This window comes from Xenopus tropicalis, chromosome 6, assembly GCF_000004195.4.
Source record: "Xenopus tropicalis strain Nigerian chromosome 6, UCB_Xtro_10.0, whole genome shotgun sequence".
Lineage (NCBI taxonomy): Eukaryota > Metazoa > Chordata > Amphibia > Anura > Pipidae > Xenopus > Xenopus tropicalis.
This window is the reverse complement of record NC_030682.2, coordinates 96,893,366-96,999,756: the sequence shown is the minus strand read 5'-3', so window position 1 is coordinate 96,999,756 and position 106,391 is coordinate 96,893,366. Positions and strand designations below refer to the sequence as shown.

Genomic DNA, 106,391 nt, shown 5'->3' with positions numbered 1-106,391 from the left:
ATATTGTTCGGCTTGTTGAGCTGCCATACACGCACCGAATAGCGTATGAAACGAAGTTTCGTACAATATCATTGTTACATGTATGGGCAGCTTTAATGCAAGCTCCCACAAGTGTAGATCTCTCAACTCTGCATTTTTTAAGCTTACTTAGCTTACTAGCAATATTGTAGGTGGAAAGATGATTAGTTTTTGTTAGGTTCAGTTCAAGTTGGTGTTGGTTCATCCAGTTGGAGATTTCAGTCTCAGTTTCGACTGTTAAGGTGGCCATACATGTAGTAATGCGATCTTTCCTGCAACCGTTGATTAACGTAGATTTTGCTTGGGCGCCTTCAAGGGAAAGAATTAAGACATGCAGAAGGGGGCTTAGGAAGGAAGATCTGTTTTGTTGTTAGTAGAGGTGTGAAGCTAATTGCGGATGCACTTTTTGTTTTTGAAGAAATCAACAGTCAAAAGGAGAGTGTGTCAGGTTGAGTGTTTCTGATTGTCATGGAAACCGGGACGGGGAACAAGGGGGTTACCCGCAGTCACCTTTCACCCAGGTTAGACTAACATCAAGCACCCCCAAACACACCACCACCCCAAATAACTATTCGCTGCCACCATCTATCATTAACAGGCGATAGAAACCTGATTACATAAATGTATCACACACAAACTTTCTTACTGCAGTTAGGGTTAGTTCTCACTAATTTAACAGCACACTAGCAGCCACAGGGTTAAAATTACAGTCAAACCCACCCCCCTGCTAGCAGCCCACTAGTTAATTAGCATCTACACAGAATCTCTACCCAATACACATACACACAACCCAACAGTTGATACACCTAGGCCTGAGCAGTCATACAAGGTACGTGGAAATTGATATAGAGCCAAAGGACTAAACTTATTAAATTTTATATTTAATATTACATGGGTAAACAGTGCAGTTTTAAAAAGATGTTACAGAAGAGAAACATACATGCAAAACAGTCAATAAGATAAACAGGGATAAAAACACAGAGAAATCCTAAGTACGTTACCGAATATCCTGTGCCCTCTGAGGCAAGAGGTTGAAAGTCCTGAGCCCATCCCCCAACATTAGTTGCATAAGTTGAGGCCTCCAGAATGAGCTAAAGAATACCTGGGCATGCGTGCTTTTATTCCCTGATGGGCCCCTCCCTCATTACCGTATGCATGAGGAGGGAGTGCCCAGGAACTGGTCACATGACCCCTTTGGGTGGTCCCCACCCACCCTCTTTAGAGAGCTGTACTTCTCATGCCAGTTTCTTTTCATATAATATTGGTACTTGCCAGTACTCAATATTATTATGAAAGTAGGGAATTGTTTTAACCTATATGGGGGCGATCAAAATGATACCAAACATGGGGGGTGTCTCATGTCCCAGTCCCCCAGAACCCATTTCTCCTAACCGGCGGGTATAAGCTGCCCCTGTTTGGTATCATTGGGAAGCCTGTGGCCTCCTCATAAATCCTATGTGATTTATGAGGATGTGGACCTTAAAGCAGCGGAGATATGGATCCATTTCTATAATCCATATTTTCTGGATGCTGTCCCCCCCTGCTGTTCCTAGGCCCACACTTTGCCTTTCTTTGATCAACAGATCAAAGACCCCAGCTTCCTGCCCCAACGGGCTGGCCTCGCATTGTCTGATGAAGTTGACACCTTCCTGGGTTGCATATTTAATTAAGGGTCTCTGCGGGAGCCCGAAACCAGATGTTGATAGTGTGTATTGGGTTAATTAGGGGTGTCTGGTGGACACAACGCAAATGCTGCCATTTTACCTTGTTACAATGCCCGGGCAATATGGCCTGGCATGACACTGATGATGAGGGATTTGGAAGGGTATCGAATATAGAAAACAGCCATTGTGGATTTGTTATTTTTGTTTTATATTGTGGCTTCCCATTAAACAAAGAATATCTTACAAACTCTTTCTCTTAACCTTCAAAGCTCTCCATTCCTCTGCTCCTCACTACATCTCTTCCCATGTGTCTCTATACATTCCTGGGTGACTCCTCCATTCCTCACAGAACAACCGCTTGGTTGCGCCCCCACTACTACTGCCGTTTCCCGCCTTAAACCTTTCTACCTTGCTTCCCCTTACATTTGGAATGCCTTCCCTGATTTGATGACTTTGATGAATCATCACTTGATTAAACATAATTTTTTACAGCAGTGCTGTCCAACTTCTGTTGTACCGAGGGCCGTAATTTTTCCGACCTACGTGGTGGAGGGCCGATAATGGAAGCCAGTTTTGACCACTCCTCCTTTTGAAACTGCACCCACTTGAAACCACACCCATGTTATCACATGACCATACCCATATTAATGGTTGTAGTATAGCAAAAACCTGCCATACTCTGCCTGCCCTACCCTGCCTGTGTGTGCCATACTCTGCCTTCCCTACCCTGCCTGTGTGTGCCATACTCTGCCTTCCCTACCCCGCCTGTGTGTGCCATACTCTGCCTTCCCTACCCTGCCTGTGTGCCATACTTTCACTGTGTGTGCCATTCTTGGCTGGTTTGTGCCATACTTGGCCTGTGTGTGCCATACTCTGCCTGCCCTACCCTGCCTGTGTGTGCCATACTCTGCCTTCCCTACCCTGCCTGCGTGTGCCATAATTTCACTGTGTTTGCCATTCTTGGCTGGTTTGTGCCATACTTGGCCTGTGTGTGCCATACTCTGCCTGTGTGTGCCATACTCTGCCTTCCCTACCCTGTCTGTGTGTGCCATACTCTGCTTGCCCTATGATGCCTGTGTGTATGGCACACACAGGCAGCCTACAGTGACACAATGCTGGCACTGCTCCTACAGTCTGCACAATAACTATATATTAAAAAACTTTTTAATTGAAGTACCACCTCAGTATATGTTCTTTTTGTAGTGTGCAGGGATTATTTGTGGGTTTCTACTGCTCCTGAGGTGTGAACAGGGGAACAATGGGGGTGATTACAGCCTGAGCCTGAGGTGTGAACACTGCAGGGGGTGAACAATGCATAGATTAAAAGGTGTGAACAACACAGGGAATTACATATTTAAACAATACAGCCTGATTACAGCCTGAATCTAAGGTGAGAACCATGCAGGGGGGCCAGTTAATCACAGTACTGATACCATTTAAAGCTTACACAAGAGTAAGCCATCAAAGCAGCCAGACAGGTGGGGGGGCACACAGAGGGGGGTCGCGGGCCGCCAGTTGGACAGCGCTGTTTTACAGCATAAAGCTATGCGTTAAGAGATAATGACCTTTTGTGAATCAGTCCCATAGTCTCCTTAACTATGCTCTGCTCTAATGTTTCCCTTCTTATCCATATATAGTGTCATCTACTTACTTTTTACCCCCTTCCATAATTTCCTTTATTAACTGTACAACTTTTATTATTACTTTGTTAACTTTAAGCCTGACAGTTAAAGGACAATGAAAGGTTAATATAAATTAAAAGTAAGTCTAAAGGAATTCTTTTTAAGTACTTACTGCATATCTAAATTCCCAGATCCCTGCTTGCTTCTCTGAGATATGGTGCTGGCAGCCTACAGCAGTATGAAGACTACAGTGACATCACTTAAATCTCCCTGTCCTTCCTGTAGGTACCAACTTGATCCTGTCTGCTGTTCTGAGCTACACATGCCCACCAGCCAATCAGAAGCGGATCTGGCAGAGGGGAGGGGGGGAGGGAATGAAACACATGTGCAGTATGAAGCAAGGAGGGAAATGAATACCTTTTTAGAGATGGCTGCCTGTTCTAGAAAATGTGAAGTAAGTGTGACTGAGTAAATATTTGATTAGGTGAGCCAAAAGTGGGCATTTTTACTAAACAATAGGAGGACTATTGGGCAGTATGCTTTTTAAATTTTGACTTGCATTCTCCTTTAAGTAACCAAGCTGTAGGATTGAGGAATAAGGATTACTTCTGCTGGCATATGATTTGTAGAAATTCATGTCACTGGATTTAGAAACTGTCAGAATCACAAGGTTTGTGCTCCTTGGTGCTCCTGTTAGAAGAAAACTGCACCGGCCTGTAGAAAAAACTGTATCAGCTCTGTGCCAGCATTTGCATTGGAATGGTCCAGAACATCAAACTCATTAACACCAAAGCCCAATTATAGGATGGTCATAATAGTGAGTATAAATCCAAGTTATTTAGGTGCAAATTAAACCCTCTAGTGGCCAAAGAGGGGAACAACTACCAAATACAAATCTGCACCGCTACAAATTTGGTCATTAACACCATTGAACAAGGTATGGCTCACTGCATACCTATGACTGATTAGCTAATTATTTTATAGTTTGAGGTGCACTTAAGATAAATAAGTGTGTTCCAAACAGTTTATATTCCACTGATAGCAATAAAATGTTAATGTACTCTAGTTTTTGCCCACAAGGGGGCACTAGAGAATTATCTAAAACTCAATTCTGCTGAATTCAGTGCTGAATTGAGTTCATGAATTTATGACTTGTGCTGCTACCAACATTTAGGGAAATGGTACAAGGGGTAATTTGCTTCCCCCTATAAAAATTTGCTGGCATGGGAAACAAACCTGAAAATACTATCCTCTTTGTTAATCACTGTGAGTAAATGATGTTACAGCAATTTAGTTTAATCATGGGAATTGCCTCCTTTCATATTTTCCTGCAATTAAGCAGAATTGGCAAGAATAATGTAAATAGTATTTATTATAGGGAAATATATAGAGAGTTTTGGATCTCCTGTACTAGAAGCACTAATTGATGGCTGAAGGCATGGCACTTTATGGATTGCATAATGAAATGTAATTCTACACAACTTTTCATTAAATATGAAATTAAAACTTTTCCTTAAAAATGTTAAATGGTTTTTACATTATTTGTAAATGTGATTGCAGTCAAAAGCAGCTATTTCTGTTCTCTTGTTCTGATTCTTAGGCTTGTTGCAGATGTGTTGTTTTCTGACGGGCACGGGATTAGCCTCTCAGTGCACAAACACAGTTGATTTTGTCATGGAAACAGTAAAGTATGCATTTTGGTGCCAAAATCTGCTTTGTCATTAGCCTTAAAACAATGTAACAGGAGTCAGGGTTCTTAAAGTTATTTTCATCAGATTTTATCAACTGGCTTGCAACATTGTTTCAGGAGTCAGAGCCAGGATTGCAAGTGAAGAAAAGCCAATGCGCTCCCATCAACTCCTTCCCTTATCTGCACTGACAGGCACAGCATTAGCCTTTTCACAGACACATGGAGTAGTTTTTGCCACGTAAATGATTAGTCTTGTGCTTTCACGCCAAAATCCACTCCACGTGTCAAACAGGCCAGAGCTGTTCCTGTCAGTAAAGAGACGAGCCTCATGCTGCTTCCTGCTTGTATAGAAGAGTGTGTGCAGCACCCTGACTTCAAATTCAACAGCTGACCTTTATATAGGGGGGATAGTTTGTTTGATTATGGGCAGTAGCTGGTAGTTATGCCACTGCAGAGCTGTCAACTCCCCCTATTTTGTTAGGAGTTTCATAATATTGGCCCCCGCCTCTGTCACCATTCCCAGGACCGCCATCAGAAACTTTTGGGTCCTGCACAAGTTATTTCTATGGGGATCCCCCATGAACACAAGTGCGCAGTACCAAATTATTGGCCATAACCCTTGTGTGTGCAATATAAACAGTTAATGTTACTCTTTAAGAAGCAGTTAATATAAAGCGTTCCATTGATTAATGTGCTAATAATTCAGTTTATTGGGGGTCAGTGGGGTTTGCCCTAAGTTAAACCCCTTCCCACCTACCTGCCCCTACTCTGTGCTATCATTGCTTGATATGGAAGTTAAGTACATTTTTGTATAAATTATGTAAACTGCGTAAGTTTAGGGGTCCAATAATGTTGCTGTGGGGCCAAATAAGTAGTAGTTTGTGAAAATAATTAATGTGTCAGAATTTTAATTGGAGGGGTGAGTGGAGTTTATACGTAAGTTTTTGCATAAATTACATAAATTGTGTAAGCGTAGGGGCCCAATGATGTTGCCGTGAGACCCAATAACCAACCATTCCCCTGCTGGAAAGTTCATGTAGGAGACACTGATATAATTGAGTAAATGGATCCCAAAATAAACAGCGGATGTTACTCTATACTAAGCAGTAGATATAAATAGTTAAAATGAATAATAAAGTGCTAATAAGTCAGTCAATTTACCTTAAATTTTTTAATTTATTGGGGGTCATTGGAGTCTGTCCCTGCAAAACTTCTCTGCATTGTCTGCTTAATATGCAAGTTACTTAAGTTCTAAGCAAGTTATGTAGCTTTCTAAGCAGTTTTTGTGGAAGTTACATAAATTGGGCAAGCTTCGGCATAATTTATGTAAATTGCGTAACTCTCGCAACTCAACTGGGCCCCCTAAGAAAGAAGATTTCACAGAGCCTGGTACAGTTGTACCCCCTGATGGCGGCCCTGACCATACCTAATTCCCTCATTTTAAAGGTTGACAATTTTCCCAGCACACACATGTAGTAAGCATCCAGTGACATCATCAGTGTTATGTGAGCATGCGCAGGGGGCATTTAGCTGCTTCAGAAGGGCAATTCCGACGTCTCATTTGTCCCAATGGTGGTGCCTAGGGCGAAGTTGACAGCTCTGCCTTTATCTGCTGTGGCTAGAAAGAGTTCTTTGGACATTGGGGATGATGTTGGTTAGACTGTAAATGTAAAATGTGTTCTGTTTACATGATCTGAAAATTTGGGGACGCCTAAAATATGTTTTAAATTGGCTTTTTGTATTTTAAGTAATATAAGTATTTAAGTATTGACTGAGAAGTGTCATTACTCATTACTATAGAAACACTAAAGGAACAAACTTTCTCTCTAAAGGCTGAAAGTGCAACACGAGCTAAGGGAATTTCGTTACGAAGCTAAAAGTCACTCAGAAGCCACTCGCATTCCTTTGCCTCGTAAGAACCTTCCATTGTTGCTGACAGTGGGGGAGGGCTGCCCCCGGGCAGGCAGGTTTGGGTTGGCCCAAGCTGTGCTCTGATTGGTTACTGAGGTTACCAAGTCAGTTGGCTGGTGATTGTGCGGTTTGTGTACAGACGCGGTGTCCCTGCCCAGGTAGTGCTGATAAGGGAGGGAATTGCTCACAGGGCGGCAGACTGTACGCTTGGTAGCACAGCTCCTTCAGCGCTCGCAGCTATGGCAGACAACGACCCCAAGACTCCCCAGGACCTTTCTGACTTTGTAAGTGTCTCACTGCCGACTGCTTCTGCGTCATTTTCTCGTTTCCATACAGCAGATCGTCCCTCAGAAGTGTGTTGCACTTTGTGCAATAATGAACATATATAACTTTAATATAGTATGATGTTCTTGTCTTAATTGCATGGGTGCGGATCTAATAATTATAGTGATAAATATATGACTAATCATATATGACTTCACAATACTACTTGGGGATCAGAAGTCTATTTGATAGACATCTAGCTGCTCATTAGAGGTAATAATCTGAAATATGTATGTTCAAATGTATTAAATTGGGGTGGGGGGCTGGTTTTAGGGTAATGATTCCTGTACTCTGATTTAAGGGAAAAGGCAGATATAGTTAATTCTGCAGAATAGTTAAACATAGACTAACCATTAACAACATTTTAAATGGTATATAATGCAAACTATACATATAAATTCACACCAGCAATGATTTATAAAGACTCCTCTTCACTGAAGTAATAACATAGTAAGTTAGGTTGAAAAAAAGACTATGTCCATCACGTTCAACCATAATGCCTATATATAACCTGCCTAACTACTAGTTGATCCAGAGGAAGGCAAAAAAACCCCATCTGAAGCCTCTCTAATTTGCCACAGAGGGAAAAAAATTCCTTCCTGACTCCAAGATGGCAATCGGACCAGTCCCTGGATCAACTAGTACTAAGGGCTATCTCCCATAACCCTGTATTCCCTCACTTGTACTAAGAGCTATCTCCCATACCCCTGTATTCCCTCACTTGTACTGAGAGCTATCTCCCATACCCCTGTATTCCCTCACTTGTACTGAGAGCTATCCCCCTACCCTGTATTCCCTCACTTGTACTGAGAGCTATCTCCCATACCCCTGTATTCCCTCACTTGTACTGAGAGCTATCTCCCATAACCCTGTATTCCCTCACTTGTACTGAGAGCTATCTCCCATAACCCTGTATTCCCTCACTTATACTGAGAGCTATCTCCCCTACCCCTGTAATCCCTCACTTGTACTGAGAGCTATCTCCCATACCCCTGTATTCCCTCACTTGTACTGAGAGCTATCTCCCATAACCCTGTATTCCCTCACTTGTACTGAGAGCTATCTCCCATACCCCTGTATTCCCTCACTTGTACTGAGAGCTGTCTCCCATAACCCTGTATTCCCTCACTTGTACTGAGAGCTATCTCCCCTACCCCTGTATTCCCTCACTTGTACTGAGAGCTATCCCCCCTACCCCTGTATTCCCTCACTTGTACTGAGAGCTATCTCCCATACCCCTGTATTCCCTCACTTGTACTGAGAGCTATCTCCCATAACCCTGTATTCCCTCACTTGATAAGAATCCATCCAGCCCCTTCTTAAAGCTATACAATGTATCAGCCGATTAGGCCTTATAACTTACATAAACTATATTAACCTTTCATTGTCCTTTAAAGTAACAGTTCAGTGGCCACATGAGACATAACTGTTATGTTAGTTTGTGAGCATGCAGGTCAGATTCAAAAGCAAACTAATGCTCCCCCCTTAAGTCACTGATTGGTTACTGCTAACAGGTTGGAGACCTGTAAAGGAGCTGTCCAAGGCAAATTGTAACAGTTTGTAAATACAGCCTTAAACACAGAACTGCTGCTCTGAGTCCTCTGTGAAAAGAAACATTTCTTTCCTTCTGTTCTGTACACATGATCGTCACATGTACAGACATGTGTCAGAATTCCTTCTCTCAGAAAAATTCTTCAGGGCATGGCCCGAGCCTTCTTAGTTTGCTTCTCTCTACCCTTCTCCTCTTCGCCTCTCCCATCCTTTCCCTAATCTGAGCTGAGGGCTGTTCCAGGGGGCAGCATGCAGGAAAGTGACGTAAGACCAAGCTAAAATGGCAGCTGCTATCTTAAACAGAGAGAGTTTCTAGGGCTGTTTACTATGGTATAGTAAGGCAGTTAATGAAGAGATTAGTAGCCTGTGATTGATTTCTGCTACTGCACGCAACTAATCAAAGGAAATCGCTAGTGGAAAGGCCCATGCATCGCTTCTGAAGTTGTGCAGTTTCATCCTGCAGGCAAATTTGCGGTAGCAATGATCTATCACGGCAACTAATCTCTGCGTGGGACATCAGTCTAAAGCATTCTACAGAATAAATATAGTGTTTTAGCTTGCACTATTGTAACTAATCTATTGGAAATAAAATGCCTCAGTAGCTTTCCTTTCCCTTTTACTCATGGTTTTAGAGGTTTCTGGGGGGTTTTGTTTGTAAGCGCACAAACATTCTTACAAAAATGAAAAACGGGAGGTTTTCATGTTCTTTTTTGTCTTCATTCAGTATTTTTATAAATAAATGACTAGACATTCTTGGTTTAAGTGAAAATGAGTTTATTTGTGGTTTCAAAAAACTCTAAAACAACTAAATTCAGAATGTTGATAAATGTGCCTCCACTGTTCCTGATAACTAAGCTAGCACACAATGAAATATTAAATATACTCCTGATTATATTTGCAGAATACTTAAATATTAATGTAAAATGTTTTTCTATTATAGGCAGATAACCTCTTAAAGAAACTTCAAGAGAAATTCCAAGTTCTGTCGGACCAATTAACACAGAGAAATATCCTTTTGCTGACTCAGTAAATACATTGGTGTTTTTAATAATATGTGCACATCTACTACTGTGTAATAATATGAACGAACACCTCACTTAAAATCCTTTGGCCCCTCAGCAAACAATATTTCTTGCACTTCATACTTGTGAAACCTGAGTAACCGGCAACCCAACCTGCCACCTCATGAGTACTTGTACAGTTCCTCTAACTCTGGAACTGGACGTTGGGCATCTGTTGTTGTAATAGATTTATTATGGAACTTTGCAAGGCCCCCTCTACAGCTGCCATAGGATATTTTCACACTATAGTGATGCTGTTGCTCCCCAAGTATATGTATTTGTTGAAATTGACTGTTTAAATCTCTGATGTGCACACTAATTAGCTCTACAAGGTGTATTTAAAAAAAGGTAACTGCTTCCTGACTTCCTTGGTGCACTCTCCAACTATGCTGTGCATCTAGGCCTTGCTTCCATGTTTAAGCCTTGTGCTTGTATGATACAATTTGTCTTAATAACTTCTTGAAAGTTTGTAAAGCCTTTAAATTTTTCAATATTTTTATATGAATGTGACCTAAAACATCATCTGATTTTCAAGCAAGTCCATAAAGTAGATGAAAACCTAGCCAAATTGCCGCGCCGTGTATGCCATCCCACCAGCGATTTCTCGCCGGTGGGTAGTCATCAGGGCTGCCATCAGAAATCACGGGGCCCATCACAAGAAAATTTTCTGGGCCCCCCTCCACCCACGTCCTGCCCCTCAATGGCCCCTCCCATTAGTAAAAAGGACACACAGACATTGGTAGCCAGGGCCCCCTAAAACAGTGGTAGCCTGGGGGCCCCCTAAAACTTTACTAGCCAGCATCTCCCCAGCATCCTCCAGTTCCTCCCCCTCAGCATCCTCCAGCTCCCACCTGCCCAAGCATCCTCCGGCTCCCCCCCTGCTCCCACCAGCATTCTCCAGCTCCCCCCCAGTGGCTTCCTGCGGTTCCCCCCTCTTGATATGTGCCCAAGCTCCCCCCAACATCTGCACAGCTCCCCCAGCATCCTCCAGCCCCCCCACCAGCGACTTCCTTCAGCTCCCTCCCCACCAGCGACTGCCTCCAGCCCCCCCCAGCAACTTCCTCGAGCTCCCCCCCAACAGCGGCTTCCTCCAGCCCCCCCAGCAACTTCCTCGAGCCCCCCCAACAGCGGCATCCTCCAGCCCCCCCAGCAACTTCCTCCCCCAGCCCCCCGCCCCCCCCCCACAACATCAGCTTCCTCCAGCCCCCCCAGCAACTTCCTCGACCCCCCCCAACAGCTACTTCCTCCAGCTCCCCCCAAGCTACTCCCCCCCCCCCACACCCAGCGACTCTCTCCAGCTCCCTCCCAGCGCCTTCCTCCAGCTCCCCCAGAGTGACTTCGTCCAGTCCCCCGCCCCACACCCAGCGACTCCCTCCAGCTCCCATGCGGCTTCCTCCAGCTCCCCCAGAGTGACTTCGTCCAGTCCCCCGCCCCACACCCAGCGACTCCCTCCAGCTCCCATGCGGCTTCCTCCAGCTCACCTTCCTCTTCCGCGTCCTCGCGATCTGTACCCGCCCCCCCGCTGATCTGCACTTTTCATATGGTTGCGCCCCGTATGGACGCACGGGGCGCAACCAATCAAATTTCCCACTGGCCACCAATGACAGCCAGGGCCCGGAGTTCTTTAAAGGGGGCCCGAGCTAAAAAAAAAACTGTCACGGCCGGGCCCCCTTTAAAGTGAGGATATTGTCCGGGCCCGGCACAACAGTACCCCCTGTGCCCCCCTGATGGCGGCCCTGGTAGTCATATCGGGGAGATTTGTCGCGGGCGACTAATCTCAGCATGTGCCACAGCCCTTAAAGAGTTTGGACTCCACCAATTAACATGTCAGACAGATTGTGTACAAATAAATCCAACTGCAAGGCGTTAAATTGACAGAGAGGTTACAAGGTACCCAGGGTAACTTCTAAGCAATTGATGGCCTGTCTCACATTGGTAAATGTTGATGTTCACAAGTTCACCATCAGGACAGCACTGAACTGCAATGGCAGGGTAGCAAGGAGAAATACACTGCTCTCCCCCAAAAATATTGCTGACCACCTTGAGCTTGCTAAAGATCAAATGGACACACCAGAAGGATACTAGAAGAATGTTTTGTGGACAGATAAAGCCAAAATAGATATTTTTGGCGTTACATTTGGACAAAGAAGAACACAGCATTCCAGCATAAGAACCTTATCTCATCTGTAAATCATGGTCCTAAACAGACAAAGAATGTTAAAGAAGAATAGAATGAATGTTCTGGAATGGGCAAGTCAAAGTCCTGATCTTATAAGAATCCAATTGAAATGTTGTGGAAAGACCTAAAGCGATTGGTTCGTGTGAGGTAACCCACAAACATCCAAGAGCTGAAGCTGTTCTTTATGGAGGAATGGGCTGAAATTATTTAGTCTATACAAGTCTATATGTAGGACTGATCAACATTTGCTGCACAAGTGGGTCACACCAAATACTTTTGCCACATGCAGGAATGTTATTGGATCATTTTTAAAAATAAAAAATACATGACCAAATAGTATTATTTTTGTTTCATTAGGTTTTCTTCATCTACTTTTAGGACTTGTTTGAAAATCAGATGATGTTTAGAAAATGATGTATAGAAAATTTTAAAGGGTTCCCAAACTGCAACCACTGTATGTTAATAGGGAATATTGCTTTACTACTCTAAGCACCAAATGCAAGTTGTATTAAAAAAAAATCATCTTGTATAAATAACTTGTACTGTATTTGGTAATCACACAGGTCTCATTATTAAAAATTCCCTTCTTTGGTTCTTATGTTTTATGTAAGCTTATTTGCTAGCTGATCACCCAAAATGGTGATCTACTAGCACACGTATATATAATCTCCCAATCCAGAATATGACATATTCAACTTTTCTGTACAGATCAAATGAGCGTAGTTTTGGTTATCTTATGTTTTTGCCAAATTGTAAGCATCCAACAAGTGGGCAAAAGGCTTAGCTGCTGGGATATCAACTTCAGGCTTCAAAAATGTTTCAGAAAGATATGCCAAATATTTTCTTTAATTTTTTACTGGAAGAAATGGGCTCCAATATTGACGAACTTCAGAAGGATGTGAGCGACTTAATGACACAAGCTGGCATAGAAAATACAGAAGACATTGTGGTAAGACTTCTTATCTACTCAAATATAAAAAACTATTAAAGTTAGCAGTGATATTTTCACATTGGACGTGTAAATATGAGGGTGTAGATATGTTTATCCAACTTTTATCTTGTCAAAGCAATTAGTGTTCCCGTCCAATAGTGATGTTGCGGTGAAAGGCAAATTTTGTGTAGTTATTAATGTGTATGTGTAGTTCTGCCTTTAATAAAGCTGGTAATTTAATAGAAAACATCTATTACTAAAACATATTTTGAGCTGTAGACTACGAAGGAACTAAAAAAACCCAAGATCAGTTGATACCTAATAACCTTAATTTTGAAGTTAATATTTAATGAACTTATACACTGACAAGTTGACTTATAACAAGTGTTGATTCTTTTTTTCCAGCACTGAAATGAAACGGTGGTGAAGAATCTGCTGTACATTCATTTGCTTTTACATGTTTATTATAATCAATATTATTAAATTAAGTTTATTTTGTACATTATTTTGTCAATTATTTAAATGTTCAAATAAAGGCACTAGCTATCCAAAAGGAATTTAAGCAGTACCTGGGGGGGGGGGGGGGGGGGGGGTGTTATTCTCGTTAGCCTGAATTTGTATTTATAATTTAAAATGTTAATTTATGCTGAGGAACATCAAATTTAAAAATGTCAGCTCCAGTTTTAAATATTTTTTTTTTTAACCATCCTGTAACTAAAAAATTATTTTGTTTTAACCTCAATAAGTTGGAGTAGACAATAGGACCTAAAGTGCTTAAATTAACTTTCTACTATTCTCCACCAACACATTTGAGTTGCTTTATGACTTTTATTTGCCAGTTCTGTAAGTCTGGGTGTTTAGGTTTGTCAATTAAAAGGTTGGGGAAAGCTTTAGAGGTCAAAAGTAAAAATGACAGCAAAAAACAGAATAGGAATGAATATAAAATTAATTTTATTACAGATATTCACTGTCATTTTTATCATTAGCTTAAAGGAAAAGTAACACTAAAAATTAACTAAAAAAATCTATTCTACCCTGCTCCAATAACTGCCCTATCCTGCAAACCACTTAGTATTTTGAATGCTTTATTAGAAAATACCTGCTAAAACTTGGCTTCCGGTCATTTGAAGAAAGGCGATGCAGGTGAAGTATCAGGGGAAGCGTCCACTATGCGGCGATCGATTGAGCCTAGCCTGACTCCTTCCTATACAGAAGCAAGGCTAGACTCAATCAATCGATCGCCGCATAGTGGACGCTTCCCCTGATACTTCACCTGCATCGCCTTTCTTCAAATGACCGGAAGCCAACTTTTAACAGGTATTTTGTACTATAGCATTCAAAATAATAAATGGTTTGTAGGATAGGGCAATTATTGGGGCAGGGCAGAATAGATTTTTTAGTTAAAATTTTTTAGTGTTACTTTTCCTTTAAAGGAGAAGGAAAGGTAAAAACTAAGTAATTAAAAACTAAGCTTTACCAGAAGTCTATGTAAATACCATAAACACCTACAGAACTGCTGTTTTGAATCCTCTGTGAAAAGAAACACTGCATTTCTTTCATTCTTTTCTATACACGTGATCTTCTTTGTCAGATTTCCTTCTCTCCACAAAATTCTTTAGGGCACAGCACTCGCCTGCGGAATTTGCTCCTCTCTCCCCCTTCCTTCTCCTTCTCCCCCCTCCTATCCCTGCTATAATCGGAGCTAAGAGGTGATCCTGAGTAGCAGGCAGGGATGTGATGTGACATTAGACCAAGCTAAAATGGCAACTGCTTCCTTAAAGTGATACAGACAACCAGTTAAATTCTTTTTTTTTTACACCTGCTGTTGTGTTTTAATTTGTATCAGCTAATAAATTCCTTATAAACTAAATCTGCAAAGTTTTTTCGCTTCATAATTATGGTAGCACAAATTACAGACCCACGGAGCAGCCATGTTTGTTCCCTTCTTCCAGGTTTTAATTTAAATGCCTCCCACGTGAATAAATATGCCCAATCACAAACCTGCAACACCCCTTCTACTTTCAGCTGGTGTGTGACAAGCTCAGCTCCGTTGTCTATGTGTAATGGGGAGGGGAAGGGAGAGCTCTTAGAAGCAGGCAGGCACGGGAAAGCTATTTAAATTCTTCGTACAGAGAGCAGAAGGGGGGGCACAGTCCTTTGAAGTAGGCAGGCAATGGAAAGATCAAGCCTGCCTGCTATCCAGTCCACAACGCCATGCTATGGGAGGGAGGGGGGGCTCTTTGAAGCAAACGGCAAGCTGAATCCCCCCACTTTATGACGTAGTCCTTCTGACAGATTGTGAAGCTACAGTCGGGCTGCCAGACAGTCGGGTTCAGGATCTTCAGTAGGATTTATGTAGAGAAGCAGGACTTTTAGGAAATAACAGTCAACATGACCTATAGGTAGGTTTGGAAATAGGTTCATATTTTTAAAAGACATTTTTTGGTGTCAGTATTACTTTAAACAGAGAAAGCTTCTAGAGCTGTTTACTTTTTATAGTAAAGCATTCTAAACAATAAATATAGTGTTCTAGCTTGCACTATTGTGGCTAATCTATTGGCAATAAAATGCCTCAGTAGCTTTCCTTCTCCTTTAATTACTACTGGCACTTTTTTTTTATTAGTAGTAAATACAGTGAGGAACTTTAACCTACAGTGAGGAACATAAGTATTTGAACACCCTGCGATTTTGCAAGTTCTCCCACTTAGAAATCATGGAGGGGTCTGAAATTCACATTGTAGGTGCATTTCCACTGTGAGAGACAGCATTTGAAAAAAAATTCAGGGAAATCACATTGTATGATTTTTAAAGAATGTATTTGTATTGCACTGCTGCACATACAGTGGTGTGAAAAACTATTTGCCCCCTTCCTGATTTCTTATTCTTTTGCATGTTTGTCACACTTAAATGTTTCTGCTCATCAAAAACCGTTAACTATTAGTCAAAGATTACATAATTGAACACAAAATGCAGTTTTTAAATGAAGGTTTACGTTATTAAGGGAGAAAAAAAACTCCAAATCTACATGGCCCTGTGTGAAAAAGTGATTGCCCCCCTTGTTCAAAAATAACTTAACTGTGGTTTATCAATTTCAATTTTCAATTTCAATATCAATTTCTGTAGTCACCCCCAGGCCTGATTACTGCCACACCTGTTTCAATCAAGAAATCACTTAAATAGGAGCTACCTGACACAGAGAAGTAGACCAAAAGCACCTCAAAAGCTAGACATCATGCCAAGATCCAAAGAAATTCAGGAACAAATGAGATCAAAAGTAATTTTGGTAAAGGTTATAAAGCCATTTCTAAAGCTTTGGGACTCCAGCGAACCACAGTGAGAGCCATTATCCACAAATGGCAAAAACATGGAACAGTGGTGAACCTTCCCAGGAGTGGCCGACCGACCAAAATTACCCCAAGAGCGCTGAGACAACTCATCCGAGAGGCCACAAAAGACCCCAGGACAACATCAAAAGAACTGCAGGCCTCACTTGACTCAATTAAGGTCAGTGTTCACGACTCCACCATAAGAAAGAGACTGGGCAAAAACGGCCTGCAGGGCAGATTTCCAAGGCGCAAACCACTTTTAAGCAAAAAGAACATTATGGCTCGTCTCAATTTTGCTAAAAAACATCTCAATGATTGCCAAGACTTTTGGGAAAATACCTTGTGGACCGACGAGACAAAAGTTGAACTTTTTGGAAGGTGCGTGTCCTGTTATATCTGGCGTAAAAGTAACACAGCATTTCAGAAAAAGAACATCATACCAACAGTAAAATATGGTGGTGGTAGTGTGATGGTCTGGGGTTGTTTTGCTGCTTCAGGACCTGGAAGACTTGCTGTGATAGATGGAACCATGAATTCTACTGTCTACCAAAAAATCCTGAAGGAGAATGTCCGGCCATCTGTTCGTCAACTCAAGCTGAAGCGATCTTGGGTGCTGCAGCAGGACAATGACCCAAAACACACCAGCAAATCCACCTCTGAATGGCTGAACAAAAACAAAATGAAGACTTTGGAGTGGCCTAGTCAAAGTCCTGACCTGAATCCTATTGAGATGTTGTGGCATGACCTTAAAAAGGCGGTTCATGCTAGAAAACCCTCAAATAAAGCTGAATTACAACAATTCTGCAAAGATGAGCGGGCCAAAATTCCTCCAGAGCGCTGTAAAAGACTTGTTGCAAGTTATCGCAAACGCTTGATTGCAGTTATTGCTGCTAAGGGTGGCCCAACCAGTTATTTGGTTCAGGGGGCAATTACTTTTTCACACAGGGCCATGTAGGTTTGGATTTTTTTTCTCCCTAAATAATAAAAACCCTCATTTAAAAACTGCATTTTGTGTTTACTTGTGTTATCTTTGACTAATAGTTAAATGTGTTTGATGATCAGAAACATTTTGTGTGACAAACATGCAAAAGAATAAGAAATCAGGAAGGGGGCAAATAGTTTTTCACACCACTGTAAGTATAACACCTGAGAAAATCAGTGTTAATATTTGGTACAGAAGCCTTTGCTTGCAATTACAGAGGTCAAATGTTTCCTGTAGTTCTTGATCAGGTTTGCACACACTGCAACAGGGATTTTGGCCCACTCCTCCACACAGACCTCCTCTAGATCTGTCAGGTTTCGGGGCTGTCACTAAGCAACTCTGAGTTTCAGCTCCCTCCAAAGATTTTCTATTGGATTTAGGTCTGTAGACTGGCTAGGCCACTCCAGAACCTTGATATGCCTCTTACGGAGCCACTCCTTGGTTATCCTGGCTGTGTGCTTCAGGTCATTGTCATGTTGGAAGACCCAGCCACGACCCATCTTCAATGCTCTGACTGAGGGAAGGAGGTTGTTGCTCAAAATCTCACAATACATGGCCCCATTCATCCTCTCCTTAATACAGTGCAGTCGTCCTGTCCCCTTCGCAGAAAAGCACCCCCAAAGCATGACGTAACCACCCCCATGCTTCAAAGTAGGGATGGTGTTCTTGGGATGCAACTTTCCTCCAAACACAGCGAGTGAAGTTTAGATCAAAAAGTTCTACTTTGGTCTCATCTGACCACATGACTTTCTCCCGTGCCTCCGCTGGATCATCCAGATGGTCATTGGCAAACTTCAGACAGGCCTGGACATGCGATGACTTGAGCATGGAACCTTCCATGCAATGCATGATTTGAAACCATGACGTAGTTTCTACCGACCGTGACCTTTGAAACTGTGGTCCCAGCTCTCCATGTCATTGACCAGCTCTTCCCTTGTAGTTCTGGGCTGATTCCTCACCTTTCTTATCATCAGTGATACCCCACGAGGTGAGATCTTGCATGGAGCCCCAGTCCTAGGGAGACTGACAGTCATCTCTAGCCTCTTCTATTTTCTAACAATTGCTCCAGCAGTTGATCTATTTTCACCAAGCTGCTTGGCAATTGCCCCATAGCCCTTTCCAGCCTTGTGGAGGTACACAATTTTGTCTCTGGTGTCTTTTGACCGCTCTTTGGTCTTGCCCATGGTAGTAGTTGGAGTCTGACTGACTGTGGGGTGGACAGGTGTCTTTAAAGAGCTCAGACAGGTGCTACTAATTTAGATTAATGAGTGGAGTAGAGGTGGACTTTTTAAAGGCAGAGTAACAGGTCTTTGAGAGCCAGAATTCTTGCTGATTGCCAAGTGTTCAAATACTTATGTGCAGCAGTGCAATACAAATACATTCTTTAAAAATCAAACAATGTGATTTCCTGAATTTTAGTTTTTTTTTTTTTTTTAAATGCTGTCTCTCACAGTGAGAATGCTCCATGATTTCTAAGTGGGAGAACTTGCAAAATCACTGCAGGTTAAAGTCACACAGAGGACACTTTTAAGGCCAAGTGAAGTTACCCAAAATGCAATTGGCTTCAAAAGCCACATAAACTGGTCATGCCTTTCTAGTGACAAATATGTGTCAATATGTAGTCACACCTAACACATATTTAGAGCGTGTACTGAAAAACTGCATAACAAGGTCTTTTAGGAGTTTTTTCATCATTTAACATATTGTACAAGACTAAAACAAAATGAACACAGCCTGTAGGTGACAATACAATTGCTCAAGTTTATCAAATATACTACTGTACAAAGGATTTACAGTTTACATACAAAAAAAAAAAAAAAACCACGAAAATCCGACGCTGCTTGAAACATCGTAAAACACATCAGTATCTGTACTTGGTAGAATAGTCCTTTGGAGATACTACCAGACCTCTGCCTTTTCGTGCTCCCCTGTAAACTGTTTCTACAATATCAATCATTTCTTGCTTGTCTTCCATTGCCCAGTTTATCTTGTTGTTGTTTCCAGTGCCCAAATCAATCATGATGTGCTTATTTCTGGTATAAAAAGAAAATATACATTGCAATGACTGGAAATAAAGAATCTCGTTATAAATATCTAGTTATGCCCCTGATTGTAGGCTGTATGCTTGTATGTACATGTTTTTAAAAATGCGTGCGTAAAGCTACAGCCACAGGGGGCGGATTCTCGGCCTGCGGATAAACACAGGCTAAGAATCAGCCCCTATGCTCCAAACATCCTTTCCATGTGCTGGCACCCAGAGCCACAGCTTCAACCCAGGTGCAGACACATGGAGCAGATTTTAGTGAAAACACAAGCCTGTCACACTGGGGCACACTGCTCACACTAATGGGCAGCACATGCACTCTGCTAATGGCTATAAAGCACTACATTATGGTGCAAAAGGTTTACACGTCAGATTCTCTTGTCTCCTTATTCTTGCAAATGTTTCCTGTAGAATACATTTATAAATAAGCTAATGAGTTTTCTTCTACAGTGGAGAAAATGCTGGTATGGGCCTGCTACCATCCAGAGGGCAGTAACTGACATCCTGGCATTCACCAGTCATTGAACATACAGGGTTGATCTCAACCAAAAAATAAACATTGGCTGGCAAATGTGTATTATTGGCCAATACACCAAATTTGTTTTTATAGATTACCTCCCCAAGGGGTATTGGGTAGTTTAATATCCCAGGTGGGGTGATTCCCTAAAATTCACTTATATGTAACCAACTGTCTCTCTTAGCTTAGAAAGACATTTTATTAGTGCTAATAAATGTTTGTGTCTATACACCAACTGAAACAACTTATTAAAAAATATTAACAAATAGTTATAAATGAAATTACATTTCAGGTTACTGGCATATATACAGACAATAGTCCACTCATATCTGATTGTGAACACAGCATATTCTTTTTCTGATTATATATATGTTAGAAAAGAAACTGCCACACCAATTACCTCTGCAAATGTATTCTGTTTTGTTCTAAGTAAAACAGTACCATATACGTTAAATGGGCTTAGATTAAAAATGACAGTACAACTGAGAATATTCCTAGATAGTTCAATAAATGAAATTACTATGTGTAAAGAAGCAAGCAATCTCACCTGAAGAAAAACATCACTGTACAAGGGTCATACAACTCATACATCTTGTTGAAGTCTGGAACTTCTGTGATATCCACAAGATAAATAACAGCAAAGTTTTTAACCTACAAAACAAAATGGAAGTAGTATATGAATGTATTTAAGTGCAACACACAATATTTCTAGAATAGATTTGCATTAAGTTTTAGCAATAAACATATATCTTATGGAAAAATGTAGTTCTGTTTATCCAGCATGCTTAGTACCGGATGATTTCTGAATAGGGGATCATTTAGTAATTTGGATCACCATACCTTAAAGCAGGGATCCCCAACCTTTTTTACTCGTGAGCCACACTCAAATGTAGTAAGAGTTGGGGAGCAACACAAGCATCATAAAAGTTCATGATGGTGCCAAATCGGGGCTAAGATTGGCTATTTGGTAGCCCCGTTGTGGACTGGCAGCCTAAATGAGGCTCTGTTTGGCAGTACAACTGGTTTTTATGCAACCAAAACTTGCCTCCAAGTGAGGAATTGAAAAATAAGCACCTTCTTTGAGGCCACTGGGAGCAACATCCAAGGGGTTGGGGAGCAACATGTTGCTCACGAACCACTGGTTGGGGATCACTGCCTTAAAGGGACAGCACACTCCCCTTTTCAACATGAGCTCAACAATTAGGGCTTGTGCTGAACAAACTTTTTGCCTATTGTTTTAAATAAGCAATATCTATGGTTTCTGTTATTTCTGGAACTAAACGAGAATATGAAGCCAGTGTCATTTTAATATTTCCTGATCCCACAGAATTTCAGAGGAGCTCATAAAACTCAGTCCACTATTTATCTTAACCTACCTAACCCTTTTTCCTTTCTGTACCCCATTTCTGCTTGAAATAAAGAATATAAAAAACTCAGTCCACTGAGAATCCCCTGTTAATGAGTTACTTAAAAAAGGGAGGGGTTTGTTTGTTCAATGGTAGACAGGGAACAAATTGCCTTTTTATAAAGTAAGTGGGGAGGTAAATACTGTGAAAATAGCCTAAAGGTGGCCATACACGGACCGATTTTTTACTTACAAACGACCGATTCCCGAACGATCCGATGCTATCGTTAAGTTATCGTATAGTTGGTGGTGTACGAACGATCGTCGGCCCACTAAACGAGCCGACATTATCGTCCCCAAAATCGATCGGCCAGGTTTAAAAATTTTGGTCGTTTAACGATAAAATCTGCCAGTTGGTGTGAGTGTCAGACATTTGTCTTTCAACGATTGTTCTCTGCGCATGTCACGATTGCCAGCAACGACATCGATCGTACGTAGATGTACGATCGTAGGTATTTTACGATAATGATGCGACAAAATCTTTCCCGAATTATCGTTGCCCGTGGATGGCATATCGTATGGGAACTCGATCGCCATACGATCGTTTGTCGATATAATCGTTCATCGCACAACGAGCGAAATCGCCTCGTGTATGGCCACCTTAACTTTCAAATTAATGCTTTATAATTACAAAAAAAAGGAAAATGTGAGGTTTTTTTTAATTTAAACAATAAGCAGACTGTAATTTCAACACAAGTCAGTGTTCATTGTTACAGTCAGTCTTACAGTGTTCATTTTAAACTTAAGTGTTTTAGGTGTATACTGTCCCTATAAGTCTACTAAAAATAAATTGAAAAATTAAATAAACCTAATAGGATTGTTTTACCACTAATATGGATCCATGCAGCTTAGTTACCTTAGCTTAGTTAAGTACAAACTACTAATTTATTATTACAGAGAAAAAGGAAACCATTTTAAACAATCACAAATGGGAATATGGGAGATGACCTTTCTGTAATTTGGAGCTATTCTCATAATGGGTCTCTAATAGTGATGTCTGGGTTGAACCCACCCGCAAATGTTTTGCTGAGGTCTGCCCAAACCAGGCCAACCCACAAGTACCGGGTCAGCCTGCACATCACTAGTTCCTAGATAAGGGATCCTTTACCCGCAGCCATATTAAATATACAGACAACCCGCCCTTAAATAGCATAGTTAACAAATCAAGATGCAAAAAAGTAAATAATGCAGTAAAATGAAATGTTTGTTGATTTAAAATTTTGGTGTTACTGATTCTTTAAGGTGTTATGACTTATTTTTTAAGTATTTATTTTTTTTTACATAAAAACAAACAATTTTGTATAGGTTTTTGAAGTTTGTATGTATTATCCAGTAGACAACCCCGATGAATTTTAAATCTGCAAAGCTATATGTTGTTTGTTAAAGGAAAAGTATTTTTTAAGTAAAAAATCTATTCTACCCTGCTCCAATAATTGCCCTATCCTGAACACCGTTTATTATTTTGAATGCTTTATTACAAAATACCTTCCAAAACTTTGCATCCGGTCATTTCAAATACAACGAACTTCCCTCTGCACAATCCACTATGCGACGATCGACATCTCCTCCTTGCCCGACTCCAAAACCGGAAGTCAATGGTTTGCCTGTACAGAAGTAAGGCTAAGAGGAGATGTCGATTATCGCATAGTGGATTGAGCAGAGGGAAGATCGCTGTATCGCCGTATTTAAAATGACCGGATGCAAAGTTTTAGAAGGTATTTTCTATTAAACAATTCAAAATAATAAAAGGTGTGCAGGATAGGGCAATTATTGGAGCAAGGTAGAATAGATTTTTTACTTTAGTACTTACTTTTTTTTTTACTTTTAGTGTTACTTTTCCTTTAATCATTTTTAGAAGCAATCAGATTAATCAGTGGTTTTCATCCAAACAGACCCCCCCCAAGGATAAATAAAATAAAAGTGATTGACTTCTGAGGATTAGAGTGTTTATTTATGTGTGTTGTGAGCATTACACAACAGCAGAGCTGCTAAGTTCTCTGGAAGCAATGCCACCAAGGGTTGTTGGCCAATCAGAGGCAAACAAAACTAACAGCATAAAGTGTGATTGCAAACAAAAGTTGTAAATGCCATCGCCACTGGACTTCAGAACAGTGGAAACACATTCTCTGGAGTGCTAAATGGCGGTTAAATACAGCTTGACACAGTTCCCCAGAAAGAAATTCAAAACTCTCAATACAACTGTATAACATTTTTACAGTTATATTTATTAAAGGGTGAGTTTTTATACAATGATAACTAATAACTAAAATGTTAACTAATCTCTAAAAATCCAAAAATAAATAAAAGAGCTGTGAAGGAGAAGATAAAAACACTGTAGTGAAGGAATACAGCACTGTACAGTCTGACTGGTAAATGTTAAAACATAACTTGTAGGAATAAAATACAAATCATACTCCCCCCCCCCCCCCCCCTTAAAAAAGATCCTTCAATCACATGGATAACTTTCTTTCACAGGCAACAGATATTAACCAAATAATGCAGCTAACTGTGCTGTCACTCAGCATCTGCCTTCATCATGACCTAGCAGGCTAATATTTCATACCAACACTGATGTAAGAACAGTCTTAAAAAAGCATAAAATATTTTGTAACTTAAAAAACAGCAACAGCCAAAAGCTTAGATACAGACAGAACACAAGTCAGCATAACAGAAATGCATATATGATGCACCATTTATCACTCGGAGCATGATCTAGCCATGTGGTAATGCACTAAGCACCTAGCTTATCTCTGCACCAGAAGAAATACCTTCAAAACAGCAGTTACGGCACCATAGATGAGGTAACAAGAAACACCATAATCAATAAACAATTTCCACACACTTAAAGGGGAATTAAACACCCCAAAAAGCAAAATACTGTACAACTGCTCAGAATACTCTTCTCAGCACTTTTACTATTTACACTGAACATTTTAAGATATAAGCACTTTGCAATAATAATATAATTTATTTGAAACCACACAGCTCCCTACTGTTCTGATCAGCTGGCCATCATAAAATGATGTTACTGAGTTACTCAGTAGGCAATATCATTGACCAAGGAAACCTCTCTGCTCAGTAACTACCTTAACAGAGCACTGCAGTTTTAAATTCATTATATCAGTGTACATTATAAAAGTGCTCAGAAGAGCATACTACCAATTTTACATTAATTTCTTTTGGGGTGTTTAGGTCCACTTTAACATTTATATTTTTATGTTCTAACTAAAAATGTAGGCAAATACCAAAATAGATATATAGTAATAACATACTTCATCACAAGATATTCGATTAATGGGCCCAGTCCTGTGATCTTCAATCACCCCAGACAGTAGACCTCGAACGCAAATACAGCAAGGCAGTGTATGTGCTTTGGGATGCCTGTGAAATAACACAGAATATACAGAATCTCGCCTTTTCTATGTTTTTTCTTTATTTCCAAACATGAAAATACTTAATCTTTGAGGTTCCATATGTAGAATCATTAGCACTCACACAACATTGGCCAAATTTGCCTTTGGGCAGTTACCCATAGCAACCAATCCATGATTGGCTTTTTCAGCTAACTGCATTTAGAACAATGAATGCAACAACTTGATTGGTTGCCATGAGTTACTATTCAAGAGCAAAGTTGCCCAGTGTTGATAAATGACCCCCACCGTTCTCAGAAAACATATGAACAAATATTCCAAGGGGCCTCAACCTACACAGCACCCTTACTTGATGGAATGATGTCACAATTTTTGCTCTTCTACCCCTCTCTCTAAACTAAGGCTCCCTGTAATGATCACCAACTAAACTGGTAAAAGAAATGATCCCCTTTTTATATAGAATAATTTACCACTAGAGCATTTCCTAGTTATTTTCTCTTAAATTTGCAAATGTATTTGAGTCGTGCATTAGCCTTTACTTTCTTCATCCTAAGTTCAAGCTGAATATGCTCCATACTCTGTTTAAAAGCGGCATCACCATAACCCTCTGTCTCCTGGTTGTGACTTTAGATCAACATGTTTCCTGTAGAGCTCCATTTTCTTATTTACACTGCTATTTGGTTAGTAGGGGTGTTGACCAAAGTAACCAGTCAGTGGTTCCAGTCACTGGCTTGAAGATAAATAGGAGAAGGCCTGAATCTATATTAATATGTATGAAAAAGACCCACTCCTGCCAAACCATTTTTAACTATGCCTTGAACCAGCTAGAGAAATCACACATGTGGGGGGTCCCCACCACTTATGTCCCCAAAGGGGGGGGCAGCTGCTGGAGGAATGCTTAGAGGCAGGTGTAGGGGATAAGGCGGCAGGCCCATACATACAGGCATCTGGACCTTCTACCTGCCTGAACCTTTTTTAATCCAAACCCACCTGACCTGCAGGTCTTCGATACACTGCTATAAATATATCTTACCTTTTCAGCTATACTGTACAAAACTTCATCCATCTTCATACAAGTTGGATCCCAGTCATGGCCAAAACGTATAACTAAAACTCTGTCTTCCTCAGACAAGATTGCCTGGTCGACCTGCCAGCCATTGTGCAAATGAGGAAGCATGTACGACATTTTGGCAGCTTTGCTTTAAAGCTAAAAGGACAAGAAAAGAAGTATTGCAAGAAATGAAACACTTTTCTCAAATGCGTGAAGATACAAACATACTCCCATCTACACTGACAGGCTAACATGCTAATACTTTCAATTAAAAATTATCTGGGCAAATTTTAAATATTTTTAATGGTTAAAGAGTCCGAAGTATCCCCCAAGATTATAGTTTACAGATGAGGATACAAATTGTAGCGTAATGCTGCTCGTAACAATCCGACATGAATCTGGGAAATGTGGGGCTGCAGTAGAGGCAGGGGGATTGCCTGAAGGCCACTTTGGGTGAGTATTGGTGCAAATTCATGTGAATCAATAGCAAGCTCCTGAGTTATACCAACAAGCTGCCCCAAAGCCTTATATATATATATATATATAGGCTACATACCACCCAACTGTGCTGATTTAACTAATACAGTCCGCAGTCCCGTACGGTTGTTTAAAAGTCTTGCGGTGCTGTTGCCGTGTAGCCCCTCGCTTCCTGCCGTACAGCGAGCCAACGCACCGCAAGTCTCATCTCGCGAGAAGGTGACGTCACATCAATACTATAAACGTGGTTACGCAGCACGTAGCTGCCTTGAGGCCAATGTCAAAGGAAGATGGAACTTGAGTTGAACATGTGCTGTTTCTTTTCTTTATATGCACAGCCCAGTAGCTGCAGCTAGAGCCTATGCCCCAACAGAACCTTTAAATTAACTAGATTAGACTAGACTATTTAAATTTAAATAGATTTAGCTTATGCCAGGCACAGGGAACAGAGAAATAAGGCTTTTAAGTTCCTGGTTGTGGTCATACCCCCCCAACTGTCCCGCTTTTTACGGCGCATCCCGCTGTCCCGGATAGTTCCATGAATGTCCCGCATTGCGGGACATTCATGGAACTATCCGGCACAGCGGGATGCGCTTGCTGTAGCCAGATGTTCTTGCTTCTTCTGCGGCTTCGTTATGCCTCTCCTTGTGCAGCGCGACAGGCCCTTTTATAAGGTTGCGCCTGTGGGTGTGACGTCATTACGCACGGAGCGCAACCTTATAAAAGGGCCTGTCGCGCTGCACAAGGAGAGGCATAACAAAGCCGCAGACGAAGGCTGCGCCTATGGGAGGTACTGTGTATTGGGGGGGGTACTGTGTATTGGGGCACTGTGTATGGGAGACTATTGTGTATGGGGGCACTGTGTATGGGGGGGCAAAACTGGTACTTAGTTATAACTCACTTATAACTGACTGCCTTCTCTCTATATTTGTATTTTAATGTAGGAGTTGCTATATTGTTTTCCTTAGGTCGTTCAGTATGAGGGTATAGCACATTTTCATCTGCGCCCGCCATTTGATCTATATAAAAGGGGTATTTTTTTAAAAATGGGGTGCAGTAATTGGGGCGTGGCCACAAAAGGGGGCGTGGTCAAAAAATTGCCGCGCTGCACACACCAAATCTTTTTGTCCCTCTTTTCATTTTTCAAATGTTGGGAGGTATGGTGGTGGTTACCAGCAAAAAGTAGTCTTCAGTTTTTAGTTGCTTTTCCTTGGTGTGTGTAGGCTATTGTATTGTGGTAACATGTAAAAACTACACATCTTTATTTTGCTGTTGAAGTAGGACTGGATTACCCATGGCCCACAGGGTACTTAACTCAAGGGGTAACTGCTGCTGCTGTGCTGAGTAGGAGTGGTTGGGGGCAGAGCAGATGCAGGCAGTTCACAGAGTCTGGGCATACCGGGTTTTTTCCATGTAGCCCGGTGGCCCAGTCCCACCCTGTTCACTTACTGGGTAGATGCCCATGTTTCTATTTCTCTATATATTTATTGCATTATTAGCCCATGACCACTTCCTGCCACACTTTAATATAGTGTTTGGCTAGGGTGGTTCTTCCTTTTTGGCCTTCGTCTCTTGACCTAGGTGAATGTATTCTAGGGAGCCTGAGATCAACACAGCGAAGCATCTAGCCCTAGAGGAGGTCAATCTCTCTAATGAAGTCAGGGAGCAAGGACCCTGTGAATGAGGAATAGTAAGAGCAGGTTGATTCTTTAATAGCACTCTAGGAAAGTGAGATAGTGAGTCATCGTTTGTAAGAGCAGCTCTTTGTGCTCCAACCAGGAGAGACAGTGGGGTGTAGTCTCCTAAAAGGCTCTGCTGCCTTAGAGAATGGACCGCAGTAGTGACGGGTATCAGGTTTAAATTATTTTCCAAGATCCAGGTCTGCTGTTGGGATCCAGGCCATTTAAGGTGGAAACCCTAATGATATTATTCTACTTGCCCTATACTGGTCCTCTGCAGTGGTGCATTATTCTGAATATGCTGCAAATCTTATGTATCTGAATACCTGCAATGATATCAAGCATTGCAGGGGAAAACAGTTGTCCCGTGCCCGGACGATGGTTGCTTTATAGGGGGCCCAGCCGTGATACAGTTTTTTAGCTCAGGTCCCCTTTAAAGAACTCCGGGCCCTGTCATGGGTTCATTGGTGGCCAGCGGGAAATTTGATTGGTTGCGCCCCATGCATCCGTACGCACAGGGCGCAACCTTATAAAATGTTAAGATGCAGCGGGGAGCTGGCACAGATCAAGAGGACGCAGAAGAAGGAAGTTGCCAGTGGGGGAGCTGGAGGATGCCAGAGGAAGCCGCAGGGGAGCGGGAGTAAGTAGCTGGGGTGGAGGGCGGGGAGCGGGAGTAAGTAGCTGGGGTGGAGGGCGGGGAGCGGGAGTAAGTAGCTGGGGTGGAGGGCGGGGAGCGGGAGTAAGTAGCTGGGGTGAATTGTGTTGTGAGGGGCCCCGTGATTTCTGATGGCGGCCCTGAAGCATTGCGAGTATCAACTCTGCCTTGCATTTAATTTGTCTTATACAATAAACCTATTTCAGTTTTTTGCAAAGAACTGTCGTCATTCTAGTTATTTCTTTACATCTGGCAATGCAAAGGTGTAGTACAACAACACCATCCATATATACTCTTCCACATACAGAAGACCCATCCTGTAAAAAGGGAGTGCAATGTATCCCATGCTCTATTACTAGTTGGACATTTTGCTTGTTTCAGCCAACAAGGGGTTACACAAGGACTGAAATTAAATTTGCCACCTGGCTGGTATTTAAGCGGCCTAGCCAGTAAAAGGAGAATTTCACTTACCTTCTTGACGTAAATTCTATTTCTTCTAGTCCCAACATGTCAGTACACATGGGTAGCATCGCCTCTCCCCCACAGGAGAGAGGACCTATACCAAGCCAATTAAAATGAATCCTGCCCTATAAGACCACCTGACTGCCTCCTCACCACTGTTATACATTTGCCATAGCAGTACAGGAAGCAAAATTGGGATGGGAAACCTGTACTGACATGTCGGGACTAGAAGAAATAGAATTTACGTCAAGAAGGTAAGTGAAATTCTCCTTTTTTTCTGCGTCCCTCCATGTCAGTACACATGGGATCTACCAAGCCATGCTCCACAAAGCAGTAAGGGGTGGGAAACAAAAAGGTACAAAACCCAAAAGAGCTATAAAGGCCAAAAACAAGGCCAACATCCCGTAGAGGATACAGAGACACTAATGAATCCCTGAAAATTATACAAGAATGCTGAACAACCAAAAGAACAACAGCAATCCCCCCAAGGTATTGGTAAGTGGCTGACAACCAAAGCTCAAATTCCCAACTACTGCAATAAACATAATGAGAGAAAAGCAAGCCAGAACAAAAAATGTCCATTCCCTGCGACAGGGGTTCCCTCACAGACCAGAGGGCCTTTCACAAGACCCAGACGCTCACTGCAGATGACCATAATCCTGGCAAAACCAGCTCAAAAATATCACTACCCTAGCACAGCCAGCAGGCAAGAAAAACCACACCAGAAACTGCAACATGCAACATGAAGAAGTCCAACTGTATATAGACACTACAGCACTCAAAGCCCACTGAGCCCAACCAAACTGGGGAACATAAGAAGCTAATGCATGAGTCAAAGGCCACAACAAGGGCCCATGACCACTCAATTCCATAGGACAACACAAGTGCCAAGGGCAGTGGCAAGGACCAGCACCACACAAGCCCAAAGCAGGCAAGATCAAGGGCTAGTGGGCAAATGAACCAAGGTCACCAAGACCACCCAGAGCCCGCAGTCATGTACAGCAGACCCAGCAGCGGACACACGAGCCAAGGGCTACGCCGCACACCAGCAGACATGCGGGCCACGCCGCACGCCAGCAGACCAAGGGCCACGACATACACCAGCGGACACGCTGGCCACGACACACCACAACAGCGGACACGCTGGCCACGACACACCACAACAGCGGACACGCTGGCCACGACACACCACAACAGCGGACACGCTGGCCACGACACACCACAACAGCGGACACGCTGGCCACGACACACCACAACAGCGGACACGCTGGCCACGACACACACCAGCGGACACGCTGGCCACGACACACACCAGCGGACACGCAGGCCAAGGGCCAAAACAGGGGCCAGCAGACACAGGAGATAGAAAGGAGGCAGTAGTACCTGCCTATCCATCCAACAAGGGATTTCTAAGGAGGGTGGGAACCAGGCAGCCACCAACACTAGTGGGAGAGGTTGAACTACAACTAGGCTCACACCTGAGCCACCAGATAGAAAAGAAATCTCCATAGAGAAACATATGAGTAATACTGTAAAAAGCACAGTACACCTGTCTGCCCCGAGGATTCAGGCTCACAATAAAACTTAAAATGTCAAAGACCCAAAGGAAAACAAGCTCCTTACCAGATAGCACTGGCATGGTAGGAAAATCCCTGTTAGAACCCCGAGAAGGTTGCTTATAGGGAACATGCACATAATATAACAGAGAGAAAAGGAAGAACAATACTGCTAAAGCAGCGCAACCCCCAACCAGTGCTGGAAGTGCCAGCACAAATACCTGCTGTGTCTGCCCAGAGGACTCAGGCTCAGGATAAAAAGCTAGCAAAAGTTAGCAAAGTGCCCCAGCAATACACAATCAGCTAACAAGAAAGCATTGCTAGTCAGCAGCATGCAAACTCCAGTAAAAGCCTGGGGAAGGCTGCTAATTGTGAGCACACAATATGAGAGAGGAAGGAGAAACCATACTGCTGCAGCAGTGCAACACCAAACAGCTATAGAAGCACCTGGTGTAATAAAGAGCACAATACCCACTGTGTCTGCACAGAGGCCTCAGGCTCACAATAACAGATAAGAAATTATAAGCAAAAGAAGCACATGCACCGTACCAGATGAAGTGAACGTCTGCAGAATGGGACCTCCAGCAAGAACCCTGACAGCTTTCAGCTGAGGGATATAATTGCTAATTAGTATGCATTAGTATACGACACATAGTGGAAACTGAGGAATCATACTCACCAGATTCAGGCTAGGCTGACACTAGCCCATATCCATACCCATGGCCCTTAATCAATCATTTCACAGGGCAGGAGTCCTTAAAGCCTCGCAAAAAATGGAGGCTAAGTTAGCTTACAGGTAAAAATGTGGAAAAAACCCACACCTGTAGCCTACCCAATAGGCATCAGTTTGAATACTGTGCGTAGTTGGGCGTAGCACAGGGGGGCTATTTTAGCACAAGGCTAGGACCATGGGTATGCCCACACCTGCATTTCTTCCCAATAGGCGTCAATTTGAACATTTTGCGTATTTGGGGCATCAGGTAAATTCTTCTCCATTACCCGGGAAACATCCCTCTGTGTCTACACAGAAGTAAAAAATAAAAAGGAAAAAAAAAAAAAAAAGAAGTGAGGAGGGAGATCCTACCTACCTGTCCGGTAGGACAAAAAATAACAGTGGTGAGGAGGAAGTCAGGTGGTCTTATAGGGCAGGATTCATTTTAATTGGCTTGGTATAGGTCCTACCTCCTGTGGAGGAGGGACGATGCTACCCATGTGTACTAACATGGAGAGACGCAGAAGAAAACACATTTACAGGCAAATTTGTAATACCCTTAAAATATCCCCCATGGCTCACCCTCGATTCCCCCCAAATCCACCCAAACTTTAACTTTTTCCAAATCACTCTGTATCCTGACCTCTGGCTGTGGCATGTCATAGCCCTGCAGGCAGAGTATGGCACACACAGGCAGCGTAGGGAAGGCAGAGTATGGCACACACAGGCAGCATAGGGCAGGAAGAGTATGGCACACACAGGCAGCATAGGGCAGGCAGAGTATGGCACACACAGGCAGCATAGGGCAGGCAGAGTATGGCACACACAGGCAGCATAGGGCAGGCAGAGTATGGCACACAGGCAGCATAGGGCAGGCAGAGTATGGCACACAGGCAGCATAGGGCAGGCAAAGTATGGCACACACAGGCAGCATAGGGCAGGCAGAGTATGGCACACACAGGCAGTGTAGAGAAGGCAGAGTATGGCACACACAGGCAGCATAGGGCAGGCAGAGTATTGCATGTGTGTGCCATACTCTGCTTGTGTGCCATACTCTCCCTGCCCTACCTTGCCTTTGTGTGCCATCCTCTGCCTGCACTACCCCGCCTGTGTGTGTGCCATACTCTGCCTGACCTGTGCTGCCTGTGTGTGCCATACTTTGCCTGCCCTATGCTGCCTGTGTGTGCCATACTCTGCCTGCCCTATACTGCCTGTGTGTATGGCACACGCAGGCAGCATATGTCAGGCAGAGTATAGAGTATGGCACACACAGGCAGCATACAGTGACACAATGCTGGCATTGCTCCTACAGTCTGAGGTGTGAACAATGTGGGTGCTTACAGTCTGAATCTGAGGTGTGAACAATGCAAAGGGCCAGTTATTCTCAGTACTGATACCGTTTAAATCTTACACAAAGGAAAGCAGTCACAGCAGCCACACAGAGGTGGGTCAGTTGGACAGCCCTGATTTAAAGAGCCCCCTCATTCCATTCTCTCATATTCTGTTACCTGCCATTTGAATGTTTTCTCTCTGCCATATATACTTAGGGTTGACCAAAGGGCCTTGGCATGTGACAACTTTGCCGTCTTACCTTGACATCTCTGTGGCAGGCATTCCCTGCCATTTGAGGCATCTTTTACTGAGATATTGCAGATAATTCCGCATATACATCTGGTCTATTTATATTTTTTGAGTAACATTAACTCCTTCCCTTCAGTCTAATGTCTTCTACTTGGAACCCTGAATTCAATGCCTTTAAAGATGCTGCATCTAGCTTCCCAATTCATAGTGTCCCCCATAAAGCTACTGTGAAAGCTGCCTGAACATGTTTTTCCACCCCAGGCTTTAGATGATAATTTACAGTTTTCTGGGTGACTATGTACCAAGTTTAGAAAAGTGGGCAGGGCCAACAACAGCCAATCAGATTTCACCTATAGACTTCTTATGTTTAAATTTAAACTGCTGCCATTCTTTAAATATTAATACTAAGGTCCCCAAACTTTGCAAAGCTAGTCAACAGGTAACTGTGGTTCAGTGGTAGAAAAAGTGGGTGGAGCCACCAACAGCCAATCAGATTTTAACTATTGATTTTCAATGGGAAAATTCAACCTGCTGCCATTCTCACAGTATTAACACCAGGGTCACTAGGGGACTGCATTTTTAGGTTTTAAAAAGTGGGTGGAGCCACCAACAGCCAATCAGACTTCACCTATTTAATTTTTTTTTGTGTAAATTTAAATTACTGCTTTTCTCACACTATTTATGTCAGGGTTCCCAAACTTTGCACAGTCAGTCACTGACTGACTACATATTCAGGGTTAGACAAGTGGGCGGAGCCACCAACAGCCAATCCATTTCCACTCATTAAATTTCATTGGTTCATATTTAATTATTTCAGTATTAATTCCAGGGTCATTAAACTTTCCAGAGTTAGTCACTGGGTATTTGCCGTTCAAAGTTAGAAAAATGTGGGTGGAGCCACCAACAGCCAACATTTCCTATTTACTTTCAATGGTGAAGTGTAAAATGCTGTCAATCTCACAATTTTTATTCCTGAGTCCCCAAACTTTGCAAAGTTGTTCATTGGGGGACTGCAGTTCCAGGTTAGAAAAAGTGGGCGGAAACACCGACCGCCAATCAGATGTCACTCGTTGAATTTCAGTGGGGAAATTTAAATTCCTGCCATTCAGACACTATTAAAACCAAGGTCCCCAAACTTTGCACAGTGGTTTTTACTATATAACTGTGGTCAAAGGTTAGAAAAAAGTGGGCGGAGCCAACAACAGATCAGATTTCACGTTTTTCAACCCAACATGAAGTTTGTTCTTAAACTTTCCTTTCTAGTTGCTATTTAGCTTTCCTTTATTATTACTAATTATTATTATGTAATAATAATATATTAATATAATATTATTTAAAAAGCCATCCTAAATAATCAACACATATTTTTTCCTCTGTGTTTGCACCACTAGTTTTATTCATTTTTGCTTCACTTAATGCATTGTTTTACAATTCTGTATACTTGAACTGCACAAAAAATGTCATGGCATTGTCACTATATCTTCTATGGTTAATCCTTTTATTATGTCAGCTGCATTTGCTGCAAACTTTTCTGCCACTTTCCTCCTCGTTTTGTCAGAGGCAGTTCCGATATGGGGTGTTAAAATCACATTCTTCATTGTCAGCAAAGGATGCTTTCTAAAAAGGAGTATAAAAAGAATAAAGTCATAAATAGTTACATTAAAGTACCTTGCTATGCCACTTTAAAAATTCTATGCTAACCTTGGATTTGGGGAATCTTGTAAGATTATGCAAACAGAGACTTTAATTTGATTTCTTGCGTACCCAGTCTGTACTAAAACATACTATTACTCTAAAGGAATCTTTCTGAAGACATAAAATATTGTAGTTACTATGCCAGATTCAATAAATTCATACCGTGGCAGTGGCTCAGGGTATGTGACATCCAAAGCGGCAGCCTTAATAGTTCCATTTTCTAAGGCCTCCACTAAGGCATCCTGGTCAACAACTTTGCCTATGAAAAATAAAAGTTATTCTTACCTCTAAAATGTAAAGAGAGATGTGATTATGTGTAGCTGTGAGATGCAGCCAAGATGCAGATATAGAACAGAAGGGCACATTATTGGTACAGTAACAAGATTTTACATTATCAGGATAATGGCATAAACAATTTAGACCATCTAGACAGTGGAAGAGAGGTCAGAGTGATAAAAGAAAGAGGATAGGATAATGAAATTAGGGTGGATGGAATGATTAAAAAACATTAAAAAAAAAACATCATAACATTCGCCTGTCAGCACACAATGAAGATTTCCGTTTCCATGCAGAAATCTACTTCAAGTGTGTGCACTGACAAGCTGATGTGAAATATTTCACAAACAATTTTAATTCCGTTATAAAATATAAAGAGAAATATAAATTAACGTGATATTTTATTCTTGTATAAAATACACCCTACCTCTGCTGATATTTATCAGGGTTGCCGTTGGCTTCATCAGTTGAAGTTCCCTTTTCCCAATTAGTTTATAAGTCTCTGGACTGAGTTCCACAACTATCATAACAAAATCAGATTGCTGGAGCAAGTCCGCTATGGAACTGCAGTACACAGCACCCACTTCCATCTCTTCTTTTACATCTCTAATAAAAAACATACAATTATCTTTTCTTGAATCTTATCAAAGGATGCTGTATGGCCTTATGAATAGATACATGGTTATTTTTCCAATACACTTCAATAAAAATAGACAGCCCTGTTCCTATAAGAAGTTATCTATAAAACTATTGATGTGATAGTAAAACATTCCAGGTTTTATTCAGTTGGGTTTATGTACAAAAGGAGGATTAACATCTTAAAAAAGGTTCAAGATTTGCACCTGGGCCGCCACCCCCTTAGGAGCCTCCCCCTCTGGCCTCACCTACTCCACCCATTGCACTGCTACGTGTCCAGTGGGCCCAGGTGCAATGGCACCCCTGTAGTGGTATGAGCCTAAGGGGGTTGGGGGACTAATCCCAAGGAACACAGAGACAGCCTTGGGACCACCATTGGGGGGTACAAGGAGTAATGCAGCCAGGGGCAGGGCCCCATGGCAGAGGTTGATTTATGTATTTTTTACATAACCAAACTGAATATGCTTATTTCATGTATATTAGCCTTCAAAGTGATACTGACTGCTACAGGTATGTTTGAAAATAATGAGCAAAGCAGAATGTTTTTTTCTGGCTGATGTAACATCAAAAAGATGGCAATTTCCATAATGCAAAATGCCATAACCAGCACTGTGGGGGGGGGGGGGGGCTTATGCATGAAGCGATACATTACATTTCAATTCTGCAAAACTAAACTGGAACTACAGAAAAATATCAATTTGCCATAAAAGCAGATCTGCTTTGGCCACCCCAATCCAGGGCTTCCTGCCCAATGACTGCATTATAGTAGTGGTTTATGCAAATCCTTTAGGAGAAGGCCACATCAATGGGCAAAGGTGGGCCAAACCCAGCAGGATTTTTAAATCTGCCTGATAAGATATTTGGCCAATTCTTAGGCAGTTTTTACTCAGGCAAGGCAGGCAGTTGGTTTGGTCTAGACAGAGCAACCATGGGGGGGACTGCAGTCAGGGGTCTGTGGAAGAGCGAACCGCAAGAGACATAAAAGTGAAATTTGTGGGTCATGAAGGGGCTGAGCTTGCAGAGGGGTGAGCAAGGGTGTGTCATGGGCAAGATATCTGCATGATGGGTGGATCAGGTTTGTGGTTTTGCATGCCTGTACATTGCATGAATAACTAGTGTACATACTGCTGATACAAGAAAAGGAATGTGGCCCACCTCCTCTTTCTGTTGTGGTAAAGAATCCTCATTCTGAATGCTTTTGCTCGTAGAGCTATATTATAGCCAATGTTTCCCATGCCAATAATGCCCAGTGTAGCCTCTGTAATATCATCGCCCACCCAGTTCACATCAAACTCCTTGGTTTCAGGTGAACATAAAATCCTGTTGACTAAAAAACACAAATGGTGAATATACATATAAAAATAATGTAAAACCAAGATGTTAATTTCTTACAATTGCTAAAATGTATTGGATGTCACAGCAAAATCTTGTTAGGGGCCCCGTAACCTGCATCCCTGGGCAGTGCTAAGATGTACCCTTTGGGGTGTGTTTATTAACACTGGAGACAAACATTACCGGTGAGGTTGCCTATAAAAACTAGATTTGAAGGGTCACCTACAAGTTAGAAAACAAAAACATGTTCTGATTGGTTGCTATCGGCGACATTACCAGCAATTTTTGTCTTCAATGTTAATAAATATGCCCCATTGTGTAGTTCACCAGCAAAAGTTGAAGATTCCTTGGGCAAATGCTAGAAACCAATGTAACACGATTGTGGGTACAGATAAAGTTATCATTCATGATAGGCCCTGGAAGGTGAAATAGCTAGCAACTAGTTTGGGGTTTGGACAAAGCTGAGTTGTTTGGGTATATTTTGCAGGAATCATAGTTATTGGAATCCAAGTTTCTGGCTAAACTGCATCCAAACTTAAATTATAACATGACTATTGTATGTGATTTTAGATGCCAATTTATTGATTGCTAAATTTTCACCCTAGTTTTACTCATCTGCAATGCATATTAGGGTTCAGCCAAGCAACTGGATTCAATCGAATCCAAATCCTGCTAAAAAAAAAAAGCTCAATTTCTTCCCCGAATCCCAAACTAAGTCCAGGATTTGGTGAATCTCTAGTATTTCATTTTGGGCACCCACCTATAGATAAAGGCCTTGTAATTATTTTATTGGCACCATAAAAATAGAGTCATAACTGTCTGTTAACATAGGCAGGGATGGGAAAATAAGGTATGGATTACCTTGGGGTTACTAGCTGACTGGCCCAGGCTACTGATCCCTGCTTCATCCCAAACACTGGCGGCTCTCATTCTATCTTTTCCCTTGCTTAGAAACAGCGCTGGAAAAAACTGGTTGTCATGTTTGCTGTAGTACATATATTACATGCTTGTGTGTGTTACCTTCCACAATATTTCTGGCAGAAGCCAACATGAGAGCCATTCCCAAGTCTGCAGTGGCATCGTTTCCCACACGAGGCGTGTTGGTCACTTTAATACCATAGCTTGCGATAAGCTTTAGATCCATGTGATCAACCCCAACTCCTGAACTTCCAACTACTTTTAAGTTTGGAAGTGACTCGAGAAGTTCTTTGTTGACTGTAGGCTTGTGCCACCACAACAGAATAGCTTTAATCTTTGGGGCAAATACAGTTTTATTATTCAGAAATTCCTCAAGATACACAATTTGGAAGTGCTTTCTCACAACTGGCTCATACTGTTCTGGAAATCCAGAGGTACCCCCACGGTGGGACATCAGTGCATAAGGAAGTTCAGACATTTTTTTCTGAAAAATATCAATATTTTCAGCTCTTGAATAAAGATTCCTGTGGTATGTATGGCATGTATGTACAAAATAGACAGATGTATTAAATCGTAATCAGTGGGGATCATTTACTAAAACTAGTCAAATCTATCCCAGTTCAGATCAGACTTGTGATCAAGTCTAACATGATTTAGCCATTGATTTATCTTTTCTGCACTACTCTGTACCACAAAGAACACAAGCTCATATAATATTTTTTAACAACAGCAAGAATTTCCAGCACAAACTTTATTTAGCTAATGTTGTACGACATGAGCTACATAAATAGACCACAGACCATAGTCTATGGTACTTTTCCCACTAGATCTGCAATATGCTCTAATCATGCATGCACAGGCTGATTCACCTCTAAGACGTTGCACTGATATTACCTGGCCTAACACATTAAAAAAACAGTACTTCCTGAAACCTAACACTTAATCTTTATAAAACATGCAGGGTACACCTCATTTCTGTATCCTTAAGCTGTGCAAAATCACAAGGGAAACTACACCTGAGCCCAATGTAGGAACATATGTCAATTCACTTACCGCAGTCCTTGTTGCCACTGCTCTGGAACAGGAAGCCTTTGGCTCTGGAAAAAATGTTATGTTAATAAGTTGCTTGCAAAACCAGTTCTAACTTCATTAACTGACACATTGCTTAGACAAGCAAGCTGAGCTCAGATTTTTTAGAAAAAAAAAAATAATCATATGAAAAAATATATATAACAAGATCATGCTTCCTAAAGCTGGCTATTCATTATAAGCATTTGTTTTTTCCTGACTCAAAAGGAATAGGGAAAATTGTTTTCATACTTACTGTAATTTTCCTTTCCTAGCCACTAAATATGTCAACATAAACACTGGGTAGGTTCCCTGCCCCCATACTCAGACCAGAAAGTCCCTCCTACCAAAACTATAAAACCACCCCCCCCCTCCTGGGGCCAGTAGTCTAATAATTAAGTCCAAGAAGGGAGGGTATGTTGACATATTTAGTGGCTAGGAAAGGAAAATTACAGTAAGTATGAAAACAATTTTCCCTATTCCTAGCCACTATGGGCCTGATTCACGAAAGTGCGATAAAAATTATCGCACGCTTTTTTGCGGTAAATAAGGCGCGACAATTAGCGCGCGATTCACTACAGCACTAGTCGCGCTAGTTTTACCGCATGCGTTAATTTCCGCGCTGAAAAGAATACGATCGCATGATTCACTATAACTAGTACAGTACAGTACAGTAAATGAGTTTTTTGCAATAAAATATGGACTTACAGTGTTATTTATTCAAGTATGTGTCTTTTTACTCAATTTTACTAAAGTCTTGGCATGTATGGAATTTCGCTACTAATATACAGTACTATAGCGGTGAATATGTTGTCGCCAAAATATACAGTACTATAGTGGTGAATATTTTGTCGCGATAATGTACTGTACTGTAGCGGTGAATATTTTGTCGCGCAAAATACATTACTATGTATATTTTGGCGATTTTTTTTATCGCGATTTTGTAATCTCGCGACTTGCGGACATTTTGTGGCGATTTTGTAATCTCGTGACATGTGCGACTTGGGGCCATTTTGTGTCATTGAGCCTGCAGCCACCAAACTGAGAGGACCATGCCTGGGGTTTCAGATCTGCTACCAGGGGAGAGGCGCTATATCATCAGCGTGCTCCTGCGTGCAGGATATGATGACCCGCCGCTGGGGGACTTTGGGGTCCACGAGAGGAAGAGGGCAATCCTGGGCGAGCTAAGAGAGGGTTTGCTCGCCGGGTTTGCCCTTGATGTGGACCCCTGCCAGCTCCCGCGTCTGTGGTCCGACCTGAAGCGCAGGAGTCCAGAACTGGTCACTGAAATTGCAGAAGGTAATTATTATACTTTATTATGCTTTTACAGTATACGTTCAGTAAAAGATTTAGCAAGTAATTTGAACTAAAGGTACAAATGTAAGAAATGTCAGGGATGATGAAAGTAACATAGTAACATAGTAAGTTGGGTTGAAAAAAGACATCCGTCCATCACGTTCAACCATAATGCCAGTGAGGAACTGAAACGTTGGTCACAATAAACCTCTGAATATTATTTCACATCTTTGTGACTCCTTGTGAAAATCCTGTGTGTGCCGTCACCCCATGCCTGTCTAGATTTTGTTGTGCCACAGGCACCCAGGTATTATTGTTCCTTATGGTGTGCAGCTTCCCAGCACTTCCTATTGTATATATATATATATATATATATATACACATCTATTTTCAAATACATATGCATAAATAATTTTAAAGCAGGGGGGAAGCAGCAGGGAGCGGCCCATAGTGTGAGTCATTTGGGGAAGGGCCACGAATGTTTTAGGGGGCCCTGGCTAACAATGTCTGTGTGTCCTTTGTATTGATGTGAGGGTTCACAGGGGGAGGGGCCACTGGGGGCGTGGGAGGAGGGGGCCCCAAAAAATGTTGTTGTGAGGGTCCCCGTTATTTATGATGGTGTATGAATGTATATATATATATAATATATTACACAAAATAACATCTGCAATACTATTTCACAGAACTTCAGCTGGCGCCTCCTCCCCAGGCCCAACCCCAGGCCCTCCAGGCTCAAGTGGCCCAGCAGGCTCCTCCAGCCCCCGAGGCCCAGCAGGCTCCTCCGGCCCCCAAGGCCCGACCTGCGGCCCCCGAGGCCTGACGTGCGGCCCCCGAGGCCCGACCACCGGCCCAGCCCCCCGGATGCCAGCCACCAGGTTCTCCTGCTGACGAGGGAAGATCACGTCGGTCCATGCAGGAGGACCTGGACAATATGAAGGCCGAGCTGGCCCAGCTCCGGGGGGAAGTTGCTGAACTGAGGAGGGATGTCACCGAACTCAAGGGCAGCAAGCCCTAAGTTTTTCCCCCCCCCCCTTTTTTATTTTATACTATTAAGTACTGTATATACTCGAGTATAAGCCTAGTTTTTCAGCACTCAAAATGTGCTGAAAAAGTCACCCTCGGCTTATACTCAAGTCGAGTGCCATGGGTCCCTCCAGACCAGCACACTCTGTCCTTTGTGTGCAAATTAGGCCACCCGCAACCAGACCCTCCAGTGCCCTGGCCCGCTCCCAGCTGCAATATTTATTTCCCCTTACGTGTCCTCCGGGACCGGGTCTGCAATGAGTGTGGGGTAGTACTCATATTGTTTTTGTTGACCCTCTTCTCCACTTACAGAACTAGTTTACTGTTTTTCTTTGAAATAAATATTTAAAAACATATACCCCACTGATGCCTCAATTAATGTAATTTTATTGGTATTTATTTTGATTATTGAAACTTAGCAGTAGCTGCTGCATTTCCCACCCCAGGCTTATACTCGAGTCAATAAGTTTTTCTAGATTTCTTAGGTAGAATTAGGTACCTCGGCTTATATTCGGATCGGCTTATACTCGAGTATATACGGTAAAAGTTTTTAGTTTTATACTTTTGAACTGAGTAATGTCTCATTATTTATCCTTCATTGATATGGTATTCTATACTTTCATGTAGTTTCCCCTACACTCTTACATTTATCAGTAACAGCATCAATATGCTATATGGGTTAAATGTTTGCAAATATTCTGCCAACAATTTTGTCTTTAGCCCATTTTGCTGAATAGTAAAACTTGCGTTAATTAGTACGTAGCGTATTTTCTGGCGAGTGTGATAACTGCCAATCCAATGTTTTGTTGCCAGAATAATTGCAATATTATATTTGTCCCCGTTCAATAAAGTGCCCATAACATATTTGCCATTTATTCTGTCTAAAATCTCTCACTTAATTTAAGCCACTTTAGCTAACGGACCCCTAAGTATTTGCCTAAATATTCTTAAATGCCCCCCCCCCATTTTATTATCTCTTGCACTTCTTTTTTTTTTCTTACTTATATTTTTATAGGTTTTTTGTGTTTTTTTTTTGCAAATAAACATTTATTCAGCACCTCTCTAGCACTCTGTGCTCTCCCATGGCAAAATGTCGCCATTTTTATGCTGCTGATTGTCGCGTGCGTAATGTCGCAACAATTAGCGCATGCGATAAATAGCGTGCATGCGGAAAATACCGTGCACGCTATTTATCGCGACAAGAATATCGCATGAAATACCGCGCGTAAAATAGCGCAAGTGTACTAATAGTGAATCGTGCGAAAAGTTGCGAAAATTAAAATGCGATCAAATTTTTAACACACGCTAAAAATAGCGCACGTTAAATCGCACTTTAGTGAATCAGGCCCTATATGTCAACATAAACACTGGGATGTACCCAGCATTATAACCAAAAAGGGGTGGGAAATAAAACTCTACAAATGAATGCAGAAATTTTTAATTGGAGTTAAAGGAACTCAGGACTCCAGAAGCAAACTCCACACCCCCTGAGCCAACATTGAGACGATAGTGACTCATGAAGGTCTTCGCTGACTTCCAAGAAGCTGTATGACAAATACGATCAATAGGAACTTCCGCCACCGCTGCCCAGGATGCTGCCACTGCCCTAGTATAGTGGGCCTTGATCCCTTTAGGAGCTAGCTTGCCTTGTAACTGATAGGCCTTAGAAATCAGGATCACCAACCATCTGGAAATAGTAGAAGTTGAGGCAACCAGACCCTTTGTGGCCCCTGATGGGATAACGAATAAATTATTCGACTTCCTGAATGGCTCAGTAGAACTTAGATACTGCTTCACCGCTTTGACTGGATCCAAACTTGAGAAATGAGGATCCTCTGAAGCTACCGATCCAACAGATAGTGAAGGGAGGACAATCTCTGAATTCAAATGAAAAGTAGACACGACTTTAGGAAGAAAAGTGACGTCTGGTTTCAAAACAATCTTGTCTGGTAAGAAAGTCATATTTTCCTGACTTATGGACAAGGCCTGCAGAAGACTCACTCTAGCTGCTGATGCAATGGCCACCAAGAACAATGTTTTTAAGGTCAAATTCCAAACTGAAGCCTGGACCAGAGGTTCAAAAGGAGGTAATGTTAAGGATTTCAAAACAACAGGTAAGTCCCACGGAGGAGAAAAAGATCTCACTGGAGGTCTAATTTTGAGTGTAGCCATAATGAATCTTTTAATGACTGGATCTTCAGCCCAGCGAACTCCTGTCATGGCTGACAAGGCTGAAATATGGACTTTAAGAGTTCTGTATTGTAAACCCTTATTCAGCCCTTCCTGTAGAAACTCCAACACTTGAGGCAAATCGGGAACAGACCCTTCCAAGCTGTGCTGACTTTGCCAGACTAGGAATCTCTCCCAAACTCTGTAATAAGTCCCAGAGGTAGAGGATTTCCTGGCTTGTAACAGAGTTTTTATCACCGATTCAGAAAGGCTCAAGCCTTCTAGCCTTTTCCACTCAGTCTCCAAGCCACCAATGAAAGGGAAGCCGGATCCGGATGAAACAGAGGTCCCTGAAGAAGCAGGTCCTTCCTGGCCGGCAACCACCAAGGATCCGATACCTGAAGCTTCACCAGTAAAGGGAACCATGGCCTTCGAGGCCAAAACGGAGCAATCAGGACTGCCTCCACCTTCTCGCTCTGGATCTTCAGGAGAATGGATAGCAGAAGAGGCTCCGGAGGAAAAAGATAAACCAGCGGAAAGTCCCAACTCTGGAGTAGTGCATCTACTCCTGCTGCTTGAGGATGATACTTCCTTGAAAAGAACAGAGGAAGTTGGGAATTGCCTGGAGAAGCCATCAGATCTACACTCGGCTTGCCCCATCTCCTTACAAGCTGTAGAAACACTGCTGGATTGAGCTGCCACTCGTGCTTGCTCAGGACACTTCGGCTCAAGAAATCCGCCTGCTGATTCTGCGCCCCTGGAACATAAACTGCCGTCAGAGCCTCCAGATTCTCCTCCGCCCAACATAGAATTGGAGACACCTCCTGCAATAGCTGCCAGCTCCTTGTTCCCCCCTGCCTCCTTATATAAGCTACAGCCGTAGAGTTGTCTATCCTGACTTTCACGGATTTCCCCTTCAAAAGGTGAGCAAACGCTTGAAAGGCACAGTTGACCGCCCTGATCTCTAGAATGTTGGAAGGCACATTTTCCATATGGGTTTCCCAAACTCCTTGTGCCATCTGAGAACCCAGGAGAGCACCCCACCCTTGGGAGGATGCATCTGTCGTCACTAACTCCCAAGAATTCTGGCGAAGAGGAAAACCCTTTAAGAGATTTGGAAGCTTCATCCACCAAAGGAGATTCTCTTTCAGAGTGTGAGACAAAAAAATTTTCTGATCCCAATCCTTCTGGTATCTGTTCCACTGCTGAAGAAAAATTTGTTGAGCCATTCTCATGTGCCACTGGGACCATCTGGTAACCAGAATAGTAGCCGCCATCAGGCCGAGGATTGACATGAATTCCCTGGCTGAGATCCATTCTACTCTGAGAAGCTGAGAAACCTTCTGAATGATTTTGTGAGCTTTCTCCCTTGGAAGAGACACTTGCCCTTTGAGCGTGTCGAAGTGCGCCCCCAGATAAATGAGAGATTGAGAAGGCTCCAGAGAACTCTTTTCTTCGTTGATTAACCAACCGTGAACTGAAAGAAAAGAGACAACCCGCTCTCGGTGTTTGATTAGCAGAGTCGGACTCTTGCCTGAAAGAAGTAAATCGTCCAGATAATGCCAGATCATTATGCCCTCCTTGCGCAGCTCTGCAATAAGTGGAACTAAAACCTTCGTGAAGGTTCTAGGAGCAGACGTAAGGCCGAACGGAAGGCAATGGAACTGAAAATGTCTCTTGCCCACTGCAAAACGGAGAAAAGGCTGATGACACACTGCCACCGGGACGTGGAAATAAGCATCCCTCAAATCGATGGAGATTACCCAGTCTCCTTCTTGAACTACTGGGATTATAGTGTGAATGGACTCCATCTTGAACTTCTTTGGAGCCACCAAGGAGTTCAGTCTTTTCAGATCTAAAATGGGCCTCCAGCCCCCTGAAGATTTCTTCACCAGAAACAAAATGGAATAGAAGCCTTGGCCTTTTTGATCTTCCGGAACTGGCAACACGACTTCTTCGAACAGCAACCGCTGCAGATACTCCTCTAAAATACTCCTTTTCTCTGGAGACCTTGGAACTGGAGAAATAATGAAAACTCTTTGACTTGGGAGAGAGGAAAGCTCCCTCTTTTAATGCCATGTTTATGTTGTCGATCCAAAGAGAGATAGCTTTTGCAACTGAAATTAGGGCTACGGCCGGGCAACAGGCAGCCCCTGAAACTTGAAAAACTTTCCTTAACTCAGATTCCGTCTTCCTGTCCATTGCATCCTTCAGGACTGAGGAATCGTCAATAGGGAGAGTGGTTTTCTTGGCCAGATGAATGACTGCAGAATCAACGGCTGGAGGAGAATCCCAGCACTTGGTATCCTGTCCTAGAAAAGGATACAGCCTGGAAAACCTAGAAGACAGAGCAGACACAGAAACTCTTTTGGAGCCTTTTGACCATTCTGATTTTATAAGATCAGTAACTTCTGGAAACATAGGAAAATGTTCCTTGGATTTGGAAGAAGATGGCAACACTTTAGGTTTTGAGACTGATTCCGAAGAAGACTCCACTCCTAAAACCAACTTTACTGCTTTAATTAGTGGTGATACCAAACTCAGGTCAAAAAAGGAACACTCTATCTCCTCCTACTCTTCCTCCGAATCCAGTGGAAGAGAGAGATCCGCCCTTCCCATTGGATAATCCTGGGCTAGGCCCTCATCCGAGGAGACAGGATCTAAGGAGACATCCCCACAGGGCCCAGAAGAGGTAGCTTTAGATATACCCTGAGCCACTGCTTCCGAAATGCATGCTAGCAAACTGGAAGAAACCGCAGAGCCTGAAGCTGAAGAAGGATACAGGGGGGACTGGTTCTCCGCCAACAGTGAAAAACAATCCGCACAGAATTTCTTATTTGGCAGACTGGGATTAACACACCCCCGACATTCTGAAACATTTTTCTTCTTAACCAGCTTCTTTTTAGGCAAACTGCAGAAGAAAAAAACACAAAAGAAAAATTGAAAAAATTAAAAAGGAGGGACCTACCTAGCTCTAGGGACAGTTTTTCTTGAGGCAGCGGGATCCATCCTTGGTGCACTAAAAAATAAACAACTCAATAAGCAAAAAAGGCACCAGAAGGAAAAGACTCTTTAAAAAAAAAAAAAAAAAAAAGTAAGTACCTGTGTCAAAACAGAGAGAACGTGTCCACAACCCTCTTGGAGCAGGAAAGAGCAAAAAACGCCAGGCAACTAAGCAGCTTAAGTTCAAAAACAACTGCCAAAATTTTACAATTTTGAAATTCCCGCCCCAAGGAAACGGCGTCATCGAAAAAAGAACGCGCCGCCATTAAGAAGCAGGGCAAGACACAGACGCAACCCGGAAGTCGCGTCTCCCAAACAGCAGGAGCACACGTCAGACCTCCTGCGCCATGATGAAGGTGGCAGGACTGACTAGAAGGACTCCTGCCCCGTGGAAAAAGAAAAAAGGACCCGCTGCACCGTTAACCCCCTTCATGAGGATTACCACAGTGCGCCTCTAGCTCAGAAGAGCGAACAGAAGGATCCAGACCTCAACCCCTACAGTCCTCTAGGAGTGTAAATTGGGGACCCTGACCGACCAACAACAGGGAAAACCCCTGCCACTTAAATAGAGCAGCCACAGGGTTTTTTAAAAAAAAAAAATTTAAGAGCCCGGTAGGAAAAAAAACTAGCCTGAGAACAGGACAGAAAAAAAAAGACTACTGGCCCCAGGAGGGGGGGTGGTTTTATAGTTTTGGTAGGAGGGACTTTCTGGTCTGAGTATGGGGGCAGGGAACCTACCCAGTGTTTATGTTGACATATTTAGTGGCTAGGAAAGAGGGATCGAGAACCAAGAGATAGCTTTGAATTTGATTTATATTTTTTATCTACAGTAACCAATACCATTATACCTTCATCATCAGATTTTGCCCTTCATATCAAAAGCCACCCAGAATCTGTCAAAGCCCTGCCTCTGATATATATAGCTACAAAGGGGATTGAGATTGAGACATATACTAGTACTTTTTGCAGGATTTGTGTTTTTCTGAGTTTAAGGTATTAGCCAAACCAAATCTGAACTTTTAAACATTTAACATTTTAGTTCATGTACACTGAAGGTGCGATTTTGGCTGGGGCCCCCATACAGATCTAGCCATTGGTCAGGGCCCCTATTAGCTTAAAAAATGTGTACAGATATATGATATTTCATTTATTTAGTCATATACATATTCAGGAAAATACATACTAACTAATTCAAGCAAGACTTTCAGGCAAGTCTAGTAGTGATGTACATGACATTAAATAGTCAACCCTAACACGCCCGCTCCGAACCTGAGCCCAACCAAACCAGGGGATCTACTTCTATTTATAGACCTAGGGGCAGATTCATTAAAACACAAGTTCGAATCCCGAATGGGAAAAATTCGGATTGGATACGATAATTTCTGAAGATCTCAAATATCACGAAAATGCCTACGAAAAAATTGTATTAGTCACGATAATATCATATTGGCGATCTGAAAGTCACTCTTCATGGCAGCATTCACCAACAATGGGTAATCCCGCCCCTTTAGGTCACTGGACAGGAAAGGGTTAAGTTTTAACACATATATGCCCCCCCCTCCACACGGCTCCTAGTCTTAGTAACCAAGCAACTGAAGGGAGGGAGGTTGGTGAATGCTGCCATGAAGAGTGACTTGGAAATAGAAATTACGGTAAGATGATAAAATTTCTCTATTTCCCCAGTCACCATGGCAGCAAACACCAACAATGGGAATTCCCCAAGCTACAAGAAGGGAGGGACACCAGAGGCTGCTTAACTGATTTATTTACAGAACATTTCAGTGAATGACTGCTTGAAGAATTTTCCTTCCAAATCTCGCCTCTTGAGACTGTAAAACATCCAGTCTGTAGTGCCGAATAAAGGTAGATGCAGAAGACCACCTTGCCGCTTTGCAGATCGCCTCTGGCAGCGACCTGGCTTCTGCCGCCCAGGATGCAGCCATTGCCCTGGTGGAATAAGCCTTAAGATCCCTTGGGATCTCCCTGCCAGCCAATTGATATGCCAGGATGATACAGGAGACAATCCATCGACTGATAGTCACTTTAAATGGGGCATATCCCTTTCTTGGACCTCTTGCAATTAGAAATAACTTGTCCGACTTGCGCCAAGACTTTGTTCTCCTCAAATAATGGGATATCGCTCGCACTAAGTCTAAAGTGTGCCAAAGTCTCTCCTGCTTCGACTTGGGATCTGGACAGAATGATGGTAGAATCACTTCCAGTTCTGAATGAAATTGGGACATTACTTTCGGTAGAAACCCGAACACCGGTTTCAACACTACCTTGTCCTCAAATACCACCGTGTGTGGTTCCCTGGCCGAGAGAGAGCCAATCTCCCCTACTTGACAGGCTGATGTAGTGGCCACTAAAAATAGAACCTTCAATGTCGCATGCCAATCAGAAGCTTTCTCCAGAGGTTCAAATAGGGCTGACATTAACGTCTTCAAGACTAAAGGTAAATCCCAAGGAGGCATTCTGGGTTTAAAGTATGGCCGAACCCTTTTTAAGGCATTGAAGAACCTTTTGATCAGCAAGTCTTCCGCCCAGGACTTCTCTGTTAAGGCCGACAAGGCTGACACCTGGCCTCGCAATGTACTGTTGCTAAAGCCTTTCTTATATCCTGAAAACAAGAATTCAACCACCAAGTTTGAATCAAGATTCTGCGGATCTGAATTCTTCTCTAATGCGAACTGTGCAAAACAATTCCATACCTTGTAGTATTGATTCGAGGTAGAGGCTTTCCTTGATTTTAAAAGTAGAGACAGTAGCTCTTCTTGACAACCTTTTCTCAACAACCTCTGCCTTTCAACTTCCAGGCCATCAAGGACAGAGGACTCACATCCTTGCAGTAAATTGGACCCTGTGACAGAAGATTTCTGCCACCGCGGAAGCTTCATTGGTGTCCCCACTGCCAACTGCCGAAGCAGAGGGTACCAAGGCCGTCTTGGCCAATGGGGAACTATGGCTATGACTAGAGCCTTTTCCTGGTCTATCTTCCTCAGGATTCTCCATATCATGCGAAAGGGAAGAAAAACATAGGCGAATATCTTGCTCCAATTCTGAAGCAAAGCATCCGTGCCCACTGCTAATCGGCATGGATTTCTTGAGAAAATTTTTTGGCACTTGCGGTTCTGAGATGTTGCCATCAAATCTATCTCTGGCACTCCAAATCTTTGTATAATCATCTGGAATACAGCTGGATTCAGACTCCATTCGTTTGGATCCAAGACATTGCGACTGAGGAAGTCGGCTTGGAGATTCTGCACCCCCGGCACATGCAAGGCAGTCAACCCTGCCAAATTCTGCTCCGCCCAAGACATTATTGGAGACACCTCCTTCATCAGACTTGGGCTTTTTGTCCCTCCTTGTCGCTGAATATAAGCTACTGCTGTAGCATTGTCTGATCTGACTTTTACCCAGCTGTGGGACACACTTCGGGTGAAGGCAAGCAACGCCTGGCCTATTGCCCTTAATTCGAGGATATTGGAGGAAACCGCTCGACAGTCCCACTGACCTTGAGCAGTCTGGTTGCCTAGAACTGCGCCCCAGCCTGATTCTGAGGCATCTGTGGTGATGATTAACCACTCTGGCTCTGCGAGGGGCAGTCCCTGGGAAAGATTTTCTGGGACGAGCCACCTCTCTAAGCTCCGCTTCACTTTCTCCGGCAACCGAAGATGCCGATTCAATTTCAGAGGGTTGAGGACTCCCAATCGAACTAGGAAATTTTGTAGAACTCTCATATGCCATCTTGCCCACTTCACCATTTGTATGGTAGCGGACATAAGCCCCAGTACTGACAAACACATTCTTACTGATACTTTGGGCTGATTCCTCAGGCATTGTATCTGTTCTCTCAACTTCCCAATCTTCTCCAGCGGAAGGCAAACCAAATTGTCCAACGTCTTTAACTGTGCTCCTAGGAACACTAGAGTTTGGGTTGGAGAAAGACAACTCTTCTCCCAATTTATGACCCAGCCAAACTGTTGCAGTCTGACTATGGCTCTGTCCCTGTTTCTGACTGCATCTTTCTCTGTGTCTGCCACTAACAGAATATCGTCTAGGTAGTGGTAAACTGCAATCCCTTCCTCTCTTAGGATTGCTATGATTGTCAAAAGGACTTTTGTGAAAGTTCTTGGCGATGTGGACAGGCCAAATGGTAGGCACGTGAACTGCACATGCTGTTGACCCACTGAAAACCGTAAAAACTTTCTGTCTGCTTCGTGCACGGGGACATGGAAATATGCATTTTTCAGATCGAGATTTATTAACCATGTCTTTGGGGGCACTGCAAGAATTATGGATGCAAGAGACTCCATCTTGAATCTTCTGCAGTGAATGAACTGGTTCAATGGCCTGAGGTCCAGAACCGGTCTGAATGCCCCTGAGGACTTCTGTACCAAGAAGAGTTTCGAGTAAAACCCGCACCTCTGGAATGAGGGAGGGACTTCCTCCACAGCTCTGGACATTCTGAGCGCATTTAGATATTCTTGAAAGATTATATGTGCTTGAGGAATTTTTGGCGGTAAAGACTTTCGAAAAACATTTCTTCTGGGTCTTCTCAGGAATTCAAGCCGATAACCTTCTCGGACCACACCTAAGACCCAGGCATCCCTCACTGACAAGGCCCAGACTTTGTGAAACAGCTGTAACCTTGCACCTATCCTCAAAGTCTGGACCGGCTGAACCTCATTGTGTTTTCCCTGAGGTGGGGGTAAAGGTAGAGCTCTTTCTACCGGTCTGTCTTGTTTCACCACGTTTTGATCTCCAGTTTGACTGTCTGGTATATGATCTATCAGGGCCAGAATATTTTGCATTGCGAAAGGGACGATCTCTCTGATAATCTGCCGACCTCTGGCTCTTGTATTTCTTCTCCTGAGGCAAGAAGACACTCTTACCCCCAGATGCCTTTTTGATTATGGAATCCAACTTCTCCCCAAATAACATGTCACCCTCAAAGGCTAACTGACACAGGGTTGACTTGGAAGAGGAATCCGCCATCCACGGTTTCAGCCATAATGCCCGTCTTGAAGCCACTGACAGGGCCATGGATCTAGCGGACAATTTAACTAAGTCCACTGATGCATCTGCCATGAAATCAGCCGCCAATTTTAGTTCAGAGAGCATGTCCTTCAGATTTGATCTCTTGACATTTGATGAAATAGCATTCTCCAGATTATCTAGCCAGACTTTCATAGCCCTGGAAGTTGATGTTAGAGCGACTGCTGGTCTGCAAGCTGCTCCAGCTGCCACAAACGACTTCTTCAAATTAAACTCTAAGCGTTTCTCCATAGGGTCTTTAAATGCTGCAGCGTCATCTACCGGAAGAGTAGTTTTCTTAGCCAACCGGACTATCGCAGCATCCACCTTTGGAGGACTATTCCATGTTTTGGAGAATGTCTCTTCCACTGGGTATCTCTTTGCAAACTTCCCCTGTATAAGCACTTTTTTCTCTGTGACTTTCCATTCTGAGGCAATCAGTTCTTTAATTGATTCATGAACTGGAAAAGTAGCACCCTTTTTCTTAAGGGAAGGAAAAAACTTGTCAGCAGATGTACTCTTAGGTGTCTCCTCCGTCAGGGTTAATGCCTTTCTCACAGCCCTAACTAGACTGTCTATAGCTGCCGAATCCAACGCAGTCTCTTCTTCTGACAAGACCTCACCTTCTTCGGATATAAATGATCGCCCTTCTCCCGGATCATACAATTCTCCGTCCGACACCTCTGACAATGAGTCATAGATAGATTCTCTGCTTCTCTTTGATCTACTTGTCACTAAGGAGGAAGATGCTTCCTGCACCCCTTGGACAACGGCTTGTTTTATAAGAGAGACCAATGCGTCAATCTGTGGTACTGTCGCCTCCTGAGATTCCCCAACTGGCTGTTGTATATCCATAGACCTTCTGGCTTGCGCCGCCTCTTTCTGAGTATCACTGCTGGAAGGGAGGCTGAAAATAAAATATCAGCATTAATCACCTGCTTGGTCGCTCCCCCAGCCCCCTCTTTGAAGCATTGCTTACCAGGGACCTTTAGGCTGCGACCCCTTCCCAGAGCTGGACTGTTCCATTACAGCAGCTGGAAGAGAAGCAAATCCATAAATAAAACGTTACCCAAACGTCAGCACGTGGGCAAAAGCAAGAGACTTACATTTCCTGTAAGTTATTCAGTATCCACGTCTACTAAATGGTTGGGGGTATCCTTAATGGAGAAGGATCTAGGGGTTTTTGTTGATAACAAGTTGTCTAATTCCAGGCAGTGTCATTCTGTGGCTACTAAAGCAAATAAAGTGCTGTCTTGTATAAAAAAGGGCATTGACTCAAGGGATGAGAACATAATTTTGCCCCTTTATAGGTCCCTGGTAAGGCCTCACCTTGAGTATGCAGTGCAGTTTTGGGCTCCAGTCCTTAAGAAGGATATTAGTGAGCTGGAGAGAGTGCAGAGACTGCAACTAAACTGGTTAAGGGGATGGAAGATTTAAACTATGAGGTGAGACTGTCGAGGTTGGGGTTGTTTTCTCTGGAAAAGAGGCGCTTGCGAGGGGACATGATTACTCTGTACAAGTACATTAGAGGGGATTATAGGCAGATAGGGGATGTTCTTTTTTTCCATAAAAACAATCAACGCACCAGAGGTCACCCCTTTAGATTAGAGGAACGGAGCTTCCATTTGAAGCAGCGTAGGTGGTTTTTCACGGTGAGGGCAGTGAGGTTGTGGAATGCCCTTCCTAGTGATGTGGTAATGGCAGATTCTGTTAATGCCTTTAAGAGGGGCCTGGATGAGTTCTTGAACAATCAGAATATCCAAGGCTATTGTGATACTAATATCTACAGTTAGTACTAGTGGTTGTATTTATAGTTTATGTATGTGAGTGTATAGATTGGTAGGTGTGGGTTGTGTGTGCTGGGTTTACTTGGATGGGTTGAACTTGATGGACACTGGTCTTTTTTCAACCCTATGTAACTATGTAACTATGTAAGTGTTCCGTGAGGAGACCAAATTTTGGCGCCAAAATGCATTCAAATAGACGCCTAGCGTGATGTCATAGGCGTGCGCCGTTTTTGCGTATTCACGCGACTTCCAGGTCCTGGAACTCATGACGCTACGTCACTTACGCCCTGCGTTCCAAACGTGCGACGCGCGTTCCGGCGGCGGCTTTTCGCTGGCTCACTCACCCCTGGTTGCGGACCGTAATGGCGCATCCCGGTACTCCTGCAGGATCGAGCGGAACAACAGACGTTGCCGCAGTATTTGACCCCTCCAGGGAATATCCTATCTCCTTCTGCATCGTCTCCTCCCAGGAACTGGTAAGGAGCACATACGACAGTGACCTGGACAGGAAAAAAGTCTATCTCACTCACCCCCGCTGGCTCACTCACCCCCGGTTGCGGACCGTAATGGCGCATCCCGGTACTCCTGCAGGATCGAGCGGAACAACAGACGTTGCCGCAGTATTCGACCCCTCCAGGGAATATCCTATCTCCTTCTGCATCGTCTCCTCCGAGGAACTGGTAAGGAGCACACACGCCAGTGACCTGGACAGGAAAAAAGACTAGGAGCCATGTGGAGGGGGGCATATATGTGTTAAAACTTAACCCTTTCCTGTCCAGTGACCTAAAGGGGCGGGATTACCCATTGTTGGTGTTTGCTGCCATGAAGACTGGGGAAATCTTTGTACCGAACGATTGTAAACAGCGGCAGAACCTTTCTGAACAAAAAAATTGCACAAGTGCAACACTCCGAGCATTCCTGTCTTAATAAATCTCCCCCCTAGTGTCTGGCCCACCCATCTCTGACATCACAGAGGGGCAGGGCAGGCGGGCATCTATAAATAAACGCTTCTGTAGGTGGAAGCGTGGCTCACTTAGGTCACGGGTGAGGAGGGCATCAGTAAGAGCTTGGCCCAAGCACTGTTGTGTGATCGTCAGCCAAACCGAATGGTCTCAGGCCGACCTGCAAATCACTGATATCTAGGCAGGTCAGTGCCGGAACTAGGGGTAGGCAGAAGAGGCAGCTGCCTAGGGTGCAACGATTGAGGGGCGCCAGGCAGGAGCCTCTCCTGCCTACCCCTAGTGCTACTTTGTCATTGCCTCCGCCGCTTGTCATTAGCGGCGAAGGCAATGACCGATGTAATTGCACCGCCCCCCCCCCCGCACCTCCTCCTGTACTTTGGTGCGCATGCGCCGTTCGGGGGGGGGGCGGGGAGGTGGGAGTAGTTGGCCGACCGGGTTGCCTAGGGCGCCCGGTCGGCTTGGCCCGCCCCTTAGGCAGGTAACCATTTTCTGTAAAAATTTGGTGTATCTCTATTATACATTTCAATATTCATCTCTATTTAATATCAGTAACCATTGCTTCTATATCTCCCTATAAGGGACTATCTCTTCCAATTTTCCTGTGGTTACATGATGGCTTATTTTCAGAATAAATTATGTAAAAGACTACAGTGCTTTTGAACAATGCAGCAGTTTGCCTGCTCCAACAGACCTGTTTAGCATAATTGCTTGGGAACACTAGGGCTTATGTACATCAGGAAATGTAGTTGTGGGTTCTGCAGCTTCCCCTGGAGTCAGTTGTGCGTAAAACAACTTTTATTAAAGGCACTTGCACCAAAATGAGCTCCTTGCACTTGCAGTGTAGTACTTAAGTGATACTGACATGAAAAAACAACTTTTAAAAATATAAATCTACCTAAAAAGTTGCCTATAGGTCGTGTTGATCATTTTTAACTGATAGGGCTGCTTTTGTAAGTAATTGTTAACCTGACTGTTTTGCCAGCCTGACTGTCCCTTCTCAGCCTGTCAGTTATAGCTTCTAATGCTAACGGCCTCCTGCTGCACAAATATGGCAGCCCCCTCATAGAGGGACATGGGGGATCAGATAGGGAATGTAAAAGCTTGGACAAATACTTTTATGGCAAAATTATAAATAGCATGCAAACACAATGTTATGACAGATGTAAAAATGGTTTCATTTCTGGTGTCAGTATCTCTTTAGTCCTTTCTACCTTCCATTCTGCATTGATCACTGCTGCACCTCTTGACACAGGGGAACTCTGGGGGTGGGGGTGCGATGGGTTATTGCCTCCACCGCATAATGACAATCAGCGTTGGCAATGACAAAGGAGTGCAGACTAGGGGTAGGCAGGAGAGGCTCCAGCCTGGCGCCCCCCAAATCGTTGCGCCCTAGGCAACTGCCTCTTCTGTATACCCCTAGTTCCGGCCCTGCAGGCAGTAGCTCCAGGGTTTTCTCAGCACCGTGTCAATTACCGCAGTTCGCTTGCACCAGCATAATAGGAAGGGCACATGACTTGCATCTTTACAACTGTACGGTCGGTGAAATTCTGGGGGGAGGGGGGGAATTGCAATTGTTCTAGAAATTGCACATTGTTCACTGCACTTGGGCACATTCATGTGTCCTGACTTATTGTTGCACACTGTGCAGCAAGCACGGTAGACTATGTAGACAGTGTCGGACTGGCCCACTAGGATACCAGGAAAACTCCCGGTGGGCCCAGGTGTCAGTGGGCACTCCTTGCCTCTAACCATTTGATCTTTCATGGCCATTCCCTTTTTTTGCTTGGAAACAAAGAGATTGAAGAATAGATTATAGTATGTAAACAAAATAGACTAGTGGAACAAAGAGGTTAAATGAGAAGAGGAAGAAAAATAATTGAAGAATGGGCCCCTGGCATCTCAGTCCAACACTGTATGGAGATAACAATCGCTCTGCTATTGCTACTATTTATTTTTTTTTTTCCTTAGTTTGGCTGAAGGTTCCTTGTTTAACAGTTTGTTTAATATCTTTCTAACAGTTTGTTTCAGTTTGAGTACTGCCCACATGCCCAACTCCCCTGTACTTAAGTCTGCCCCCTTGCTGCCATTCTCTTGAAGGTTTTTTGAACTACACTTCCCAGCGCACCCCGGTGCAGCAGCCAATCAGATTAGCGTGTATAAGGCCCAGGCGCCTGTGCGGCGAGTACATTCCCGGAAGGAGAGCCGGTGACAGGCATCGGGGAATCCCATATGGCAGGGATTTGTGTACTGAGGGCTGCTGTACGGCAGGCGAGGGCTGAACACTTGGATTTGCTGGCAGCGGGGTGCCGCCTACTGCCTGGCGGCCATGGACCGATTCCCCAGTACTGCAGATATGTGCACTCCAGCATTGCTCGGGCAGGGAAGAACATGCTCGCCAAGTTCTCGAGCAAGTCTAAGTAAGATTGTGCGACTCTCTGCTAATCGAGACTGGTGATGGGTGGGTGGGGGGCTCCTACTCACCTGGGGCAAAATCAGCGACTCCCTCACCGGAAGCCTTACTGTATAACCAGACCGGGGCGGCATCAGCGGGAATGCGGTGTGTGAGGTGGAGGCGCTGAGTTATTGTTGGTGCCATTGGAAAGCCACAAGTTTGCCTTATAGTAAATTAAATTCATGTTGAAATCATAGTGATTGAAAGCTGCGCTGAAATGAAGTTTACTACTGATGTCAGTTCTAGAAAACTTTTTAAATAGCCAGTTTTGAAATGTATCTTGCAATCATTATATATTATAGCCATTAAGTATCATGAGTGGGCTGTTTAATAGAAGGGTTTTGCCTGTCCGGTTGTGACACTGGCAATGTGCCTTGTCTGTGAGACATGAGGATGAGTTTCAAACTAATTAGTTTACATTCTATATACTATAAGAAGTATATTTCAAATTTGTGCCAAATGAAAGAAATTATGTATTGGTGTAAACCCTATTATTTCCATCCCCCCCCACTCAAAAGCCATGTCATCTGCTCCCCAAACTATCATTAACTCCCTCAATTGGAAAGCTCTCCTTCATCCCAGTATACTGCAGGATCACGCAGAACACTCATTTATTATAATGTGTAAGCCAAAATCACCGGTGATCTTGCCCTTGGCAACCAATCAGATCTTTTATTTTGTTTTCTTACTGTTAGGTGACTGTTAAAATCTAATTGCTTATTGGTTGCTATGTTGTCAGCAATGTTGGCTTACACACTATAATAAAGATGCCCCTAAAATGTGATCTGGGGTGTAGGAAAGGTGTGGTTGGGGTGTAACAGGGTATGGTCAAGATGTATCCAAGACAGAAAATGTATGGGTTAGCTTGTCTGTATCCTCTGATTGCAATTCTTCACAGTTTGGATTGGTCAGTGGACCCTCTTGCTCACCCAACCATTTGCCTTGTATGCCTATAATATGGCCATTACTCTATATGAGAAGAAACAGAAAATATGGAGGAAAGGATAGAAAATAGTATGTGAAAAGAAATAATTAGGAGACTAAAAAGTGGGTGAACAGAGAAGGGGGAGAGTGGGCCTAAGGGCTAAGGTTTTCTCATGGGCCCTTGGCACCCCAGTCTGACACTAAAACTGGTTAAACTCTTAAGATGTTATTGGCATAGGTTGTTTTCTTGGGAAAAGACTTTTATTTCTAAATATATGTATTTATGTTATAAAGAGCATATAATGTAACACACACACACACACACACACACACCATTGCTCTAACATTGCTAGGTAGTTTGCTCCTACCAAGTAAAGGCGCTCACTCTGACATTACACTTATAGTTTTATTTCTTTCTCTTGATCAGAAAGAAGTTCTGGTATGATAGCCCATCCTTGGGGAATCCGTTTGTAAGTACATTGCTTTCTCATTACATGGAATGGTACTTGTTTCTTTAAAGCAGTTCAAAATATTTACCAGGTTGTAATGCAGACAAAGGGTTCCATTATTTTTCACAATAAAATTTACAAAGGGTATATAGTTCTAAGCATAACAAGTAGAAGGTTGCTTACCCATTGTAAATGAATGGTCCGGGTGCTCATGCCCCAGACCCTCAGCACAGGGAGCCAAATAGGAAATTATTCTTTTGAAGATAGGCAGGCACTCCGAAGTTCCAATAAAGCTGAATTACCGCTCAAGTATGGTGTAAGATCAAAGTATTTTTATTGATAAGTACACATATATGCTAAAAAGCCTTACATGTTTCGTACCTTGCTTGGTACTTAATCATAGGCTAGAAAATTTCTTATAGACACTGAGTATTTAAGGACAAGTTAGCTAACCAGAAGAAGACAAAATTGACGAATCACAACAAACTTACAATTAAGGTCAGGGTTTCCATCCGCATATTGATTACAATTCAATATAATTGTAAGTTTGTTGTGATTGGTCAATTTTGTTTGTTGTGATTGGTCAATGATCTTACTCCATACTTGAGCGGTAATTCAACTTTATTGGAACTCTGGAATGCCTGCCTATTTTCAAAAGAATAATTTCCATTATTTTTACTGGAGAAGTCCTTTGCTTCTTTAGAAAAACAAAATATTATTCCTCGATTTGTCTTCTGTAACAATCTTATTGATCAATGGACACTACCGTGGAACAGGTGGCCTTTTTTTGTTTTTGTTTTTACTGCAGTAATAATAAAAAAAAAAATCTAAAACTTCCTATTAATTAAATTAGTAAATTCATTAATAGTCATAGTGGGCATCACTTCCAGTTTGTAGTGCTTTCCTTTGGAAGCCCAGTTACTTTTGAGACCTTTAAGGTCATTTCCATCACTCTGTATCATTATTACAAAGGCTCTTTCCTATGAAAAGCACCTTTGTGGTGCTCTGAAGCCATAGTTGGGTCATTAGCTCTAGGACTTTTTGACACCATCCTTTTTACCCCAAAATAACATTACCACATGTACACCACCCAGTTGTTCATTGAGTTGGTGACCTGTGCCCATTTCCAATCACCTGTTCAGCAGACAAACTTCAGTAGCTGGAAAAGCCAACTGCTCTTCTCTGGAGTCTCAAATCCTGCATCTCCTGTGCATGACTGTAGTCCTCTCAGCTGTTACTAGGGTAACAGTTTGCTATCTAGGACTGAGTGTTGGTTATTATAGATATACAGTGGGACATCTGTGACTTAAATCAGAAATTTACTCTAGCAGCCACATAGTGGTTTGAATGACAAACTGAGTGACATCAAGCCTGGTGGTGGGGCAAAACCATTATAGGGTTGACAAATGTAAGCACTGCCCCAGCCTGTTTGGACTTTGTCTCATTCATTTCACTCCTAACAAGAGAGCATTGTTTAAAGGAGAAAGAAAGGTAAAAACTAAGTAAGCTTTATCAGAAAGGTCTATTTAAATACAGCCATAAGCACTCACAGAAACGCTGCACTGACTTCTCTGAAAAAAGATTAGTTGTGTCTGTAATTCCTGTGCCAGAGACACGCAGCTCTCTGTTCTCTGCTCTTTCCTGCTCCCCCCCCCTCAAGAATGCTAAGAACTCACCCCACCTTCCTTAGGAATGTGGATCTAAGCCAATCAGCAGGAAGCTTACTCAGTCTTACTAACTGAGCATGTTCAGTTTGGTCTGCATGTCTGTGCAGGAGTGAGGCATTATGGGAACTTTCTTAACACAGCTTAGTGTTTTTTCTTCCTGTTTGGCTTCAGATCTTCTGAACAGGTGAAATATGGGGAGACTTAAGGGCACTATTGAGACAACTGAAGGTATGTCTGCAGCTTGAGATTAACTCTTTATTAGCCTTTCCTTCTCCTTTAAAACTGTGTTGCTGCGCATCACAAGTCAGTAACTGTGGTCTAAAGAAAGACAGAGGGTAATAGGCTGTTAGTGTTAGGTAGATTTTTATAGTCATAATGACATGTTCCTGTTAAAATTTGGGCTGTGTCACTAGCTCTTTAAATGTCTATACGCAGCTCTGTATAGACATATTAGGATATGTGATATCTACCCCACAGGCTCCAGTAAGTTTAGGCATGCCTCTCTGGGAACTAAATGAACTTGCTGGGTGGCCATCGGGTGATAAAGGTACCAGAACAGGATTCAGTGTATGAGATTCTTTGGAAAAGGTCCTATGTACTTCAACCTTTTCCCTTGAGTACTACCTAGCTATGACTACACTCATGTTTGCTCTTCACTGGTGTGTATTGCAGCTGTGGCAGAGAGACTCACCTACAGCCGGTTAGATGACCCTACCTCAAGGATGGTTGCATTCTTGATTTAAAGGACCCAACCCAAGTCAACCCAAAATATATGTTTTTGCCTAATAAAAGAAAACGCATACATACATTAACAATTTACAAAGGTTTTTGACATATTTGTATATATAATTGCTATTAGAAGTAGTGTTTGGCAGTCCTTTTCTGTTCTCTGCCCTGGTGGCTTTGGGATTTGAAACAATGTAACACAAGGCAGCAGATTGACCGACCTTTCTTGCTGGAGGAGACTGACCTTTGCAACATTGTTTAAAAAGTAACAAGATTTCAGCAAATGCTGGTTTCAATAGCAAGTACATATACAAATAAACATTTTCAATAAATTCACTTTGGAAAGTTGCTTGGAATGATGTATTCTTTTATTAGGCAACAATGATTTTTGACATGTAATTTGAAAATCACCCGTCTGGTAACTGACCTTTAAAAAGCTACAGATAATAACATCAGATGCACTTGTCTGCTAGAAGGACCTACTGATTAGAAAAAGCATTTGAGTTTACTGCATGATTCCCGTATAGTTATGATATTTCTCTTGGCTCTTACCAGCTTATTCTATTAAATAGCCTGTGAATTTTTAATTATCAGGTCTGAAGGACTCCAATCGGCAGCTTAAATCTGGCCGCGTATATGGCCTCCTTAAAGGAGAAGGAAAGGCTAAGTCACTTGGGTGTGCCAAAATGTTAGGCACCCCCAAGTGACTTAGGTCGCTTACCTTTTACCCTGGGCTGGTGCCCCTGTACGAAGAGAACAGCACCAGCCCGGGGTAGCAGCGAGCGCTTCCTACTTCCTATTCGCATGCGCCGGCCCACGGATTTCGCCGGGAGAAGAGAAAGGAAGAAGGAAGCGCTCGCTACAGGTACCCTGGGCTGGTGTTTTTTTTCTCCTAACAGGGGCACCAGCCCAGGGTACAAGGTAAGCGATCTAAGTCACTTGGGGGTGCCTAACATTTTGGCACCCCCAAGTGACTTAGCCTTTCCTTCTCCTTTAAGAAAAAGACAGTGTATAGTATCAAACTTCTTAACTCCAATTGCTTGTTATAAATGCTTATGTTTATACAGGTATAGGACCCGTTATCCAGAATGCTCGGGACAAAGGGTATTCCAGGTAAGGGGTCTTTCTGTAATTTGGATCTCCATACCTTAAGTCTACTAAAAAATCAATAAAACATAGTGCTGGGCGGTATACCGGTAAAAACCGATCACCGGTTTTTTTTTTTGAAACCGATATGAATTTTCTACATACCCCCATACCGGTGTGCTGAATACTTCCGGGTGCGCACGTGACGTCAGCGCGCACGTGACGTCAGCGCGCACGTGACGTCAGCGCGCACGTGACGTCAGCGCGCACGTGACGTCAGCGGGCACACTCTACAAAAGCGCCATCGCTAGGACGCATTCAGAGTCGGATACCAATGTGAGCTGTCGGGGGGTGCCTGGCCAGTAATTATATTTTATGTGAAGGGGATGGGGTTGTGTTTGGGGGGGGTGGGGTGGGGGGTTATATTTATGTGAAGGGGATGGGGGGGTGTTTGGGGTGGGGGTGGGTGGGTTATACTTATGTGAAGGGGATGGGGGTGGGGTGGGGGGTTATATTTATGTGAAGGGGATGGGGGGGTGTTTGGGGTGGGGGTGGGTGGGTTATACTTATGTGAAGGGGATGGGGGTGGGGTGGGGGGTTATATTTATGTGAAGGGGATGGGGGGGTGTTTGGGGTGGGGGTGGGTGGGTTATACTTATGTGAAGGGGATGGGGGTGGGGTGGGGGGTTATATTTATGTGAAGGGGATGGGGGGGTGTTTGGGGTGGGGGTGGGTGGGTTATACTTATGTGAAGGGGATGGGGTTGTGTTTGGGGGGGTGGGATGGGGTGGGGTGGGGGTTATATTTATGTGAAGGGGATGGGGGGGTGTTTGGGGTGGGGGGGGGTGTGTGCGGATGGGGGGGTGTTTGGGGTGGGGGGGGTGCGTGCGGATGGGGGGTGGGGGGCGTGCGTGCGGATGGGGGGGTGCGTGCGGATGGGGGGTGGGGGGGCTGCGTGCGGATGGGGGGGTGTTTGGGGTGGCGGGGGGGGTGCGGGTGGCGGGTGTTTGGGGTGGTCACCTAATCATGCATGGGGAAAAAAAAATACCGTCAAATACCGTGATACCGATATAATTTTGAAAAATACCGTGATATAAATTTTTGGTCATACCGCCCAGCACTAATAAAACATTTAATAAACCCATAGGATTGTTTTGCCTTCAATAAGGATTAATTATATCTTAGTTGGGCTTAACTACAAGTTACTGTTTTATTACTACAGAGAAAAAGGAAATCAGTTTTAAAATTCTGAATTATTGGATTATAATGGAGTCTATGGGAGACAGGCTTTCCGTAATTCAGAGCTTTCTGGATAAAGGGTTTCCGGATAAGGGATCCCATACCTGTATAGAACTTTATTTTCTAAATAGTTGTTTTTTGTAGCTTTCATTTCTGATTTAACTTTGAGTTTTGATTTAAAGGCAAACAAGCCAGCTAGTTTGGCAAGCCTGATGAAAGTACAAAGAAAAGAGAAGAGAGAAGACAGTGTTCGCATCAGGGCTTTGAATAGTATTTTGTACAAAGCATTAACAGACTTGTTGCAGACATCAGCAATTAGCCAGGAGGTGTGTGACCTTAATGTGGAGCTCTCAAAGGTATGTCATATGCCTATAATTGTTACAGTAGTAAAAAGTTGTTTTTTCATTACCATCTCCACTGAGCATTAAAAACATTTTGGCCTGTATAATTGAAAAAAAAAATGCATTTGTTGAATTTTTCCTGTACTGTGGTGTTGCTTTTCGGCTGTGATTCTGAAACCACTGTGATTTATTTTTTTGATGAATATATATTGGAAAGGTGCTTAGAATTAAATTTTCTTACTACATTTTTAGTAGACGTACATTATAAAATTGTTTTATTTTGTGGTAGGACCACACTTTTTGCATAGTGAAAGCAAATTTAATTCTAAGAACCTTTCCAATATACATTCATCAAAGGTTATCCTGTTTATATTCACTGCACTCCTGGAGCTAAGTTGCAAGCCAGCTGATTTTATTTAGTGATAGGAATCTATATATGCATTTTTAAAATCTGATTTTAGATCCCCTTTAAACTCTTGACTTTCTTAAAGAAGCTTCAGCTGCACTGATTTGCCAGTTCCTAATCGAACTTATAAACTAGTCATGATATGTTTTTGAGTGATTATTTTAAGGCTTTTATATGGGGGTTATATGTAGGATAAAGAAGTAACATCAATATATACAGGTATAAAACCTTTTATAAGGGATCTTTCTGTAATTGGATCCCCATACCTTAAAGGACAAGGAAAGGCAAAGTCACTTGGGGGTGCCAAAATGTTAGGCACCCCCAAGTGACTTTAATCGCTAACCTTGTACCCCGGGCTGGTGCCCCTGTTAGGAGAAAACAGCACCAGCCCGGGGTACCTGGGGCGATGCGCCTCCTCCTTCCTGCTTCGTTTAGCTGCGACTATGCGGTAGGCGCATGCGCAGTAGAGTGAAAAGCCGACTTCTCTGTTAAAGTTCGGCTTTCCACTCTACTGCGCATGCGCGCGCTCTCAAAGCAGGAAGAAGTCAGCGCTGCAGCTACCCCGGGCTGGTGCTGTTCTCTCCCAACAGGGGCACCAGCCCGGGGTAAAAGGTAGGCGATTAAAGTCACTTGGGGGTGGCTAACATTTTGGCACCCCCAAGTGACTTTGCCTTTCCATGTCCTTTAAGACTACTAAAAAATCTTTTAAGCAATAAATATACCCGATAGGATTGTTTTGCCTCCAATAAGGATTAATTATATCTTGGTTGGGATCAAGTACAAGGTATGCGAGATGGCCTCAGTAATTTGGATCAGTCTTGATAACGGGTTTCCAAGTAACTGATCTCATACCTGTATACATGTTAAAACTACTGTTCTATGGGTGTGCACAGCACAGTGTCGGCCTAAGTGCAGCTACATTGAGCTGGGATTGGCTCAAAAATCAGGCTTTTGTTTTTTGTTTCGTTTTTTTTCTTGTGTGATTGGCCAGTCTGCACTCAGGCTGATGCTGTCATTGTTGGTGCAACTACATAAATCCTTTTCAATACACCTGCCTACAAAACACAGGCAGAGAGAAGCAGCCCTGTGTGCCCTCACCATTATTGTTTCCTTTCAATATGTAGAATCTGCTGTGTCTGTGTAAAAATGAAAATAAAAAATACATTTAAATTTCTTTATGGAAGTTCAGATAGTGTTAATGCACCTTTTCCATCTGAATAAGCTCATGTCAAAATGGGGGGGTATGTTTTCCTTTTAAATTACTTTGTACCTCGACTTTATTAGTTTGATTTAGAGTCCTGGTTGTTTTGTAGGCACAGTTTAGCGTTCATGCACCTTTAACTTTCTACACAGCTTCAGTTTCTCATTAACGGATTGTGGGCTCTGTTCTCAGGTATCTGTATCTGCTGATTTCCTAGTTTGCCGTGCATACTGGATGACAAGTGGAAACCTAGATACTGATAATCAGATTGAACTAGTACTTCAGAAGTATGCTCCCCAATTCAGGTAAGCCACTGCCTTGTCTTATGTATGTAAAGGCATGAGAGTCATAACTCCAGCACTGGCATAATAATGACCAGTTATGACCTACCGTGTGCTGAAAAGTAGAGATAACTTGTGGTGTGTCGTATGGTGTATATTCTCACTCCCCAAGGACTTGAATAATAATAAAAAAACAACAAAACACAAATACAAGAGTATTGTAGAAATGATACCTATATTGGCTAACAATAAAAATACATTGCAAGCTTTCGGAGCTCTAAGGCCCCTTCATCAGGCCTGATGAAGGGGCCTTAGAGCTCCGAAAGCTTGCAATGTATTTTCAAGGCGGTGTTTTCAGGTATAGATAGTATGAATGGCTAAGTTGTCCTTGTGGACTTTTTGATATAATATATTGCATAGGCAAAGTTAAGCAAGCAGAATTCTAGCTAAGCCTCCTGAACATCATGTAGATGTACTGTAGATGAAGTACTACCTGTGCAGCCCATTACTTGAGTAGCCTTTTTAAAGGTTTGGCAAAGCTGACACTGAGATGGTTCTTTTAGATTTAATTGAATGCTGTATAAAGAAGCAGTTACTGTTACTGTCACTCGGCAAATAATGGCTATTTATAGTTTTCCTGCCTCTGAAGAAAAACATGTAATTTATGTCTAGGGGGCAAATTTTATAAATTAGACAGTGAGACAACTTTAACATTAACTGCGTTTATTGCCAATAAGTCCAAAAAAGGTCTCTGGGTTTGTTTTGTACATGAAAGTAATCATTCTCATGGGGAACTTGCAGAAGGTTTCTTGACTGAGCACTCATCTAATGCTCTCTCATGTGGCCTCAAGTATTTGTTCTTTTTTTATGAACATAATTGTTTGTGCCGCAAAGAACACCTACATTAAGTATATAGGGTCAGCCTTAACAGGTTTTCTGTAGTTACCATACAATTTTACTACTGTTTAACAACCATTTTTTTTTTTGCAAATTGTATTCATTAAAACGTATTTATGTTTTCAGGCATCTAATGCTAACTCATCAAGTCCTTGGAAGTGTCCCCCAAGTTGTATTTGTAAGAGATAAAGAAGATGCTATGGTACAAGAGGTATGGAAATATTAAAGCCACACCATGCAGTTCCTGCAACTCCAGTCTTCTCTTCAAAAAGCACTTTGTAACAGGGAAGCTTGCTTGCTTTGACTGTTACAGGATTAATGTGCCCTGCTTTAGCACAGAAGAGCACCACCCCTTGCTGTTCCATACATCTCCAGCACTGCTTAGGCTATGATTCTCCAATGCCCACATTTTGAACAGGGTTGCAGAGCTTGACAGTGGAAGGGATGTAGATTAGAATAGATGAAAATGGACCAAGAGTGGTGGTAGTGGATGGGTGGGGGGATAGGGTGAAAAGAAGAGGAAAGTGATATGGCATAATGGACTGACATGAGAAATTCCTTTTTTGGTTTCAAATGGCTGAACCATTGCCATATTATTTGCAATCTATAGGACTGTCTAAAGGTGGCCACACACGTAGCAATTTTAAATCTTTCGTGCCACCAATATCATCGGTATGTGTATGACCAGCTTAACTGTGGCATTCTGTTGTGTCAGAGTCTCTTAAATTTGAGCACTCATAAATGCACACAACAGCCATTATTTGTTGTACTGTGCTTCTGACTCTTGGTTCTCCTCCAAGTCTATTAATCAGCTGGCTACTGCTACATTGTTTTAGTAGTCAGAAACAGTAGTACTTAGTAGCAGCTACTTGTCATGGCTACTAAACACCAGAAAATACCCTGCCATAGACAATACTGAGAATTGCCTCTGCTAAAACACATAGACAATGATCTGCATTGTCTATTTTTGGAGCTGTGACAAGAAGCTGCTACTAGTAGCTCCGTATGTCTTCACCCTTACAAGTAACCATGAATCCACTGAGATTTAAAAGTGAGCATTCTACAAATATTTAGTTCTCTGTACAGAATGTTTTAATGAATATTTACCAAAACAAAAAAAATCATTAAAATGGGGTGTGTTTCACTTTCAACAAATTGTTAAAGTTCCTAATTTATACCTTACTAAACCTAGTTTTGTGCAATAAAAATATTAATTTATATTTTTGTGTATTCTTTATTTACAGGTTGAAAGATTACTTGCTATTGCAGATTTTGGGGAAAACCATGACAGGTTAGTTTTCCACAAGGATGCTTTTTATAATGCATGATTCAAATAAAGATGTGTGCTGTTGGAATAAATGTGCTAAAAAAGAAAAAGTAAAATATGCATAGATAAAAACTGAGTGTTGTATTAATATTGATTCATTGCATGTCTATCCAAAGACCTTTATTACTGGCAACTTCTTTTTGTGCAGCGGCCTCTATTTAAAGTACAGGAAGAAGCCTGTGGGGACTTTCATAATAACACATATAGGGGCACATTTTACTAATCCACGAATCCGAATCACGAATGGGAAAAAATCGTATTGGAAACGAAAATTTCGGAAGATCGCAAATATCGCGAAAATGCTTACGAAAAAATCGTATTAGTCACGATAATATCGTATTGGCGATCCGAGAGTCACGAAATTTTCGTATCGAACAATTGTAAACAGCGGTAAAACCTTTCCAATTTTTTTCGTGCAAACGTCCGAAAAAGTCGTGCGGACGCCCGAAAAAATCTGCAAAAATACGCTCGGAGTGTTCGCATGAATGCTCGAGCGTTCGTGCTTTTGTAAATGTGCCCCATAGTGTAGTGAATTTAAAAACTTCTTAAAACACCTTAGTGTTATATAGTGCAAAATGTAAAAACTTCCCCTTTAAAACCTTTCATTTCCATACAACGATATACAAAAGATAGTAAAACTCCTTCATGTTACCACACCAGCATTAGCCATTATGACACGGGTAGCTCTCTACCTGTTTCACAGTGTGTTGATAGGAGTTGTAGTGCCATCAATAACCTTTTTATTCAACTAGTATTACATACTGAGGAATGATATTGAAAGGGGTGGTTCACTTTAAGTTATCTTTTAGGATGTTATAGAGCAGTGATCCTCAACCAGTGGCTGGAGAGCAACATGTTGCTCACCAACCGCTTAGATATTGCTCCCAGTGGCCTCAAAGCAGGTGCTTATTACATAGTAACATAGTAAGTTGGGTTGAAAAAAGGCGTACGTCCATCACGTTCAACCATAATGCCTATATATAACCTGCCTAACTACAAGTTGATCCAGAGGAAGGCAAAAAACCCCATCTGAAGCCTCTCTAATTTGCTGCAGAGGGGAAAAAAATAATTCCTGACTCCAAGATGGCAATCGGACTAGTCCCTGGATCAACTTGTACTAAGAGCTATCTCCCATAACCCTGTATTCCCTCACTTGCTAATAATCCATCCAGCCCCTTCTTAAAGCTATATAATGTATCAGCCAGTACAACTGATTCGGGGAGGGAATTCCACAACTTCACAGCTCTCACAGTAAAAAATCCTTTCCGAATATTTAAATGGAACCTCCCTTCTTCTAAATGGAGTGGGTGCCCTCGTGTCCGTTGGAAGGACCTACTGGTAAATAAAACATTAGAAAGGTTATTATATGATCCCCTTATATATTTATAAATAGTTATCATGTCACCTCTTAAGCGCCTCTTCTCCAGTGTAAACAGACCCAACTTGGCCAGTCTTTCTTCATAACTGAGACTTTCCATACCCTTTACCAGCTTAGTTGCCCTTCTCTGGACCCTCTCTAACTCAATAATGTCCCGTTTGAGCACTGGAGACCAAAACTGAACAGCATATTCTAGATGGGGCCTTACCAGCGCTCTGTAAAGGGGAAGAATAACCCCCTCCTCCCGTGAATCTATACCCCTTTTAATACAGCTCAAATCCTTGTTTGCCCTTGCAGCTGCTGCCTGGCATTGCTTGCTACAGCCAAGTTTATTATCTACAAGGACTCCAAGGTCCTTCTCCATTATGGATTTGCCTAGTGCAGTCCCATTAAGGGTATACAGGGCTTGCATATTTTTACATCCCAGGTGCATGACCTTACATTTATACACATTAAATCTCATCTGCCACTTGGCTGCCCAGATTGCCAGTTGGTCAAGATCCTGCTGCAGGGATGTCACATCCTGGATAGAATTGACTGGCCTGCAGAGTTTTGTGTCATCTGCAAACACTGATACATTACTCATAATACCCTCCCCCAAGTCATTTATGAACAAGTTAAACAAAAGTGGACCCAGTACAGAACCCTGAGGGACCCCACTGAGAACCTTATTCCAAGTAGAGAACGTACCATTAACAACCACCCTCTGTACCCGATCCTGTAGCCAGTTTTCAATCCATGTGCAAACGACTTCACTAAGACCAATAGACCTTAGTTTAGAAAGCAGTCGTTTGTGAGGAACGGTATCAAATGCTTTGGCAAAATCTAAATAGATTATATCTACTGCATCCCCACTGTCCAGCTTCTTACTTACCTCATCATAAAAAGCAATTACATTGGTCTGACATGACCTGTCCTTCATAAAGCCATGCTGATTACTGCTCATAATGGCATTCTCCACTACATAATTTTGTATGTGATCCCTTAACAAGCTTTCAAATAACTTGCCCACCACGGATGTCAAACTTACAGGCCTATAATTGCCAGGCTGAGATCTTACTCCCTTTTTAAATATGGGAATGACATTCGCCTTCTACCAATCCCTAGGTACCATACCTGATGAAAGAGAGTCTGAGAATTTCAGAAACAAGGGCCACTGTAATTCTGCCCCTAGCTCTCTCAGTACCCGAGGGTGTATTCCATCTGGCCCAGGTGCCTTGTTTACATTTATCGTGTGTAACCCTTTAAGCACCATATCCTGTGCCAACCACTGTGAAGTTGGAGCTGAGGCAACAGTGCTGCTATTGGGTGGGACTTGGCCCACTGGCTCCTCTACTGTATACACAGAAGAAAAGAACTGGTTAAGCACATCTGCCTTTTCTGTATCCGCTGTAACCATATTGCTACTATAACTCAATGGGGCCACACCCTCAACCTGCATCTTTTTACTATTAATATACTTAAAAAACTTATTTTTGAATTCCTTGCTTGGAGACACATTAGGGTTGCATAAAAGCCAGGTGTACTGACAGAGAGAACCTCCTTGAGGCTGCCAGTCTACATAGGGGTTACCAAATAGCCAATCACTGCCCATATTTTACACCCCCAGAAATTGTTTTATGCTTGTATTGCTCTTTTTATATTTGAATGTGGTTCTTGGATAAAAAAAGGTTGCGGTCCTATTCCTTTGCAACTCTGCAATTGGTCACCATTATTATAGTTGTTTAATTATTTGCCTTCCTTTTCTGCCTCTTTCTATTTTTTCAGATGGGTGTCACTGACTCTAGCACATAAACTACTGCTTTCTAAGGCTACATCTGTACTTTTTATTACTTCTCTTTCTATTCAGTCCTTCACATTTTCATATTTGTTTCTCTATCACTATCTGGTTGCTTGGGTAAATAGGACCTTAGAAACTAGATAGCTGTTGAAATACCAAACTGGAGAGGTGCTGAGCAAAAAAGTGAAATAACTGAAAAACTACAAAAAAGACCAATTGCAAAATGTCTCAGAATATCACCGTCTGCATCATCTGCATTAAACCACCACTTTAACTACAGCACTGCTACTAGATCTGTGTGTGCCTACATAAAATACAGCTTGTATCTGCTTAAAAAAAAGAAAAATTATTCCACAATGCTGCAGCACTCTTTTTACCTGACTGAAGCGATTGATACAACCCCTTTAGGGCAGTGACACACACGGCGAGTAATCTCCCCGCAATGCCATCCCACTGGCTAGAATATAAATTGCCGGTGGGATGGCATACGTGGCACCGTGATTTGCCGAAGTTGCCTTGAGAGGGAACTTCGGGTGACTTTGGCAAATCGTGCCATTCTAGCCGAATGGAAATTAGTCACCCGTGACAATGAAGATTTGCCACACAGCGACTAATCTCCCCGTGTGTCACTGCCCTTAAGGGTGAAGACACACGGAACTACTAGTAGCAGCTACTTGTTGTGGCTACTAAAACAGACAATGCTGATCATTTACTGATAATTGTCTCTACATGTGTTTTAGCAGAGGCCATTCTCAGTATTGTCTATGGCAGGGTGTTTTCTGGTGTTTAGTAACCATGAAAAAGTAGCTGCTACTAAGTAGCTCTGTCAGTCTTCAACCTAACTAACTAGTGTTTGTTTACTTACTATTCTCTTAAGGGAATTGAACTCCACATCATCAGGTTCCACCACAGTCTCTCAGGTTACACCTGCAAGTATGTTTGGAATTGACCATGCTGACCTGAACAAACAAATTTTGGACTATAAAAGAAAAATGAAAGACAGGATAAAAGAAAGTGATCACAGTACTTTGTCACTGAAGCAACAAGAACAGCTTGCAGAGATAAGGAAGCAAAAGATGTTAAAGAAAAAGAAGCACAAAGGGACCGTTCATGATGAAGTTGACTCCCTAGAGAACTATTTGCTGAGCAAGTACAATGACACGTACCCAGATGAGGAGGCAGTAGTGGCAGAAGAAAATGAACTAGACTTTGAATTGGAAGAAGAAATAAAGGAACTTGAGGAAGAAGGCAAAAGTGAGAATAAAGACAATACTCCTGTAACAAGTAAAAACTCCTAGTTTGCTTTTGTGGATATTGTTTAATGTGAAGAGATTTATCCATTTTGGACGGCTTTTCTGACTATCCTCCTGCAATCATCTTTAGTATATTGCACTTAGTCTGTATAATGGTAGATGCTATGCTGCTGTGTTTGTATGAGATTGTCACTTCCTAAGTGGGACATTGAGGAATAGTGGGGATGTTATGTATGAATAGATTAGTGAGTTCAACCTATGCAATGTGTAACTGCAAAGCTATAAGCTAAAATCAGTGGATCCCACAGAACCTAATAAATATGCTGTTATTTATCATGCAGTTTATCATCACTTTAAACTCAAGATGAAGAGACTCCCTTATGTGTCCCCCTTTTTTTATCCCTTTTCTTTTTCGTATTATGTATTACTTATATATAAATAAAAAATGTGACACAAGATAAACTGCTCATATGCAACTATGATCATCACTATAGCATTTTTTACAGTTTGTTCCTGATCAGTGCTACAAGTTTGGACTTGCATTTGACTCATTTTATGTTTAATTCCTCAGTGGATCATAGTCTTCCAAAACTGAGGTCGGCCCTTTAAGAGATCCTGGAGCTCTGACTAGATGGTCCAGCTGCATTTCCAGTTAGTGTTAGATTTGGGGTAATATTACAATACACAGACAAGAACTACAATAGTCCCATGTAGCCATAGTAATGTGGGTTCACCAATTAAATAAGATAAACTTTTGTTTAAACGGATCCATACTTTGTATGCACTTGATGGGCTCCCATTCCTTAAGTCAGATTAATAAGTCAAATTAAACAATGGTGACTAATTTTATATGCCATGTATTGTCCAATATCAGGTATTTAGAAACCTTCTTGTTTGAAACTAGTGTTACCATTCTGTCCATGCCCCCAGTATGCATCATTTAAGAGAAACAGAGGGGGTGGTATATTTTTGTGTTTATATAAAATTATAAAAAAAGTTATTCAAATCCAATTGACTGTATCAGTCTATTTTCTCAAAAAATACAAGCGCTAAGGGTAAACATTAATTTGCTGGCCTAGATGTTATTGAAACTATGACAGAATATCTTATGCAGCAATGTTTCTATATCTCTGTAAATTTCTTATGAACCAAGACAGGTAAGTGCAACTGCCTATGACTAAGTACCGGATGGGTACGAAACGCATAAGGTGGCATTTTGTGGGGTCTGTATGCTTTTAATATGGATATTTGAATAAAAATTTGATTTTTTTTTTTTTTTTTTTTGATAAGACAGGTAAGTGGTCAAAATAAGATATCCAAAAAAGAGAATTACCAAGCACCCAGGAAGAGTATAACATATAGGTGTATTAGTCTAAAAAAAACTTTTTTTTTCTCACACCAAAGTCCTACAATAGGGGCTTTTTCTTTAAATTAATCTTCAATCCAGAATAAACTGATCAAAATGGCAGTTTGTAATATAAAGGAAATATTTTCTTGTTGTAGAAAAACCAAGCTTCCCCTTTATAGTTCTGATGTTCTTGTGTAGTGAGAAAACATCTGTTCTTGGAACTGCGATCAAACAGTGATCCTTCAAAATTAATTTTAAAAAAAGTACAATGGTGCTGGCTGTTTATTTTCTCTCAATATTACTCATGTTTTTTATTTAGCTTTATAATGTAACTGTATCAAATTAGGCCCTATTCTATTCATATTCCAGTCTGTCATACAAACAACTGTCTGGTTGCTAGTTTTTTTTCTTTTCACCTTTCATAGTCCTGCTGTAGTGGTACATTCTCTTTACAAGAAGCCAACAAAGGAATAAGGAAATGGTATGTCATTTCTGAAAGTGTGTGTAGTCAAAATTAGAATTATTTTATTATCAGGAAATAAAATTTGTTAAGGGTATAGTAGCCTTTTAATTTTATCAAAAATAAAGGAGCTTTGGTCTCGTTTACTAAAATAGTGTGCAAGAGCCATACATAAAGTACCTGTCCCTAAAGGCAGTGGTCCCCAACCTTTTTTGCACTAAGGACCGGTTTCAAGCAAGACAATTTTTCCAAGGACCGGCGGGAGTGAATGCGCATTTCAGGCGCATAATAAAACACAATAAACAAATCAGTGCATAGTATATAATTATTGCACATATAATGTAAATGTAATTATTTTATATTATGCACTTTATTCCTATTGTTATTACATTTTTTTTTGCCAAATAATATCTTTATTGAACAACAAGAAAAAAAAAAAAAAAAAGACATTTACATTGTGCATTGGTATATGTTGGGTGTTAATACTTGGTAGGGTCTAGTCCATGGGCATTCCATTTGGTGCTGGGGCCTAATGAATTGTTATTGGGGAGCAATTGCCACTGGTGGGGGGTCTCCTGGGGGGATGGGGACTGGGGTGCCGAGACAGTCCGTCCAGTGGCGCCAAATTTGTATAAAGGTAAGCATTTTTCCTCTTTTGTCCAAATTGTTTTTTTCTAAAGCAGTTTCATCCATGGCCTTTTTTCCATTCTTGGGGGTGCCTGGTCTTTCCAGTGCAGAGTAAGTATTCTTCTGGCATGAAACATAGCTTTTGAAATGAACAGCTTTGTGTGGTTGTCCAAGTTATCATTCAAGTCCACTGCCAATAAACAATTTCTAGCGGTACCTGCACCCCAGCCTGGGATGGCAATTGTGAGCCATCTTATTATTTCTTCCCAATATTGTTTTATACTCGGGCTGTTATTACATTTTAATATATAAATTACACACAACTTACCATAATCAGTGGGAGACCTGGGCTTGTTTCCCTGCAACTAGGCGGTCCCATCTTGGGGTGATGGGAGAGTGACACCTGTGTCACCGAACACGTGTGTTCCTTATGTTCAGTCTACTCTGTAATCTCGTTTTGGTTGCTGTCACTGCAGAAAACCCAACTTTACAAAGATAGAATGTTGGAAATGGAAGCAGGGTTTTCTGTGCTTTGTGGCAATCAGGATATTCCACCTTGACTCTACTCCCAAACATATGGTGATTTGAAGTTGTCTCAAACATACTTTTAAGACCACCGTCATTTGCAACATTAAGCAGTTGATCCTCTTCTAGCACAGACAAAGTCGATTCACCTGGCTTGTGAAATTCACCTGGTTGCGGATCCATTCCATCCCAGTTCGAGGGTCTTTTGCAGTTGGGAAGTAATACTCAAACTGTTTTGAAAGCTAAGATAGGTGATCCTGCACCAACTGGGAGAATGAAGGCACAGGTTCAGTCTTTTCTAAAAGCCCTGCTAATGTTTGAAACATGTCAAAAATCCCAGTGTTCACTTGTCGTACTCATGATTCCAGTTTGGCTTTGAATGCAGCCACTCTATCTGCTGACTTGAATTCACATTTTGTTCTCCCTTGAAGTGACAGGTTGAGCAGGTTGAATATGTCACACAAATAATCAAGTTTTTTGACCCATTCTGTGCTACTGATATGTGCTGCCAATGGTGACTGGTTTTCTAAAAGAAATCTCTCAAGGGGCTCTCATAACTCAAAAACTCTGGCCAGCGATCTACCTTTAGAAAGCCATCTCACTTCTGTGTATAAGAGAAGAGGTTTGTGCTCAGCATCCGTCTCCTCACAGAGCTGCTCAAACAGACGTGAGTTAAGGGCATGTACTTTTTAATCACATCATGCAAAACGTTAAGTTCAGGTGACATCTTTCTGCTAGCCAGCATTTCTCTATGGATGACAGTGCGTAGATTCACATTCAGAAGCAACCTCCTTGATCTAAGTAGTTAAACCAGAAAGCCGACCAGTCATGGCAGCCGCTCCATACGTGCATACACCAACACAAAATGACCAATTCGGTTTTCCTGATATGTAATCATTCAAAGACTTGAATAGATGTGCAGCTGTGGTGTTGGTTGGCAACAATAATGCACATAACATATCCTCATGCACATCCTCCTGAAAAATATATCACACAAAAACAAGCATTATTGCCTTTATTTTCAATACCGGTAGACTCGTCAACCTGAATTGCGGACCACGGTAACCACAACTGTGGTTGTGCTTATGGTGCTAGCCGAAAGAGGAACACGTGCCACCTTTTGAACTGCAGCCTCTCCTAAAAGTTTACGGCAAATGTCCTTAGCAGCAGGAAGGTTCAACTTTTCAGCAATAGTAAAGGGCTTCTTAGCTTTAGCAAAGCAGTTAGTGACTAAAAATGATACCCTTAGTGCAAAAACATTTAATGAAGTGGTGGGCTTCAATAATTGCTTTTGTCCTTCATGTTCATTTTTTTCTTTTGAAAAACTCCAAAGGCTTGTTTTTTAATGCAGGGTGCTTGGTCTCCATGCGATGAAGCAGTTTTGAAGGTTTCATTGCTTCATTGGATAACCGTTCACCACATATTATACAGCGGGAATGGAGAATGTGAATAACCTGTTGCAATGAACCTGTATTTTAAGTAAGACTCTTGGTACTTTCTTTTAAATGCAGCTTTTTTGGGGGGGCAGTCTTGGAGTCTTCTGCTGTCTCTTTATTGGGTCTTTCCCCATTTTCAAAGAGTCTCTGCAGTGACATTTGTTTACTCATTTTTGTGTCTGTAATGATGCAGGGTGCACCTGGCACAAGGCAAATATCTCTTTGCCTGGCTAGCTCTAGCAGAGCGTGCAGACAGTTAAGCCGATGGGAGATCTCACAATGGGACACTAACCCCCAATATGAGGAATATGAAGCAGGTTGCCTCTGAAGCTGTCATATATAGCAGTTTAATATGGTGCGTCGTGTTATTCACGGCATTATTTCCGCACCGCGTGCATTTGCGTCAGTGCGTGCGGTGGGTTCATTCACACCGTTACACGTTTATTCGCGCCTTTATGCGCGCATCACTTCTCTCACGACGCCACAGCTGTATTTCTGCCTGAAACTGCATACTCAAGCATTTTAGGCAGAAATATGCTGCATGTGCTTGCATCCAGGCGGATTCAGTGCTTCTGGGTGCAAGCACAGTGTAAAGATTCCTACAACAGAGGGGCTGATTCTCTTCCCCACATCTGGCATCAGCCTAATAGGAATATTGCTGCTCTTAAGCCTTTGTCTTTATTTATTGGGACTCCAGCCTAAAGCAACACTGCTTTACAACTGCCACTGACAAGGTCTTAGTTCACATTTAAGTTAACCTTTAGCATGATATAACATGGCCAGTTTTTATAATATTTTTTTTGTTTTATTATTTTTTATTTTTTCTTGCCAGCCTTCAAATGGGGTCACTGAGTCCAGCAGCCAAATAGTATTGCTTAGTGAGGCTAAGGGGCCCATTTACTTACTCACGAACTGGCCGAATGCGTCCGATTGCGTTTTTTTCGTAATGATCGGTATTTTGCGATTTTTCGGCTAATTGTTGTGACTTTTTCGTTGCCATTCCGAATGTTGCGCAAAATCTGGCGATTTTTTCGTAGCGTTAATACTTGCGCGAAAAGTCGCGACTTTTTCGCAGCTTTCGCGCCGAGTACGAAAGACTGAAGCAACACTGCTTTACAACTGCCACTGACAAGGTCTTAGTTCACATTTAAGTTAACCTTTAGCATGATATAACATGGCCAGTTTTTATAATATTTTTTTTGTTTTATTATTTTTTATTTTTTCTTGCCAGCCTTCAAATGGGGTCACTGAGTCCAGCAGCCAAATAGTATTGCTTAGTGAGGCTAAGGGGCCCATTTACTTACTCACGAACTGGCCGAATGCGTCCGATTGCGTTTTTTTCGTAATGATCGGTATTTTGCGATTTTTCGGCTAATTGTTGTGACTTTTTCGTTGCCATTCCGAATGTTGCGCAAAATCTGGCGATTTTTTCGTAGCGTTAATACTTGCGCGAAAAGTCGCGACTTTTTCGCAGCTTTCGCGCCGAGTACGAAAGATTCGGATTCATTCAAGCTTCAGTATGGTGACTTTTCTTGGGCCAGGTTGGAGCTGCAGGGTGCCATTGAGTCCTATGGAAGGCTTCCAAAATCATGCTAAGTCTGAAAGTTTCGCCCGCCGCTTACGAGCGCTCAATACGAAAAAGTTGCGACAAGATACGAGCGCATCGTAATGGCTACGAAAAACTCGCGTTTTTTCGCGCAAATCGTATTGGTAACGAAATACGAAAAAGTCGCAAAATGTTCGTTTTCCAAACGGAATTTTCCCAATTTGGATTCGAATTCGTGTCTTAGTAAATGTGCCCCTAAATGTTATTATTTTTTTGTTTGTTTCTGTTCATGCTTCTCAATATCCCTATTTTATATTTCAGTCGCTAGCGTAATTTGGGCCTGGAATTCCAAAATAGGAGTGAAAATTGTCTCAGAATTGCACTCTTTTTAAAGGTGAACAACCCTTTATAAGTACTGATTTCCCATTGCACACTGTGCATTCATCTTTTTTTCTTTTTTTTTTTTGCACCAAATGAATCATACATAAATGGTTGTCATGCCCTCCTGATGCTTGTAACATCCCCCATATGGAATAAAAGGCACAAAATTTGACCAGGCCCGGTAACTAGGCCTACCTTTAGACTCACGTGTGCGTGTACGTCTACCAAAAGATGCCTGGGAAAGGTAAAAAAAAGATGGTTGCTCTATCCTCCAACCCAAACCAGTGCATTTTTTGTTTCCTAAAAGAAGCAGAGGCCTGTGGGGGAAAAAAGCAAACCCTAGTGAATTCAGTCCTAATGTATAAGGCATCTTCCTCACTTTATCCGTGTAAAACGTTGGATAAAATTACTGTACTGTACAAAATGTACATTGCAAAATGCCTACCAAATTCATGGCAGTTTGCCCCATCTTCTCATTTCATCCTGTATGTGACAAATGTCATGGAACATATATTGTTCTGTATAAAAGTGAGTACTAATGATACTCAGGATGCATATCTACATACGTGTTTTTGTTAAAGGAGAAGGAAAGGCTAATAAAGAGTTAATCTCAAGCTGCAGCTTCAGTTGTCTCAATAGTGCCCTTAAGTCTCCCCATATTTCACCTGTTCAGATGATCAGAAGCCAAAAAGGAAGAAAAAACTCTGAGCTGTGTAAAGAAAGTTCCCATAATGCCTCACTCCTGCACAGGCACCCAGACCAAGTGAACATGCTCAGTTAGTTAGACTATGAGTCAGCTTCCTGCTGATTGGCTCAGATCCACATTCCTAACGGGGGGGAGAGTGAGTTCTTAGCATTCTTAAGGAAGCGGGGAGCAGGAGAGAGCAGAAAGCTGATCTATGGCAAGGTCTATGGCAGAGAAAAACAGACACAACTAATCTTTTTACAGAGAAGTCAGTGCAGCATTTCTGTGAGTGCTTATGGCTGTATTTACATAGACCTTTCTGATAAAGCTTACTTAGTTTTTACCTTTCTTTCTCCTTTAAATAGAGAATTAAACATGAAAGCCCCCCAAAAAAGTGATAATTTCCTATAAATGTAATATCTCCCTATTATACTTTGAGCTAATTAATAAAAAAAAATTGACTGTACAGTCTGTTATAAGGAGACACTAATGAACATGCATCTTGTAACTGTAGTACAGGTATGGGACCTGTTATCCACAATGCTGGAGTCCATGGGTTTTTCCAGATAAATGGTCTCTCCTTTAAAGGAGAAGGAAAGGCTAATAAAGAGTTAATCTCAAGCTGCAGGCATACCTTCAGTTCTCTCAATAGTGCCCTTAAGTCTCCCCATATTTCACCTGTTCAGATGATCAGAAGCCAAAAAGGAAGAAAAAACGCTGAGCTGTGTAAAGAGGATTCCCATAATGCCTCGCTCCTGCACCGACACCCAGACCAAGTGTATATGCTCAGTTTGTAAGAGTCAGCTTCCTGCTGATTGGCTCAGATCCACATTCCTAAGGGGAGGGGGAGTAAGTCCTTAGCATTATTGAGGGAGGGGGGAGCAGGATAGAGCAGAGAGCTGTGTGTCTCTGGCACATGAATTACAGACACAAGAAATCTTTTTACAGATAAGTCAGTGCAGTGTTTCTGTGAGTGCTTATGGCTGTATTTACATAGACCTTTCTGATAAAGCTTACTTAGTTTTTACCTTTCTTTCTCCTTTAAGAGGGGCCTGGATGAGTTCTTGAATAAGCATAGTATCCAGGGCTATTGTGATACTACAATCTACAGTCAGTACTGATGTTGGTATATATAGTTTATGTATGTGAGTGTATAGATAGGTAAGTATAGGTTGTGTGTGCCGGATTTACTTGGAAGGGTTGAACTTGATGGAATCTGGTCTTTATTCAACCCAATGTAAATATGTAACTATGTAATATGGATTTATGCAACTAAGTTACCATCAAGTACAAGCTACTGTTTTATTATTACAGAGAAAAAGGAAATTATTTTTAAAATTGAAATCATTTAATAAAAAATGGACTCTGTGGGAGATTAGCTGTTTGGGGGATGTTCTTCCCCTAAGTCAAAGGTTTCTGGATAACGGGTTTCTGGATAAGGGATCCCATACCTCTAATAGTAAAGTATACAATAAATCTAAAAAGGAATGACATTCTTTAAAAATATTGATTTCAGCACATATAGCCCCAGTGTTTCTTAGGAAATTGAGCCAGATTTCCATGTAATTATGTACAACTATTTTACATTTATTATTTCCATTTAACATTAATGTATGCCGGTTCAGTGGGATGTTTGACTAGCAGCTGTCTCTCCAAATGACATGGTTTTACTATTGTATATATACAGTATCTTGATTTAAAGGGGTGGTTCAACTTTAAGTTGACATTAAGGGGCACATTTACTAATCCATGAACGTCCGAAAAGCGTCTGAATGCGTTTTTTTCGTAATGATCGGTACTTTGCGACTTTTTCGCAAATTGACGCGACTTTTTCGAGCTCTCAATGCGAAAGATGCGACAATTCGCGAAAGTCGTAATGGCTATGAAAAAGTCGCGACAATTCACGAAAGTCATAATTGCAATGAAAAAGTCGCGACAATTCACGAAATTTGTAATGGCTATGAAAAAGTCGCGACAATTCGCGCAAGTCGTAACGGTTACGAAAAAGTCGCGACAATTTACGGAAAAGTCGTAGCGGCGACGAAAAAAATCACAAAAAATACGAAAAAGTCGCAAAATGTTCATTTTCCAATCCAAATTTTTCTCATTTGGATTCGTGGATTAGTAAATCAGCCCCTTAGTATGTTATAGAATGGCTGATTATTAGCAACTTTTCAATTGGTCTTCATTTTTTATTTCTTATAGTTCTTAAATTATTTGCATTTTTCTTTTAACCCTTTCCAGCTTTCAAAAGGGGGTCACTGACCCCATCAGCCAAAAACAATTGCTTTGTAAGGCTACAATTTTATTGTTACTTTTTATTACTTATCTTTCTATTCAGTCCCTTTCATATTCATTTTCCAGTCTCTCATTGAAACCACTACCTGGTTGCTAGGGTAATTTAAACCCTAGAAACTGATACCTGCTGAAACTCCAAACTGGAAAACTGGAATTTTAAATCATTAAAAAACCACAGGAAATATACATTGAACCAGTTGCAAACTGTCATACTAAACAATTATTTTCAGGTGAACAACGTTATTATTTCTTTATTTATTTTTGTTGTTGTTTCTATGTAGTTTTAATTCTGTTTTGTCAGTGGCAGGTATATCTTTATTTTATCTCAGGGGATTTTTGACATTAATATTGATTTATTTTATAAAGCAATACAAATTATTTGATATTTGACTGAAAATTCTTTTGTAAGAAAGTGGCGAGTCTGTCTAGTTTATTTATAAAGATACTGGGTTGTGGACATGTTTGCATCATCTTCGCTGTGACTGAATTAATTCATTATGATGACATCACAATTCTAGTACTCTATCCATCATTATCAAATAAGGTTGCTGTAATGCTGTAAACAATTACAAAGCAGTGTGAGAGAATTCAAGCCATGATATTTGGGACTTGACGGGTCCATTTCCACATAACAAGGAATCCAAAGAACAATGAACAGCTTGCTACCATTGTGTATTCCAGGCTGCACAATTGGCTGTAAGTAGCCATCATAAAACTATTAGATAGTCTGTTCTTTTAGCGCAGCCTTGCCGTCTCCTACTAAGAATTCAGTAAAGAGAATAATGACATTGCTTTATGGCAAAGCGTAATAGTACTATGAACTACAGTGGGAAACCTGGTAAAAACAAAAGCTAATTAATATATTATCATCCTCTTTGTATAATTCACCTTAGCCATCCCCTGGTGGTTGAGTAAAATATCTCTTGAATTTCAATGGTATTTATAGATGACTAGTGCTTTCCTTTAATTCAGTTGTCAGGATTAAGAATGGGCAGCAATTCTGATTTTGTCAACTCCAGAGCACCTATTGCTCACATATGGGTAAAATCTATCCCTGTCTGCTCCATGCCAGTACTTGATAGTAGAATAGAAGGGAAGGGTGCACTGATTTCTTTTGAGGACTATTGCCCTACACCATGTATTATTGGCAGAAAGTGATTGTGTGTCCTTCTCTTCTGGCAATTTTTCCCCTCTGGGCTGATCAGTTACATTCCATAGAAAACTATCTATCATCTATCTGTCTGTCTCTCTCTCTCTCTATTGATCTATCTATCATATATCTACAGTATCTGTCTATCTGACTGCCTATCAATCTATCATCTTTCTATCACCTATCATTTGTCCATCAATCTATTATCTATCTCATCTAGCTTATCATTCTATCTATCAACCTATCATCCATCTGTCTAGCTATCTATCCATCATCTATCTATCTGTCTACTCTGTCTCGGTTGGCCAAATTCTTGGAGGGGTGCCATATTTAATCAATATATTTAGATAAAGAAGTGCTTCCATCCCTTATCCAAAAAAAAGGTCAAACTCATGGATGTGCATGCATGTGTCAGGCAGGCTGTGTAAAGCAACGATAGGTGTTAATTATTAAAACCCCCTTTTTGTTTGTCTTTCCTTTGCAGAGATCTCCCCTCCTGCCAGGTACAGGTAAAAATACCTTTATATGTTGATATGTACCTTTATATGTTTTTCCCTAATCAGATTCCATTAAGTAGGAATTAGTAGATGGATTTTATAATCTTGGTACATGTATTAGTAATGACTTTATAAAGGGACTCTATATAGCTACTGCACATTGCTAGCTAGGACTCTATATAGGTATATCTATATCTAGCCATTGTTACCAGCAGTATTTATTTTTTTTTCTCCCCCAATGTGCTCTCCACGTATATATGTACAATCCCAACCCCTTATTAACATCATTGTATAAGCATAATGATTATATTTAACTCTTTACTATCACATTAAGTTGAATAAATAGGAGGGCATAGTAAATAGCAATTGGTTGCATTTACTCAATCATCTTTCTACTGAGAATGAAAATACTACTGGTTTTCCCAAATATTTTTTCCTAAATATTCAATTTTCCCATAACTATTTCTATAGGATAAAATCAAAAGGCACAACACTTTGTTTCCCTCCAAAAAGGATGAAAAAAAAATCAAGGTTAATGGTATTTTCCTATTGGTTGTTTTATTATGGGAGGCATTACACTTGACAACGCCCACATTATCTGCATACAATGGGCTGGGTCTAGACCACGTGATCGAGCTTCGTCATGATATTGTAATTTAGCCCGCCTCTTCCTGACGTCATCTACTTCCACCAAGTAACGTGACAGCCTGATTGTACTGGGGAGTTAATAGGGGTACAAGGCAGGGTACATCTGTAAGATTGGGGGGCCAATTTGGGGGCAGTTTGAACCCCAAATGTGACAAAGTATTCTGTTGTATCTAAAGTACACACATTGCAATTAAATAATATAGACCCCTCAAATATTGAGTGAAGGAAAGGCGTGGTCTAATTGGACACTAGTCTGTATGTAAATTGTAGGGTATTTGACGTCACTTCCTTGCGCTCAACTCGGCCGCCATTTTGCGGCGGAGTGATTGGGGGGGAAGGAGGATCGTTGGCGGGACCGGGCAATAGCGAAGCGGGCGTTATCCCAATTCGCGCACATCCACCCACACGGTGTAGGGGGCAGATAGGAGACGTACACACACACACAGCAGGGGTGGGGCGTTTGATGTCACTGGTCCATTAAGAGTGAGTAGAACGAATAGAATAATAAAGGAAGAGGCGGACCCGAGTCCCACACACAGAAGAAGAGCAGCCGCCTCACCAGCGCTGTTGGGTAAGTACGATACCCCGGGCAGGGGCAATACTGGGGCTGCAACATGTGCTGCAACATGTGCTGCAGGAGGCGCCAACTATCTAGCGCTGCGTTTTTGTATGTAGAGATATATATCCCATGGGTTCCTATGGGATGTGACAGCTATGAGCCGAGTGTGTAGCGCTGTTCTTTGTGCGCTTGCGAGTCGCTCTTCTGCCCGCTGCCTTCCAGCTACAGGGAACTACAGCTACCATCATCCTCTGCTGGGCGCCCTCCGGCTCTTTCCCATTTTCTGCAAATACTCTGTGTATTGTTGAGCTTGCTGTGTGCCCGGGTACCTCTCCCTGCCTCCAGTCAGTGCCAGCTGGCGCTACTTTCACTCATTCATTATTAGCATGCCCTTTGCCTCTAGTGGCTGCGTCTTGTCTGGGGCAACGGGATATTTACAGCTCAAAACTTGTGTTTGTGGCTTGCTTTGAGCATAACACTTTCATTGTGTTTTCACTCTGCGCTAGGGTTGCCGCCTGGTCGGTGACAATTCTGCTTCATCCCATTGTTATTAATAGGGAAGAAAGATAAATATGTAAGAAGATTTTTTTCCCAGAACAACTCTGCACCTTAAAGGAGACCTAAAGGTAAAATCACGGGGTGCCAGTATTTAGTGAAAGCTGAACTTACACACAAATGTCCTATTTGTTTTACACTCCTGTACATGTGTAAAAGAAGACAGAACAGGAGGGAAGGTTGCGCCAATGAGCTTCTACGCAAATACCCCAGGAGCCACAAACATATACAGAAAGACCCAGATGTTTGTCAAACCTACATATCACCTACGTAAATAACACTATGAAAAGTCATATACATGCAGTAGATAAATAGAAATAAACGAACAACAAGACCTTTTTTATTACCTTTCTGCAATACATGGAAGCCATGGCACCTGGTCACATTATTAACCAGCAGCAGAACTAATTGGCTGCAATGACATATGAAAAGCAAACTAATATCATAAAATGAAATTGATTATCAAAAATAAATCCCTTATTGTTTCTATACATTATACTACCACCACAAGCTGATATTGCATTTTGTAAATCTTTTTGTACCATTTTGACAGCAAAACAATTACCTTTTTACATGGTTGTTATCCGTGGATGGCATATTGTTTGGTTAAAATGATCTTTTAACAATACAACCATTCATCTGAGAATGATAAAATCTAACTGTATTATGGCTACCTTTGCTCCAAGCTGTGCTTTATATTTCAATGCAGCTTCAACTTCTAGGGCTGCTGTATTCCTTCTTATTTATATCCCCCATATGTAACTGATTTTAAAACATTCCCAGTTTTCTCCATTGTTGCTTTCCTTACATCTACCTGTCCTGTCTGGTTGCCCCATTCCTTTTACACCATTCACAAGCCCTGCACCCGTGGTGCATCTGTTCAAGTTCTTGAGTTACAGAGGAATATGTTTGTGAAGATTCTCATTCATCCAGGTCATGGTATATCTGTAGTAAAAATCAACTGGACTTACTGTGTTTTAGGTTTCGCCAGTCATCCAACTGGCTTTCTGAATTCAGAATTAAATAAGGAAAGCCAGTTGGATAACTGGCGAAACATCTTCAAGAAAAGCACAGCAAGCCCAGTTGATTTGGCTTATTACTAGCTAGTAGTGATGTGCAGACCAGCCTAAAGGTGGCTATACACGTGGCGATCTGACGATGTTTCGTACGACCATTGGTCGCACGAAACATCGTAAGATCCGCCACACACCATTCAGGGCTGAATCGGCAGGTAAGGAGGTAGAAACAATAGGATTTCTACCTCCTTCTGCCGATTCAGCTCTGAAGGGAGAATTTTGGTCAGGCGCCTTCTATGGCGCCCGATCAAAATTTTCAAACTTGTCCGATCGGCGAGTCGTCCGATATCGGCAGCTTTCTGCGATATCGGTCGACTCGTCGACATGCCATACACGCACCGATTATCGTACGAAACGAGGTTTCGTACGATAATATCTGTGCGTGTATGGCCACCTTAAAACTCATGGGTTTACCTGCGGGGTGGGTGGGTTGGGGCTGATGCTAGCACAATATTGGTGCGGGTTCTCACTTCCTTTTTTTCCTGCCTGTGACCTTACAATGCCCATCTTTGCATCTGGATGCCTCTATTTAGAGGTGCGCACTTGCTCCACACCCTTTGTGACATCAGAGATGGGGCAGGTTGGGTGTAGGTCTATAAATAGTGGTGCATTGCAGGGTGGTGTTGGGAGGCACAATGTTGACTCGTACATCACTACTAGCTAGATGTGATCACCGGAAAGCAGGCAGGTTTATCAAGCTGTTTTATATTGAGTCGGCTTTTCATTCTAATGCGCATGCGCTGGGCCAGGGATTTTGCTGGCAGAAGACATATGGAAGATGGAAGTGCTACAGGTACCCTGGGCTGGTGCGGTTTTCTCCTAACAGGGGCACCCGCCGTACAAGGTAAGGGATTATAAAGTCACTTGGGGGTGCCTAACATTTTGGCACCCCCAAGTGACTTAGCCTTTCCTTCTCCTTTAAACATTAAATAAACCCAATAAGGATTAATTACATCTTAGTTGGGATCAAGTACAGGGTACTGTTTTATTATTGCAGAGAAAAAGAAAATCATTTTTAAAAATTAGAATTATTTGCTTTTAGTTGGGTCTATGGGAGATGGCCTTTCAGTAATTTGGAACTTTATGGATAATGGGTTTCCGGATAAGGGATCCCATACCTGTATGTCATATCCATGCAGTTTTCCTTTTGTAAGGACGACTATAATTTATCTTTCAGGTTTGTCTTGTCTTTAATTCAACTTGCAGCCTTGCAAAATATTCTTCAGTGCCTTTGTGGCATCAGACCTTTCTTATCTCCTTGAACTGATTTACTGTGGGGAAGTTTAACAGCGGGGTGGAGAGGGGCTGATTTCATTGTGGGTGTGGCTGGTAGCCAGGAGGACAAATCCTAGCAGCAACAGCCAACACATACAACACAACTATCATCATTGGTATCTGCCTGTGTTAAGGGCTCTGGCACACAGGGCGAAAATTTAAGCCGCCGGTTGGATGGCACACGCTGCGCACGCGATTTCGGCAAAATTTTCGCTGGTGGGATGGTAGTTCGGGAAGATTAGTCACCTGTGACGAGGGAGATTTGTCGCGGGCGACTAATCTCCCCGTGTGCCAGAGCCCTAAGCTGAAACATTTTATTGAGATGCCAGTATAATAGTCGAAATATTGTTGCTACTAGCTAAAATAGCGACTTACTTGTCATTACTTTTACAGGTAAATGGGGAGGATAGACTTTTGATGAAATTAGACTTAAAGGGGATGTAAAGTCAAAACATTAACTCAGTGTTTATATATAGCCCTAAGATAGGAAAGCACTACAAGATGTTCTAAATAAATCAGATGTCAAAGCATTTAAAACTGCTTTTTAACTGCTGTCTGAAGCTGAATGAGTGGGTGTGTTTCACTCTTTGCTAATGTTTCACTTGCTTATCTGTGCCTGGCTTGCTCTTATCAGCAACAGACCAATGACAATCCACTAAACAGACTCTGGTGCTTTTTTTTTCCAAATCTGGTGTAGGACAGTCCCTGCTTTTCTGTGTTTTTTTTTTTTCAACTCAGTATGGCCACTGGCCCTGTAGGTTTCCAGGAGCTGTGACCAGAACTCATTTCAGAGGAATAGCATAAGATGCAACATACAAAGGCTTCTAATTAAAAAACTTCAAATGTTTAATGGGTTTGGATTCCAAATGTATTTCATTCTGTCTAAATAACACACAAGGATTATGATGTTTTACTTTATATCCCCTTTAAAGGGGTAGTTCATATTCAAATTAATTTTAGTCATGTAGACAGTGACATTCTAAGGCATTTTGTAGATTTTTTTTTTTTTTAATTTAACTTTTTGTTCACTGGCTCTCATTTGAAACATAGTAAGCGGCAGAAAGGCAAATTATTACCCCATAATTGTTTGTAAGAAGCCCCTATAGACATAAGTTAAGTTAATTTCAAGATGAAGGTCTTGATTGCAGGTTTTGACCTCTTATCATTTGTTTAATAGTAATATAAAGTTGGATATAATATTATTTTAATTTGCTTTGTTTTTCTTCAGCTTCTTTAAAAGTGACTCAACCTAGTTGAGTAGTAGTTTGGCTTGCCTAAGCAGCAACAATCTGGTCATGCTCTTTCATATCAGAATGTATTAGTTATGGTTTGTTTTACATATTTACGTTTAACATATTTACCCAGCCTTCTTGTCCCCCCACAATAGCTTTTTTATCTTGGTACTTACTCCTTTTCTCTATACACACAACATTTATTTGATATTGCAAACCCATAAAAGACAGTATGGCATGACATCTTAAAATTGGCCTGCTGCTTTTCAGCAGCAGGGACTGGGTTTCATTGATCTGTGTGTCACTCACGATCACCTGACAGGTAGAAATGTAGGTTCTAGCAGTAAGGTAGATTTGTTGGGAATGTAACATAACATCTGTGCATACCTTATTGTACAGCGCTGCAGAATATTTTGGCCCTTTATAAATAAATGTTGTTAATACCTTATGTGTGAGCACAGTGCCTCTTATGTGCTGGTGGGGTGGGCTTTGGTACTAATAGGAAAACGATATCCCCATAATGAATACTAAACCAACAGATCATACTTTATATCATATCAAGTTGAAACACGTAAGGCTACAATGTGGTCTAATTGTCTACAATAAAGCTTCTTTGTTTTTATCTACTATTGCCTGCTCGGGGGATCTATGAGTGCCTGCCTTATGTATTGAATCATATTAAGTGGCCTGCTAAAGAAACTAGATATCTATATCTATCTCAATAAATACTGCCAATTTACATCTCTTCCCTAGAGCCACCATTTTATGATGGTCTTTGTGCTCCCTCAGAGATCACATGACCAGAAATAATGCAGTATGGAAGCATGGAAGACAGAACTCTGGCCATTAATTGTCTGATGTGCCTTAGCAAGTACAGGTCCTTCTCCAAAAATTAGCATATTGTGATAAAGTTCATTATTTTCTGTAATGTACTGATAAACATTAGACTTTCATATATTTTAGATTCATTACACACAACTGAAGTAGTTCAAGCCTTTTATTGTTTTAATATTGATGATTGTGGCATACAGCTCATGAAAACCCAAAATTCCTATCTCAAAAAATTAGCATATTTCATCCGACCAATAAAAGAAAAGTGTTTTTAATACAAAAAAAGTCAACCTTCAAATAATTATGTTCAGTTATGCACTCAATACTTGGTCGGGAATCCTTTTGCAGAAATGACTGCTTCAATGCGGCGTGGCATGGAGGCAATCAGCCTGTGGCACTGCTGAGGTGTTATGGAGGCCCAGGATGCTTCAATAGCGGCCTTAAGCTCATCCAGAGTGTTGGGTCTTGTGTCTCTCAACTTTCTCTTCACAATATCCCACAGATTCTCTATGGGGTTCAGGTCAGGAGAGTTGGAAGGCCAATTGAGCACAGTAATACCATGGTCAGTAAACCATTTACCAGTGGTTTTGGCACTGTGAGCAGGTGCCAGGTCGTGCTGAAAAATGAAATCTTCATCTCCATAAAGCTTTTCAGCAGATGGAAGCATGAAGAGCTCCAAAATCTCCTGATAGCTAGCTGCATTGACTCTGCCCTTGATAAAACACAGTGGACCAACACCAGCAGCTGACATGGCACCCCAGACCATCACTGACTGTGGGTACTTGACACTGGACTGCAGGCATTTTGGCATTTCCCTCTCCCCAGTCTTCCTCCAGACTCTGGCACCTTGATTTCCGAATGACATGCAAAATTTGCTTTCATCTGAAAAAAGTACTTTGGACCACTGAGCAACAGTCCAGTGCTGCTTCTCTGTAGCCCAGGTCAGGCGCTTCTGCCACTGTTTCTGGTTCAAAAGTGGCTTGACCTGGGGAATGCGGCACCTGTAGCCCATTTCCTGCACACTCCATTTCAGTCCACTGCTTCCGCAGGTCCCCCAAGGTCTGGAATCTGTCCTTCTCCACAATCTTCCTCAGGGCCCGGTCACCTCTTCTCGTTGCGCAGCGTTTTCTGCCACACTTTTTCCTTCCCACAGACTTCCCACTGAGGTGCCTTGATACAGCACTATGGGAACAGCCTATTCGTTCAGAAATTTCTTTCTGTGTCTTACCCTCTTGCTTGAGGGTGTCAATGATGATTCCAGGGGGCAGCCCTTAGTACTTTAAATGGAAGTTTTCTATTTATGATTACCCAATGGCACCTACTAAAAAATATTTTTATGAAAATTATTTCTGTAGATAAATCAGGGTTTTTCATAAAAATGGCAATGTTTCAATATGGGGTTAGCCAATGACTTATTAATAGAAAAATGTTTTTCATGAAAATAAAAGAATGTTTGAAATATGGACTTTTATGTGAAAAGCTTTTTATAGAGACCAATATTATTAGGTATAGTCTCCCATTAAAGTGTAAGCATATGTAATACAACACAGATGTTTAGGGAAAATGTATCCTTTTTCCCAAAGTGAGGTGGCGCGAAATTAGCGCAGATAAGTGGCAAGATGGATAATCCATATAGGAAGTGGTCTTACAAAATGTGTCAAGCGGCAAGCCCATTGCCTGTTATGTGCCCAGAGCATTGCTTAAAGATATATTTTGTGTTCAATAAAGGATATTTTAACAACCCTTGAAGATTGCGGTGCTACATGGTTTCTTAAAGAGATCATGGAATGATGGATTTCTGATCTCTCCTGCTTATTTTTTTTTGTGAATGGATATTCCATAAATATGTATGAAAATATGTGTTGCTTATTTAAAAACAGATGTACATAGGCATCATTAAAATAACAGCAACCTGGAGCAAAGGAATCGGACAAAATCATTTCAAAGTCGGTACATACTTACCTTCAAAGATCTGCAGTACAAAAGGATTCTTATGGATTTGAATATAACATTGTTATCCTGCCCTGGTATTAATTGTTTGGTTCAAGGGATTGTGACATTTCACTTTTTTTCAAATTAAAATCACCATCACAGCTCTCAGTTACTAACCTGATTCACTAAATCAGTGCTATCCAACTTCTGCGGTGCCGAGGGCCAGAATTTCTCGCACATACATGGTGGAGGGCCGCTAATGGAAGCTACTCCCCCCTATTAAACCACACCCACTTCAAACCACAACCATTTAATCACAATGGTAGTAGTGCAGTAAAAACCCAAATGCTTGGTCCTCACTGCAGGGATATCAACCATCATTCATATGTGAAAGAATTATATTATGTCATATTAAGACACACCCTAAAATCCATATGACTCTTCCCCTGTGGATAGCACAGCAACCCCCAATACATAATTACACACCTTAGGGACCATTTACTGGCTATTTCCAACTGCTAACAAACTCCCAGAACAAACCCCTGCCAGGTTCACCTCCCACAGGCAGCATAGGGTAGCACTCTGCCTGCCCTACGCTACCTGTGTATGCCATACTCTGCCTGCCCCATGATGCCTGTGTCTGCCATATGCTGCCTGTGTGTGCCATACTCTGCCTACCCTATGATGCCCGTGTCTTCCATATGCTGCCTGTGTGTGCCATACTCTGCCTGCCATATGCTGTCTGTGTGCGCGCCATACTCTGCCTGCCATATGCTGCCTGTGTGTGCCATACTCTGCCTGACATATGCTGCCTGTGTGTGCCATACTCTGCCCTACCCTGCCTGTGTGCCATACTCTGCCCTACCCTGCCTGTGTGTGCCATACTTTGCCCTACCCTGTGTGTTCAATACCCTCCCTGTCCTATGCTGCCTGTTTGTGCCATACCCTCCCTGCCCCATGCTACCTATGTGCCATACTCTGCCTACCCTATGCTGCCTACACACAGGCCTGAGGTGTGAACAGTTGAACAATGTGGGTGATTACAGCCTGAGCCTGAGGTGTGAAAACTGCAGGGGGTAAACAATGCAGGTGTGAACAACACAGGGGATTACATATTTAAACAATACAGAGGGATTACAGCCTGAATCTGAGGTGAGAGCCATGCAGGGGGGCAGTTAATCTCAGTACTGATACCATTTAAAGCTTATACAAGGGTAAACCATCAAAGCAGCCAGACAGGTGGGGGGCCACACAGAGGGGGGTCGCGGGCCGCCAGTTGGACAGCACTGCACTAAATAGTTTCAAGCAACATTAGGAGTGAGGGCAGGCTTGTTGATGGAGCATAGTCCTTAAAGCTGGATAAAAAGATATACTGTGCCCTAGCCTATTGGGATTTTGCAAAGACTGTTCTGCTTGAAGTTATGTGTGCAACCAACACATTTCAGTAACTGGGAAGAAATAGCCAATTGGCACTGGTGAGCTTTTTAGGCATTATTGTTTTTAAAATAGCTAAGAAGTGTCTAAACCTGATAATTCAACACTCGGCATAGTCAGGGCCCTTGCCTGTTGCCAGTCACTAATGTAAGCTGCTTGTTCATGCCTGATACCCCTTTACCAAATTATGTATAGTTTTATTTGAAAAATCTCTGTAAATTGCAGTTCTAATTTATTTTATTCTGTTGTTGTGGGTTTGACTAGGTCTCCGTTAAACTGTGTGCATCAACTGCTGGTTTCTGGAGAAACCTAGTCCAGAGTATTCTTCTGATTTTCTTTTTTTGTCTTTCAGCTCCGCTGCCAAAATGTTCCAACCACCTGTTAACAGCCTGGAAAAAATCAGAAAAGCAAGAAAAAGGGTTAAACAAATTCTGCTTCAGATTGGCCTTGAAAGCTGCAGAGAATTATTAGAGGTGAGTATAATCTTCACTAATTCTCTTTCATTTTTTAACTAATAGTCTGTTTGTTCTGTGCCATTTCTTGGTCATATTAGAGCAGTGTTTTTGCTTGTTTGTTCAAAACAAGGTTACACAAATAAACACATTGTTTAATCAGTTGATTATGCATAGTTCCAAAGCTATCTAGGACAGCAACGAATCATTTATACGAAATCTCAACCTATATGACCTTCAGTCTGAATTTTCAGCAGATCGTATGCTTTTATTGTAAAATTCTGCCCTAACTAATAGACAAATTGTCGACCCACACCTGATCCTAACCCGCGGCTCCCCCTCTACTTATAGGGCCGAGCACACCTATGATGTCACGGAGGGGGCAGGGCCAGAAGGGTGCATGCCTATAAATAGACTCCGCAGTAGGTGGGGTTCATAGTCATGGGCAGGGAGAAAGGCAGAAGGCCTGGACCTGCGCCCCGCTTTTGGTATCCAGATGTTGGTTTGATCTGTGGGTAAACCCACAGGTTGCAGGTTGCACATCGCTACTAACTTGCCTTCAAGCTGAGCCCCCAAACCACTGCTTTGGGACCACCAAGGTCAGTCCACCACTACATTATACATTCAGATTTTTTTAACTATGTGCCTTAGCAAAGCACCTAAGATATAAATAATCCTTATTCGAGGCAAAGCAATCCTTTTGGGTTTATCTTTATAATACCCATTTTACTTTTATTGTTAATTATTATTCTAACTGCTGCCCAGGGTAATTGGCAAATAGCCTGGGAAAAAAAATGCAAATTGTTATTGTTTATTGCTGTGTTATCACAGTAAATATTTTTCACTTTGATTTTACTTTCCCTAAAGCCTGACTATTTTTAGTTGTTAATATCTAATTCTGGAAGTCTCGACATTTTTGGCTAATTAAAAAACAGGTACTGAAAGCATCCAGAGCAGTCTTGTGTGCCATTACCTTAAAGGACATGTAAACCCCACAAATAAAAAATGTAATCTGTGAACAGCCTCTTTGATTTCTTTCAACACCTGCCACTCTGGTTGTTCAAAGGATAATAGTAAGGCTGCAGGATCCCCTTAATCACTAAGATTTTCTTTTCCTTCTCTTACCCACTTGACCCCCACCCTTTAGGAATTTGCTTTGGCTTTTGGCTCCTGGGCATGCTCAGATCTTCTCAGCTTACTAAACACACCCCCTCCAGTCTAGCACCCAATGAAGAGATGATAATGCTGGTTCCTATAGAAACTCTGCTCTAGCTGTCTGCTCCTATTTTTTTCTTCTAACCTTCTCTACTGAGTTCAGCTTAACCATCACAGTGTTCAAACAAAGAACTTTTTATCAAAGGAAGTGATGACATTTACGCTGAATTAAAGGTCTTTGTGCACGTATGCGGTTTGCAGATGTAACTGTAACTGATGATGCGTCAGAGAGAAAATGGCCACTGGGTGAAATCTGCTATTTGTTTTAGGAAAATGCAATGGTGTTGGCAAACAAAGGGGATATATCCAGTTAAAAGGATGTCATTTGGGTGGGGGAGATGTGCCCAACTAATATACATGGTAGAAAAATGTAGGGTTTAAATGTCCTTTAAGGCAGTACTGTCTAGCTTTTGTGGTATGGAGGGTTGAAGTTTTCCTGGACTACATTGTAGAGGGCTGAGTTTTTTAAACACACACATACTTAATACCACACCCATGTTACTACAAGAGCTTTAAAGACCATACCAACATTATTGGTTGTAGCACACCAAAAAAACCAAAACAAATAATTGGTGCTTACTGCACTTCACTCGCATGTGAAAGTGTATTATGTCATATTAAGACATACCCATAAATCCTTGTGCCTCCTTCCCTGTAGGTAGCATAGCATCCCCCAGCACATAATTACCTTTAGAAACCCCAACAACTATTTCCAAATGCCAACAAACACCCAGAAAAACCCTTGTCAGATTTACCTCCCACGGGCAATATTGGGCAGGCAGAGTATGGCACACAGTAGAGAAGGAGACAGGGAAACCTATCATGACTACCCAAGTAAGAACTCCAACATGAACAGTTTGTACTGCACTATGTACAGTGACACAATGTCAGTGCCGCTCCTCCAGTCTGTTGTGTGAATAATGCGGGTGCCTACAGTTGAGGTCTTATGGGTGTATAAAGAGTATAGAAGTTTACAGCCTAAACATGAGGTGTGAATAATGCTGGGGCCAGTTAATCTTACTACCGATACCATTAAAAGCTTACACAAAAGTAAGCAATCACCGCAGGCCACTGTTGTACAGCACTGCCCTAAGGTATTTTGAGGGAACAGTAAGATGTGCGGGTTAACCCGAAACCTGCGGGTACAGGTTGAAATTTGGCTCAGGTTGGGTGCATGTCAGAATGGGTTGGTACACTCCTTCTCTGCTCTCAAAGAGCCCCTGTCACTGGAGCAGGGCCTACAATGGAGCATTTTGTGGGTTTAACATTAAACCTGTCATAATAAACTTGCAATGGTTGCTGCAGCAGTTGCTTGCTTTGTGTACCTTTTTTTCCTCCATATTACCGAGCACCAGATTTGTTTTTGTGAAAGGCTGGGGAGTTTATCTAGGCCATATATATAGTATTTTCTTATCCATTATGGCAAACACATTGTTTTCTTCATGGCAGAGAAGGATCAAATATCACTGAGATCGTTACTGGCATCATGTGTTTCACATTAGCTTTGTGTCTCTTCACTGTAATTTCCAGCATGGCGCATACACGTTTGAAATCAGGTCTGGTTTGTCTTCAACTGTGCATGATCCTGGGGCAAAGAAGGCAGTGAAGATAACCTGAAGCTGTGCTTATCTGCATTTTTCAGCCAGGAAAAGCAGTTACTGGTGTTTAGTGAGTCCCTAGTGGTGGTGCAGTTAGGGGTCATGGAAGAAGACCTTTAAAAGGGGCAGTGGTTGTCTTTCTCCTTTAAGAAAAATCTCCACTTCGGGCATATTTCAATATCCCAAGATTTCGGTCTGTGGAAAAGAGGAACTGGAAGTTCTGTAATTACAATTAATGGAACAACAAAAACTTAAATAAGGCATTTGCAGCTTGGAATCCCTTTTGTGACCCAGCATTTATAGCATATAATACAGGCACATATGAAAGTAAGATTTTAAATTAACTGGTTTTGGGATAACTGATCCCATTTCTGTACATTAGGCTTCTCTGAGTGGAGAACAGACCCACAGTTCTGATTAAAGGCATAGGCTATGTAAGGTAATTTTTGATATCCAAATTATTTGTTACTTATATAGTGCCAACATATTCTGCAGGGCTTTACAGAGATTATAACATCATTTGCATCTGGCGCTGCCATAGTAGAGTTTGTAACCTAAGCTACCTATAACGCGCACACACACACCCCAGTTTTATCAGGAGCCAGTAAAAACTGGGAGGAAACAAAAGTATCCCAAGAACCCACAACCACAGGAAGAACATGCAAACTAACTGGACTCCTGCCTTTTCCCCTTTAGTCAATCTTAATGGCACAGTAACACAAAAATTATTACACAAATATTTTCTAAACCATTTAATAATTATTGCAAACCATCTTTTCACACCACCCATATCCATGTCTTGCTCCTTCTTTCCTCTTCAAAACTAAACTTAGAACTTACCTTACTTGCCCACCCTCTTAGATTGTAAGCTCTGTGGGACACAACCTCCCTCCTCCTGCGACTCGAATTTACACATAATTTTTTGTTACTGTTTATTTTTATTTACTGCTGTTTCTCCACACTTTTACTAAAAAAAAATATATATATATACATATATAAATTTTTTTTTTTTTTTTAAATAATCATTTTAATGGCTTTAGTAGGAATTGACCAAATATTCGTCAACAGGATCTTAAACTCATAAAGTGTGAAAATGTCTTCTTAAGAGGCATTGTGCAGTCTTTTCTAAGAATTTGAGAAAGAGAAATGTTTTTGCTAAAACGATTTGTTTACAGAAATGTCATTGCACAATATCTCTTTTGTCTTGTTGTTCATTTTATCATAATTTAGACTAGTGGGTTTAGCTGTGGTTACCGTTTAATTTTTTAACAGTTTAATCACAGGTTTGTTAGTCTGCAGTATCTCACAGGATTTAGTTTTCTATAGTGAAAAATTGAAAGTTGGGGCTAGCAACTGATTTTATTTGCATGATACAGCACTTCCCTAAACTGGACCATGATGCTTTGGTGTAGATGGGAAATGGTTTCTTAAAGGAGAAGGAAAGGCTAGTAAAGAGTTAATCTCAAAATGCAGGCATACCTTCAGTTGTCTCAATAGTGCTCTTAAGTCTCCCCATATTTCAATAGTTCAGAAGACAAACAGGAAGAAAAACCGCTGAGTTGGGTAGAGAAGATTCCCATAATGCAATGCTCCTGCAGAGACTGTAGGACCAGGACTGTAGGCATTGCGTGCGCACAAGCAGGAGCGCTCCCCATAGCATCCGGTTGATATGACGACCACTGCCCTATTAAGCGAATGCAGCGGCAGCTGGGGGGGAGGAGAGGCAAGTGGGGAGCCACAGTGACAGGAGGACACAGATGGCAGGCAGGAGCTGGGGGGAGGAGAGGCAAACGGGAAGCGGAGCGGGGTGGTTGGCCACAGTGACAGAAGGACACAGCCGGCAGACAGGTGCTGGGGGGGGGGGGGGGAGAGGCAAACGAGGAGCGGGGGGAGTTGAGTGTGGTGTGTTAGCTGGGGGGGGGGGGGAGACACAGAAGGACGCAGGGGGGGAGCGGGGGACGCATGCGCAGTAGAGACAGTGAGGGAAAGGGAGTGGGCATCCCTTGTTAAAGATGGTGGCGCCGTTCACTGAAACAAGTACAGTATGTAGAATGTAGCAGGTGTATCTCTGTAAATCTTTCATTAGGCAAGCCAGGAATATAGTGTTTTTACACAGCAATAGTAGTACTGTTTAATAGTGTGCTCAATAGATGTTGACTTTCCTTGTCCTACCTAAAACCTAAAAGAAAAACCCCACAACTGTGTAGGTCTCTCTAAAAATATATTGCATAAAACCCCGCTTCATCTAAATAAATCATTTTCATAGAAAGGACAGCCCCCGGGATAATATGATTCATGGTGCACACATACATGTTGGGTTACATCAGCCAATTAATGGGCACAATTCTATCTTTTAATCCCACACTTCCTGTCACAGTTAGAGCTGCAATATTTCCTGTCAGGTGATCTGAGGGAGCATGTAGTTAAGCCACAGAGTCTGCAATTGTTTTTATTGACAAATTCAGGAATAATAAGCCAATGTGAATGGTTTATCTGTTCTAAAGGTGTACAACTCCTTGACCTGGAGGGGCCCAGGACAATAAAATGGCGAGGAAGACTGTGCTGCTGTTGGAAGAATCTGAAGGATATTTTTAAAGAGTGTTAACCAGCCAGATAATCCTCATGGGAGGTTTTGTTCAGTGTATGTGGGTGGTTCTCATCTATTAGCTATGACATTTATTAGAAAATTGTAATATCATAATAATTATAACAAATTAGCACTTGTGCTGGGCCTTCCTTACCAGACATTCATTCTCTGTTTTTTGTACAGAAAAATACACCACATTTGTATGCCCAGGATGGGATGGAACACACTAACAGCTCCATGCTCTCTGGGAGGCCTAGCATTACCCAATATGCAACTGTATTATACTGCAAACCAATTAACCTACTTGCATAATTGGTTTAATCCAGATCCAGACAACCCTCTGACAGCATTGCATGGGAACATAATTTGCTCATAAGAAGCATTGCGCAATGCCCTTATGGTAAAAAAGGGGATATGCTCCTCCTACCAGAAGTGCTCACTACCCCTATGATGGTCTGGTCTAAATTAGTAAAGTAGAACATGGGAAACACAAGGTTAAACTTGCCATACTTGCTTCTCTGGAAAAACGATAACTTGTAACACTTATGGAGACTTCTAGATTTTCATTACTGGCATCTTAATGGAGTGTAATGGCTTTCTAATGTACTAGATGGTAAATTTAATCAATTTAATGCACTTAAAAATAGACTAGAGAACCCAAATCTGCAATTCTATAGATACCTCCAACTATGACTCGTCTTCGAAGCCTAATACGGTTCTTTATCTATTGAGATGGGATTAGCCTCATGGGAAGCTAGACTATGGGATCCTGGATGGGGGAAACTTCTCTCTCAACTATACAAGCAAATTCTCAGTGGCACCCTCCCCATTTGATAAGGCAAAAATTAAATGGAATAATATACTTCCACAATTAAACGATGACGGGAGGAAGCAACCAACAACATATGACTTCCTCATAGCCACAAGGGACAGATTTATACGATTGATTTTTTTCCATAATGTATATAGTACACCAGTATAGGTAGATTACCTAATGAAGAGTGCCCTAAATGTTATGAAGTAAATGCAGGCTTTGCCCATATGGTATAGGACTGTGCACATAGAGTCACCTATTGAACTGGAATTATGCAATATTTAGATAAGCATCATGCCCTACCTAGGATTAAAACTCTGGAAGCATGTTTTCTAGGCCTAGTAGATGAGTTGGTTTCGCAGAATCGTTCCAGGAACCTAATGAGCACGATATTGTTTTATGCCAAAAAAAACTCACCATTATAAGATGGAAGTCCCATTTCACCCACACTAGCAGAGTGGATAGCACTTGATAATAAAACAATACCCCTTATAAAACTAACATATTTAGCAAGAGGCATCCCCTTGAAATTTGAAAGCATCTGGACTCGCTGGTTAGATGTTAATCCTACGCTGGTACCTCCAATCAGTGAATCTTAGGCAACATTACTTATCAGTCAAACTTGGTATACTGTTTAAAAGCCAATAATGATGAGTTCAAACCCTCGATGAATTATTAGAACTGCTTATTATAATGTTTTATTATAATAACACTGGCAAAGACAAAGTGTCTAAATTGTAGCACATTCCCAGTGTAGATGGCAATTTTTTGTTTGTGGTAATGCTTGTAATTGTCAATGTTGTTGTACGAAGAAAATAAACATTTAAAAAAACAAATTTTTAAAATAAATAAATAGTTGTTTGCTCTCCCCAGCCTACCCATACTGGTGCATAACAGCAGAAATAAGCATATTAATTCATATGTGGTGGTGTTCTCTTATGAGTAAAGTACAAATCAATTTGCTGTACAGCTGCTCTGCCCCACTATTGGATGGCCTTTGCAGAGATTGTTGTATAACACCTTCATTGGCTGACTGGCATAATGTGTGAGGCTAATTTCTCTGTCCTATTTGCATGACTTGTAATGTTTGCATTTTGCAAGCACATTGAAAACTGGCAACTTTGCCTTATCCGTACAGAAGGTATCAAAATACATATTTTCTTTGTTTTCTAGGAAATCAACAGTTATAATCCAGGAGACAAATATTTTTCCAGTACATCATGGGAGGATGTCTCGCTATGGGAACCTAATGGACGCAGAAATGTATGTCTGATGCTAGAGATTGGCCGTAGATGAGAGAGCATCTTGCACTACTCCATTTTCTTTCAGTGGTTGCACAGATGTTGCACAGTGAAGTGTTCTAACAAGCTTTTTGTGACCAGTTCGGAAATTGTCTTTATTAGAATATATACTTATTTTTTTTCTCTTAAGTATTGCTGAAATATTTTTTTTAATAAAGCAAGCCTTTGCTAAGTTTTTAAATTATCACATGTAACACACTTTTAATCAGCTTGATAAATATTTGCTTTTTATTTTTACCCAAATGAAAGCTGATGTATTACATAATATGAATAATATTTCACTTGATCTTAAAAAATGGTTAGGAAAACAGTGCCTACATTTGTATAGTTAACTCACAAAACAGGTTTAGATTATTGTTGGCCAAGGCTTGCAGCTAATTTTACGAATGGAGAAAACTCCCAAGACTTTAAAATCTTTTGTTCTCATTTGGCTAAGACCCTCCCTTGATGTCACTGATTTTTTAAATGAAGTACATTTGCCAGTCAGTATGAATAAATTATCAGGGGGTCATGGAAATCTTATCTCGGTGTGTTACATATACTGGACCAAGAGATGTTCTCAATGAGTGCTGCAGTGTAGCATGACTATCCTTTCTCTCACAAATACAAGTTACAATCAACATATACAGATACAGGGTCTACCATACATGGTTATATAGTTAAGTTGTTTTGACAAATTAATATCAACTCCTTCAAACCATCCCCACTGCACATAAATACACATACAGATCTATATAAACACACACATATATAATCTATATACCAATACATATATAATCTATATACCAATACATATATAATCTATATACCAATACATATATAATCTATATACCAATACATATATAATCTATATACCAATACATATATAATCTATATACCAATACATATATAATCTATATATCAATACATATTCTAAACTAACTAGATCTTTAGATTACAATAACCTTGGATATTATGCTTGTTGAAAAAGTCATTCAAGCCGCTCTAGGCATTTGTTTTAATAGATGATGTACTCTTTGTTGTATTAGAAGTCACCTCGGAGTTCCATGACATTTAATGGCCATGGAACACCTCAGTGAGTTATAATCCTTATGCTTTACTATAGGAGGTACATTATTCACTATATAAACTTTTCAGTGAATAATGGGGCTTGATACAATAATATTATATACTGCAGACCCAAAGTATATAAATCATAGAATTCAGTGAACACAGGGCACTCACAGATTATATATAATGTATCTTATAATTTCTCTATCCTGTAAACATCAGAAGGCTGTGGTCAGAAGATATCTTATAATAGTGTTTCTGAATTTCTTGGGGACCCAAATAAACTGCAAAATGTTTGCCACAAAATTAACTTTTGTAGAGAACGTGTTCACTTGTCGCCACTACTAATACTGCTGAATATAAACCACCCTTTTGATTGCATATAGTATAGCAAAATAAAAATAGGAGGAGAGGAGTAAAGGTGTTTTGTGCACTGCTAGATGGCATCATAAAAACACCTTGTGTGCCACTAGCCAAAGGGAATATTTGGCCACAGTGCTAATGGGTAGTTTGTCAGAATTTCCAAATGTCTTAAAATTTAGTTGTAGAAAACTAGTTTGAAGATGTCCATGCCCTGTGCACAGTATCTAATAAAGAAAAAAAACAAAAATAACGGGCAAGACAATTTGATATAAACGTACTTGCATTGAACTTTAATCATAACATATAGGCTTATCAAGTTTTGAGTTTGTGAATTTGAGTTTGTTTTCCTAATTTGAAAAAACTTGCATATCGAATGCTCACATTTATTAATAAGGAAAACTAGTTCAAATAAATTGGAATACCTAAAATTTTTTGAGTTTACAAACTTGAGTTTGAAAATATGTTTTGACTTTGTGTCAGCTCCCATTTCTGCAATTAATAAATACTAGACATTCGAGTTGATTTTTTGTAGTGCAAAAGAAAAAAAAACTTGAATCATGAAAAAAATTCAACTGGAACTGTAGCTTCACTGATACTGAACATTTGCATGCCTTGGCTGTCGATCCCTTGGTTTTCACTTATTTCAAATGTTTACTTCATCGTTCTTTATAAACGGTTTAGTTCCTCCATTTTTCACATTGTAAGCTGAAAGCATGTTAGGTGTTCATAAAAACCTTTCCGGCAAGTGTGGATGTGCACCTATGCAATAGCTTATGTATAACTACAATAGACTAGAATGTTGATTGAATCATTAGTATAGTGTAAGTATGTGTTCCAGGATAAAATGCTTAGGTGCTGATCGCCTTGTCCAGAAATAATATCCACATTAACAAAAAAAACACTAACTTTTCGAACCTGACAGTGCAACCTGGGGCAAACGCTTGCCCCTCCCTGATGACACTGAAAGGGGCTGAGCAGACATATAAATAAACAACAGACTTTCATCCAACTGCCAATAGCATTACATGGCCTGACCCTGCTGATTTGTGGCGTTGAGGTTGGTCTACGCAGCACTAATCCACATCTTTATTGGATATATTGATCTTTCTGTTGTACCATGCCAGGAAATATGTTGCTGATTTTATCAATATATATTTATAATTAATTTCGTTACACATTTAGGTTTACATTTTAGAATTAAAGGAAAAGTAACACAAAATTTTTTTAAGTAAAAAAAATCTATTCTACCCTGCCCCAATAATTGCCCTAAAAAAAGGGTTTATGAAAATGCCAGTGCTCAGATATCATAAGTTGCAACTTTAACCATTTAAGGCCCCCATAGAGTACATGAAACTGAGAACTCTACATCTATTTCCTATTAACTAATTCTGAATGTTGGTGTATTACACAGATTAGAGGGCATAATTTTACACATTATGAAAAAGGTATTCATAAACATACAGTTTCATATGGTATTATATAGAATTTATTAGAGAAACATTAGCTGTTCTAATTTGTTTTTTTTAATCTTTTATAGGATTATAGGTCAAAGACATTTTGCTGCAGTCTTTGTAGATTTTCAACCAAGTTGCTGTCTTCATTCAAGAGTCATCTAAAACGCTATCATGATGATGAAAAGGACCAGGAGCTTATGGCTGCTTGCCCCAGCTGCCCATTTACTTCACAGTCAAAAACTGTGGTAAAACACATGCGGATATTTCACTCCAGTACTAGGAAAACCCCTTCTAATAGCACAAGAGAGAATGTAAATTTGCCTAGAAATCATCTGACTGTCAAATTTTCTTGTACAAAATGTCAATATACAGACACTTTATATTACAGCATGAAAAAACATGTTCTTATGACCCATCATGAAGACTTAGTAGTTTCATATTTTGGAGAAAAAACAGATGAAGACATTGCAAATATAAGCTTGAATTCCACCATTTCATTTTTTAAGCTCCAGCCCGTTGATAAATTCTATTGCAAGATATGTAATTCAACTGCTAGCTCTAATGATGCACTGGTATACCATATTTTGACATCTGAAAAACACAGAGACCTGGAACAGAAGCTGAGGGCTGACATTTTGGAAACTAGTAAAGAAAGATCTAGAAAAATGCTAACAAAGCCGATGCAAACTGACTTTTTTCCTAAAAAACCTGTATTGGCACCAAGGTCAAATGCACCACTTGCAATTAATCACACCATTAAGTTAGCTTCTGTGCCACAAAATGGGCCTAGTCAAACAATGTCAACTTCTGTTACCCGTACACACAACGCTCTACCAACACTAGCTGCTGTTGCATCTCCTTCAGGAAGTTTGACACCTAAAACCCCTGCTGCAGGTTCTTCGAATACCCAGGTTAAATTTGTAACTGCTTCTCTTCCACAGAATCCAAACATCACCCTTCAAGCATCTCTCCCTCAACAAGTGTTTGTATCTCAGAGGTTTCCAGTTAACCAGTCTGTTGCGACAGTCCTTCCTCCAGGGTGTATTGTTCCTACAGCTCAGACTTCAGTAAGGCCTGCTGTTCTTCCCACATCTCAAACGTCTATAAGACCCGCTGTCCTCCCAATCAACCAGGCATTGTCTGGAGCATTGCTTCCTGTAAATCAACCAACAATACTTGCATGTCCTTCCCAGACTTTGCAACCCAATATCATCAACCTTAATCAAGCAGTAAGGCCTGCAGTTTTTCCAGTAAATCAGTCTCTGAGTTCTGATAATCCTGCAGCAAATCAACCTGGGGTTGCTCAAAACACTTTTCTCACAGCCCCAATATTTAGACAGCTCATTCCAACTGGTAAACAAGTAAATGGAATACCCACATATACCCTTGCACCAATCTCTGTAACTTTGCCAGTGGCTCCATGTTCTGTTCCTGCTGCCAACCCTTCAAAAGCACCAGTACAAAACTCACAGCCAGATAAAGCAATACAAGTTTCACCTTCTCTGGCTATTGCACCCTCGCCTCCTGTTGCTCAGGTGACCCAAACACTCCAACTGAAAAGTTCAGGCCTTACTACTTCTCCAGATGCACCAGGTAAAGAGACCAAGCTATGGAAGACATGCCCAGTGTGCAGTGAGCTCTTCCCATCAAATGTCTACGAAGTACATATGCAAATTGCTCATGTCAAAGGAGGAAATGCCAGAACAACAGATAAATCAAATAGCATGGAAATGAAAGAGTGTGTAACTATTGCAGCACAAGCTTCTTTCTTGAAAGTCTTGAAAGAAAATTGTATTAGGTGTATTTCTTGCAGGTGCTTAGCATCAGAAGAACTTTTAAAACATCTGTTGATGCATGGTATGGTTTGTTTATACTGCAAAGCTGTATTCCATGAACTGAGGAACTTTGTCTATCACATGAAAATTATGCATTTGGGCAAAAAGAAAGTACATCCAGATTTTGCCAAGAAAGGATTTGAAATCCCCAGTGATTTAAATGGCAGTGTACTTTTCCCCCATTTTGATTTTAACTTAAAAGTGTCAAAGGATGAGCTTGGAGACAAAGATATAAATCTTGTTGTAGTAACAGGAACTAATTCTCAAACTGCTGCTCCCATATACATTAAAATTCAGAATAAAAATAATGATTTAGGTGACCAGCCAACCTCTAAATGTTCCTTCTGCAACTGTGCTTTATCCAACACAGAGAGGTATGAGACACATTTAAAAGAAAGGCACCATATCATGCCGACTGTACATACAATTTTAAAAATGCCAGCTTTTAAGTGTGTGCATTGTTGTGGAGTCTATACAGGGAGTATGACACTGTCAGCTGTTGATGTGCACTTACTTCGATGTCGCAATGCACCTAAAGACAGCAGCTCTGGAATGGAGTGTAACATTGAAGATAATGTCGGGAAAATGCACGATTACGCAAAAAGTAAACCGATTTCTTTTTCTACTGCAAATCAATCACTTTCTCAAGCAGAGATAAAATGTACTCCTCAAGCAAGCAGTACAGATAATGTGGAAAATGAGTTTTCTGTGCCTTCAAAAAGAAGAAAGGTTGAAGTAAATATGGACCCTTTAGAAAAGCCTAAAGAACTTTCTCTTGATATCCTTGCTTTGGTCCCGAACCAATCGGAAACTTCCTATGACTACAAGAAGGACTTTTTGATTAAATATTTCAACACAAGGCCATATCCAAGCAAGAAAGAGATAGAATTGCTGTCCACACTGCTAGATATGTGGAAAAGCGATGTTGCCTCATATATTGGCACTAGGCGATACATGTGCATGAAAGCGCTCAAGAACCATAAACAGCAGGTGCTACTTGGATTTCAGATGTCTCACCTTAAAAAAGTGAAGCATAATTTAGACTTGAATGAAGATTACTGATGGCATTTCCTCTGATACTTGACATATAGGCCCTCACTTTGCAGAATAGCATGGATCTAGTTTGTATTCAGTGTGTGTAACTTTCAATTACAACTTTTTATCCAAAAAATCCACAACCTTAAGAGTTTGTCATTTTCCTCCCCCCCCCACCCCATTCATCTTGCTTGCTATTTAAGCCTACAGTGTTAATTCCTCAGGTATAAGTTATGTCATAAGTTTTGTCTGCCATTTTTACATGTATCCCAATGTTAAGCTTTATTATTTTGCCAGGTTTTACACTTGAACTATTTTAACCAGTTCTATGTGAAGCTGTACACCAAGTGCAGTATGATAAACTGTAGCCTTTGGATTTTAAACTATTAAATACATTGTTAAAAAGAAATTCACATGCTTACTCTCTAAGCAAGGTTTCTGTGTCATAATCCCATGAAAAGATGTTTGGCAGATAAGGCATATGGCTAGATAGACGGACTAACTTCAGTATTTCTAATTTTGACAGCTAACTTTTATCTTCAGGACAGGGTAGGTTAAGGAACAGTGGGTCACTGATGGATATAAATTTATTTAAAGGAGAACTAAAGCATAACTAAAGACGTAGCATAGAAATGTTGTAAATTATGTTTTGTGCTTCTGTACCAGCCCAAGGCAACCATAGCCCTTTAGCAATGAAGATCTGTGCCCCCCAAAGATGCTCCCAGTAGCCCCCCATCTCCCTTTCTGCTGATTCACTGCACATGCTCTGAACTGCTGTCAGTTTAGGGACTGACTGACAATATGCTGTATATAT

At 41.5% G+C, this 106,391-nt stretch overlaps 5 protein-coding genes across 9 annotated transcripts; 3 read left to right on the top strand and 2 right to left on the bottom strand.

Annotated features, from left to right (window-relative positions):
- The first annotated feature begins 7,032 nt into the window (after window positions 1-7,032).
- hsbp1l1 (heat shock factor binding protein 1 like 1) lies at window positions 7,033-13,451 on the top strand. The gene is made up of 4 exons (XM_012965387.3): window positions 7,033-7,189; window positions 9,721-9,787; window positions 12,878-12,969; window positions 13,357-13,451. Exons 1-4 carry the CDS (start codon window positions 7,145-7,147, stop codon window positions 13,360-13,362), a joined length of 210 nt encoding a protein of 69 aa, XP_012820841.1. The 5' UTR covers window positions 7,033-7,144; the 3' UTR covers window positions 13,363-13,451.
- Window positions 13,452-19,000: 5,549 nt separating this feature from the next.
- Window positions 19,001-25,795, bottom strand: txnl4a (thioredoxin like 4A; the record flags this gene model as incomplete). The annotated part of the gene is given in 3 exon segments (NM_001016646.2): window positions 19,001-19,292; window positions 20,368-20,471; window positions 25,630-25,795. Coding segments are annotated over 3 exon segments (429 nt in total). The 5' UTR covers window positions 25,783-25,795.
- An 8,338-nt stretch (window positions 25,796-34,133) lies between these two features.
- On the bottom strand, window positions 34,134-56,582 carry LOC100498522 (probable 2-ketogluconate reductase). 2 transcript variants are annotated; one of them, XM_002936451.5, is made up of 7 exons: window positions 56,453-56,582; window positions 38,680-38,723; window positions 37,729-38,110; window positions 36,532-36,703; window positions 35,168-35,346; window positions 34,627-34,723; window positions 34,134-34,386 (listed from the first exon to the last, which is right to left on the bottom strand). In XM_002936451.5, exons 1-7 carry the CDS (start codon window positions 56,565-56,567, stop codon window positions 34,230-34,232), a joined length of 1,146 nt encoding a protein of 381 aa, XP_002936497.4. In that variant the 5' UTR covers window positions 56,568-56,582; the 3' UTR covers window positions 34,134-34,229. The 2 variants fall into 2 exon arrangements, with proteins under 2 accessions (XP_002936497.4, XP_017950309.1); XM_018094820.2 differs by lacking the exon at window positions 56,453-56,582 and adding an exon at window positions 38,951-38,996.
- rbfa (ribosome binding factor A) lies at window positions 56,094-71,855 on the top strand. 3 transcript variants are annotated; one of them, XM_031903836.1, is made up of 8 exons: window positions 56,156-56,388; window positions 57,775-57,817; window positions 61,257-61,302; window positions 62,697-62,870; window positions 64,655-64,767; window positions 65,767-65,851; window positions 66,885-66,931; window positions 71,003-71,855. In XM_031903836.1, the coding sequence occupies exons 1-8, from the start codon at window positions 56,298-56,300 to the stop codon at window positions 71,421-71,423; spliced, it is 1,020 nt and encodes a 339-aa protein (XP_031759696.1). In that variant the 5' UTR covers window positions 56,156-56,297; the 3' UTR covers window positions 71,424-71,855. The 3 variants fall into 3 exon arrangements, with proteins under 3 accessions (XP_031759695.1, XP_031759696.1, XP_031759697.1); XM_031903835.1 differs by lacking the exon at window positions 61,257-61,302 and having other exon boundaries at window positions 56,094-56,388; XM_031903837.1 differs by lacking the exons at window positions 56,156-56,388; window positions 61,257-61,302 and adding an exon at window positions 56,484-56,528.
- An 11,320-nt stretch (window positions 71,856-83,175) lies between these two features.
- Window positions 83,176-105,990, top strand: adnp2 (ADNP homeobox 2). 2 transcript variants are annotated; one of them, NM_001079010.1, is made up of 4 exons: window positions 83,298-83,550; window positions 92,226-92,346; window positions 99,713-99,802; window positions 102,791-105,713. In NM_001079010.1, exons 2-4 carry the CDS (start codon window positions 92,239-92,241, stop codon window positions 105,602-105,604), a joined length of 3,012 nt encoding a protein of 1,003 aa, NP_001072478.1. In that variant the 5' UTR covers window positions 83,298-83,550; window positions 92,226-92,238; the 3' UTR covers window positions 105,605-105,713. The 2 variants fall into 2 exon arrangements, with proteins under 2 accessions (XP_012820356.1, NP_001072478.1); XM_012964902.3 differs by lacking the exon at window positions 99,713-99,802 and having other exon boundaries at window positions 83,176-83,550; window positions 102,791-105,990.
- The last annotated feature ends 401 nt before the right edge of the window (window positions 105,991-106,391 follow it).

Excerpts from the sequence above, each read along its gene's own strand:
- hsbp1l1 (XM_012965387.3), top strand. The coding sequence starts at position 7,145 with ATGGCAGACAACGACCCCAAGACTCCCCAGGACCTTTCTGACTTT. Across the intron at positions 7,190-9,720 it reads CCCAGGACCTTTCTGACTTT|GCAGATAACCTCTTAAAGAA; the intron begins GTAAGTGTCTCA and ends TTTCTATTATAG. Across the intron at positions 9,788-12,877 it reads GGACCAATTAACACAGAGAA|TGGAAGAAATGGGCTCCAAT; the intron begins ATATCCTTTTGC and ends TTAATTTTTTAC.
- rbfa (XM_031903835.1), top strand. The coding sequence starts at position 56,201 with ATGGCAGGGATTTGTGTACTGAGGGCTGCTGTACGGCAGGCGAGGGCT. Across the intron at positions 62,871-64,654 it reads TTAATGTGGAGCTCTCAAAG|GTATCTGTATCTGCTGATTT; the intron begins GTATGTCATATG and ends CTCTGTTCTCAG. Across the intron at positions 64,768-65,766 it reads AAGTATGCTCCCCAATTCAG|GCATCTAATGCTAACTCATC; the intron begins GTAAGCCACTGC and ends TTATGTTTTCAG.
- LOC100498522 (XM_002936451.5), bottom strand. The coding sequence starts at position 56,567 with ATGGCACCAACAATAACTCAGCGCCTCCACCTCACACACCGCATTCCC. Across the intron at positions 38,724-56,452 it reads AGTCGCTGATTTTGCCCCAG|AGCCAAAGGCTTCCTGTTCC; the intron begins GTGAGTAGGAGC and ends CATTTTTTCCAG. Across the intron at positions 36,704-37,728 it reads TGCCAGAAATATTGTGGAAG|TCAACAGGATTTTATGTTCA; the intron begins GTAACACACACA and ends TGTGTTTTTTAG.
- adnp2 (NM_001079010.1), top strand. The coding sequence starts at position 92,239 with ATGTTCCAACCACCTGTTAACAGCCTGGAAAAAATCAGAAAAGCAAGA. Across the intron at positions 92,347-99,712 it reads GCTGCAGAGAATTATTAGAG|GAAATCAACAGTTATAATCC; the intron begins GTGAGTATAATC and ends TTTGTTTTCTAG. Across the intron at positions 99,803-102,790 it reads AACCTAATGGACGCAGAAAT|GATTATAGGTCAAAGACATT; the intron begins GTATGTCTGATG and ends AATCTTTTATAG.